The sequence below is a fragment of the Tamandua tetradactyla genome, chromosome 19 (genome assembly GCF_023851605.1).
Source record: "Tamandua tetradactyla isolate mTamTet1 chromosome 19, mTamTet1.pri, whole genome shotgun sequence".
Taxonomy (NCBI): Eukaryota; Metazoa; Chordata; class Mammalia; order Pilosa; family Myrmecophagidae; genus Tamandua; species Tamandua tetradactyla.
Genome location: NC_135345.1, coordinates 72,630,885 through 72,775,063, shown reverse-complemented (window position 1 = coordinate 72,775,063; position 144,179 = coordinate 72,630,885). Strand labels below are relative to the sequence as shown.

Here is a 144,179-nt window from a genome sequence, read left to right as displayed (position 1 = left end):
CAAATATTTTCTCCCATTGTGTAGGATGTAGTTTACTTTTGTTGTAAAGTCCTTTGAGGCTCAAAAGTTTTTAATTATAATTAGGCCCCATTTACCTATTTTTTCTCTCATTACGTGTGCATTGGGTCTAAAGTCTAAGAAACCATTGCTAACAAGATCCTGAAAAGGCTTACCTACATTGTCTTCTAAAAGTTTAATATATCTGACTCTTACGTTAAGGGTTTTGATCCATTTTAGGTTGATTTTTTATGTGGTGTGAGGTAGTGGTCCTCTCTCCTGCTCTCTCTTGTTTTTTTGCAAACGGAGATCCAGTTTTCCCCGCATGGATTTGTTGAAGACTCTATTTTTTCCCATTTGAGTGGTCTTGGGTCCTGAACTATCAATTCTATTCCACTGGTCTATATATCTGTCCTTCTGCCAGTACTATGCTGCTTTGATTATTGTGGCTCTGTAATAAGTTGTTAGACTGGGGAGTGTGAATCTTTCAATGTCTTCTCTCTTTTTTAAAGGTATCTTTAGCTATTCAGGGCTCTTGCCCTTCTGTATATATTTGATGATTAGCTATTTCATTTCTTTAAAGAAGGCTGTTGGAGTTTTGATTGCAATTGTATTTAATCTGTAAATTGCTTTGGATAGTGTGCCAGTTTGAAGCTGTGATGTACCCCAGAAAAGCCATGTTTTAATCCTTACTCAATCTTGTGGGGCAAGCCTTTCTTTTAATCCTGATTTAATACTGTATCTTGGGAAGATAGCCAACTAGAGCAGCTCAAGATTAACCCTGCTCCATGGAAAAGTTAGAGAAGAGACAAGAGTGCAACTGAGGTGGCAGTTCAGGAGTGCAACTGACTTGGGTAAGCATTCTGCACCACATGTGGCAGCCTGGTTGCAGAGGTCGAGGAACTGAGAGGCAGAAGGCTGGAGCCTCGCATGAAGGCACAGGGCCACAGGGCCCATGGGAGTGCAGGGACAGGAATGCAAGACAAGGAAATAAGCCAAGCTGTGTTCCTTGGGTGCAGTACCCTCACCAGTGCAGCTGCATGAAGAGTGACTCACCCCATACCCCATGCACCTGAACCCCATCACCCACCTCCATTCCCTGCACTCCAGGTGCCCCCTCCCCACGAGCCCCTTGTGCACATACTAGCCTCACACCCCCACCCCAAATTCAGCCCTACCTACCTCTCCTGCACACCTCCTGAGTACTACCACCCCCTCCCTGTTCCCTGAAGGCTATTGCCAGTGCATAAAAGATGCATGCATTAACCTCCATAACTTAGGCTACCTCCATCCCCTGTCCCCCTGCCCATAGTGTCCCACAGACTCACCCACACTCCCTGAGTTCAGCACATCTGTTTATGGCCCCAATCCTGTCATTCAGCTCTGGGAACCACACGTTACAGCAGTCCTAGAACTGCGCATGCACACAGCCCTCAGCCTCACTTCCCAGCACTGAGAAAGTGGTGGCCTGCACAGCTGGGTCATAGCTGCTGCCAATCCACAAAGACATAATGCTGCCAAAGCTCAACACATGCACACAAAGGGCCCTGTGCCTTACACCAGTGCATACCAGAGTTATGCCCCCCAGACTGGTGCACCTGCACAGCTACATATACCTTGGCCACTGGGTGACCACTTCCACAAGAATCAGTGTAATATCCCCAAACTGCATCCATACCTGCCCTGAAACATACCACTGTACTGAGTGCTCCACCCTGTGCCCTACTCTGTGCTCTACCACCATCCCAAGGCTTTAGGCTACTGAAAGAAATCAACTCCCAAAGGATATCAACCAAGATATTTGCATGTGAGGAAGACAGCAGAAGATCACTAAGCATATCACAATGCTAAGAAACATACAGTTCTGCCTCATGACCAAATTAAAACACCAGAGGAGACACAGACATTGGAACAGCTAATCAAAGTGTTCATACAACTCTACTTAACAAGATAAGTGGGATAACAAATGGCATAAAGGAGATCAAGAAAACAGTAGAAGAGCACAAAAAGGAATTTGAAAGAAATAGAAAAATAGCAGAAATCACAGAAATTGAAAATTCTGTTGACCAAATAAAAAACAAACTAGTGGCACACAAAACCAGATATGAAAAGACAGAAGAAAGAATAAGTGATATAGGGGACAGGATAATCGACTTTGAAGACTCAAAACAGCAAATGGCAAAAAAAGATGGAAAAAATTTGATGGGAGCTCAGGGAAATGATAGACAAAACAAAGCATGCAAGTATAACCATCATTAGTGTCCAGAAGGACAAGAGAGGAGTATAGGGCTGGGAAGAGTAGTTGAGGAGATAATGTGGGAAAACTCCCCAAGCCTCATAAAAGACATAAATATACAAGTCAAAGAAGCCCAAAGAATGCCAAAGAGAATAAATCCAAATAGGCCTTCCCCAAGGCACATACTAATCAGTCTGTCAAATGTTGAAGAGAAGCAGACAATCCTGAAAGTGGCAAGGGAAAAACAATCTATTACATACAAGGGAAACTAATAAGACTGAGTTCAGACTACTCAACTAGCACCCTGGAGGCAAGAAGACAGTGGTATGATATATTCAAGATCCTGAAAGAGAAAGACTACCAGACAAGAATCCATACCCAGCCAAATTGCCCTTCAAAATTAAGGGAAAGATTAAAGTTTTCACAGACAAATAAGTCCTGAAAGAATTTGTCAATAAGAGACTGGCCCTACAAGAAATACTAAAGGGGGTTCTGCCAGCTGAAAAAAAAGACAGGAGAGAGAGATCTGGAAGAGGGCACCGAATTGAAGAGTACCACTAAGGGTAATTTAAAGAATACAAAGAGAAAGAGGTAAAAGAATATATACATACACACACACACACACACACACACACACACACACACACACACATATCTGACAAATAAAATAAAAAAGATAAGATGGAGAAATCAAGAAATGCCTTTTCAGCAATAACATTGAATGTTAACAGACTAAACTTACCAATTACAAGATACAGATTGGCAGAATGGATTAAGAAACATAATGCAGCTATATTCTGCTTACAAGAGGCTCATCTTAGACACAAGGATACAAATAGATTGAAAGTGAAAGGTTGGAAAAAGATTTTCCACACAAGTTGTAACCAAAAGGAAGCAGGAGTGGCTATACTAATATTGGACAAAATAGACATTAAATGCAAAGACATCACAAGAGACCATATACTAGGTCTCTTATAAAGAAGGACACCATATACTAATTAAAGGGTTAATTCACCAAAAAGATATAACAATCATAAACGCTTATGCTCCCAATCAAGGAACTTCAAAGCACATGAGACAGACATTGACAGAACTGAAGGGAGTAATTCATGTTTCAAAATAATAGTAGGGGACTTCAATACATCACTCTCCTCTATAGATAGAACAACCAGACAGAAGATCAGCAAGGAAATAGAGAAGTTAAATAACTTGATAAATTAATTAGACCTAACAGTCATATATAGCTCATTGCACCCCAAAGCACAAAGTTATACATTCTTCTCTAGTGTTCATGGAACATTCTCCAGGATAGATCATATGTTGGGGCACACAACAGGTCTTTATAAGTACGAAAATATTGAAATTATTCAAAGACTTTCTCTGATTACAATGAGATGAAACTGAATCTCAATAACCACTAAAGAATGAGAACATTCTCAAATATATGGAGATTAAATAACACACTCTTAAACAACCACTGGGTCAAAGAAGAAATCGCTAGAGAAATTAGTAGCTTTCTGGAGATGAATGAAAATAAGAATACACCTTATCAGAACTTATGTGATGTGGCAAAGGCTGTTCTGAGAGGGAAATTTATTGCCCTAAATGCCTATATTAAAAAACAAGAAAGAACAAAAATCAAGGACTTAACAGCAAACCTGGAAGAACTTAAGAAGAACAGCAAATTAACCCCAAAGTAAATAGGAGAAGAGAAATAACAAAGATTAAAGCAGAGACAAATGAATGGGGGAACAAAAGAACAATAAAAAAGATCAACAAAACCAAAAGTTGGTTCTTTGAGAAAATCAATAAAGTTAATTGCCACTAACAAGATGACAAAGAAAAAAAGAGAGAGGATGCAAATAAACAAAATCAGAAATGAGAAGTGATTGTTATCACAGAGCCTGAAGAAATAAATCATAAGAGAATACTCTGAACAACTATACACCAACAAACTTGACAATTTAGATGAAATGGAAAAATTCCTGGAAACACACAAACAAGCTACACTGACTCAGTATGAAATAGAAGTTCTTAACAAACAAATCACAAGTAAAGAAATTCAATCAGTCATCAAAAATCTTCCTACAAAGAAAAGCCCAGGGCCAGATAATGTCACAGATGAATTTTATCAAACATTCCAGAAACAACTAACACCAGCCCTGCTCAAACTTTTCAAAAAAAATTGAGGAAAAAGGAATTCTACCTAACTCATTTTGTGAAGCTAATATCATTTTAATACCAAAACTGGGTAAACATACTATAAGAAAGGAAAGCTACAGGCCAACCTTCCTAATGAACATAGATGCATAAATTCTCAATAAAACATCAGCAAATCGAATCCAACAGCATATTAAAAGAATTATACACCATAAATTCTCAATAAAACATCAGCAAATCGAATCCAACAGCATATTAAAAGAATTATACACCCTGACCAGTGAGGTTTACACCAGGAAAGCAAGGTTGGTTCAACACAAGATAATCAATTAATGTAACACAGCATATTAACAAATCAAAGGGGAAAAATCACATGATGATCTCGATTGATGCTGAAAAATCATTTGACAAAATTCAACATCCTTTTTTGATAAAAACACTCCAAAACACAGGAATCAAAGGTAACTATCTCAATACGATAAAGGGAATATATGAAAAAACAATAGCCACCATCATACTCAATGGAGAGAGACTGAAAGCCTTCCCCCTAAGATCAAGTATAAGACAAGGATGCCCACTGTCACCACTAGTATTCAACATTGTGCTAGGAGTTCTAGCTAGAGCAATCAGGCAGGACAATGAAATATAAGGCATCCAAATTGGAAAAGAAGAAGTAAAACTCTCATTTTTTGCAGATGATATACTATACTTGGAATATCCTGAGAAATTTACAGCAAAGTTACTTGAGCTAATAAACAAATGCAACAAAGTAGTGGGATATAAAATTAATGACCAAAATTCATTAACATTTCTATGCACAAGCAATGACCTAGCTGAGGGGTCAGTTAAGGAAAAATTTCCATTCAAAATAGCAACTAAAAGAATCAAACACTTAAGAATGAACTTAACTAGGGATGTGAAGGACTTGTACACAGAAAATTATGTAACATTGCTAAAAGAAATCAAAGGAGATCTAAATAGGTGGAAAGACATACCCTGCTCATGGATAGGAAGGCTAAAAATGGTTAAGATATCAATTCACCCCAAATTGATCTATAGATTCAACACAGTACCAATCAAAATTTCAACAACTTACTTTGAAGATTTGGAAAAGCTAACCACCAAATTCATCTGGAAGGGAAAGAGACCCTGAATAGCTAAAAGCATACTACAAAAGAAGAATGAAGTGGGAGGATTAACACTCCCTAATTTAAAACTATTATAAAGCCATAGTGGTCAAAAAAGTATGGTACTGGCACAAAGACAGAGGCATTAACCAATGGAATCAAACTGAGAGTGCAGAAATAGACCACCAAATCTATGGTCAGCTGATTTTTGACAAAACCCCCAAATCCTCTGAACTGGGGCAAAATAGTCTTTTCAATAATTGGACATGGAAGAACTGGATATCAATAGCCAAGACAATGAAAGAGGAACCCTATCTTACACTATACGCAAAAATTAACTCAAAGTGGATCAAACACCTAAGTATAAGAACTAGCGGGCGGCCCACCATGGCTCAGGAGGTAGAGTGCTCACCTGCCATGCCATAATTTAGGTTCAATTTCCAGTTCCTTCCCCTTGTAAAATAAATAAATAAATAAATAAATAAAAATAAAGCTTCTAGAAGAAAATGTAGGGAAATAGCTTCAAGAACTAGTAATAGGAGATAGCTTCCTAAACTTTATACCCAAAGCACAAGCAACAAAAGAAAAAATAGATAAATGGAAATTCCTCAAAATCAAATGCTTCTGCACCTCAAAAGACTTTGTCAAAAAGGTGAAGAGGCAGCCAACTCAATGGGAGAAAATATTTGGAAATCACATATCAGACAAAGGTTTGATTTCCTGTATATGCAAAGAAATCATACAACTCAACAACAAAAGAACAAACAATCCAATTATAAAAGGGCAAGAGACATGAATAAGCATTTTTCTGAAGAGCAAATACAGATGGCTCAAAAGTAGATGAAGAGATGCTCATTTTCATTGGCTATACAGGAACTACAGATCCAGACTACAGTGTGGTACCACCTCACACTTATAAGAATGGCTGCCATTAAACAAACAGGACACTATAAATGTTGGAGAGGATGTGGAGAAACTGGGACACTTATGCACTGCTGGTGGGAATGTATAATGGTGTAGCCACTCTGGAAGACTAAATAGTGAGTTGCTCTATGACCCAGCAATAGTATTACTTGGTATATACCCAGAAGAGCTGAAAGCAATGACACAAACAGACATTTGCACACCGATGTTCATAGCAGCATTATTCACAATCGCCAAAGGATGGAAACAAACCAAATGCCCATCGATAGATGAGTGAATTGACAAAATGTGGTATATACATATGATGTAATATTATATAGCAGTAAGACAAAATGACTTCCTGAAGCACATGACAAGGTGGATAAGCCTTGAGCACATAATGCTGAGCAAAATTAGCCAGACACAAAAGGATAGATACTGTATAATTCCACTTTTATGACCAGTATAAAGGTATAATTAGAGGCTTATAATACAGAATATAGAAGGGCTCAGAGATACATAGAAGCTGGAGATGGGTGAGCCATTAGCTAATGAAGTTGAATTCCAATATAAGGGAATAGATAGGAGTGATGGTGATTCTCTAGTGGGTCTAGAAGTAGTATTACTATATTGAAGATGAACAAAATTGAAAGAGGTTGTATAAAACCTCTCATAACCTATCATAACCTGCCAACTCCCAACTAGGACCATTCCAGTCAACCCTAGTGAATACCTAGGGCAATATATAAGAACAAGGGTTCCAGTCACTAGAGTAACTTTCCAGAAACCTACAAACTCCAGATGGGTCCCTGGTCCAGATAAGTCCCCAAACCTAGCCCAGCTCCTCCAGAACATTAGATAGTTTTATCTCCCTATCCCATATTAATGACAGACCCTTCCAATATCAAAAATTTAGAATTGCCATAGCCCAAACAACCCCAAAGTGAGGTATGGAAAGATCACCTTTGATCTATGCCATAGAAGACAGGACTTAACAAATGAAAATGAATGCTGAATCATTAAATTGATATCTCTTTTAGTCTCCAGTATTTTAGGGCAGCTAGAAGTAAAAACCTAAAATTGTGAAATTATAACCCATGTCAAAGTCTGAAATATGTTCTACCACTAATTGTGCTGTGCTGTGAAATTTATAGCTTTCTTGAATATATGTTATTTTTCACAAAAAAGAAGGAAAAAAGTCTATTGTGATGATAAAAAATATTTAAGCCCTCTAGCCTCATATATTCTGGAGCAGCTAGGAGGAAAAATATAAGAGGATCATATGGTAGCCCGTGACAAACTCTGGGATCTGTCCTGTAATCATTTATTGAAGAGTATTTTGAAAACTATTGCTTTTTTTTATATCTTTGCTTTGTATATATGTTATACTGTACAATTTTAAAAAGTTAAAAAAAAAACCAATACTGTAGGTTGGAAACATTTGATTAGACTATCTCCCCAGAGATGTGACACACTGAATTGTCATCCATTCCAGATAGGTCTTGATTAGTTCACTAGAGTTTTTAAATAGGGAAACATTTTGGAAAACCTCAGAAATTAACAAAGCCTCAGGGCTGACAGAGAGAGGGTTGACACAACCTTCACAGTAAAGCTAACACAGATTCTGGCACTTGAGAACACAGACATGGATGTTTGGTGATGCTTTGAGGCCAGCAGACATTACCATGAGATGCTGAGCAAGCTAGAACCTGGAGAAAGCCAAAAGAAGCCAAAAGATGACAGCCAGCCCTGGAGAAGCAAAGTGAGGGTCCCCCACAGGAACAGATGCTGAAAGCAATGGAGCCCAGGAGCAAGATGCCAGCTACATGTCTTCCCAGCCGACTTGGTGTTTCTGACCCATTGATCTTCCTTGTTCCTTCTCTGGATGCCTTAGTTTGGACATTTTTATCAGCTTAGAACTGTAGACTTGTAACTTATTAAATTCCCTTTTTAAAGGCCATTCAATTTCTGGTATATTGCACTCTGGCAGCTTACAAACTAATACAGGTAGAACTGACATCTTAGCAACATTTAGTTTTCCAATCTATGAACCTGGAATTTCTTCCATTTATTTAGGTTTCTTTGATTTTTTTTAAGCAATGTTTTGTAGTTTTCTATGTACAAAACCTTTGCATCCTTGGATAAATATATTCCTAGATATTTGATTCTTTTTGTTGCTATTATGAATGGAATTTTTTTCTTTATTTCTTCTTTTGATTGTTTATTGCTTGTGAAAAGAAACACTACTGAATTTTGGGTGTTACTCTCATACCCCACCACTTTGCTGAATTTGTTGTTTCTTCTAAGAACTTCATTGTGGATTTTTTCAGGCTTTCTTGTGATATCCTATAAATAGGGAAAGTTTCCTTTCCAATCTGGATGCCTTTTAGTTCTTTTTTCTCACCTAAATGCTCTGACAAGAACTTCCAGTACAAAGTTGAACAGTGGTGACACTGGCATCTTTGTCTAAATCCAGATCTTAGAGGGAAAGTTTTCAGTCTTTCACCACTAGGTAGGATGTTAGCTAGGGCTTTCCTATATGCCCTTTTTCTTGTAGAGATAGTTTCTTTCTATTTCTAGTGTTCCAGAGTTTTTATCAAGAACGTTGCTGTATTTTATCAAATGCCTTTTCTACATCAATTGGGATGATCATGTTTTTTTTCTTCAATCTGTTAATATAGTGTATTACATTAATTGATTTACTTATACTGAACCAACCTTGCATAACATATATAAATCCCACTTTATCATAGTGCATACTTCTATTAATAGGCTGCTGAGTTTGGTTTGTTACTGGTTTTTCTTTTAGGATTTTTCCATCTAGATTCATAATTGATCTGCAGTTTTCTTTTTTTTCTTGTGATATCCTCATCTGGCTTTGGAAAGTGGGTGATCTGGCCTCATAGAATGAGTTTGAGAGTGGTCCCTGCTCTTCATGTTTTTTGGAGGAGTTTGAGCAGCGATAAAGTCTTCCTGGAATATTTGTTAGAATTCCCCTAAAAAGCCATCTAGTTTTAGCTTTTCACTGTTGGGAGGTTTTGATTACTAAGTTAATCTCTTTATTAGCAGTTGGTTTGTTGAGGTATTTTATTTCTTCCTGGTTCAATGTAGGTAGTTTGTGTATTTCTAAGAATTTGTTCATTTCATCTATGTTATTTAATTTATCAGCATATAATTTGTTTATGTTATCCTTTTATAATCCTTCTTTATTTCCATGGGATCAGTAGTAACACCCTCCTTTTCACTTCTGATTTTCAGTATTTGTAACCTCTCTTTTTTTTCTTTGTCAAAATCTCTCTATTTTTCTTTGTCAGTCTAAATCAATCTAGTTGATTTTATTGATCTTTTCAAAACACAAGCTTTTGGATTTGTTGCGTCCCTCTACTGTTTTTTCTTGTGTTCCATTTTATCTATTCTCATTCTTGTCTTTGTTCTTTCCTTCCTTCAGCTTACTCTGTTGTTCAGTTTGCTCTTCTTTTTCTGGATCTTCCAGTTTTGATGTTTGGTCTCTGATTTAAAGTCTTTCTTCTTTTTTAATGTAAGTGTTTAGAGCTGTAAATTTCCCTCTCAATACTACCTTTGCTGCGTCCCACAAATTTGGGTATGTAGTATTTTCATTTTTATATACCTCAATTTTGCTTGTGGCTGTCTTTCTAACACTTTGGTTGCTTAAGTGTATGTTTTTAATTTCCACATATTCATGAATTTTCCATTTCTCACACTGTTGTTGATTTCTTGCTTCTTTCTTCGTTGGAGTACATGTACTATATTATTTCAATATTTCTTAATTTGTTGAATCTTGTTTTGCTTACCTACATATGATCTACACTGCAGAATAGTTCATGCACACTTCAGAAGAATGTGTATTCTGTTTTCATTGGATGCAATGATCTATACATATCTGTTAGATCTCATTGGTTTAATGTATCATTCATGTACTGTACTTCCTTATTCATCTTCTGACCAGATATTCTATCTGTTATTGAGAGTGGTGTGTTTTAACACCTCCTACTACTAATATAGAATTGCTAAGTTCTTCCTTTAAATCTGTCAGTATTTGTTTATATTTTGGAGCTCTGCTGTTAAGTGTATTTATAATTGTTACATCTTCCATATCATTAGATAATGGCCATCTTTGTCCCTCATGACTGTTTTTTACTTAAAGTCTATTTTACCTATTTTACTAAAGCTACCCCAGCTCTCTTTTGGTTCTTACTTGCATGGTAGTTTTTTCTAACCTTTCACCCTCAACATACTTGTATCTTTGACATTAAGGTGAGTCCCTTAAAGACAGTGTATAATTGTTTCATGCTATTTTATCTAGTCAGCCAATCTCTGCCATTTGACTAGAGAATTTAACCCATTTAAATTTAAAGTTACTACTGATAATACAGGATTTTCTTCTGTCATTTTGCTATTTAGCTTTTGAAAGTCTTTTATCTTTTTTGTCCCCCATTTCTGTTAAAACCTACTTTTATACTTATTTTCCTTTTGTCTTGTACCGTATTGAGTGCCTTCTCATTTCTATCTTGATGTATTTTTCATCTGTTTTCTTTTGTGGTTCCCATGGGGTTAAAGTTTTACATCCTAAATATATAACAATGGTATTTGTTTTGATACCAACTTCACTTCAATACCATGCACAAACCACATGGGCCTCCCTTCTATGTGACTACACAAATTCCATTTGCCTTCTAAAATCCTTCTCAGGATTCTCTTGGTTGTGGATATGCGAGACTTTCCTTACACTTTTTCCCAACCCTACCAAGTCTAACTACTCTCTCTGCAAGTGCATTTGCTTCTGCTGTGCCTTACCTTAAAACTTGACGCCATCTTCCTTTCTCCAAAGCACAACTTTATTCTTCAACAGCCATAACCAAAAGCATTCAGCTATAATATAAACCACCCTCAAGCAGAGATCTTTGTCTCTTTCTCAATTATGTATTCTAAACATTGGCACATAATAGACGTTGAATGCAAAACCATTGAATAAATGGAAGGTTTAAGAAAACAGAGTAATCACAATGCAATAAAGTAAGAAATCCTAATCCCACAATCTGTCATTTTTCAGTGTTCCACTAAATTCTTAGTACCCATTCACTCTTTCTACTGGGGAAAACCCATTTTTTCCCTGGAAGGAAGTGAACTAGGTAACCTCATAATAATATTTCAGAAATGCTACCTTCGGCACAGAAAACATATCCTTGTACACCACTTTCTGGAACAATTGGCCTTCATTTATTCCAAATTCAGCATTCCAGAATAGGATTTTACTTTACCTTTGCATAATCAAAGGTTCATGCAAATGCTTACCTCTAAAACTGTAAGCCCATCTAACCCAATGGTGATAGGGAATTCACCTTAACAACACAAAGCACCAATGGAATCTTCGATGATCCAAGGTTTTTTCCCTTAAAGACTTCAAAGGACCCATATCAATTCCTACACATATACACAAACACTACACACCCACACAGAATAATCTTTAAAAGTGTAAATTGTTTCCTAATCACAGTTGAATCTGCATTAAGAGAAGGTATGTGAAAAGGAGAGAATTTATCTCTGTTTATCGAATGACAGGAGTCCTACCCATCTCCACTACCACCCTATGTATATGCAATGAAAACTTTGAATCTGCTGTAATTCTTTTTACCTTTAAATTATATGCAAATGCTACAATTAATAACGTTACTTGTGACCTTTCTCACAAATGATGGCACATACCAACACGCTGTGATATTCAGCTGAGAACCACAGTGCAATACATTTCCATTGTTTAAGTCCACCCATTGCAGGGTATTTGTTTTATCAGGGGAAACTAAGATGGAGACCATGTAACTCCATCCAGACTGGGACCATTTTGAGAGTAAAATTGGGTGCTCTTAATTATTACATGAAGACAAAATGGTGTAATCCAAAATTGTCCCAGACAAACTGGAATATATAGTTACTTTAATCATTTAAAAATTCCTTCAATTTCTAATGACCAAGCTAAAATATACCAATCCACATGCTTTCCTCCTTATCTACCATTCAGAATGAAACAGATATTTCCCCTTTCCTCAATGACAAATGCCTCTACATGTTTTCTGAACCCCATCTCCTCTAACCTTTTGAGCCTTTCTATAATATTTTCTCTGTCTCTTCTTTCCAACTTCTCTCTCTAATTTCTTTCCGTCTGCATTCAAATATGCTGTTATCTCTCCCAATTAAAAAAAAAATCCTTCCCAACCCCATGTTACTAACTTCTCTTATACAAAAAAAATATGTATTGGACATTCTCTAATTTATTTCTCCATTCTGACTATACCTTCTATCCATTTTATTCTGGTTTCCATGCACAATGTTTCACTCAGTGCCTTTGACAAGATCTCACCACAGGTTTCTGTCCTATTTCCAATTTATTTTAGTTCTATCTCCTTAAAGTCTCAACAGCACTTGATAATATTGGCAGTACTATCTTCCTCAATATTTTCTCCCCTGACTTTCCTGATACCACATTCTAAGTTTTTGACTGTTATTCTTCAATATTCTCAGTGTACTCCTTCTCTACCTGTCCCTTATTTGTTAGTATTCTTCAAGTTCTATATTGAGCCCTTTTCTGTTCACACTCCACAAACTTACTTAGGTAATATCTACTCCCATGGTTTCAATTACTATCTTCATGCTGATGGCTTCCAACTGTGTATCTTCAGCCTAGATTTCTTTTCAGATTTTTAGATTTGACTAACCACACCTCTTTTATAAAAACTTCAAAGTTTACATATCCAAAATTGAACTTACCTTCTTCAAAATATTTGGCCCAAGCCTAGTGCCCCTGTTTTTAGTAAATGGCATTCCCATTCACTGGTTGCCCAGGTGAAAAAAATTGGAAGTCATCCTTGACTCTTCTTCTTCCTCTTTCTTCTATAACCGATTATTTCTACTTGCAAATAGCTCTGAATTAGTCATATGATTTCCATCGATTGTTCCCTAACTTAGACCATCATCATCTTTCCTCTGTATTAAAACTCTCTAAAATGAGGCTACAGTCATTAGCTAAAAATATGTGAGGATATAAATGTAGAGCTATTGTTTACCTTCCTTGCTATCCCTTGAGGATAGCCTGGCTAAAAATACAACCAGTACAAAGGAAAGCACAACAGACAACTGATGAGGAAGCAGATGCCTCATGTAGTGCATGAACCTCTTTGGTAATTCATGCCTAAAGCCACATTTTCCCTTAGACTTTCCAGCTATCTGAGTCAATGCAATTCATTTTCCACTTGATTAGGCAAATTTATTGGATTCCCATCCCTTGTGATTTAAAAGTCCCAACCTATAAAATTACTGGTCCAAGACATAAGTAATCATTTATCCTCAGTTTCTTGTCCAATGTCTGGTCTGGTGACTCATTTGTTCAGTGAGGTATGTAAAGCATTTTACATTCAACTTTGCCTCAATACCAACACAGCAATGTGCTTTCATTCATGTCACAAGTATTTATTGAATATCTACTATAGGCCAGGCACTCTTCTAGATATTGGAGATACAAGAATGAACAATATATATAAAGCCTTATGCTAATGGAATTTATGTTTAGTATATCAAAAAATAAGAAGTAGAGAATTAAGATGTGCTGGTTGGGGAAAATATTTACTGTATTTGTCTGTCAATCTTAGAGTAGCTCCTTGGATTTCAAGAAGCAAGATATGCCTGAATTAAAGAAATTCTTTTGTGTGTGGCTTTCAACATAAGATATTTATATAAAAATGGATCAAGGACATGATATCCACCAAAATTTAGGTACAAAGAAACTTCAGGATTTATTTTCCATCAGAAACAAATTTTGCTTATAGAGCACTGAAGATCCAGATCACAGCAACTCATTCAGGCTCACTGACCCTTTAACTCAATTCAAGGTACAATGGGGGAAAAAATACAATTCTCAGATTAAGCAGTCCTGGATTTGAATCCTGGATTTAAATTGGTGTGTTCTCTTGGAAATGTTTCCTAAACTTCCTAAGCCTCTACTTCCTCATCTTTAAAAGGAGGATTATCACACCTAATTCACAAAGGCCTGTTCTGCCAGATAGATAATCAGAATAAATAGATAGTAATTTTTTGTCTTGTCTTAAGGAGCTGTTAAATTTCGGTAAATACTTAGAAAATTAGCCAGTGGTCATTAAATATTAGTTGAATGATTGAGTGCTAACACAAATATTACATGAAGTGATACATACAAAAGCATTTATAAGCTATAAAATGTTATATAAATGTCAGTACCTTTCTGTAACTTTACTATTTTTATTCCTGTGTGAACCAAGGGGAGGAGGAGGTATTGGAAAGAGAAAGAAGTCTAAGAGTGGACTTGAACAAAAGTTAAAGTCTAAACCTCAAAGAGGAGAGTGTGCAAGGTCTACTCTAAACATCTCCAAGTAGGGGAACTTTGGTTTCACAGCTTCCAGTCTTTGGGTTCCCTTTCTTGGCACCCTCAGGTTCTCTCTATAAACAACCTTACTTCTACACTCCATCTATTTACCAAAATTAATACCTCACCTAGCCACACTCCCAGTTTTTAAAAGTTGGTTGTTGAAAACAATAAGTGATAATTATCTACTATTATCAAAATGTTGCTGTTTTTGTGCCCTAATGCTTTGGATTTTATCTTTATTTCTCTAAAGACAATCACTAGCACCAACACCCTCCTTCTTTAGATACTTCTTAAGGTTAAAATTCCCCCACAATAGTAGTAGTCTCTGAGTGACTTTTTCCCTTTCATTTTTAGGTTTTCCAAGTTTTCTACAAGTTAGAATTCTAATAAAAAAATTCATAATATTGCTTTTAAATATAATTTCAAAAAGTAAAGATACCCCAACAAGCATGTTATTTATTTTCCCATTTCTTTATTAACTGTTACCCTAGTTTCCTAATGACCTGAATCAGTTTCCCTGCAATGAATATCCTCTTTTTTTCCATGGAAAATTGAACCAAACACAGTTGAAAATATTATGTTCTATCCTTGGTAACTTGTTTATCCACCCCAGCTTTTAGAAAATTAGAACTGGTAGATAATGTTTTCTTGTCTTGTCTTAAGCAGTTTGTAAGGTAAATACTTGAGTATGGGCAGTTACTTCCTAAATAACAGCTTAGGATTTAGAGGAGAAAATTGATCAGAAGGAGACAAATCTAAGGAAATAGATTTTTGTTCTTTCATCTCTGAAGAATCTTTGGATTACCCTATGCATCTAGTTGTCTAGAAATAGTCATTATTTTCATTTAAATGAATTGCTTACTATTATAATGTTATATCTTAGCACAGTAAAGACTGTGCATATAATTAAATGTATTGGCTTAAATTTTTTGTTTAGTTTCAATTGAAAAAAAAGCATTTTTGTATATTCTTTAAGCTTTTGAAATTCTTGTCATAGTAAAATTACTTACACCTAACTTTTAATAGAAGGAATAAATTTAGTCATGGATATCAGGTTACCAGGATAACTGAGACAAGGCTAAGGGCATTAGATGGGGCATAGTCGTGGGAGGAGGTCAGACTCAGAAAGAAGCTCAGAACCTATAAGTTAAGGTGGATCTGGAACCCTGTGAGCCATTGGCACTGGAAGAATGCATTAATTCTATTAGTCAATGATATACAAAGGACCAAAACTCAGTTTAGAACATTTAAAGAGTCCCAAAACAAGAGTCTTTGAAGTAGAGGTTAATAACATGGGCAGGGTTTGAGAAGGGGTCCTGGGTACTAGCGGCAATCAAAAACTTCCCATTTTGCCAAATTCCTGAATCACCTCCATGGGTTTTTATGTGGCTCCTATTGAAATAGAAACAAAGTAGCATGATGTGTCCAGGCCTGAGTAAAGGCTTAGTAATAGAAGTATATGGATGGAGAAGAGAGGGTAGACAATTTAATTTTGTGTTGGGTAGGAGAAAAAGAGCAGGAAAGATGCAGAACAAAGTTTTCTTTTTTTAAAAAAATAGCCAAGATAATTGTGATGGTCAGTTTCATGGGTCAACTTGGCCAGGTGATGGTGCCCAGTTGTCTGTTTAAGCAACCACCAGCTTATCTCTTGCTGTGAGGACAATTCATGGACATAAATCATGAGCCTGGTGGTTGCATCCATGGTTGATTACATCTACAGTCAGCTAAAAGGAGTGTCTTCTGCAATGAGTGACACTTAAATCTAATCCCTAGAAGGCTTTTAAGGAGAATTCAGAAGAGACAATTTCTCTTTCTGCTTTAGCTAACCAGTCTCTCCTGGGAGTTCATTGCAGACCTTCATTGGAACTGTCAGCTAACAGCCTGCTCTGCAGATTTTAGACCCTTGAGTCCCCAGGCTGAGTGAGACACTTTTATAAATCTTATAATTACAGATGTATCCTGTTGGTTCTGTTTCTCTAGAGAACCCTGACTAATACAATAATAAAAATAAAGCTTCAAATGTTTCAATTTGAGACTGAAATAATCAAGGCATTCTCACCCCTCACCCCTACCCTCCATTCTACATTATTCTTAGACTTGGCAAAACTCAATAAGTACATTTAAGAAATTTAAGAGAAGGATAACAAAATCACCATTCCTATATTTAAAGAAAAAAAAATGCTATCCTATCACTTATTTTCCTGAGGGCCTTTCAAGGATTTAGAATATAGTCACAAACACAACTTGAAAGTATGTATAAGAGAATATGTAGTATTAAACAATTTTCAGCTCAGAAAAATTGTTTCCAGGGTTCCTCCAGTATGTAAGTGAGACAGATACAGTTTTTGGAATGGAAATATTTCTATACTGAAAAGGAGATGCAGTTTGGACCTGGATTGATGAAGAGGAAACAGAATCCCAAAATCTTATTACCTGACAAAGCTGCCAAGAGCCTGAAGGGCTGCTCCATTACTCAGGCACTAGCTCTCAGACATGGATTTTTTAAAATTTGGTCAAGAACTCGCTCAAAACCAAAATGATTCTAAGAATAAAACAGAGATACATTTGGTCTTTATGAAATTATTACTTTTAATACTTAGTAAAGAAAGACAGTGAAATATGTTTTTTATTTCCACATTTACAAAATCTCATATCTAATGCTTGCCTATTCATTTTGCTTGATCCATTTTTTCCCCAACTAAATGGTGGGGAAGATATTTATGAAAGTAGGAATAAAAAATTTCTATTAACAGAAATATTAACTCTATATCATCTTATGTGCTACTTTGTGTATCTGAGCAAAGAGTGAGATAATCTCAGAATGAAGGACAACATGTGAAGAAGACACCTAAGATAAGCAGAAACATTTTTCCTCAGAAAGCTAAATTTTTAATTTTCTAGATCTGTAAGAGAAGAAGGGTTGGTGTAAAGTTTGGGGTTGAGTATAGCGCATTGCTATGGAGAAAACTATTCTAGAGCAAATAAGAGAAACTTGCTGTTATCTTTCTTTTCTGACAGGTAATTAAGTAAAACGGCTTTTTAGACTAAAGCTTAAAATTAATAGCTTCCTAGAAATTCTTGTATGATGATTTGAACTGTATGTACCCCAGAAAAACATGTTTTTAAGTCTAATACATTCCTATGGGTGTGAACCCATTGTAAGTAGGAAATTTTGATGAGGCTACTTCAGTTAAGGTCTGACCCACCTCAGTCAGGATGGGTCTTAATCTTATTACTGGAGTCCTTTCTAGGAAAATGAAATGCTGAGAGACAGCCACAGAAACAGGAAGGCAAAATCAATGAAACCTGGGAGAGAAGAATGAGGCTAGCCTATGCGGCCATGCATCTTGTCATGTGACAAAGGATCCAAGGAAGTATCTATGGTCTTCAGGAAGAAAACATAGACTTGATGATTCCTTGATTTGGACATTTTCCGAGCCTCAAAACCATGAGCAAGTAAATTCCCATTATTTGAACCAAACTTTTCCAGCCCAGGAAACTAAATCACCCTGGAAACCAAGTGGTAAAGGCTTGACTTCCATTTACAGCACTTTTTAATATCAGCTATGAGGAGGTTAAGGGGCAATACATATGAACATACAGTAAAATTTGTCCCTGACTGGGAATCTGGGGTTCTGAGACCCCCAGCCGTGGGACTTTGGCTAATCGGTCATCCTCTCTGAGTCTTAATTTCGTGGACAAAGAAAAAAAAGTATGATATAAATAAGTATTGCCCCCTGCACTGGTATCCTTTTTAGTAACATGACCTCCAAGTTTTAGCTAAGTCCCAGGATGACTGTCTAGAAACTGTATTTCCACACTTCTTTGTAACTAGGAGTGGTCCTGAAATAGCAAGGGTGATTTTGCAAACTTCAAGTCATCTTCTAAGACAAAATCATTTGCAATGGATTCATACCCTTCCCACTGGTCAGGAAATGGCAAAAGCTAGAGCAACTGTCTTATACCTAGCAATGGGAGCCACAAATGGAGAATGGAAGCGTCCCCCTACCAGCCTGGATTCCTGAAGGACATCCCTGAGTTGAGAAATCCCAATATCCCTGCACACTTATCTCTGGACTCTTGTGTGAGTGAAGAAAAAATTCACTTTTATGTTATTTAAGTTACTTTATTTTGGGATCATTTCATTACATTAGCTTAGCCTGAGCCTTAACTAATGCAGAAAGTGCTGAAAAAATAATCTCTAAAGTGTGTTTCAGTTCTAAATGTCAATAAATATATCGAGGAAATGCAAAAATTTTCCTTTAGGGCTAAAGCAAAAGGGAGAATAAGAATTGTTATCCTGCTAATGCTGATTGCAGAAGCACATGTTGCGGCTTAAGATCAACTTTTAAATGATGATCTATACTTCTCTTTCTGTGCTCCTTCGACTTAGAGGTCCTCTCATTATACCTTTTAATTGCTCTGTTAATCATTTTTAATACCCTTCTATTTTAAAACCATGCAGTATGACAATAGATTACCTCCCCTACAAAGGCTATCTTTAAATTCCCACGGACATTTAGTAAAATTTTATGATCCCCAGGCATAATCCTATGAGAAGATTAAGCCACTGAAAGCAGTTTTCTGCCAATCAGCATTAGGCAACCGGAGTGGGCTTGCAGATGATGTAGGGCTTGAAATCTGAAATCCTGCAGTTTACATAGGGAGCCAGAGGCACTCTAAGAAAGTCAAGTAAGCCACTCATTTTTGCTTATGCAAGTCCCTGACAAAAAATGATCTTAAAGAACCTTCCAAAAGTTTTGTAAAAGCCTAGAATTAGACTCTTGATTTCACACAGATTTTGTACACACACCACGAACAGATTATATTTTATTAATTGCTAAACCTTTTTATTAGAAATATTTTCATTGCAACCTTATTATAAAGCCTCAATTATCTGAAGGATCAAAAAATTCTTTGACTTAGCTGAATTCCTTGTGTAAATTTAGACTGTTATCTGTTGATGTCTAAAGGAGGAAGACATCTTCTGGATAAGTTTTAATGCAGACAGATGAATTCAAAGCTGGTAAGTTTTCCAAGATAATGTATCCTATAATGAAGAGATCTAGGCATACCATACCAAAGGCCAACTAAATGGCATTCATGGCATTGCAGTGGGAGAGGTGATATCTAAAAGAAAGTATAAAAGAATTTAAAAAAGAAGAACAAGAAGGAAAGAAAAGTAAGGTGCATGGGTATTTCAGTGGTAGAGTGCTCACCTTCCATGTGGGAGACCAGGGTTCAATTCCAGGATCATGCACCCCCACCCCCACCAAAAAAAAAAAAAAAAAAAGAAAAGAAAAGAAAATTTGAGTCATGCAGAATTATACTAATCTATTTCCCACACTGGGTGCAGAATAACTATTTAAAAATACAACTCCAATCATTGTCATTCCCCTGCTTAAAATACATAAATGTCTTCCCCTTTCCCTTAGTAAAATCTTGGAAATCCCTACTTGACCTAAAAATGTGTTGAACATCCAGCCATAACTTTCTGATATCACAGCAGACCATTGTCCCCAGTGCTCTCTCCAGTCCAGCCGTACTGGATTCCTCTCAACTCTCTGCATCCTCTTATCCAAATCAGGGCCTTTGCTTAGACTGTTCCCTTCTCTTTTCCTAGCCAAGTCGTCCTCTAAATCTTACTTAAAACATCATTTCCTAGAGAGAAAAAAAACTGTCACCTCCCGGACTAGTTAAGATCACTCTCCACCCCTACCTTCACTTGCTTTACTAATTAGCTTTTCCTACATTACCCTGTACTTCTTCAAAGTACTGTGTCCTCCTGAATTATTTAATTATTTGGTTAATGTCTGTCTTTGGTGCTTAGTTGTAAGCCTAGGCTGGGACTGTGTCTGTTTCATTCATGGCTTGTCCTCTATACCTAAACCAGTGGCAAGTACATTATTAATACTCAAGAAATATTTGTTGACTGGTTCCCTTCATTTTAACTGGGACCCCTCTGTTCCCAAATATTGTCTCAATGATCCCACATCCTTAGTGGTAATTTCCAACAAACTACTTCTATCCTCATGTATATATTCATGTGCCTGAAGGCAGCCTCATATTTCTATAACTCATAGTTGTCATACCTAACATTTTATTCCATTCCAGCACACATCTGTACAAGCAATAACATTTGTAAATGGACTAATCTCCAGGAATGTTTTTGATTTGGGTCCTATATTACTGAAAAGAATCTCAATTATTTGGCAAGCTAACATACTCGTGAGATTTTATCTATCCAGCAAGACAGATGAGAGAAATGTGTGATAGAGAACATGAAAGGAATGAAACACATTTTAAAGCAAACAGTTGCTTAACCTGCATTTCTTGACATGAAAACTTTTGGTAATGTACTGACATGAGAATGTAGTGAGAATTATCTAGAATCTATGGAATAGCTAAAGTGAATCTAAAATCATATATTTTTATATCTCTATTTATTTCTGCGTGGGTCTCTATGTTTAAAATTGGGAAAAAAAGCAGAGCAAATATTCAAAGTAGGTTATTTCTACCTCACAGGTCAATTCTAAGTTAGTTTGACTTTTGATTCACAAAGAACTGCACTGATTTTTTATTTAAAAAAAATCTTTCAAACAGATTCAGAAGTATCTCTGTAATGAAACTCTTGATGAATGTGTTGACTATATGGAAATATTTTGACTATTTTAAAAGTTTCTGACTATATGTGACTTCGACAGATAATCTTGAAATGGGATAATAGCCAGAGATAACTATATTATTACACATAATATGTTCAGTTTCTCTGGTCACAAAATAACTGATGGGCAGCAGGTCCATTTTGAATTCCATCATATAATGAAATATACTTCAGTAAGGTCTCTACTCTAAGGGACACAAGGACCGATGTGACTCAGTGTGTACTATACTTAATTTATGTAATTCATTTAGTAAATATTTTTTGAGCACTTGCTCTGTGCCAACTATGTGGCAGATGCTGTTAGCAAACAGAAACAACAAGAGCCCACAGATATTACCTGCTGTGTGTGTGCCAGGCCCTTTGCTGAACACATTACCTGCATTATCACCTTTAATCCTCGCCATAGTCCTATGAGGTAGACCTAGCATTGTCCTCATGTCATGAGGAACTTGAATCTCATAGGTTTAATAGTGCGTCCAAGGGCAAAAAGGCCAGAATGTAAATACAGTTAAGTCTGACTCCAAGTGCCTAAATTCTTACACAGTGTATTATACTACTTCACAATACACAATATAGCATGACTCAGTTCTATATTACAATACTATTTAATATAGTATTATAATACTATATTATAATACAGTAGTAGGATAATATTATAATACCATATCGAGCATTTTTTTTTACCAATATCCATAAAGTACAGGTTGAATTTTTCACCTGAGAAAGATCATACAAAATGGGTTGGAGAAAGGAGGTTTAATTCCATGGTAACACTGAAATGGCAATAAATAAATAAATAATCATCTCTTAGAATGGGTTTCCAGATCATTTCACATGCAATACCCAAGTTCAGAAGTCAGGATTATAGTGATTTGAGCTTGGCTTGAGTGACCCTAAGGAAAAAAGAAATCAAAGAAAGTATGTCAGAATCTGGAGTCCAAGGGTGTGTATATGTGCATGTGTGTGTGTGTGTGTGTGTGTGTGTATGTGTGCAAAATGAAAATAGTTCAGTGGCATATTGAGTCAAGAAAAAAGAATCTGCCTTCTAATCACTAAAGGACAGGCTGAGTTGAATCTGCTTATGTGTGATTTTGATAGGGGAGAACGCATAGTATTCATGTTTTTCTCTAAAAGATCGTGATCTAAAATTTTGAACCAAAACAGAAAAAAAACAACAACAACATTTTCACAGGCCCAAAGAGAAGGTGGTATACAAATATAACTATTAGTTACACTCAAAATTCTGAAAACAATTATAGGACCATCCAAGCAAGAGAATAATTGGCCCCTGTTCTTCTGCTGAGCCTCTATTCTCTGGCATTTGTCATTTTGGTATTTGGTCTTTTACGTCAGAGAGGGGGTATGTCTTTCCTGCTGCTGAGCATTCTTCCCACGAATTTAACACACCTGGCCTCTCTCTGACTCCTCTCTCATTCTGTCCAAGAAGAGTGGGAGTGACTGAACTTGACTGGTGCACTGACTTAACCTGATTGGTATGTTTGAAAGTGACACTGAACGTTTTCAGAAAGAATGTGTTTTACTCTGCACTTCAGATAGAATCTACCCTTGGAGGGTGTGGATTCACCTGTCCTAGTCTAGTGTGGCCAAGCTGAATAAATGAGCTTAATTTTAATTTCAACATTAGCAAAAAAAGCCACCTTGTCCAGAGATACAAAGCAAATTTACTTATATTAGTTAGTCTTATCAGTAATTACAGTCATATTTTGATGTTCACTTACTGATTTTTTTTTCTACCTTGTAGTTGGTTTTAAAACTGAGTAGAGAATCTTGGTGTTATTTAATATGCTTCTTCAAAGGCTACCAAATTTGAGATAAAAAGACAGCAGAAGCTTGCAAAAAAAGGACACACAAGAAGAAAAACTTCTCTAGTATATTCTAGAAATGAAGACCTTAATTGGAGAAAGGTGATTACAATAAAACTCTGTCAGCCCAATTTTCCATCCCCAAGCATTATTAATATAGCCCTGCTTAGCCAACTCAAGTGTGATCCATTTTTAAATGAGTATATTAGCAGTTTACCTGCAGAAGCCCAGAGACTTGGCAAGTAGATGGCTTATAACCCCAGTTCTACCCCAGTAGGAAATTCTGCTATTGGGAATTAGAATGAGACTTAGGGGAAATAAGTGGGGATAACTTCTGAATGATGGAGGAGAGTCTTACGGGTCACGTTCATGTCAGATGCTTTCATTTTTCTTTTTTAGACATCATAACTGAAATAAGAATAGTACAAAGTGTGACAGGTATAAAAATGTGTTTTGCACATCTTTTATCACAGAGAATGTAATCGACCAAAAGCTCCAGATTCTACTTTGATACCTACAACACTGTTTGCTTTGAAGTCACCTCTGCCATGGGCTGCTCCAGCCAATGACTGAGTATGGTGGTGATACTAAAGCAGATCCATTCCAGAGAGGCATGAGACTCTGTGTTGACCAACTTGGTCTTGAGGACTACTTGATGGCTCGCCATCCTCCCAAGCTTCTTTCCCTCTCTGTTTCACTTTGGGTTAAACTTACATACAGACAGAAGGTTCTACCAGCCTTCTCTGGCTCCCTGCCTATTTCCTTTCATACAGGCATTTCCCATTCATAGAATCATTATATATTTAATCCCATCTTGATATCTGCTTGTTGGAGGACACCAAAGCAAATTTTTGCAGATGGCACAAATAGAATCTGTTCACACTGGAAAAGAGCCAAAGACCAATATTTGCACAACTCTATGAATTAATAAAAGAACAGAAATAGCTAAAGTTTTAGAATGTAATCAATGGAACTCTAAAAGCCAATAAGACATGTCTCTATAATTAAAAGGATGAATTTTGAACAGTATTAGAATGAGAGACCAGCACTTGGATTTATAATACTGAAACCCACTCTGTCTGGTTAGTACAAGTTTTGGAGAAGTATTAGCATGACATGTAGTTGAGAATGAACTGATTGTCAGAGCAGATACCAAACAGTGTTGGAAAGCTCCCTACACATACTGACTACCACATCATCAGCACCATTTAAGGAAGTAAGTAATGTTTAATATTAGAAATGGATTATCATCTCTGGTTTCATAAAGTATGTAGATGAGTAATAATAACATCTCTCATGTATTGGTGCCTAAATAAGATAGAGCTTTATCTATGAGGGCTCCAAAATAATTCAATTCTGAACCTTGATAAGTGAAATTTCAAAATTCTCCACCTGGACTGTGGTGTGTTGGTAGGCATATTCTAGGACTCTGCTGTCCAGTATAGTAGCCACTAGACCCATGTGGCTATTTAAATCAAATAATTTAAGATTGAATAGAATTCAAAGTTCAATTCTTTCCTCCTCTACCCACATTTCAAGTGGTCAAAAGCCATACATTGTCTATATCTATGGACAATATAGATATAGACTCTTTCATCATCACAGAAACTTCTATAAAACAGAGCTGTTCTAGAAGAATTCCCTCAGAGAAGCATAATTATTTTATTCTTTTAAGAGTAATCCTGCCCCCTTTGGTGTAGGAAAAGTGAGCCATTAAGTTCAGCATAGCACCCTACTCATATCCAATAAAAATATTTTTAAAATGTTCTGACCATGGAGACTTTTAGTAGCCACTGAGGTGAACTCAGTTTCTCCTGGGATGAAGAGCAGTAAACAGCATATTTCAATGAAACCTTTAGTTAATTTTATGTTTGCACCCACTGCCTGATGAGATTAAGTTTGAGGATAATGGGGTCACTGTACCAACCTAGGGAAGGGATGACCCATCCTATTATTGAACAGGTAATTAAAAATAGGTCTGGGAAAGGGATGACCCACATTGTTGTTGAAAGACAGGATGAACTTGGGAGTTCCCGTGATGTTTTAGTCTAAGAAGAGTCAGGGTTTTGGGGTCTCCTATAACTAAGAAAAGAAAACAAGCATCAAATGGGGAAAGGAAAGGTAAAATTAACCCTCCAGAGATGCCATGAACCTGCTCCTTGAGAAAGTTCATGTGTGCTGAGAGGCTGCTGAAGTTTAAAGAGAGGGTGACATCCCAGGAGAATGGAATCCTTCTGCTAGAGCAGTGGAATCTGGTGGAAGATAAGCTCTCACTGGCAAACTCAAATGAGAAACTCTAAGGCCTCCCTGGTGCAATCTAGGTGACCAGGAATAGCTGTGGGTGACCTGGCTGACTGGGAGCGCACATCACCTAAGAATAGAAGCTGGGCAAGAGAAGCAGAGAATCACAGAACTGACACTGTATAGCACATTCCTCATTCTGGAAAAAAAAGAAAATAATAACATGAGAAAATCACTAAGTCCTTGAAAAACTGTGGAAAATTGAAAGAGAATGAACTTTGAAGTCAGACAGATTATACTACAAATTCCTGCTTTGCTACCTTCCAGATGTGACCTTGGATAACTACTCTATCTTCTCAGAGTCTCAGTTGAATATATTTGTGAAATAGTGAAAATTAATCCTACCTATTTAAATGGTAAGTTTATAGAATGCACCCAGAATAGAGTTTGGTATATAATTGATCCTCAATAAATATTTAGTTCTGTGTCTTCCTTTCCTTTTTCTGATGCAAATTGGACAATCAAACTTGGGTTTTGTGAAACTAACAGCCTCATGAGTAAATGCATAAAATTTCATCCCTAAGATTTGGAGCAAAGATTCCAGCCAAGAGTAACAGAAATCCTCCCCCTTTGCAGCGGTAGTATAGGACATAGAGATGACATTTGTGAAGCCCTTGGGGGTGTTTGAATCCATGCAAAAGAACAAGTCATGATTTCTGCTTGAACCTATTTTTAAAGGTGAACACCTACAGATTTATATGGCTTCCTGAATATAGAAACCCCAAGACTTTGTTTCATTTCAGTTACAGCTCAGCTATTTATAGTGAAATAGTAAAAATCAAAGAAGTGTAGTTTTAAAATATAGAATACAGAGGAAAACCCTCTCCAAATGACTCACGTGAGTGAGGCCATATGTCATTGCAACTAAAATCCTAGGATTTGAAGTCAGAAGCGTTGAGATTCTGGTACTACCACCTGCTGCATTATGCAGATTACTTAAGCTCTCGAACCTCAGTTCTACCTTGCATAAAAGGCGAATAATAATACTCACCAAACAAGGTCATTGCAACAATTGATGACATAATATAATAGAACATTTAACATTATGCTAGTCATGCACGAAACAATCACAAAACAGAATTATTACTGTTAAAAGTGTTGGTGGAGAAAACAAAAAATACCATGAAGACTATGTGAGGAACAGCTCCTTAAAACAAAATTAGATCTGTTCCTGATTACCAAGGAGAGAAAATAGTTTAAATGCATTTTAGAAAAATTTCCCCAATAAGCTAGATGATGAATCTTACATAAATCAAATAAAATCAAATCCAAATTGGACCTGAAGTAAGTAGTTTTACTAACTTAGAGTTAGTGGGTGTGCTCCAGAAACCTCCCAGTTTTCCACATGAAGGTAGTGTTCTTTGTTTTGTTTTGCCAGGGGGTTAAGGGCCTTACATTGACTGAAAGACCTTCATAGCAATCAAAATATCTGCTTTCCTCCTTTCACCTTGGCTCAAAAATAAACACTTCCCATCCTTCTCTTTGGAAGACTCTAACAAGAGCACAAGGAGCCCTGGATGTTACTTGAATGGGAATCCTTACAGTTGGAGGTAAACCAGTAGGAGTAGCAACTTTGAAATCCTAAGTTCCATGAACCCAGAGGCTATTGAGTTTTAAACAAAGGAGAATGGAATCCTTCTACTAAAAATCAGGCTTTTCTGGAAGGAAGGCACTGTTCACCATCCAACTGAGAAACTCCAGCACTTCCCTGGTGATATCTAGGTGACAGAGAGAAGGATGGGGGATTTGCATAACTGAGAGAGCACTTCACATAGGAACATATGTTGGACCAGAGTAGCAGAGAATCACAAACAAAGCCTAGAGTAAAGGCATGTTTCTCTGGTTCTGATGTGGATACCCTTCATTCACCCAGGACTTTGGCTATTCCAATGACTTCAAATCAGTTTGATTCTATGGCTTCTGTTGCTCTTCTTGCCCTTTCCTGAGACAGCCAATTCCTGATTTGGCCTGGGTTTAATTCCTGCTGTATGATCTCCTTTAAAGCAGGGCAACTCTGCCAATGAAGTCCTCAACCCAGGATCTTTATTTTCCACCTTGTAGTCCTCTCCAAATTTTTAGCTTTACCCTATTTCCTTCCCTAAAGTCAGACTTGGTCACCTTGGCATCAATGGGCTCTGTTCCTACACTCAGAATTATGAATGAAACAGGATATATTTTCTAAGAATGTTTTTTTATTTATTTTTTTGTTAATGGAAAGAAAGAAAAAAAAGAAATTAACACAACATTTAGAAATCATACCGTTCTACATATGCACTCAGCAATTCTTAACATCATCACATAGATGCATGATCATCGTTTCTTAGTACATTTGCATCGGTTTAGAGGAACTAGCAACACAACAGAAAAAGATATAAAATATTAATATAGAGAAAAGAAATAAAAGTAGTAATGATAGTAAAAAAAAAAAAACCCTATAGCTCAGATGCAGCTTCATTCAGTGTTTTAACATGATTACTTTACAATTAGGTATTATTGTGCTGTCCATTTTTGAGTTTTTGTATCTAGTTCTGTTGCACAGTCTGTATCCCTTCCGCTCCAATTATCCATTATCTTACCCTGTTTCTAACTCCTGCTGGACTCTGTTACCAATGACATATTTCAAGTTTATTTTCAAATGTCCGTTCACATCAGTGGGACCATACAGTATTTGTCCTTTAGTTTTTGGCTGGATTCACTCAGCATAATATTCTCTAGGTCCATCCATGTTATTACATGCTTCATAAGTTTATCTTGTCTTAAAGCTGCATAATATTCCATCGTATGTGTATACCACAGTTTATTTAGCCATTCTTCTGTTGATGGACATTTTGGCTGTTTCCATCTCTTTGCAATTGCAAATAACGTTGCTATAAACATTGGTGTGCAAATGTCCGTTTGTGTCTTTGCCCTTAAGTCTTTTGAGTAGATACCTAGCAATGGTATTGCTGGGTCGCATGGCAATTCTATATTCAGCTTTGAGAAACCGCCAAACTGCCTTCCACAGTGGTTGCACCATTTGACATTCCCACCAACAGCGGATAAGTGTGCCTCTTTCTCCGCATCCTCTCCAGCACTTGTCATGTTCTGTTTTGTTGATAATGGCCATTCTGGTGGGTGTGAGATGATATCTCATTGTGGTTTTGATTTGCATTTCTCTAATGGCCAGGGACATTGAGCATCTCTTCATGTGCCTCTTGGCCATCTGTATTTCCTCTTCTGGTAGGTGTCTGTTCAAGTCTTTTTCCCATTTTGTAATTGGGTTGACTGTCTTTTTGTTGTTGAGTTGAACAATCTCTTTATATATTCTGGATACTAGACCTTTATCTGATACGTCATTTCCAAATATTATCTCCCATTGTGTAGGCTGTCTTTCTACTTTCTTGATGAAGTTCTTTGATGCACAAAAGTGTTTAATTTTGAGGAGTTCCCATTTATTTATTTCCTTCTTCAGTGCTCTTGCTTTAGGTTTAAGGTCCATAAAACCACCTCCAGTTGTAAGCTTCATAGGATATTTCCCCACATTTTCCTCTAACTGTTTTATGGTCTTAGACCTAATGTTTAGATCTTTGATCCATTTTGAGTTAACTTTTGTATAAGGTGTGCGATGCGGGTCTTCTTTCATTCTTTTACATATGGATATCCAGTTCTCTAGGCACCATTTATTGAAGAGACCGTTCTGTCCCAGGTGAATTGGCTTGACTGCCTTATCAAAGATCAAATGTCCATAGATGAGAGGGTCTATATCTGAGCACTCTATTCGATTCCATTGGTCGATATATCTATCTTTATGCCAATACCATGCTGTTTTGACCACTGTGGCTTCTAAGAATGGTTTTATACTCAGTTCACCTTCCAGAGGATGAAGAATTCTGCAGCTTCCACCACTTCATTGATTTCAAGTGGATGAAATAGTGGTACTTGAGTGATGGGAGAGCTGAAGCAAGGAAAAAGGGACCATCCTTCAGGATTTGTATCCATGGAGGTTGGCAGCCATTGTCAGACTGTGGGAATGAAAGGGAAGCAAATAAATACACCTTCCCCTCGCTCCTTTCCTCCTACAATATTCTACTGGAACTCACAATTTTCAGGACTCAACAAGCCAGACAAAGGAGCCAGCAAGTAGACTCAGACAATGCATTTTGTAAAGGTCAGCTACCAAGGCAAGGAAGAGAAAGACAGAGAGTGACTATCAGGTTGGGGTGATAATGATGGTAGTAGGGTAGAATAAGTTTTTAAGAACCAATTGAATACATAGGATGATAATAAGTCCTATGGCTACCAGCCCATGTACCCACAAAAAAACAGGGGTATATAGCAATTTATAAATATTGTGCCTCACCAACTTATCAAGGGAGCCACATTCTAGAATGTCGATGGATCTCAGTATCTTTTGAGATAAGTAGAGCAAGAACGTGTTATGTCGAAGTCATAGAAAAAAAGAAAATAACAAAAATCAGGTCATTGGAGAAAAATCTACTTTATCTTCTGGGTCCATTCTCCAGGGATTTCGTGCTAGCCTCCCTAGTTCTTAAATAAATACCCTCCCAAGTAGAAATATGATAAATGGTTGTGGGCAAACATGAAAACTATGCTTCCGTGAGAAGTAAATGTTAACTTTAAGAAAAATGTTCTCATAAACACAGTGCCTAAGACCCAGTTTTTCTCCTACTTTTGTGACATCTTAGTGTTTTCTCCATTCTTTACTACCTCTGAGGTCCCCTTCTGGGACTTCATATTTGTGAATTCCATATTTGTGAATTCATCTGTTACTAAAATTTATTTGTAAACCCAAAATTAATACTCACAGTGCTTGTGCATTCATTCACAGACATACGCACAGCAGTGAAAATTTTGAATCTCACGACATGCATGTTCCCGACTGAGGTTGAACAAGATGACATTTTGCCTTGTTTCAGCTCTCATACTGTAAACAAGTGTCCTTTCATGGAATATTTGCTTCCACATTTTTAGCATTTTTGTCCATATGGACAAAATATGTGTGTTAGATAAGCTTCGTTGAGGCATGAGTATAATGCTGTTGACTGTAAGTTCAATGTTAATGAATCAACAATATATATTAATAAGATGTCTTCAAACAGAAACACATGTAAATAAGATTCATATTAATCAATTGATGAAACTATTGTGATCAGAGATGCAATATTCCCCAGGAACAATGGTTTAGTAGTCACTAATTCAATATTTGTGCTGACTTTATAGGACATAACTGCAGTGGGTAATAACAATCAATTGTATCTTCAGGCATTGGACAATAGATAGCACAATCACAGGATGCTTGAGAAATTGGGGGGGGGGGGTCTTGGAAACTAGGTGAACTTTACAGTCACCCAAGTGATGCAGGATGGAAGAATCCAACAAGAATCCAGTAGTCTCACTGTGTTGAGGAGACACAGATCAAAGTTCAGCGAAGCCAGGGTTGCACATAATTTTCAAGGCTGTGTACCACAGAAAACTAACCCATATAGAGAAAAAGCTTAGGAAAGATGCTTGGTATCTTTTGGCTAAATACTAATATGCCCATTTATAGGGTGAAGTATCACAAGGACAAATAAGAACAATGCCTAAGGAAAAAGAAATTATTAAGGAGCTGATGGATAAACATTCCTAAAGCTAAAAACAGAACAAAAAACAGTTTGAGTTCTCTCCAATTAGAATAGAGACATCACTGAATACCCAGGGCATTCAAGTAGACTCTGGAGGGGCTCTGCCTTAAAATTAGGGCAAAATTTAGCTCCAAAATAAAATAAACTTTATACTTCATCAAGTTAAAAGATATTAAAAACAACCATGAAAAAATCAAACTAATATGCAAGTGACTTATTATTCTTCAGAAAAAAAAATCAAAACTAATTAAATTAAATCAAAATCCAGCATTCAATAACATAAATTTCAGAGGCTCAACATCCAATAACTTTTTTCAGATATATGAAGAAGTAGGGAAATGTGACAAATAACTAGAAGAAAGTTGATCAACAGAAATATACCTGTGGTAGTTTGAAGCTGTTAAGTGCCTTCCAAAAGGCCATGTTCTTTTAAACCATTACTGTAAGTACAGACCTTTAATGAGTAGGACCTTTTAATTAGTTTATTTAAATGGAATCTGACCCCCCCATTCAAGGAGGCTCTTACTCACCTTACTAGTGTCCTTTATAAGAGAATAAAGGATGCAGAAAAAGTCCACAGAAACTGCAAGACAAGGTCATACGCCCAGAGGCTGGGAGGGGAAGCTGCTGAAGCCAGAAGTGAAAACAACAAAACCTGGGAGAGAAGGACCAACAAACACTCACCACATGTCTTCCCATGTTACAGAGGTGCCCAGATGCTGGCAACCTTTCTTCAGAGAAGGTATCCTCCTGTTGATGCCTTAATTTGGACATTTTCATGGCCTTAGAATTGTAAACTTGTAAGCTAATAAATTCCCATGTAAAAGTTAACCCATTTCTGGTATATTGCATTCCTGCAGCTTTAGCAAACAGAAATAGATTTTGGTACCAGGAGGGTAAGGTGGTAAATGAAAAAGGTGAAGATTCTGGAAGAATTGTACTATGCTTGATAGAACAGGCCTGGATTTCCTTAAGAGACTATTGTTAGAAATAGGCACCGTAAAGGTACTTTTGATGAGGCCTTAAACAGAAATGATGAGTGTGCCATTGTAAACTGGAAGAAAGGCAACCCTTGTTTTAAACTGGTAGAGAATTTGGCAAAACTGAGTCCTGATGTCAGGATGAAAGGCAGAATTTGAAAGTGATGTGCTTGGACATTTAGCTGAAGAGATATCCAAACTAAATGTGGAAAATTCAGCCTGGTTTTCCTTTCAACTTACAGTAAAATGCAAGAGGAAAGGGGAAACATTTTGGAGAAACTTCAGATGTAGAAGTTTGGAGAACAGTTGTTTCAGAGCCCATAGAGTTGCAGACATTTGGAGATGCTTGGAATGTTGACAGAGAAAGTAGACACCTAGACACAGATGTTTGGAGGTGCAGAGCCAAGCAGATGTTGCCATGTACCTTCCCCTGAGATGCTAAGCAAGCCAGAACCTGGAATGGGGTCCAGGAGGAGTTAAGTGAATGTCCACAGATGCTTAGAGAGGAAACCAGTGGCATCAGGAATCTGGAAGCAACAGAACCGGAAACAAGGATCAGCAGATGCCATCCACATGCCTTTCAGCTGACAGAGGTGTTCAATCAGCCTTTTTTGAGTGATGGTAACCTCTTGTTGGTGACTTAGTTTTCACGGCCTTAGAACTGTAAACTTGTAACATAATAAATTCCCTTTATAAAGCCATTCCATTTCTGGTATACTGCAATCCAGCAACATAACAAACTAATATACCAAGCAAACATTAATCATAAGAAAGCTGTAGTGAGAAATGCATTCTAAAGCTAAAGACACAGATAGGTTAAAAAATAAAAGGATATACTATGTACCATTAATTATAAGGAAGCTGGAGTGTCTATATTACTATTGCAAAGTATACCTTAGAATAAGGAATATTATCAAGGTTAAAAACTGGTATTTTATAATGATAAAAGTGTCAATTAACCAAAAAGTTATAACAAGCCTAAATATTAATACACTCAATAAGAAAGCCTCAAAATATGTAAAACAACCCCTAACAGACTTAAAAGAGAAAATCCACAGTTGTGGTTGGAGAAATCAACACTAATCTCAATAGCTATTCAAACAAGTAAACAGAAAGTTTAAACTACTGAAGAATTGAACAGCACTTTCAACCAATCAGAGGAAATTGATATCACAGACTCTTCCACCCAAGAACAGCAAAATACCCATTTTTGTAAGTGCACATGAAACACTCGATATTGACAATATGCTGGCCATAAAAGCTAGTCTTGACATATTTTAAAGATTAAAGTCATACCACATATATTGGCTTACTACAAATTAAATTAGTAATTAATAACAGAAAAAATCCCATAAAATCCCCAAATATTGAAAAATAAATGTCTAAATAACATATTGGTCAAAGAAGAAATCACAAGAAAAATTAGAAAATATTTTGAACTAAATGAAAATGAAAGCACAGTGAATTGAAACATATGGGTGCAGCAAAAGCAGTGCATATAAGGCAATCGATAGCTTTAAAATGTTTGCATTAGAATAGAAAGAAGATTTAAAAACAATGACCTAAGCATCATCTTTAAGAAGCTACAAAAAGAAGAACAAATAAAACCTGAAATAGTAGGAAGGAAACAGCAAAGAAAAAAAGTCAAGCAATTAAAAAAGTGAAAAACAAGTAAGAAAATGAAAGAAACCACAAGGAACTTGCTTGAAAAAAATCAATGGAAAGTTGGTAAATTTCTGACAAGGCTGATCAGGAAAAAAAAAGAAAAAAATGCCATATCAAGAATGAAATAGAGGGCATTATTATAAATTCTGCATACATAAAAAGGATGATAAGAGAATATTATAAAAAATTGGAGAACAGATTTGACAATTAGGCTGCAATAGACAAATATTTAAAAATACACAAACCACTCAAACTGACAAAAAAAACCCAGAAAATCTCAATAGCTTTAAATCTATTTAAAAATTGAAATCATAATTCATAATATTCCCATAAAGAAAACTCCAAGCACAGGGGCTTCACTAGTGAATTCCTTCAAACATTTACAGAAGAAAGAATACCAATCTTGCACATATGCATTCAGAAAACAGAAGAGTGAGGATTAACTACCAGATCAGATTTAGAGGACAGCAAAACTCTAATGCAAATACCAGACAAAGATATTACCAAAAAAAGAAATGCATTACAATTTCTTCATAAACATAGATGCAAACATATTTAACAAATCATTAGCAAATCAAATCTAGGAACACAAAACAAGAATACATTAGGACAAATTATTTTTATCCTAGGAATGCAAGGTTGGTTTAACACTTGAAAATTATTCAATGCAATTCATCATATTAATAGAATAAAATAGAAAATAATATAATCATTTTGATAGAAGCAGAAAAATAATAGACAAATTTTAATATTAATTCATGCTACAAAACTACTCTCATCAAACCAGAATTATAAGTGAATGTTTCAACCTGATAATGTCCATGAAATACAAAATCCCAAGCAATATTTAATAGTGAAAGACTAAGATCAGGAGGAAAGTAAGGATGTCTACTATCACTTTTATTCAAAATCATTTTAATTATTCAAAATGATTTATTCAAAAATGTTAGCCACTGTATAAAGGCAAGAAAACAAATAGGCATACAAATTTGAAAGGAAAATGAAATTATTGAGATTTTTAAACAACATAACCATGTACAAAGAGCATCTTATAGAATCTACAAAAATAAAATGCTACTAGGACTAACAATCCAGTTCAGCAAAGTCAAAAGGTATATATGCAAAAAATAATTGCATTTCTGTATATTAGCAACAACCACTGGGAATTGAAATTTAGCATTGATACTGTCTATAGTAGCCTCTAAAACATGAAGTATCTAGGAATAAATTAAACAAAATAAATGCAAACCCTGTTAAATTACAACATCAAAACATTGCTAAGAGAAATAAAATGTACTGGAAGAAATGGAGACATATAAAATACTTCTAGATTGAAAGACTCAGTACTATTTAAATGACAATTTTCCCCAAACTGATATATAATTATACAAATTAAAGGAGAAAACAGAAGAAATTTTGCCAACTTGGGGGGATGCAAAGATTTCATAGATAGGACCACAGAAAGTGCAAGCTATAAAAGTAAATCATACTTCATCAAAATTAAAATGAGAAATGTTTACTTTTCAAAAGGAATTCTATTGGAGGTGAACAACTTTCAGATTGGAATAAAAACTTTTTGGTATATTTGACATATAACTTGAATCCAAGATGATCTAAAAAATCTTACAATTCAATAAAAAGATAACACCATGATAAAAATATGAGCAAAATATTTAAACAGATACTTCACAAGAGAAGATTTATAAATGGCCAATAAACATTTAAAACATGCTCAACATCATATTAGTCATAAGTTGTGTAAATTAAAAGCACAGGGAGGTAACATTGCATACTCTTTATAATGACAGAATAACTGACAAAACCTAGTATTGACAAGCATGAACTCTCATACATCATTGGTGGGAATGTAAAATAGCACAATGACATTGGAAAATGGTTAAGTGATACTTTTATCAAGTTAAACTACACTTACTACACAATCCAGCAATTCCATTATAAATATTTCCCAAAGAGAAATGAAAACATTCTCACACAAGACCTTAACCCAAATGTTCATAGTAACTTCATCTATTATAGCCAAAAACTGGAAACAACCCAAAAATCCATCAACAGTTAGAGAAAATAGTCATACAATGCAATATTATACAATGCAATAATACAGTGCAATAGTCATGGAATATTAATCATAAAAAATAATTATTGATACCAACACCAACAAGGTTGGCTCTCAAAACATTATGCTAAGTGAAAGAAGTTAGACACCAAGGAGTACATACTGTATTCTACTTATACGAAAATTCTAGAAAAGATAGGTTTAACCTATAGCTACAGAAAGCTTATCAGCCATTGCTTGTGCTGCGGAGTAATGACATATTGCTTTGGAAGGGGCACAAGGGAAATATTCAACATCTCAACTTGGTGGTGGTTATACAGGGTCTAAATTTGTCAAAACTAATTGAAATATAGCCTTAAAATAACTACATTTTATTTTATGTAAAATATATGTCAATAAGTTGATCTTTCTCAAATAATGAAAGTGTCTTAGGCAAAGAGAAGAGAAAGATCAGAGAAAGAATTCCATCCTGCTCATAAAGTTTGATAGCTGATTGAGGAGAAAGCTATAGAACTAATCAGCATCATACTCTGGACTGCTTGGCAATTCAATAGTAGGTCTCCTCTAATTGGCTCTAACATTCCTGCCCCTCCAAACATTACAGACCACAATAATGAGTTACAAATATCATTTTCTCAGGATCTTATATGAAGTTAAGTATCAAGTTTGAAGGGGGCTCAAGTCATCTCATCGAGGCTGTCCTTATGATCCAACAAGCAAATTGAGACCCTGAGAGATTAAGAGCATCATAGTTTCATTGGTAAGTCATTGAGCATTTTATAAAAGGCAAAATTTATTATGGCCAGGATTTATGTGGGGATACTAAAAAACAAGAACTAAAAAGGTAATGTTGCTCTTCCCCCTTCTCCGCCGGTGCTCCCACCACCGTCTGGCCCTCCTCTTCCTCTTTCTCCACCAGAGGCACTACCACCGCCATCTAGCCCTCCTCTTCCCCCTTCTCCGCCGGCGCTCCCGCCGCCGTCTGGCTCTCCTCTTCCTCTTTCTCCGCTGGCGCTCCCACCGCCATCTTGTCCTTCTCTTTCCCCTTCTGCTCCGGCAGCTCTCCATCCGCCATCTTATCCTTCCCTTTCTCCTCCTACTCCAGTGGCTCTCCAACCACCACCGTGCCCTCTTCCGCCTTTACCGGCTCATCCGCCAACGTCCTCGACAGCCTTGCCATCATCAACTTTCCTCCTTCAGAACAGCTACTAGGGGAGTAGAAATGATACAGAACAGCTCCCGGAGCCATGACAGATATTAAAAAAACAGTGTACCCCATCCTGGAATGGCTGACTGGCTGGGAGAAACCGCTCCGGTGAGATCGCCGAGGGGTGCGGGCTTCCCCGGGCGGGGCGGCAAGCGGCCGGAGTCCCTCCCCTCTTCCTTCCCGGGCCAGCTGGCAGAATTGGGCAGGGGGTCCCCTCAAACCGTGGCGGCTGGCGCCCCCACCACGAGTGGCGCCACGGACCAACTGAGAGAATTGGATTGGAAATACCCAGGCCGCGGAGAACAGTGACCGGGGGGGTCCCTTCCAAACACGTGACTCCGGTCTGGCTGGGAACGGTGCACTCTCCCGAGTCGCGGCGGCTGGCGCCCGCCCACCACATTTGGTGCCCCGGGCCGACAAGGAAATTCAGACGGGCGCTCTCCTGGGCTACGGTGGCCGGCGACCCTCCCTGCGTTCGGACCCCTGGGCCGGCTGGCACTCTTCCAAGCCGCTTCGGCTGGTGAACCTCCCCCACGGTGAGAGTTTTCCAAAGTTAAAGGACCCACAGCACCTTTTACTGGTGGGACCCGCAGAAAAATGTGTGCCACGAACGCCACCTACTGGGCAGGATAAGAAAAACAGAACCCAGAGATTTCACAGAAAAATCTTTCAACTTGTTGGGTCGAACACCCAGGGAAATCTGACTAAATGCCCAGATGCCAGCAGAAAATAATGGATCACGCTCAGAAAATTGAAAATATGGCCCAGTCAAAGGAACAAACCAATAGTTCAAATGAGATACAGGAGCTGAGACAACTAATGCTGAATATACAAACAGAAATGGAAAACCTCTTCAAAAATGAAATCGATAAATTGAGGGAGGACATGAAGAAGACATGGGCTGAACAAAAAGAAGAAATAGAAAAACTGAAAAAACAAATCACAGAGCTTATGGAAGTGAAGGATAAAGTAGAAAAGATGGAAAAAACAATGGATACCTACAATGATAGATTTAAAGAGACAGAAGATAGAATTAGTGATTTGGAGGATGGAACATCCGAATTCCAAAAAGAAACAGAAACTATCGGGAAAAGAATGGAAAAATTTGAACAGGGGATCTGGGAACTCAAGGACAATATGAATTGCAGAAATATACGTGTTGTGGATGTCCCAGAAGGAGAAGAGAAGGGAAAAGGAGGAGAAAAACTAATGGAAGAAATTATCACTGAAAACTTCCCAAATCTTATGAAAGACCTAAAATTACAGATCCAAGAAGTGCAGCACACCCCAAAGAGATTAGACCCAAATAGGCGTTCTCCAAGACACTTACTAGATAGAATATCAGAGGTCAAAGAGAAAGAGAGGATCTTGAAAGCAGCGAGAGAGAATCAATCCATCACATACAAGGGAAACCCAATAAGACTATGTGTAGATTTTTCAGCAGAAACCATGGAGGCTAGAAGACAGTGGGATGATATATTTAAGTTACTAAAAGAGAAAAACTGCCAACCAAGACTCCTATATCCATCAAAATTGTCCTTCTAAAATGAGGGAGAAATTAAAACATTCTCAGACAAAAATTCACTGAGAGAATTTGTGACCAAGAGACAAGCTCTGCAAGAAATACTAAAGGGAGAACTAGAGTCAGATATGAAAAGACAGAAGAGAGAGGTATGGATAAGAGTGTAGAAAGAAGGAAAGTCAGATATGATATATATAATACAAAAGGCAAAATGGTAGAGGAAAATATTATCCAAACAGTAATAACTCTAAATGTTAATGGACTGAATTCCCCAATCAAAAGACATAGACTGGCAGAATGGATTAAAAAACAGGATCCTTCTATATGCTGTCTACAGGAAACACATCTTAGACCCAAAGATAAACATAGGTTGAAAGTGAAAGGTTGGGAAAAGTTATTTCATGCAAATAACAACCAGAAAAGAGTAGGAGTGGCTATACTAATATCCAACAAATTAGACTTCAAATGTAAAACAGTTAAAAGAGACAAAGAAGGACACTATCTACAAATAAAAGGAACAATTAAACAAGAAGACATAACAATCATAAATATTTGCGCACTGAACCAGAATGCCCCAAAATACGTGAGGAATACGCTGCAAACACTGAAAAGAGAAATAGACACATATACCATCATAGTTGGAGACTTCAATTCACCTCTCTCATCAATGGACAGAACATCTAGACAGAAGATCAATAAAGAAATAGAGAATCTGAATATTAATATAAATGAGCTAGACTTAACAGACATTTATAGGACATTACATCCCACAACAGCAGGATACAACTTTTTCTCAAGTGCTCATGGATCATTCTCAAAGATAGACCATATGCTGGGTCACAAAGCAAGTCTTAACAAATTTAAATAGACTGAAATCATACACAACACTTTCTCGGATCATAAAGGAATGAAGGTGGAAATCAATAATAGGCGGAGTGCCAGAAAATTCACAAATACGTGGAGGGTCAACTACACACTCTTAAACAACAAGTGGGTCAAAGAAGAAATTGCAAGAGAAATTAATAAATACCTCGAGGCGAATTAAAATGAAAACACAACATATCAAAACTTATGGGATGCAGCAAAGGCAGTGCTAAGAGGAAAATTTATTGCCCTATGTGCGTATATCAGAAAAGAAGAAAAGGCAAAAATGCAGGAATTAACTGTCCACTTGGAAGAACTGGAGAAAGAACAGCAAATGAATCCCAAAGCAAGCAAAAGGAAAGAAATAACAAAGATTAGAGCAGAAATAAATGAAATTGAAAACATGGAAACAATAGAGAAAATCAATAAGAACAGAATTTGGTTCTATGAGAAAATCAATAAGATTGATGGGCCCTTGGCAAGACTGACAAAAAGAAGAAGAGAGGATGCAAATAAATAAGATCAGAAATGGAAGAGGAGACATAACTACTGACCTCACAGAAATAAAGGAGGTAATAACAGGATACTATGAACAATTTTATGCTAATAAATACAACAATTTAGATGAAATGGACGGGTTCCTGGAAAGACATGAACAACCAACTTTGACTCAAGAAGAAGTAGATGATCTCAACAAAACAATCACAAGTAAAGAAATTGAATTAGTCATTCAAAAGCCTCCTAAAAAGAAAAGTCCAGGACCAGATGACTTCACACATAAATTCTATCAAACATTCCAGAAAGAATTAGTACCAACTCTTCCTCAAACTCTTCAAAAAAAATCGAAGTGGAAGGAAAACTACCTAATTCATTCTATGAAGCCAACATCACCCTCATACCAAAACCAGGCAAAGATATTACAAAAAAAGAAAACTACAGGCCAATCTCTCTAATGAATATAGATGCAAATATCCTCAATAAAATTCTAGCAAATCGTATCCAACAACACATTAAAAGAATTATACATCATGACCAAGTAGGATTCATCCCAGGTATGCAAGGATGGTTCACACTTAAGAAAATCAATTAACGTAATACACCATATCAACAAATCAAAGCAGAAAAATCACACGATCATCTCAATTGATGCAGAGAAGGCATTTGACAAGATTCAACATCCTTTCCTGTTGAAAACACTTCAAAAGATAGGAATACAAGGGAACTTCCTTAAAATGATAGAGGGAATATATGAAAAACCCACAGCTAATATCATCCTCAATGGGGAAAAATTGAAAACTTTCCCCCTAAGATCAGGAACAAGACAAGGATGTCCAGTATCACCACTATTATTCAACATTGTGTTGGAGGTTCTAGCCAAAGCAATTAGACAAGAAAAAGAAATATAAGGCATCAAAATTGGAAAGGAAGAAGTAAAACAATCACTGTTTGCAGATGATATGATACTATACGTTGAAAACCCGGAAAAATCCACAACAAAACTACTAGAGCTAATAAATGAGTACAGCAAAGTAGCAGGTTACAAGATCAACATTCAAAAATCTGTAGCATTTCTATACACTAGTAATGAACAAGCTGAGGGGGAAATCAAGAAACGAATTCCATTTACAATTGCAACTAAAAGAATAAAATACCTAGGAATAAATTTAACTAAAGAGACAAAAACCTATATAAAGAAAACTACAAAAAACTGTTAAAAGAAATCACAGAAGACCTAAATAGATGGAATGGCATACCATGTTCATGGATTGGAAGACTAAATATAGTTAAGATGTCAATCCTACCTAAATTGATCTACAGATTCAATGCAATACCAATCAAAATCCCAACAACTTATTTTTCGGAAATAGTAAAACCAATAAGCAAATTTATCTGGAAGGGCAGGGTGCCCTGAATTGCTAAAAAACATCTTGAGGAAAAAAAACGAAGCTGGAGGTCTTGTGCTGCCGGACTTTAAGGCATATTATGAAGCCACAGTGGTCAAAACAGCATGGTATTGGCATAAAGATAGATATATCGACCAATGGAATCGAATAGAGTGCTCAGATATAGACCCTCTCATCTATGGACATTTGATCTTTGATAAGGCCGTCAAGCCAACTCACCTGGGACAGAACAGTCTCTTCAATAAATGGTGCCTGGAGAACTGGATATCCATATGCAAAAGAATGAAAGAAGACCCATATCTCACATTCTGTACAAAAGTCAACTCAAAATGGATCAAAAATCTAAACATTAGGTCTAAGACCATAAAACAGTTAGAGGAAAATGTAGGGAGATATCTTATGAAACTTACAATTGGAGGCGGTTTTATGGACCTTAAACCTAAAGCAAGAGCACTGAAGAAGGAAATAAATAAATGGGAGCTCCTCAAAATTAAACACTTTTGTGCATCAAAGAACTTCATCAAGAAAGTAGAAAGACAGCCTACACAATGGGAGACAATATTTGGAAACGACATATCAGATAAAGGTCTAGTATCAAGAATTTATAAAGAGATTGTTCAACTCAACCACAAAAAGACAGCCAACCCAATTACAAAATGGGAAAAAGACTTGAACAGACACCTCTCAGAAGAGGAAATACAAATGGCCAAAAGGCACATGAAGAGATGCTCAATGTCCCTGGCCATTAGAGAAATGCAAATCAAAACCACAATGAGATATCATCTCACACCCACCAGAATGGCCATTATCAACAAAACACAACATGACAAGTGCTGGAGAGGATGCAGAGAAAGAGGCACACTTATCCGCTGTTGGTGGGAATGTCAAATGGTGCAACCACTGTGGAAGGCAGTTTGGCAGTTCCTCAAAAAGCTGAATATAGAATTGCCATACGACCCAGCAATACCATTGCTAGGTATCTACTCAAAGGACTTAAGGGCAAAGACACAAACGGACATTTGCACACCAATGTTTATAGCAGCGTTATTTACAATTGCAAAGAGATGGAAACAGCCAAAATGTCCATCAACAGAAGAGTGGCTAAACAAACTGTGGTATATACATACGATGGAATATTATGCAGCTTTAAGACAGGATAAACTTATGAAGCATGTAATAACATGGATGGACCTAGAGAACATTATGCTGAGTGAGTCTAGCCAAAAACTAAAGGACAAATACTGTATGGTCCCACTGATGTGAACCGATACTCAAGAATAAACTTGGAATATGTCATTGGTAACAGAGTCTAGCAGGAGTTAGAAACAGGGTAAGATAATGGGTAATTGGAGCTGAAGGGATACAGACTGTGCAACAGGACTAGATACAAAAACTCAAAAATGGACAGCACAATAATACCTAATTGTAAAGTAATCATGTTAAAACACTGAATGAAGCTGCATCTGAGCTATAGGTTTTTTTTTTTTTTACTATTATTATTACTTTTATTTTTTTCCCTATATTAGCATTCTATATCTTTTTCTGTTGTGTTGCTAGTTCCTCTAAACCGATGCAAATGTACTAAGAAACGATGATCATGCATCTATGTGATGATGTTAAGAATTACTGATTGCATATGTAGAATGGTATGATTTCTAAATGTTGGGTTAATTTCTTTTTTCCATTAATTAATTAAAAAACCCAAAAAAACAAAAACAAAACAAAACAAAACAAAAGGTAATGTTAACATCAAATGTCGACTGGTATCACATTTGCGGATCTCTTTTTTAAACAAATTAGGAATGCTAAAGGAAAACTGACCGAAGTCAACCCTTATAAAAGAATACTAGTATTGGATCACTGGTTGGAAGCAAGAGGAGTATAATATGTGGAAGATAAATTGGTCTCTACTCCACTCTTGACCCTCCTTTCTAAAAGGTAGGTCTTAGAGGTCGTCAACTTAAAAGGGATGTGATGAGAAGGTGAAGTCTAAGAGAAGACATTTTACCCCTGTAGTGAATAGATCAAGAGGACAAATATCCTAAATGTTATCTTAAAGAAATGCCAATGTCTATATATTGATTTGAAACGTACGTTTAAAAAAAAAAAAGCTATGTTCTTCTAATCCAATCCTGTGGGACAGACTTATTATGGGTGAGATCTTTTGATTAGGTTGTTTCAATGGAGATGTGACTCAGCCCAGTCAAGGTAGGTCTTAATTAGCTTACTGGAGTCCTTTAAGAGGGAAATATTTCTGAAGAGAGCTCAGAGCCAATTCAGAGAGCAGTGCCTAGACACAGACATTTGAAGATACAGACGGAGGACACCCCAGGGGAAGCCAGAAGGATCCACAGCAGCTGAGAGAGCTGTTTGGAACCAACATCAGGGAGAGTAGGAATGCACGTGTCACCCTTTGCCTGCCCATGTGACAGAAAAACCTGAATGTCATCAGTCCTTCTTCAGAGTCAAGCTTTAGCAAATCAAAACAGTCATCTTCTGAAAAGTGAGTCCAAACTCCTTGTTAACTGAAGGTGCTAAACAACTTGTTAATTCAGGGTCTAAGCCAACAAGGAAAGCTAAAAAAAAAAAAAAAAAAAAAGCCAATGATCCTATAGTAGGTAAAGCCAAGTAGAGGGAATGCAAAACAGGTATTGAGCTGGTCACTGTGGAGGGCCAGGAACAATTAAATCAGGCCCAAGCAGGGAGAGTCCCCACACTAGTGGGGTGGAATGTCCCCAAGAGTTAAACAGTAACCAATGCTAAGAAACTGTGGGAATGGGATAGGTTTTGGCAACGGCTAATGGCATTCTTCCGCTTCTATGAACCGCTTGCTTGCTAGCAACTGCAAAAAAAACCACAGCATGATTTTAGCCTTTATAAGCACACCTTGAAAATCTCTAGGGGCTGCTCTCTGAATCCTCTTTCTTGGAGGTTTCTGAGGCAGTTGCCAGCTGGCTAATAGAGACTCCAAATTGGCTTGCAGTTTTGAATTGTGTGGTCTCTCTTTTGGTGCGCCCCACAACAGTCACCATTCCTATTGGCTCTATCTGCTTGAACCCCACTAGGTCTACCTTAGTTCAGTCACTCTTGCCTAGCATAGTGTAATTGTCTTGCCCCTCTTCAAATACAATTCCTCTACTTAAAATATCTTCTATGGCTCCCAAGGGCTTATAGTTAAAGAATAGCGCGCAAGGTCCTCCAAGATCTGTATCAGCCTACCACTCTTTACAACCAAATTTCCCACTACTTCTGTTGGGGACTGAACCACACCCTCCACAAAAGACAAGTTTAAATCTTCATCTACATTCCCTCATGTGCAAACCCATTTGTAAATAGGACCTTTTGAAGATGTTATTATTAGTTGAGGTGTGGCCAAATTGAATCAGGGTGAGTCTAAATTGCATGACAGGAGGTCTTAAAAACAGAGGATATCCAGAGTCAATCACTCAGAGAAAGTTACAGGAGAAAAAAAAGAAAAAAAAAAAAAAAACAGAAACCAGAGAGGTTAGATGGTCACATGAAGGAGGATTGCTGAAATGCTACAAATTTTGGAGAAAGTAATCCTGCCAATACTTTGATGTTGGATTTCTAGTCACCAAAACAGTGAGATAATAAACTTCTGTTGTTAAGCCAACCAATGAGTGGAATTTGTCATAGCAGCCTTGGAATGTGAAGACAACTTCCAAGCAGAAATCCTATGCTTCAAGTGTATCAGACAGTCAAGAGTAATAAACTATGACACAATGTTTTGTTCCTCCATAGCTTCAAATGTGCCATTCCATCTCATTGAAATGCACCCTCTTATCCTCCCATCCTTATCCCCCTGGTGAACTCCTTTTCATCCTCCAAGATCCAACTTGGATTCTACTCCATGATGACTTTTCTAATCTAACCAAGAAGATTTAATCACTGCCTCTTTTGAGCCTACAGTTACCTCGCGTTAGCCCATTTCACCCAATATGGCCATAATTTATTTGATAAACTCTATCTCTCCAAAATAGACTGGGATTTTTTGTGGTCTCTATCTTGAGGGCAGGGATTATATCTTATTTATTTTTCTTTATTTAACCCTAGCATGTTAACTGGCACATATTAGGTACTAAAATATTTTTAAACAAATCATTGTCTGATTGAATGAAAGAGAATAGGAGTTCTTTCAAGGATGAAGGAACCAAAACAAGATGAATTTCAGAGATGAATAGAATACCTTCTCTGAGATTGGCTAAAATAAATATGAAAAAGGACATTTCATAACAGGAAGAATCATTAAACATATTTATTTTGACTCCTTTTTCATTTCAGCATTGCTTTGAATCTAAAGTAGCATGGAAGAAATTATGCTTGACCACAAGCTCCACAAACTATTTCTGTTTTCCCATAATAAGATCAAGAAAAAACATTTAATGTCATCTATAGCCTCACCCTTCCACAGTCTTCAAATTTCATCCCTCTCTTTTACAGTCTTTTCCATACTAGTCAAATTTCCCCAGGAATGAATGAAAATATTTTTAAGACCAAATAAAGGACACTATCCCAGAAAGTCCTTCTGGGTCAGGAAAGTTTGTCTGCTTCCTTTCCACCATATACACAGGGTATTGATGGCAGACCCACCTTCACACACTCAAAAATTAGCTACTGCTCTTTTTAGAGTCTGATTTTCCTGCATTTTCTTTGGCTTGTAACTTTGTGTATATGTATGTTCCTTTACAAATGTTTTCACAGATCCTTGCAAACACTTTGGCATAATATTCTTTAGAGAAAAATTGGAGAATTGTGCCAGGTTGAAACTGTTGTATACCCCAGGAAAGCCATGTTCTTTAATCCTGATTAAACAGTGTTGAGTGGGATCTTTTTGATTAAGTAGTTTCCATGGAGATGTGTCTCTACCCATTCAAGGTGGGTCCCTTACTGGAGTCCTTTAAGAGGGAATCATTTTTGAAAAAGATTCAAAGCTGACACAGAGATGTTTGGAGATGCAGAAATGAAATGCCCCCAGGAAAGCTGTTCGAAATCAGAAGCCAAAGGACCAGCAAATGCCAGCCACGTGCCTTTCCACATCAGCCTTTCTTGAGTCAAGGTATCTTTCTCCGGATGCCTTAGTCTGGACATTTTTATGGCCTTAGAACTATAAATTTGTAATATAATAAATTTGCCTTTTAAAAAGCCATTCCATTTCTAGTATATTGCATTCTGGAAGCATTTAGCAATCTAAAATACTCACCTGGATTTTGCAAAAACCTCTGAAATGGTCTTCCTGCTTCCTCCATGACTCCCTACAGCCTCTTCTCAAAACATCAGTCAGTGATTGGACGTATGTCTTTCTCCTGCTCAAGTCCCATCTCACTGTGGGAAAAAAGACAAGTCTCAAATTAGACTTCAAATCCTTACCTCCCTCATTTCTGTAACTTCACCTTTAACTTCTCTCTTTCTTGCTACCTCCACTTCAGTGACCTGAACTTCCTTCTTGTTCCTCAAATGTGCTAAATCCACTTTTACCTCAGGGTCTTTGCACTTGCTGTTTCTTCTAATTGGACTATTCTTCTTGCACATATCCAATGTCTCTCTCCCTCACTTACTTCAGATCGCTACTCAATATTAGCTTCTCTTTGAGGACTTCCTGAACACCCTATTTTAAAAAGCAAAATCCTAATACCCCCACCACCTGGCACTCCTCATCCCTTCTCCCTGCTTTGTTTTTCTTCATTACATTTATCAATATTTGATATCCTTTATATTTTACTTTTTTGATATATTTCTCCTCTCTCTAGAATGTAAGCTCAATGAAGACACACAATTTTTATTTTGATTTGTTTGTTCATTGCTATATCCTTTGCATTTGGAACAACAAGCATGTGTTGAGTGAATTAATACATCAATGAATGAATGTTGATATTATGTCATATTTTCTTTCATCCTATAAACTCATAGAATTTTTCTCTTGCCCTTCGATAACTCCATATTCCAGAATTGACTGAAAAAAGGTTCTAGGTGAAATTGATGTTGGACTCATAAGATTAGACTAACTGCCAGATATTTCTATTGATTTTTGTCTAAACTGTGGATAAGAGGTATTACATTTCCATAGCAGAAGGGGACCATGAAGGGAAATTGAAAATTAAGGCAGAAGTTGTTTCTTGGTTGAAACAATCCTTCTAGTTATCTCTGCTTTTAATCCTGTTTCATGTGATACTTTGTCTCCCCTTGAAACTTTTCTTGGATCAGGCTTCTTATCCCCTGTGAATACAATCACCTCACATATCAGTGAAAACAAGAATAAGGGAAATATGCATATTTTACTTCGAAAATTCCCAGAATGATTTTATGACCAAGCAGTGATTAGATTTTTCTAGTATTGATACTATTTCTCAAGATAGAAAATGCAGAACTGAGTTATTAAGCCATTTGCTTTGTACAGCATTCAGCAAAGTGAGATATCCATTTACAAGTTACATGGATATTTTTCCTGTAGGGATCACTAAAATATTTATTATGTTTCATATCTGAAAGTATATTGGGAACCATGGTAAATAAAAACTATAGTCCTTTGGTGTTAAGAGATTACAAATTTACATGAAAGGGAAACTGATAATTAAATATATATATATGGTTAAATGTCAAATGAGCTTTCCAGATGTGCTCATTTCACCAAATAAACTTATTTTCCTTCATTCTCCTATTTCTTTGACATTCAAATTCTCTTTTTTTAATCAAGAGATCTAACATTGCAAGTAACCTAGTTTTTTGTTTTTGTTGGCCTATGTCTAAAAGTCCAATATCTCCATTCTTAGTCTCAGTTCTGCTCAGGGTAAGTTGAAATTTAGAACAAATTTTAGTTCAAAAGGCAAAATTCAGCTAAATTGGTCTATAAAAGGAAGAATTCATTTTACCTGTGCTATAGCATGTACCATCATTTAGCTAATGGTGATGAAGTGCATTTAAATGCTAAGATTGAATGTGATGGCTGAAAGTGAAATTCAATGGCTTAATAGCCCAGGTATTAGTTAGACGTCAATTTTCATAGGCTCTTGTTATTCATTTGAACTGTTCTTTGACTTTAATTTGTGTGTCCATGTACAAATTCTACTGATAAAGCTGTTTATTTGAGCAGAATTATATGGTATCACATTTGCATTAATTAAACCCATCTAATTTGGTCACAACATGGCTCAAATCTCATTTAAACCCATTAACACTGTGCTTTTAAAGTTACAGGCCTGTCTTTTCAATACTTAAGATAAATTGTTTCAAACTTAGAGGTCTTAGAAGAATTTGTGAAGATAGCTTCACATTACTCATTTACAGCTTCTTTATGACTGTGTTTATCAAAAAGCGTATTTACTGCCAACTCAGGTTTTCCTCTACCTTTGCAACATGTTTCTTTGTCAAAAATTCCTGTCACTCCATACTTAGAACACAAATTTAATGTTAATATTATCAAAAGGAAAGAAAATTAGGAAGATAGGACTACTAAAACCAAAAATGTGTGTATCTCAAATTCAAATATAAATGTGCTTAGATTGTTTACACTATTTCTCTCTTCCATAGATCTTTTCATCAGGTATCAATAAGAATATGGGATGTAATGTTGCCTTTAATCAGCTTCCATCAAGGAATCTATTACTCCAGGCACAATCAGGCAAGGTGATATAATGAAAAGAGTATAAACTCTGGAATCATTCTCTCTCCCTAACTCCTAGAGAGGACTTTAGAAGTCATTTAATATTTCTGAACCTTAATTTTCTCATCTCTAAAATGAACTTACTAATAACATACCCACAGTATTTTCATAATGATTCAATCCACTAATAAGGATACAAATCTTCAAGAGTTTTAGGGTTCTGGATTTTTCTAAAATTTGATATAAATATGTTTTATCAATTTCATTGTAATATCTTAATCCTAGACACAGTGAGAGTACAGTGGGGCAAGTGCAGTACCTATAACTCAAATTTAAAAAGGCACTCACTCTTAGGGTCATGCCAACACTAACTCTGCATTTGCACAACTATGGGAGTGCGTAGCTCCTTAAATTTTGATTTCCAAGTGCCATCCTAGGCCTAGCCCTAATCCTAGAATATTTGTGTTTCATTCTTGGAAATTCTCATTCTTTGTTTTCCTCTAACAAATGCTTAATTTTCAATGTTTTATCCAGGGTTCTTTAGAAAAACAAAACAATCAATACAAATGTGTGTATGTATGTATATGTGTATATATGTACAAATATATAAATGCTGAGAGATTTATAAGAGGAATTGGCTCTTGTGACTATGGGGATTGACAAGTCCAAATTCCACAGGGCAGGCCACAAGTTAGGAAATCAATGGTAACATTGAATTCCCTAGAAGAAGTTGCAAGTTGGAAGTTCCAATGAAGATGATGAATTCCCGAGAGGAAGTTGGCTGGCTGAAGTAGTGATGGAAATTCTTTCTGACTCTGAAATCCTCAGTTCTCCCTTTAAGAACTGATTGAGGGCGGGCCATGGTGGCTCAGCAGGCAGAGTTCTTGCCTGCCATGCTAGAGACTGGATGAGGAGAATTCTCTCATTGCTGAAGGCAATCTCCTTTGTTGATTCTAGATAAAATCAGCCAAGGATGCAATCAATTGACTAATGATTTTAAACTGTCTACTAAATGCGCTCACGATAACAATCAATCTGGCCACAGCTTGTATGAACAAACAACTAAGCACCATAACCTAGCCAAATTCACACCTGAAATTAATCATCACACTCATTTGTAGTGTGTGGCATTTGTACTTTAATAAAACAAAAGAAATAAGAATTATTTGGAAAGTGTATTAGGTAATCCTTCTAAACCTCAATTTTCTCATCTGTGGAATGAGAATTACACTTATATAGCACCTGTCTCATAGGGTTGTTTAAGGATTAAAATCTGTATTGTGAAGTGTTAGAAACATAATAAATATTTAAAGAAAATTTTAACTGTCATTTATAGAGGAATGATTAAGATTACCCTTATAAATTAATACTCTCAGTTTATACTCTTTAAAATACCCATGTATAATGATATAATTTTTAATAACTATTATCTAAACTTTAGACATATGTGTTCATTAGGCCTTTTTAAATTAAAATGATACGTTAATAACTTCTTTAAACCTTTGGAATATGGTATGAGTATGTCTCATGATTTCATTTCCATTCTGATCAAAAGCACAATTCAGAGCAGCTTTGTTTCCACCTTAAGATGTTGGATCTTTCAGGAAAGTGAATACTGAAAACCCAAGTAGATAGTACAGATATAAAAAGAAAACAGCATTTTTCCTAGTATTGGTTTGTTGTCATATACATATTCGCTTAGTTCACTCAATCTGACCTTCCAAGCAGTAGAATGCCTACTGACTGCAAACCTATTTCTTTTCAAAATGGTCAATCAAAACATTTCCAATGTTTTGATTGGAAATGTACTCAACTTCCCCAAATTTCTCATTAGACATTTTTTTTCTTCTGTCAGTATTTTTTCTTTCCTTTGAGCTTGAAATTAGTAACAGGACCAATCTATTGATTCTTGTGAAATGACAAGTTTTAATAGTTCCATTTAGGTTTTTGCTATACTTTTCTGTTTTCTATGTTTCCAACATTGGCAACAATCAAGTCATACAAACACATGCAAGCTACACACAACAGAAATAATATTTCTCTGGTTCAGTCTGACTTTCAAAATTGTTGAAAATCTGGTTTCATCTCATTTGCTCTCTTAGATTCAATTAGATTCCACAAGCTGTCATCTTCTTCTCTTTCTTGAGTGAATCTTAGCTTCCAGGCCCTGCAATGATGGCCCAATTGTTCATAATATCACCAGGTCTGGCCTTGCTCCACAAAATTTGGTCTACAGATCAGTGACAGGAACATCACCTGGACGTTAGAAATGCAGAAACTTGATTCCACTTCAGATCCTCCAACTCAGAATCTGCACTGTAAGAACACTGTCAGGTGATTCCTAAGACATTAAGGTTTAAGGAGCCGTGAGTGGAGCACTGCAGCACCATGGCTTCCAGAGTCTTTTGGATTACAATAGCAGATTACTCATATTTTGTGGTTTTGACTTTTGAACTATAATCCAGGTATGGCTCAATTGGCTCCATGCTGTCTTCTGGAGAGGTTACTTGATGCTCAGGCATCCTATCCTGATTTCTCCTGCATCCAACCCAATTATGTTTTTCTGCCTGATTATTTTTCTCCTTTACTCAGCCAGATTATATTTTGCTAAATATAGTATATTTGCTGTATTTATATTTCCATTATTGCTGCACCTTCCATAAGTTTTTGGTCTGCTGAAATTTCCTGCTGTCATTCACACCTAGAAATTTCATTAGATGAAACACTCTCCTGCTGATCTTAGATGGCCAACAGCTAGCTTTTACCCCAGGACAGCAGTATCATCATGTTGCTATTATGGTTTGGTTTGGTTTTTCTTTTTTCTTATATGCCTACAGTTCTACCCAGCTAATCTTACCAAGCACCCTACCCCGGGTGTGGGCTGGTCCTTTCTCATCCATCACACTGGCCAGACATCATCCCAATCCTGGGATCAACCTGTTCATCCATTAAAGGTTCAAAAATTCTGTGAATAAAAATAATTTCCTCCTTTGAAATGACAGACAAGAAGATTTCTTTATCCCTTAATGAAAAAATATCTTAACTCCTAAGACAGACCAGTTCGTCTAGAGTTTGTTTGTAAAGAATCCTGAGCTTCTGTATTTTTGTATCTCTTGGGCAAAAATATGCAGTATAGTGTGCATGACCAGCTTGTGGGCACACAGACTGTGTGGTTACACACACCTCTGTCTTCAGAAAAGTCCTGCAGTTGGCTTAATGCTCTGCTCTCGCCGTCTTGAAATGCTTAATTTTGGGGCCCCACATTTACATTTTGCACTGGGCCCTGAAAAGTATATACTTGTCTCTAGTTATGTCATATATAGTTATACTACCTAGAGCATTATATACTATAGGTATAATATATAGACTCAGCTACTACTCCTACAATTCCTATACAATTACTGCTGCTATTTTTACCATTTATGCTGTTCAGACCACAGTGGAGAATAGTGGATAGGGTCCTAGTCAAAGTGAGGGATATTCCAGTCAGTTGTCAGGTACAAATGAAAGGGGTCATTTCTCAAATAAAATAAACAAATAAATAAATAAGAATCTGAAAGGCAGACTTTAGAGCATTGATTTCAATAGTGGAGAAACATTGAGGTTGTAATAGGAGTTAAAATAATTATTACATAGATGCAGCCTAAAAATTTGAATGGTCATGGCCAAAGAACCTCACTTAACTGGTCAAGTTACTTAAGACAGAGTTGCTGTTAGCATCTTACTGTCTATATTTATTACCCATTGCTTTCCCCAAGCTTTAAGGAAGGCCCTTTGTTTTAGCTCCATCTCAGCTATTCTCCTGGAAATTAAAGTGAAAGTTCTCATTTCTACTCTGGGTCTGGCAGGTTATGGGGTTTAAAGGGGAAACAACTTTCTGAACACACTATAGGAAAGGGCAATGATGAATGAGTGTTTTAAGAAAGGAAAGATTTTCCCTCCACTGTGAAATTTGTAAGGTTAAGTTTTACTTTTTAAAGAAAGGTTCCTTTCATTTTATAACTCCAGCACCAGAACTAAAGCAGTAAGGGATTGAGGGAAGGGTACAAAGCTGTTACTTGTCTTTAAAGCCCCTGGGAATGAAGCTGGAAAATTCATGACCCTCACTCAGGGAAAATGGCATTTGGGAATATCGATTCAAGGTTTCAGAAGCACTCCACTTTATCCTGGCTGCTAACTATCCCTCAGCTAATATGCTAGATAAATAAATCCCTGAAGATATGAGTAGCTGAAACTTCAACCTTTGTAAAACAAGAGAAAAATGGAAAAATGTGAAAAGATTAATCCTATACAAGTAAAATCTAGTTTCAGAGTAAAATGCTCACTCATACAGGGAAATAGCTCCTTCAAGGCTAAATGGTTTCCCAAATTGAACTTCCTTTTTTAAATCTCACATGTCCCTCCTGTCCTTGAAACTCCTTTGCCACAAGGGAGTATTTGATTCCTTAGGAGTGCTTTGCATTATGTTTCTTGATTAGATCTGACACACTGAAGTTAAGCTAAATATTTCAACTAAGCATAAATATTTTAAATTAGGCCTTCAAATTTTGTGTACACAAAAGTATTCAAGTTGTTAGAGTAATTAATCTTGGGTAGATTACATCATTTTAATTTTCTTTTTGAATACTTGTGTATACTTCTAGGTTTTCCAAATTCCCTATAAGCAGCACATGTTATTTTCATAGATACAAGTATATATATGCTGTATATGCAAGTAATTTTTCTGGTCGAGGCATTCAGCCATCATCTTAAACAGATTATGTTGCCTTCTGAGATCTGGATACTTCAGCAATATTAATTGGCTTTTAGTATGTTCCAGACACAATACCAGGAATTGGGGATAAAATTAGAAGGAAAAAAGAAAAAAAAAACATGGTCCCTGTTTACGCAAAGAACTTACAGTCGAGGGGAGATGGATATGTTCTAAAACTTTACAGCTCAGTAAGTGCTCTGAGTTACTTGTCACAGTGTGCTACAAAAGCACAGAGGTGGTGCTTAAGTCAGCCGGGGACATTCAGAGATGTCTTGGAAGTCAGGGTTTGCCAAACGAGAAAAGCCAGTAGAGGACATTCCAGGCACAGGGACAAGCATGAAAGACACCTGAAGTGCTTAATTTTTTTCAGCCAGTCTAATTTCAAAGCACATTATCCTCATGAACTGGTTAGTCCATGTCAAATCTCTAAGGGTTATTTCTGTGAATACTAAATTTGGTTGATTAGATGTAGATGTTAATGAGAACCTTGTGTTGACATGATGGCTTGGCAAAAGAATATACACAGAGAAACTAGGACAAAGTCCTAAAGTATTTTAATTCTAGCCCAGAAGGGCATTCCAAGACAGAGTCCCAGGAATCCATTCTGCATCTAGTCCCAGAAATTTATTCTCCACAATTCCTGGGAGTTGTGTTTTGTGGGCTTCTTGAGACAGTAGATCTACTCTATATCTTCCCGATCCAGAAAAACACACAACACCCAGGTAGATACACACCCCACCACAAAAAATACACATACAGTTAACTTCCTAAGAGCTAATAGAAAGAAAATAAACCAGTAAACATAAGCCATCTCTCACTTCTGAAAGAGAAAAAAAAGCACCTCAAAATTATGTCCTATTAATATCTATAGAGCACCTTTAATTATCCTTGCTTTTACTCATTTATTTGGCAAATATTACCAGATACTGGGGATTCAAATCTGACTGAGACATGGTGTTTACCCTCAATAAATTGTAATTCAAAGACTAATAAGTGCTGTGATAGATGGAGAAGGACAGAATGTTTTAGTAGTATGGGCAAAGTGCATTTGAGTCACCCTGAGAGGGGGGTGTCATGGAGAGTTGTTTGGTTCTCCAGAAAACTGTAGAGAACTCCAAATAGCTAAATATAGTCATTGCAAAGGGTAAATGTGAAGGAGTGGCAGAAAACAAGGCTGAAAGTATATAGAAAATGGGGTCATGAGGATCTCGTGCTAAATTGAAGAATTTGAACTTTATCCTTGAAATCCATCAGGAGCCATTGAAGGATTTTAAAAAAGGAAATGGCATTATTAGAAAGATCAATATCACAGCAACGTTTGGGATATATTGAAAAGAGGCCACACCAGGGGCAAGAAAATCATTTAAGGGGCTTCTGCAGGAATCTAGTGATGTTTGATGAGTTAAAATTAGGATAGTTGCCAGTGACATAGGAGGGGAAGAATTTTAGAGATAGTGAGAAACAAGATCTTCACAACAACTTGAACTATCCACGATATCTACCTCCAAGGATACCTACCTCCAAGGATACCAACTCCAGGTTCTGAAGTATTTTAAGTATAGGGAGAAAAATCAAAGGAGAAAGCACTAATCTCAGAGCAGCTTCCATTTAGAATAAGAAGTCAAAAAAATAAATGCTCATAGAACAGACTAAAGATGTAATGGAGTTTGTTGGTGATAAACCATAAATTCTAGAGGGCACAATTTTGGAAAATTTTGGAAAGTCAGGGTGGGCGGTTTGATGGAGTATATTAAGAGAGAGACACAGCAGTTTAAACATAATCTTTCATATAAAGACAGGTTATCTGGAAGGTTTGAACAGGACGCGGCTCCATATGATCAGCTTTGGATGATTGAGGGAAGTGGTACAGCCATGTTAGCCAAAGTTATTTGGCCTTGAGACATTTTTTAAATCATAATTTATTGCTGGAACATCAGAACATGTTCATAAAATATGATGGGGTCTTTGAAAGCATGTAGTAAAAAAATGGTTTTAAGGACAAGTTAATTGTTAGAAGAAATTATTAACAATATTTTATTTGTATTGCTTTAGTTTACAATAGAGAACAAATAGAGGAATTAAACTGTTTTGTTTAGTAATAAAATAAAATGAAATCACAAATTAAATGATAAAGAGAGGGGCTGCACAGAAACCCTCCTACAATATGCCCGGAGGTATTCCCTCATCTCATCTATCTAACCTGGGTAATTTCTGCTCACCCAGTGTTCCTGCCTCCATGGCTGGCATCATTCTTATAGTTTCCTCAAAGGAATCTGAAGCTGATAAACATTTAAATTGAGAATAAGTAGACTCCTTGGAGTATTATATCTGAAGCTGATGGGGAGATTGAACTCCAGTCCCCAGTCCCATTTCCTAGCCTGAGCTCCACCTTCACCATGTTCTCTTCCTATCCTTAGTTTCATCCCAAACTATTAGGGGCAGCAGCATGATCTTGTCCTCAAAGTTAGGTAAATCAGGGTATGGATTTGGATTCCAGTCTATTTGGATGTAGAATTATACCGGCCCAAGTATTCAAACCATGGTTTAGAGGGGTGGGGGGAGAAGAGCTTTAGACTGGCACATCCTCTTGGCCCTACAGACTCTTCAGTCTGAGGAAAGAGGCATGAGTAGAGAAGACCTAAAGTGAAGGTCTTCTAAAGTGGAAGACTCTGGTCAGGGAGCCTCTTGCCCAGGTTTACGTATGATACTGCATCCAATAAGCCAGAAAGCAAATACATACTTCATGCCATCTATAGAATTTACATCAACTCAGAAGGAAAAGTATCATGGTCATTATTTCCAACAAGAGAGCTTAAAGCTTTAATATAGATTGTTTGTTTCAATATAGATTTTTCTCTCAGCAGAAATAGAATTCCTCATCCCAGCAGGAAATAAAAGGAATACTCAGATGGAAGTTTTAAGATAATTTAATGAAGGAAGGTGTGAGCATGTTAAGGGGAACTAAGAGATATGGAAGTACCCAGCCTGAAGGATAGGGGAAGGAACTGGTGCTATTAGGGTCTGATGAAAGCAGCCTGATAGGAACTATAGTTGTACCACATAGAGGCAGGAAGGGAACAGGTGGAAAATTGTCCCAAATCATTTCTCCTCGAGTCCTCTGGCCTCTTTGCCCATTTGGAAACCAGAGGGCAAAGAAATCCATGAATTGCAATTTATAGCATCACCCCTACCTATGTACCCACAAAGAACAGAGCAGAGAAGGGAGAGAAATGAATCAGGGGGTGGGAGGGAGTGAGGCAAAGAGAAAATAACTCAGCTTTCTTTTATAATCAGCATACACTCTGACCCCCAACTAGGAGTATGGAGACAATTCATTCAATGATCAAAAGATACACCAAAACTACTGCAATGTGCACATTTAAGAAGTGAATTTGTGCTCATTGGTCCTTTAATTGGTTGCTTTTTAAATTAAATTTAATTGTATGTGTGTGTTTGGAAACAAGGGTTACAGAATTCTGATCTACCCAGTGGAAAAAGTCCTTCAGCAAATTAGTCTTAAATTTTTTACAGAACTTTGGCTGAGAAGTGAGAAGAAAATCTATGTTATATCAAGTGTGTTCCCAGGTATTATCTAGAATATGAGGTGACTGTTGGCTGTCATTTCAGGGAGGAAGTTTACTAATAAATGGAACTAACTTCTATCCCACATTTCACTCAGACTTCTCTTGTAAGCACAATAAAATTAAATGTCTTGAAATTCATATTCAGAGAAATATATAAAATACTGTTTTATTACTAAATATTTTTGTCATGAAGACTAGGTTGATGATTTTGGGGGTTGAATTGTATCTCCCCAGGGATTAGGACTCAAATCCTAATCCCTGGTCCTGTGGGTTTCTTGAACTCATTTATAACTAAAATACTCAAAGATCCTATTAAGATGAAAAGGCCAAATTGAATCAGGGTGGACTGTATAATACTATACGTCTAGAGTCCTTATAAACAAAAGAAATTTAAAGATGGAAGTGGGAGCCACAAGAGGAGATGAAAATAGACAGATCAACATATCTCAGAGGCAAATATTGCTTTCCAACCAGACACCACCAGAATGTTACAGACTTCGGAAAAAGTCTGATCAACAAATACTTTAATTTTGGACTTCTAGCCTCCAAACGATGAATCAGTAAATTCCAGTTGTTTAAAGCAACCAATTTGTGGTATTTTGTTATAGCATCTCTGGCAAACTAAGGCAATGAAATATTGCTTATTCTTTCCAAGAACACTGATAGCTGTAGCCAACCTCTGTCCAAACATTGTTTTAATTTCTTGAAGTTTTGTGGTAAACCTGATGAGGTCTGAATATGATCTCAGTGATTTTCCACCCTAATTTATATTTATAGTAATCTTCTAACTACTTCTTCCATTGCCTCAATTGACTTAAATTTTAGTAGGAGAGATAGAATCTTAGAGAGAAAACATAATTTTCTGAAACTATGACTCTGTAGTCAGCAAATTTTCCCCCATACTCACTTTTGTTTGTTTGTTTGTTTTTGAGCTCTTCTTCTACTTCATTGCTTTAGTCAACATGATTTTCTGCCTAGGACTCTGTTTCCAGTAGCCTACATGTCAGCAGGTGGGGTTAATGTCCCTTTACTTCCCATTTCACTTTCAAAAAATTTTTCCTCACCTTCTGTTTAAAAATAACAATAAACCTACTCTCAAGTAATTATTAACATAAAGTTCAGGAAAGTGATTGTCTTGCAGTGAAGATGCATGGGAAGCAAACTGGAAGTGAATGGAGAAATTCAAGTCTTTGTGATGGAATCACAAGTGCTTGTTTTATTGTTGTGCTTTGAATCAAACTTATGCATTTTATGTTTTCTTTTAAGTAAGTGATATATTTCATAATTCAAAATTGTGTTTTGATTCCAATTTCTTAATCTTTTCCCTTCCCCGCTCCTACTCATTCTCCTCTACTCTGCTCCTGACCATTCCCCATCATTTATCAAACACCTTGGCACTTTACTTACATCTTCTCCACCCTCCTTCTGGCAATCCTCTTGGATGATTCATTATCTTTGATTTCCTTATCTCTGGTCATATTTTCATCCACTCAACTTCAGCAGCCTGCTTCTATAGTTTCATCTCAGATTTGCCATCACCATAAACTACTTCACCTTAAATGTCATTACATCTAGCATTCTGGTCTCTGATCTCAAACTCTACATTGTCCAGCTTCCATGTTCACCCCCACACAAAATAGACCTTTTTAACTTCGTGGGGACTTCCAATCATCTAACTACTTTTTCTGTTCTAATATATCAGCTCTTTCCATTTTTTATTTTCATTTTCAGTTAACATAGACTCCATGGCACATCATTTCAATAAGTCTTGTCAATGAGTTAAAATCTCTTGACTTATTCTTTTTTCACTCCATCAGTATTAAAACCCAAATAGTGGATACCCCAATATTGATATTATCTATGCCATGCCAGTGCAGCTAGCTCTATTCAAGGCATTTCCTTAGTAGGACAGACAGATACCTGTATAAATTCATGAAATCCAAATTCAAATGAACACAACTCTGCTGTAAAGTTCTTTTACTTTTCTTTCTCCAGCTGGCTTTCAACAATGACTTTAAAAATATATTTTATGTTCCTCAAACATCAAACCACTTCTTACCACCACCAACTCTCAAAAGGTGAATTTGCATTCTACATCAAAGAGAATACTGAAAATACCAAATATGAACTCTCTCATATACCCACTTTCAAATCTCAAGCCTACCTATATCTACATCTACATTTTTTCTCCCTTTCTGTCATAACTTTCTCTTACCTAGGACCAATCTTTCCACTTGGGCTATGATGCCATTTCTCCTGCTTTCCCAGTTACTTTGCACTACCTATTACCTCTTTTGGACATTTAAGAACATCTCAACTGGGTAAGTCCCATTAACATTTAAACATGTTCAAGCGCATCCTATCTTAAGAAATAAAAACTCTCTCCTGATACCACATGTCTCCAAGAGAGGAGAGGTGTTATGCACCTCTCTTTCAGAATCAAATTGCTTATTGAGAGTTATTAAACCTTGTTGTAATATCTTTACTTCCTACCTTCCTTCAACTCACTCTAATTAGTTTCTTCTATCAATCTACCAATGACATCCATGTTTCTAACTCCAATGAACATTTTCTGGTCTTTCAGGACTTTTAGTAGTAATTGTCATTTGTGGTTATTCTTGATTTGTGAATCATTCTCTTATACTGGTTCCCCAAAATTCTCCTAGCTTTCCTCTTACCTCCATAGCTGCTTCTAATCAGTCTCTATGCTGGGTTGAATAGTGTCCCTCCAAATTTCACATCCACCTGGAATCTCTGAATGTGATTTTATTTGGAAATAGGTCTTTGCAGATATAATTATTTAAGTTAAGATGAGGTCATACTTACTAGACTAAGGGGGGCTTAAATTCAATGACTACTGCCCTTACGAGAAAACAGAAACAGAAACACATAGACACAGAGATATACATGTGAAATGCCCCATGAAGACCGAGACAGAGATTGGAGAGAGACATCAGACAGATCCTTTCTCAAAGTCTCCAGGAGAAATCAACCTTCCTGACACCCTGATTTCAGGCTTGTAGCCTCCGGAACTGTGGGAAAATAATTTCTGGTTGTTTTTAAGCTCCCCAGTTTGTGGTATTTTAGTTATGGAAGGCTTAGAAACCTAATACAGTCTCCGTTGCAAGTTTATCTTCTTTGATCTAGTAACTAAACCTAGGACTTTTTCAAGATTCAGTCCTGGACCCTCTTTTCTTACCTTGTTTCTCCAGACAGTGTCAATTACGACATATTCCCAGATGAGTTAAATTTCTATCACCAATGCAGACCTCTCCTCTGAGTTCTTGATTACTTACTCTGAGGTCCAGACTTTCTATTCAACATCTCAACCTAATGCCAAGTGTAGTGACTCTTTGGGGCTTTATGAAGATCATTATTCTCACCCACAAACTCAGTATTACTTCCAGAGTTTCTTTTCTCAGGAAATGGAACAAACCTTTGTTCAGGTGAGCAAATAAGAAGCCATCCTTGACATCATTTTATCCCTCAGACCCCACATACAAATCATCATGATTTCCTGCTACATTTACTTCCTGTAGATACCTTGAAGCCATCTGCTTTTCTCTATCTCCACTGCCTTGACTCTACTTCAGCTGCATGTATCTCTAGCCTGGTCAAGATTTATGCTTGCCTGCCTGTTGTCTCCACATTCCACTTCAGCACCCCTGCCCACTCTACTTGTATCCAGAGACCTGAGTATTCTTTTTAAAACACTAATCTGATCATATCACTGCTTTAAAAAATTGAATGGTTTCTGAAAATTCATAGTATAAAAAACAAAATCTTAAGCCAGGACTTGCATGGTCCTTCCTCTACACTACCCTTCCTCCATGAACTCCAGTCACAGTGGCCTTTTCTAAGGCCTTAGAACTTGCTGTATGCCTTTTCACCACATGGTTTCTTCACAGACTATTCCATTTATCTGGAATAAAAGAATATTCTTCCTCATCTAATCCACCTTCCCTGCCCACCTCCCAAGGCCCAGTCCATTACCCCTCAACTTCACTAACACTTTCATCTCATAAACCCCTACTTATCTTTCAAGTCTCAGTTCCAATCACTACTTTAGGAAATCTTCTCTGCAGTTCCTGAATAGATCAAGTTCATTTATTTTATATATTTCTATAACTGGTTTGATTAATTATGGTCTCTTCAAATAGACTGTAAGTTCCATGAGGACAGGGGACTATGCATGGTTGTGTTAATCATTGTATTCCCAGCAACTACCAAAGCACTTAAAATATAGTAGGCTCTCAATAAAACTGTGTTGAATGCTATAAGATAGTATGTTAATTAACTTTTTCTGTACAACAATCAATCTCAAAATCCTTAATGGCAGGCAACAAGAAGAATTTGTTATTACACTCATGGGTCTGTAATTTGCCTCCAGTACAGGTAATCTAGTCTTTTGCTCAGCCAGGTTGCTCTGCCTTGGCAGGCCCATTAGCGTTCTATTGGCCACAAGTGGTACGGCTAAGTCCAATATTGGTGGAACAGAAAAATACACTTCCTCAGAGTAGAGGAGAAAGGGACTGATTATTTGCTGAACAATAATCTAAACTATCATTGAGAGATATGGAAATTACTGTAATACAATTTAGAAAATGTTAGATGGCATAAATACAGGCAACTGTTATTTAGGGGGGATGAAGAAAGCTGGGGCACAAGAAAATATTTTGTGAAAAGATTACCAGTTGAGAAAGTCCTTTCTTGAGTAATGGGAAGATTTGAACTTGAATAATAATAAGTTCCTAGATACCTCAACTGGATGAAAGAGCAAAAGCAAAGATCTAGAAATACGAGTGTGTGTGACGTATTTAAACTGTTTTATGGATGGACTATAGAGTACTTGCCACAGAGGAAGGAGAGAGAAATGGTGGAGATTTTGTTTGATGGTGGTTAGTTAGTAATGGTTTTTAAGCAGCAGAGTAACATGATCAGAATTGGGCTTTGAGATTCTCAATTTTGCAGAATTTTGGAAGGAAAATTACTGAAGGTAGAGATAACCACTAGTATTACTTCTAGAACATTTGTGAAGACGTGACAAACACTTGATCCAGAAAAGTATCGATAAGAACTTAGCAATTAGTTGGCTATGGAAGGTGTAAAAAAGAAAGAAACATCAAAGATGACTTAAAAGATTGGAAGAGAATGGTACAATAATAGATATCACACACATGTAGATGAAGAAATGTAGGGAAGTTGGACATCCAGGTGATGGTGTCTGATGGGTGTGAAGCTTAAAAGGGAGAGCAAGGCTTGATACAGAGATTCATTCATCCACTTAAAACCCATGTGTTACTCTAATCTTTTCAGAAGTCATACCTACCTTGCTACATATCATGTGCCAAGCATCTTACAGGGTTCTTTGTTTAGAACAGGCTCTCAGTATATACTTAAATGAAAGCTGAGCAATGGCCCTACTGTGGTAAAAGGAGAAACACCGCATGCTTTCAATGAGTGCACAGTCTAGATTAGAAAGTTACCATAGTAGAAGGTATGACAGGCGCCAATAAGAAGAAATGCAATGCTTAAAATACTTTACCCAACACTAACTCCCCCCAATGGCAAAATCTTAGTAAACATGGGCATGAAGGGAAGGAGAATAAGGTGGAAATTAGAGCCACAGAAAGAGTAATTACAGAAAGGAGGGAAAGTAACTCCAGGGAAGCCATGGTAAGAGAGAATTTTCATGAGGTCATAGAAGTGAAAAGAGTATTAGAATTTCAAATAGGATGAGAAATAAGAACATTTTATTTGATTTGACAACTAGCAGCTATGATCTCTTTTAGGAGTTAAGACAGTTGAAGCAGAAACCAGACAGCAAGATATTAAAGAAATAGGAAGTAATATATGAGAGAAGGTGATAAGTGCAGTCTAAACTTTTTTAAAAGTTTGACAGTAATTGAAAGATAAGGAATAAATAGTAATTAAAGAGGTTTTAATTATTGAATTAAAATAATTCATAGCCATGTGATGAATGACTGACACTTTTCTTTGGTTTTTCCTTGTTCAGTTATTCCACAATCTGTACCAGATATAATCCCTACCTCTTTCTTTTTTCAGAAACTTACAAATTAAATCCTACCTTAGTTTTTTGCTCCAACTCAGACCCCACACCTATATTTCAAGCATTATTCTATAGGTCCTTCCTTGTAATATTCATTCTGTGCTTCAAGCAAACTGATTAGTTTTTTATCCCCCTTTCCTTTACCAAAAAAAAAAAAAAAAAAAATCTCACCTCTGTAAATTTGCTCATATACATCTCTCTACTTATATTGCCCTTGTTTTTGCAATTTTGTCTTTCCCACAAGGTCCCTGATCCGTGAAGTCTTTCTTAGTCCCCCCAAACCACCATCATTTTCCTATCTTCTGAATAGAAAGGGAAAATAAAACAAAGAATGAAAAGCAAATAAGTATAGATACCACAGATATTTTTTAAATAAGATATTTTAACAAAATTCTATTCTAAAAAATTGATAGTCTAGATGAAATGGATGTATTTTATGGAAAAAAACATAAAATGCCAAAATTGGTGCAAGGAAATTAGATAACTCAAATGGACAAATAACCATTAAAACAATTGAAATTCTCAGATCCAATTTGTGACTGTGTGATTGTGAAAACCTTGTGTCTGATGCTCCTTTTATCTACTTTGTCAACAGGTGAGTAGCACATGTGGAATAAAAATAAATAATAGGGAGAACAAATGTTAAAATAAATTTAGTTTGAAATGCTAGTGATCAATGAAAGGGAGGGGTAAGTGTATGGTATGTATAATTTCTTTTCCTGTTTTCGCTATATTTCTTTTTCTGTTGTCTTTTTATTTCTTTTTCTGAATTGATGCAAATGTTCTAAGAAATAATCAAGATGATGAATATGCAACTATGTGATGATATTGTGAATTACTGATTATATTTGTAGAACGGAATGATCAAAATAGGAATGTTTGCGTTTATTTGGTGTTTTTTTGTATTTAAATAAATAAATAAATAAAAACACAGGAAACCTGTCTTATATTAACTATTCCTTATATTAACTGTTTCTTTAAAAATATCTATGACAAGGCTGCCTAATAGATTTTTAGTATGCTATTGTAGACGGTGTAGCTTTGAGTCTAAACTTTGTTATATACTGTACAAAAGAAAGTTGTGGAAACTTTTCACTTACAAACACAGATGCCAAAATCTTAAATAATATTTGTTTACCTATCCAAAATGTATGATTGAATAAAGTTTATCCCAAGATTGCAAAAACTATTGAACAGCAGCAAAGATGACCAATATATTTTACCACATCACTGGGTACAAAGCAGATAACCACATGATTTCTCAAATGATGCAGAAAAAATATTTGACAGAATTTGATGCCTACTTATTAATTAAAAACTAAATCAAAATAAAATCTCAAAAGTAAGAATAGAAAACTTGGAACTGCCATAATTTCATAAAGCCTGTATGCCAAAAACCTATGCCAAAAACAAAAAACCCAACTGCCTACTAATACCATTAAAACAAATCAGCAAGTTTTATAAAATGTATTTGCAAAAATTAAAACCATTCCTCAACACTAGCAATAACCAACAACAAAACAAGGGTCTATTCACAATAGCACTATGGCCCGAATTTAACTTTATAAAGAATGCTTAGAAATTGTATGGAGTAATATGTGAAACTTCATTAAAGTTCATGAAAAAATAAGAATAAAAAATTAGGGGGTGCAAGGGTAGTTCAGTGTCAGAATTTTTGCCTGTCATGAGGGTTCCATTCCCCACCCAGGCACTTCCCAAACAAACAAACAAAAAATTCAACAAATGATGCTGCAGTAACAGGATACTCACCTGGAAAAATAATGAATGTGACTTTGCCATACAGTATACAACAACAAAAAATTAATATTCCATGTTCATGGTTGGATGACTTAATATCTACATACTTCAAAATCATTTCAATAAAAATTCAGTCATATTTTTTACTACTTTTCTGAGAACTTTCAAATCTTTTCTCTTGCATCACAATTATTGTGTACTTATCTTATTGTCCTTCCTAAACTAAATCATTTGAGGATAAGAATCATGTCTTTTCCTTTTAAAAGTTCCTTCATAGCATCTAACATTGTGCCATATATGATAATTGCTTAAAGGGATATATACTGATGAAAGGGGAGGAAAGAAGCAATGAAGGTACATTTTCCATTTTTCATGATTTTTCTTATGAGGATTTCTTAAAATAGATGCGTAAAAAGTGCCTCACCAAGACTGAAGAACTTCTCAAATTTTTTGTTCTGCTATTGCTTTTAATGTTATGATTAAATATATCCTAAACTGAATAAAAAGCCATGTGATTTAGCATATTTAGAATTACATCTCATTTAATTTCTAAAGAAATATTTCACTGACTGTTTCATATTGATTTTTAATCCAGTTCAGGTGCCTATGTATATGGCTATTTTCTCACAATAAAAGCTTTGGGGAAATTGCTATGCATTATGTCATTTAAAAAAATTATATACATTTCTGTTCCTTCTCTTTTACACACAAAGAAACGTGCACCTCTATTTTGTTTCTAAATTACTTACAAAATCAGTGTCTCTTTAAGTAGAGTATGAATCAGGCAATGCATCTGGCAAATTACTAGCTTCTGTAATGTTCAGCTATGTCCTCAATAGAAAATAGAATCAGTATATTCAACAAAATTATCCAATAGTATAAGGATTATGTCGTCTATGAAAATCTAAAATTCTCTGTACATTAATTTAAAAAACCAAAAATTAATGAAATATTAGTACTCCAAATTATTCTCAGTAATTAGTTGAGGACAGAAAGAGACTAAATATCTTTCTTAGAGTCAAAAAGTTGGTGAATGAAAGCACAGCAGTCTCAGTCAATCAATCAATCAATTATGTGTTGTCTGCCCATAACTTTTTTGTTCTTAGCATTATCCCACTAGTCATGTGTGCTGGTTTGAAAGGAAGTATGCCCCCTAAGAAAAGCCATGTTTTAATATAAATCCCATTTCATAAAGGTAGAATAATCTCTACTCAATACTGTATGTTTGAAACTGTAATGAGATCATCTCCCTGGATGATGTGATTTAGTCAAGAATGGTTGTTAAACTGGATTAGGGGATGACATATCTCCACCCACTTGAGTGGGTCTTGATTAGTTTCTGAAGTCCTATAAAAAAGGAAATATTTTGGAGAATGAGAGACTCAGAGAGAGCAGAGAGAGCAACACTAAAAAACAGAGAATCCACCAGCCAGTGACCTTTGGAGATGAAGAAGGAAAACGCCTCCCAAGAAGCTTCATGAAACTGGAAGCCAGGAGAGAAAGCTAGCAGATGACGCCATATTCGCCATGTGCCCTTCCAGCTGAGAGAGAAGCCCTAACTGTGTTCTCCATGTGCCTTCTCACTTGAGAGAAAAACCCTGAACTTCATCGGCCTTCCCTGGATGCCTTAGATTGGACATTTCTATAGACTTGTTTTAATTGGGACATGTTCTTGGTCTTAGAACTGTAAACTAGCAACTCATTAAATTCCCCTTTTTAAAAGCCATTCTGTTTCTGGTATATTGCATTCCAGCAGCTAGCAAACTAGAACATCATGCAAGGATAAATATGAACAAAGTCATATAAAATAACCAGCCCTGCAAAGACAGAGGACTATAATATTGTATTCTCTTTTACAAATTTCTCATCAGTGGAATAGCAGTTTCTCAGTTTCTAGAGCTATTATCTGGAACCTGTTACTTCTGTGAACCTGCTATTTTGCATGTATATTAGAGATAATGCCTCTTTATAAGGCTGTTGAAAAATTAAATGATAAATGAAAGTCTCTTCTAAGTGACCTAACTATAGTAACTGATTGAAGCACTTTTTCTTCTTCTTTTTAAAACAATTATGACTTCATAGTCTCTACCATCCCAATTCTATCAAAACAGGAAAAAAATCATGTACATAATTATTCTTGGACCAAAACTAGTTTACACAATTTTTCAAAAAATCTTTCTAAGTTATTCTACAATCAAGGTTATATATAACTATATAAAAGAAATATTGGGCTTGATTTCCAAGGAAGATGGCAGAGAAGGTAGCTCTAGGACCTAGTTCTTCCACCAAAGCATTTATTAAATAGGCAGAGATTTCTTGAAACAACTGTTTTGAGTCTCTGGGGGCCAAGAGAACACTTGGCACACTTGGCAGCATCCAGAAAGGAAAAAGATGAAGATCCTAATGAACTATGGTAAAAAAACAAAAAAACAAGGAGTTGCTCTCTCTGTGCAGGAGCTGCCAACACCCATTACCCACTCTCATAATAGGCCACACTGGGATCCAGTCCCCGCCTGGTTACCGCTATTAGAAAGGGTCAGAAAAATCCTCTTCCCCAAGAACAAGAATCGGCATGGTCAAGCACTCATGATTTTTGATTTGTGAATTTATATAGCTAGGTCCTGGTTTTGAACTACTATTTCAACCTCCCTCTGAAAAAGGTGGGAGCAGCCACCATTATTTCAACACAGTCCTTGACAGGGGCAGAGGCAGTGGAGATTTAAGGACACAGTGCCTCCACAGGGCTCTGGGAATAGTTTGCTGAAATGTGGCATTTGCTAGGCAGGCCAGGAAAGTACAGCTTTATGGGGCTGTCAAAGAGACTTTTAGTGTCTTTACTAATCTCCTCCATAGAGGACTTTGAAGCTGGTCTATGCTTCCTTCACAGGTCCCTGGCCTTGGCCCTATTCTGGCTGGAAGATGCTGACTTGGGAGAGTCTTCTTTGGGGTAACCTGTCTCCCAGAATTTGCTCTCCAAGCAAAAGCAGTTAGAGACAATGAAAGGAGCAGAAAACTATCGAGGCAAAACAAAACAAGCAGAACAGATCAAGATTCCCAGAGAAGGAACAGAGGAAAGAAAGCTTCTACTAAAGGTAAAATAACTGCACAAATAATAAAATCTTAAAAATTGTACCAATAAACTAGGACAAGAAGCATATGAATAAGAGTTGAAAAAATCTGCTGTTAAACATGGGCTATTCTAAGAGTCTAGAATAAGCTGAAATAAGCTGTTTTAAGGCATCAAAGAAAAGCCTTAAAACAAAGCCAATCAACAATAAAATCCTAGGAAAGAGAGAAACTGACCTTCAGAGTAAATTCATCAAGATAATCAGATACCTAGACATCAGCAAAAAATTAAAACACATACTAAGAAGCAGGAAGATATGGCCCAGTCAAGGGAAAAAATTAAAAATAAAATTTAACAAATGAGTATGACTGCTGAATCATTACACTGATATTTTATTTTAGTCTCCAGTGTCTTCGATCAGTTAAAAGGAAAAACCTGAAATTTTTCAACTGTAATCCATACCAAACTTTGAAATTTGTTCTGTAACTATTTTTTCAAATGTACTTTGAAATGTATTCTTATTTGTACATGTTTTATTTCACAATAAAAAATGTTTTAAAAAGAAATACAAGCTTGTTATAGAAAAAATAGAAAAAAAATAAAGCAAAAAGGAATAACAGAAGAAAAGTCTTCCAAAATATTGAAGAGGAGGAAACACTACCCAACTCATTCTGAGGCCAATATCATTCTAATATCAAAGACAGATAAAGATACAAGAAAAGAAAATTACAGACCAATTTCTCTTTTGAATATGATGCAAAAATCCTCAATAAAATACCTGCAAATCAAATCCAATAACACATTAAAAGAATTACACACCATGATCAAGTAGGTTTTATCTCAAGTATTTAAGAGTGGTTCCACACAAGAAAATCAGTGTGATACATCACATTAATAATATGAAGGAATAAACCATAATTATTTCAATTGATACAGAAAAGGCATTTGAGAAATCCAGCATCCTTTCTGGATAAAACATTTTTAAAAACAGGAATAGAAGGAAAGTTCCTCAGCATGATAAAGGATATACATGAAAAACCCACAGCCAACATCCTAACCAAAGATGAAAAACTAAAAGCTTTTCCTTTAAGATCTGGAACAAGACAAGGATGCCCACTGTCACCACTGCTGTTCAACATTGTGCTGAAAGATTTAGCCAGAGCAGTTAAGCAAGTAGAAGGAATAAAAGGCATCCAAAATGGAAAGGAAAAAGCAAAACTTTCACTATTTTCAGATGACATGATCCTAAATATAGAAAGCCCCAAACAATCTACCACAAACCTACAAGGGCTACCAATTAGCAAAGTAGTGGGATACAAGGTTATATTTGAGACACACAAAAATTACTAGAGTCTCTATTCACTCATAATGAGAAATTCGAGGAGGAAATAAAGAAAAAGTTTCCATTTGCAATAGCAACAAAAGAATAAATATCTTGGAATAAATTTAGCCAAGGATGTAAAACTTATACACAGAACAATTCAAAACATTGCTTCAGGAAATCAAGAAAGATGTAAAAAAAATGGAAAGACTTTCAATGCTTATAGATTGGAAAACTAAATATCGTTAAGATATCAATTCTACCCCAATTGATTTACAGATTCAGTGCAATCCCAATCAAAATTCCAAGAGCCTATTTTATGGAAATGAAAAAAAAGCCAATTGTGAAATTTATTTGGAAGGGAAAAGGCTCTGAATAGCCAAAAACATATTGAGAAAGAAAAATGAAGTTGTAGTCCCATGTTTCCTGGCTTTAAAGCATATTACAAAGCTACAGTGGTCAACACAGCCTGGTGCTAGCAAGGATAGATATATTGACAAATGGAATTGAATTCCGAGTTCAGAAATAGACCGTTACATTTATGGTCAATTGATTTTTGACGAGGCTGCCAAGTCCACTCAATAAGGAAAGAATGGTCTCTTCAACAAATGGTGCTCAGAGAACTGGGCTTACACATGTAAAAGAATGAAAAGACCCTATCTCACACCTTATCTACAAACTCACTCAAAATAGATCTAATGTCCAAATATAAGAACTAGGACTATAAAATTCCTAGAAAAAAAATGTAAGGAAGCACTCCAAGATCTTGTGGTAGGCAATGGTTTCTTACACTTTGCACACAAACCACAAGTAATGAAAGAAAAGAAAGAAAGAAAGAAAGGAAGGAAGGAAGAAGGAAGGAAGGAAGGAAGGAAGGAAGGAAGGAAGGAAGGAAGGAAGGAAGGAAGGAAGGAAGGAAGGAAGGAAGGAAGGAAGGAAGGAAGGAAGGAAGGAAGGAAGGAAGGAAGGAAGGAAGGAAGGAAGGAAGGAAGGAAGGAAGGAAGGAAGGAAGGAAGGAAGGAAGGAAGGAAGGAAGGAAGGAAGGAAGGAAGGAAGGAAGGAAGGAAGGAAGGAAGGAAGGAAGGAAGGAAGGAAGGAAGGAAGGAAAGAAAGAAAGAAAGAAAGAAAGAAAGAAAGAAAGAAAGAAAGAAAGAAAGAAAGAAAGAAAGAAAGAAAGAAAGAAAGAAAGAAAGAAAGAAGCTAAAATTAAATACTTTTGTGCACCAGAGGATTTTGTTAAGAAAGTGATGTGGGAGCCTATTCTACGGGAAAAAATATTTGGAAGCTACAAATGTGATTAGAATTTAAAATCCGGAAATATAAAGAAATCTTACAACCCAATTAAAAAATGGGCAAAAGATTTGAACAGACCTTTCTCCAAAAGAGGAAATGCAAATGTATAAATAGTGCCTGAAGAGATGCTCAACATCACTACACATTAGGGAAATGCAAATCAAAACCACAATAAGATATCATTTCACATTTACTAGAATGGACACTATCTAAAAAAAAAACACAAAAAACTATGAGTATTAGAGAGAATAAGGAGAAATTGGAACACCCACTCATTGCAGCTGGCAATGTAAAATGGTAAAGCCACTGTGGAAGACAGTTTATCAGTTCCTCAGGAAGTTAAGTAGAGAATTACCATAGGATCTGGCAATCCTGCTACTAAGTATATACCCAGAAGAACTGAAAGCAGAGATGCAAACAGAAATTTTCACACTGATATTCATAGCAGCAGTATTCACAATTGTCAGAAGATGAAAGCAATCTAAGAGCCTATCAACAAATGGATAAGCAAAATATGTTATATACATGGAATGGAATATTACTCAGCTGTAAAAAGAAATGAAATCCAGATGCATGTGACACATGGATGAATCTTGAAGACATTATGTGGAGTGTAATAAGCTATACACAAAAATTGTATGATTATACCATTATGAACTAATTATAATAAGCAAATTAATAGCATTGGAATCTAAAATATAGGTTACCAAGAGATAGACTGTGGTCAGAGAATGGGGAATTGATGCTTAATTTGTACATAATTTCTATTTGTGTGGATGGTAAAGGTTTGGAAATGGATAGTGATGATGGTAGCACTTTATTGTGAGTATAATCAACAGTGCTGAATTGTGTAGTAGAATGTGCTTAAAAGAGAAAACCTTAGGATGTATATATTACTAGAATAAAAATTAAAAGATAAAGCATAAGACAATACAACACAATAACCCTATTGTAGACAATAGACTATAGTTAATAGTACATCTATAAGAACAGTCTTTCATGAATTCTAACAAATTTATGCTACTAATACAAAGTGGCAATATTAGAGGGTTATATGGAGAAAAAGCATCTAGTATAAATAATGGATGATAGTTTTAATAATTTTTCATCAATTATAACAAAGGCAACTACTGTTTAAAAATAGTCCAATTTATTTTAAAATGTTATCATTAATAGTAACAAATGCTCCACACCAATGCAAGGAGTTGCTGGGTGATGTTTGGGAATCCGGTATTTCACCTAAGATTGTTTTGTAAACTCATTAACTGCTCTAATAAGAAAAAAAGTGAAAAACTGAAGGGAAGAGGAGGTTAAAGAAGGGAGAGAAAGGGCAGGTGGCCGTGGTAAAGTGGAAAAAGCTCCCTAGGTTAAGTGTCCTTGTCACCTTTACCATTAACTACCTTTGTTACCTGAGGAAAATTACCCAGGTTTCTGAACCTCAATTTCTTCATTTATTGCATAAAGAGGTTTGAATAAAATCCTTTCCTCCCCTTACATTTAATGAATCTAAATTGTTTACATTTTCTTTCAAAAACCAAGCCGAACATTTTGTTTAAATTGACCCCAACTTTACCAAGAGAACTTGGAGTGTCTTAATATCTTGTCTTTTTTTTATCTAGGAAGAGAGCAAAGTATATTCAAATTTTTCCTTTAACCAAACCTGAGCTGCTACTCTATTGTAAAAATGATTTATGTCTATTTCATATGACATACACCCTAAAAAACTGTTGTTTATCAGAAATTCAAATTTAACTAGGCACCCTATATTTTATATGGTAACCCTTTATCTACCCTTACTTTGACAGCTATGCAATTCCTTAATTATTTCTGTGTAGGATAATTAACTGAGCAGTATACTTTTTGGTCTGTATACTCCATCTCAATGAAAACCTTTTTTTAAAAAAGAAATATTAGATGGGTTGTTTAAAGAAACATCTACTATGTGACTATATATCATAGTGAAAATAATTATTTATGCATATCCTAAATTTGACATGTTAACTGTGTTGTAAATTTATTACAAAAGGTAAGGTGTGGTAAAACAGTGCCAGATTAGAAGTCAAGAGAACTTGCCTGTAACCCAGTCTCTGCCAGTATTTAATCATGTTGCTTGGGGTGAACAACTGAATCTCCCAGACTCTCAACTGTAAACTGAAGGGCTGAGTTCAGGATTTCTGAGGTCCATCAGTTTCTCTATGCTATTACAGATGCTCAGTCTTAGCAAATCATATCTTGCAACTTACCCACAATTACTCATGACCTTATCACTCCCCAGAAGTTTGCTCATAGGAATTGGAAACATTGCCTAAAAACAAAGGCATAGACTCTGAAAACATGAGTTATGTACATTCAAAAGCTCACAGATATATACAGAAATATTACTCCTTAACTCCTCTGAATTGTTATATCAAATCAGTTTATCTCCACTATGTGTCTGATAAAGATAAAAGAAATTTAAAGGGTAAGAGTACTTACTTTTTGCATCTAGTAAACAGAAATAATTAAGCCAATTTTCAGAGTTGACAGTAGATGTGTTACTGCATCTCCAACTTTCAAAATATGAACATTATAAATGATGAAGATACTTGAGGTATCCTAAATTTTATTTTTAGTTCCCTGAGGACGGTATCCTTTGAAGCCATATTTACTTGCTGCTAATCAACACAGTTATCTGAAGAGAACACAATTCATTCATATCATTCACACACTGCATCTTGTATTCAAAAACAGCCCCCAAGTTAAATCCCTCCACTTGTGCAAAGGATTCCAGCTCTTTTCATCAACTCAGAAATTGCTGCAGTAATGCTTCTCTAACCCACATACATTTCCCCTTTATTGAATATTTCCCATCTATGTATAAAAATAATGCAATTTCTTGCATAAAACACTAAACTTCTCTTTACCACATATCTCCTCAAGCTACTGCTTCTCTTCCCTTTACAGAAAAATTCCCCAAAACACTTGCCTATATTTGCTAGCTCCAATTGTTCTGCATTCATTCTCTTTTTAGTTCTATCAGTCACCCTTTTGCTGCTGCTTATTTATTAAAATAGTTATTGTCAAGGTCAACCATTATTTCTATGATGCTATTCTAATGGTTGAGTTCAGTTCTCATTTGAATTGACATATCAACAAAATGTGACATAGATGGTCAATTCCTCTTCCTGGAATCAGTTTCTTCATTTGGCCTCCAGGGAAATTATAATAATAACAATAGCAAGTTAACAAATGCATGCAATGTTCCATTTTGTAGTTCATCTGCACCTACATGATGCATCTGGTTGTTCATAAAGGCTATACATATAAATTCATCTTTGATATGGTAAAGATTACTGCCCTTACATCTTTTTGGTCTTGGGTGGAGTTTCTGCAATTCCTTCTCAGATGGGGTAACATACACTTTTTTCAATTTACTGTCTTAACCAAAACACGGAATGGAAAAGAACAGTGGAGAGAGGCAATTTTAGAGGCTTCCACTGACCTTTCGTAATAGAATCGCTTTACTCCACAAGTCAGGAACTAAAAGTGGCGGTTTTGTCAGTTACTGAGTGTAGCCACCATGATAAAACACACAAGAACTGAAGAAATTACCATAGGTAAGTCATGGGTCAGAACAACTTTGATTTGGATTTGTTCCAAGGCTGTGTTTATTTCTAGTCCTTCATATGCAGATCTAATAAGGGAGTCATAGCATTAGAGACCATGCTATTGTGACTCCTGGTATTCGTATTGATTCAACCCCCCAAATCCAATAATCCTTGTAGGATTTGAGTGTTCCCTTAACCCTGATATACAATATTCCAGTAAATGGCCATGGGGCTCTTAAGTGAAGGATTGGTAAACAGCTTCTGGAAATATTGTAGTGGTATTTCATAGTCTTTCCTCAAGGTACTCCAGCTTTCTCTCCAACCAATAGGCTCAGGTTTGGAAATTTGATAGGGGAGATATTTTTATTGAAATAGTTAACTTCAATTCTCTATTCACAAACACTTATTTAGTTTTATAATTCAAGAAACACTCCTATTAGCTGCCCATCACCCTTGCTTCTAAAAAACCATGGGCCATTAGCCATTGTCACTGATTCCTATGGGTCCAGATCCTATGGTTGCTAACCAATGGTGCTGCCCAATGGCAATCGAGGCGACTTTGCCCCTGGAAGTTAAGTGCAGTCAATGTGCCTTTTCTATACTATAATCCTAGCTTCGTCATTATACTAGAGAGTTCAGATCTGTAGTTAGCAACTTCTACCATCAGCTTTTTTTTCTAATATTAGCGATCCACAAAGGTGTAAAATGGGTTCTGATTGTGGATTTAACTTGCATTTCCTTAATGGCTAGCAATGTTGACCATCTTTTTGTGTGTTTATTGACAATTCATATATCTTCTTTAAAGAATTATCTATCAAGCTCTTTGCCCATTTTTTAATTGGGTTGTCTTTTTGTTGCTGCATTGTAAAAGTTCTTTATATATTCTGGATATTAAACCCTTATCCAATGTATTGTTTGAAGCTATTTTCTCTATTCTGTGGTTGTCTTTGCAGTTTCTTGATAATTTCTTTCAATGCATAACAGTTTTTAATTTTGCTGAAGTCAAATTTATCTACTGTTTCTTTTGTTGCTGTTGCTTTTGATATCATCCCTAAGAATCCATTGCAAATCCCAAGTTATAAAGATTTGCCTCTATGCCAACTGCTAAGAGTTTTATAGTTTTAGTCCTTATATTTAGGCCCCAATCCATTTTGAGTTGGTCTATTTTAACTTGATTTTGCATATGGTCTGATGTGGGGGTCTCATTTCATTGTTCTGTATGTGTATATTCTGTTTTTTCCAACACCATTTGCTGGAGAGACTATTCCTCCTGCATTGCATGTCAGAAATCAATCAGCCTTAGATGTGTGGGTTTATTCCCAGACTTTGTATTCTGTTCCACTGATCTATTTGTCTTTCTGTGTGCCAGTACCAAACTATTTTGAAGCTATTGTCACTATGTAACATAATTTGAAACTAAGTGAGTCCTCCAACCTTGTTCTTCTTTTTCAAGATTGTTTTAGTTGTTCAGAATTCCTTGCAATTCCAGATAGATTTGAGAATTGGTTTTTCCATTTCTGCAAAACAGGCTTCTGGAGTTTTAAAGGGAATGCACTGATTTGTATATTGTTTTGGGTAATATTGGCATACTAACAAGGTTAATTCTTGCAATCCATGAACATGGAATTTCTTAACATTTATTTAGGGCATCTTTAATTTCTTTCAGCAATGTTTTTTCATTTTTAGTAAACAAATCTTTTACATCCTTAAATTTGTTCCTAAATGTTTTATTATATTAGATGTTATTATAAATGGAATTGTTTTCTTAATTTCCTCTTTGGATTGTTCACCAGTATACAAGAAAACAATCGTTTTTGGTGTGTGTTGAATTTGTACACTGCCACTTTTATGAGTTCATTGATTAGCCCTGACAAATTTCTTATTGATTCCTTTGGATTTACTATATATAAGACCATGTCATCTGCAAATAAAGGTACTTTTCCTTTTTTTCTTTCCAATTTGGATATCCTTTATTTCTTTTTCTTGCTTTGTTGCTCTGGCAAACACTTCTAGTACAATATTGAATAGCAGTGAGGGAAATGTGAATCCTTGCCTCATTTCTGATCTTAGAGGGCAAGATTTAATTCTTTCACCAATGAGTACAATGTTAGCTGTGGGTTTTTCATAAACAGCCTCTATCATTTCCCTTCTATTGCTACTTTTCTGAGTGGTTTTATGAAGAAAGGAGCTGGATTTCATTGAATGCCCTTTTTGCTCGTATTGAGATAATCATGTGGGTTTTTTTTCTCCTTTCATTCTATTTACATAGTGTATTACATTGATTTTTGTATGTTGAGCCACCATTGTATTCCTGGGATGAATTCCATTTTTCCTTGCTGTATTATCTTTCTAATATGCCATTGGATTCAGTCTGGTAGTATTTTGTTGAGGAATTTTTTGTATCTATATTCATAAAGAATATTTGTCTTTAATTTACTTCTCTTGTGATGTCTTCATCAAGCTTTGATATCATATTAATGCTGCTGGATTTACAGAATAAATTAAGAAGCATTCCTTCCTTTTGAATTCTTTGAAAGAATTTGAGAAAGATTGGAATTAACTCTTCTTTAAATGTTTGGTAAAATCCACCAGTGAAGACCTCTAGTACTGGACTGTTCTTTGTTGGAAAATTTTGTTATTATTGATTCAGTCATTTTACTTATTATAACTTTTGGTGTTCTTTCTATTTCTTCTAGAGTCAATTGAGTAATTGATATTATTCTAGGAATTTTTCCATTTTTTCCTAAAATATTCTCCTATAATCTTTTTCATTTCTATAAGGTCATTAGTGATGACAGTATTTCCTTTCTGATTTTAGTTATTTCCATCTTTTCTCTTTTTTAATATGTCAGTCTATGTAAAGGTTTGTTGATTTTATTTAGTTTTTTCAAATAACTTACTTTTTAACTTTGTATTGTGTAATGTAACATATATACAAAGCAAAGAAATAAAAAGCACTCTTCAACAAGTAGTTACAGGACAGGTCCCAGAGTTTGTCATGGACTACCATATGATTCTCTCAGATTTTTCCTTCTAGCTGCTCCAGAATATAGGAGGCTAGAAGGCTTAAATATTTTTTATCACCAAAATTGACTTTTTCTTTCTTTCTTTTTTTTGTGAAAAATGTGCCAGTTTGAAAGGATATATGTACTCTAGAAAAGCCATGTTTTAATCCTAATCCCATTTTGTAAAGGCAGCCTACAGTACTAATCCCTATTCAGTACTGTATATTTGAAACTGCAATTTGATCATCTTCCTGGAGATGTGACTCATTCAAGAGTGGCTGTTAAACTGGATTAGGTGGAGACGTGTCTCCACCCATTTAGGTGGGTCTTGATAAATTTCTGGAGTCCTATAAAATAGGAAACATTTTGGAGAAAGTGAGAGATTCTGAAAGAGCAGAAAATGATATAGCTAAGAGAAGCACAAAGTCTACCAGTCAGTGACCTTTGGATATGAAGAAGGAAAACACCTCCCGGGGAGCTTCATGAAACAGGAAGCCAGGAGAGAAAGCTAGCAGATGATGCCAGGTTTGCCACATGCCTTTACAGATGAAAGAGAAACCCTGCCTGTGTTTGCCATGTGTCTTCTCACTTGAGAGAGAAACCTTGAACTTCACTGGCCTTCTTGAACCAAGATATCTTTCCATGGATGCCTTAGATTGGACATTTCTATAAAGTTATTTTAATTGGGACATTTTCTCAGCCTTAGGACTATAAACTTACAACTTACTAAATTCCCCCTTTAAAATTCATTCAGTTTCTAATATATTGCATTCTGGCAGCTAGCAAACTAGAGCAAAAATAACATACATACAAAAAAGCAATAAATTTCAAAGCACAGCACCACAATTAATTGCAGGACATAGTTCAGAATTAGACATGAGTTACAATTCCACAATTTTAGGTTTTTAATACTAGCTGCTCTAAGATATTGGAGACTAAAAGAGATATCAATTTAATGATTCAGCAATCATATTCATTTGTTAAATCCTATCTTCACTGTATAACTCCACCATTACCTTTGATCTTTCTATCCCTCTCTTTAGGGGTGTTTGGGCCAAGGCCATTCCAACTTTGTCATGTTGGAAGGGCCTGTCACCAATATGAGGTAGGGAGATGGAACTATCCAATGTTCTGGGGAGGCTGGGCCCCCTAGGTTTCAGGACCCATCCAGTCCAGGGACCCATCTGGAATTTGTAGGCCTCTGGAAAGTTACACAAGCGCATGGAACCCTTGAAGAATCGTACATATTGCCCTAGGTATTCTTTAGGATTGACTAGAATGGTCTTGTATGGGGTTTGGCAGGTTATGATAGGTAGCAATGTCTAACTGAAGCTTGTGTAAGAGCAATCTCCAGAGTAGCCTCTCGACTCTATTTGAACCCTCTCTGCCACAGATACTTTATTAGTTACACATCTTTTCCCCCTTTTGGTCAGGATGGAATTGTTGGTCCCATGGTTTCAGGGCCAAATTCATCCCTGGGAGTCATCTCCCACATTGCCAGGGAGATTTTCACCCCTGGATGTCATGTCCCACGTAGTGGGGAGGGCAATGATTTCACTTGCAGATGTGGGCTTAAAGAGAGTGAAGCCACATCTGAGCAACAAAAGAGGTCCTCCAGAAGTAACTCTTGGGCATATCTATAGGTAGGCTAACCTTCTCTGCTACCTACATAAGCTTCACAAGAGTAGGCTTCAAGATCAAGGGCATGGCCTTTGGGTGTTCCTAAAGTCTGACACAATGTCAGGGGATTTCCTGATGGTAATGTTTAATAGTTCCATATTTTTTCTCACATCCTTCAAGGGACTTTGCCTATACTTTTTGATTATCTGCTTAATATACTCTAAGATGGATCTAGGCATTACATTAGGCTATACAGGATTAAGGGGCCTCTTTCTTATTCTGGGCTACCTGTGTTTTAGTTGTTCAAATGAGCTATACAGATAGGTTGAGGTAGATTATGTGCTGCAGAAAATTTCAGTTCCAGACTAAATAAACTTTTCTTCCTTTGGTCTAAAAGAGCATGTGTGGTTCTAAAATATAGACATTGTCTTACTTACCCCTGTGTTCTGAATTACTTTAACCCCAACCTGATCACCTTGATTCTTATCTCTAAATATCAAGTTTTATATATATATAGTCTCTCAAAATCCAGAAATAATAATTATGACTCTGAACCAAATGTGTCTGCTATAAAAGCTTACACTCTGGGCCCCTGTTGTTGATCTTTTGTTTCTGGCTTATTTTGCCTCACCAAATGTCCTGCATGTTCATTTACATCATTGCTTACCTCATGACTTCCTCCCTTTTATGTAGCAGCACATTTGTTCATAAGTATATGCCATCGTTCGCCAATCTACTTCTCAGTCAGTGCATCCTTCAGTCGCCTGCATTCATCAAGGATCATGCATAGTGCCCAAAGTCCACAATCCACTAACAGTCCATTACCGCTGTCAATTTTAGATAATTTCATTGTTTCCAAAAGAAAGAAAACCAGTAACCACACCCTCCCCAAATAAGAAATCTAAACTTCTTCTTAACTCATGTCCCTCCCCTTGTTATTTACCTCTGCTGTTGCCGTAGTAGTGCTGATGTTTTCCTTTTAAACATAGCCCACAGCATGCAATAGCAGATTTCTCCCTGTACCCTGGACTTAAACACTCTTTATATACAAATCATACCTTTGAAGTAGTTCTTGCAAGAACTTTATTTATATTGCAGTTAGTTTTTTCAAATAACTTGCATTTTATTTTGTTTATTTCCTCAATTGTTTTTCAATTCTCTATTTCATTTATCTCCACTCTTAATCTTATTTCCTCTCTTCTGCTAGCTTTGAGTTTACTTTGCTCTCCTTTTTCTAATTTCTCAATGTGTAAAGTTAGGTTATTAATTCGAGATCTTTCCTCTTTCTCAATTTGGCTTTCACAGCAATAATTTTCCCTCTGAGCACTGCCTTCACTGCAGCCCATAAGTTTTGAAATGTCTTTATTTTCATTTGTCTCCAAGTATTTTCTTAATTTCCCTTGTGATTTCTTCTTTATTCCATTTGTTGTTTAAGAGGGTGCTAGTGAATTTCCACGTATTTTCAAATTTCCCAGTTGTCCTTTTGTTATTGATTTCTAGCTTTACTCCATTGTCCAGATGTTACTTTTTATGATTTTAATATTTTTAAATTTCTTGAGATGGTGCTTGTTCCCTAACATATGGTCCATCCTAGAGAGTGATCCATGTGCACTTGAAAAGAATGTATTCTGTTGCTGTTGGATGAAATGTTCTATATATATCATTGACCTAGTAAGTTTATAATACTGCTCAGGTCCTCCATTTCCTTACTGATCTTTTGTTTAGATGTTTTATTCAGTATTGAAAGTGATGTATTGAAATCTCCAACCACTATTGTAGAACTGTGTATTTCTCCATTCAATTTTGTCAACGTTTGCTTCATATAATTTGGTGCTCTGCTGTTAGGTGCATGTATTTATGATTGTTAAATCTACTTGTTGAATTGATGCTTTTATTGATACATAATGCCCTTTTTTGTCCCTTGTAATAGCTTTTTACTCAAATCCATTTTGTTTGAATTTAATATAGCCACCCAAACTCTCTTTTGATTACTATTTTCATGAAATACTTTTCTATCCTTTCATTTTAAATTTATTTGTATCCATGGATCTAAGATAGGTCTCATAATACACATAGTTGGGTCATATCTCTTTATCCATCCTACCAATCTTTGCCTTTTGACTGGAGAGTCTAAACCATTTACATTTAATGAATTACTAGTAAGGCATAATTTACTTATGCCATTTTGCTACTTTGTTTTTTATAAGTCTTTAACCATTTGTGTCCCTCTTTTCCTCCCTTACTAACTTCCTTTTTTGTTTAGCTTACCTTTTTTAGTGAGCCATTTTAAACCACTTATCCTTTCCTTTCACATAGTTTTTTTCATTTGTTTGTTTAGTTTTGAAATAGTTACCACGGAGATTATATTTAGCATCCTAAATCTATTACAGTTTAGTTTGTGTAATTCCAACTTAACCTCCACAGCCTACACACACATTGCACCACTTATATTCCTCCAGACATCGCTTTTATGTTGTTCTTGTCACAAATCACATTGTTTTCCATTGTATGCCCAGCAACACAGATTAATGCTTGGTTTTACGCATTTGAATTATAAGCTTTATAAGAAGTAAAAGACAATATTACAACCGGAAATTGAAATAAAACTGGCATTTATATTTACCCACATTGTTAATTACACTGGAGATCTTTATTTCTTCATCCAGTATCAATATCTTGTATCCTTTCCTTTCAACATGGAGGATTTCCTTTAGTATTTCCTGTAAAGCAAGTCTAGTGATAATGAATTCCCTTAGTTTTTATTTGTCTTAAATGTCTTAATTTCTCTTGCATTTTTGAAGGACAGCTTTGCCAGATATATTATTCTCAGTTGATGTTTTTGTTGTTTTTTTTTTTTTTTGGCACTTAACTATGTCCTCCCACAGTCTTCTGACCTACATAGTCTCTTGAGATTCAGATGTCAATCTTTTTAAGGATCTCACTGTGATGTTCCATATCTCTCTTGATTTTTTTAAGATTCTTTGTCCTTAACATTTGACATTTTGATCATAACATGTCTCAGTGTAGATATGCTTGAGTTCATCTTGCTTAGCATTCATAGAACATTTTGGATGGTATATTTATATCTTTCATCAGCTTTGGGAAGTTTTCAATCATTATTTCATGAAATATGTTTTCTGGACCTTCATCTCTCTCTTCTCATTCTGGGACTCCTGTGATGGATATATTCGTATGCTCACTGTTGTCCACAGGTTCCTCAGGCTCTGTTCATTTTTTTTTCATTCTTTTTCTCCCTGCTCCTCAGTCTGGGCAATTTTAATTGTCTTGTCTTCAAGTTTGCAGATCTTCTGCTTCTTCCACTTTGTTGTTGAACTCCTCTAATGAATTTTTCATGTCAGTTATTGCACTTTGAGTTCCATAATTTCCATTAGGTTCTTCTTTATGATTTCTATTTCATTATTGAAACTTTCATTATACTAATATTTTATTTTCCTGATTTTGTTTAGTTTTGTGTCCATGTTTTCCTTTAGTCATTGATCCTATTTATAATAGTTGCTCTAACATTTTTAATTAGCAATTCCAGGGACTATGATTTCTTTGCAATATTTTCTGTCAAGTTCATTTTTTTTCCTATGGCTGGGCCATACTTTTCTTTCTCCTTGTATGTTTTGTGAACTTTCACCAAAAATTAAACATTCTAATTATTACGTTGTGGGCACTCTGGAAATCTAATTCTCCCACTCTTCAATCTGCCAGACAACAAGAAGAAAAAAAAGAAAGAGAGAAAAGGGGAAGAAAAGGTTGGAAAGTAAAAGGGGAGAGGAAAAAAAGTACAAATAAACAGACAAAACACCTGCACACACACACAATGATGTCCATGTCTCTTATTATATCCCTGTGGGAAGCCAGAAGCTGCTGCTTTCAAGACTGAAACCTAGAAGAGCTTCCCTGCTCATCCCTCAGGGATCTACAAGAAACAAAAACACAAACAGAAAAAGAAACAACAACAACAAAAAACAACCAAAATGAAAAAGAGTGCACTAACTCTTTATATCCTGGATGCTGTTGTAAGGCCAGATACTATTTCTGCAAGAAACAAAAGGTAGCATCTGTGCTGTACCTTCAGAGATTTGCCAGACTAAACAACACAAGAGAAAGAAGAAGCAAAAGAAACAAAAAAGTGCACTAGTTCTTTAAATCCTGGCATTTTCTGGCCTGATGCCAGAAGTCACTGCTGCAGAGATGGCTGAGACCAAGGACAAAGTCTATGCAGGGCCATCAGGAGTCAGACCAGGAAATGTGCATATACAGAAGGAAAAAGAACAAATAGCCAGCTCTTTACTTTCAAGTGGATGCTATGGAAGAAGTGCTGCTGCCCAGAGAACCAAAAACTGAAGCTGGCTTCTACAGTGTTCCCTCAGGGATGCCCCTTGACTAACCTTTACCCTCAACCCTAATTTTTATAGGAGGAGATCTCCTCTGCCAGCTCTGGGCCCAGCCAGCCACTCCTGGAATCCAGGCTGCATTCCTGCAGTCACAACCATTTCTGGATCCACTGCTGTGGGACTGAGCAATGAGAGGTAGTCACTGGTTCATACTTCCAGTTATAAAAGCTGAACTCTTGTCATCCTCTGGTTTCCTCTGGCACTCCTATAGTTGTTTTAAATGTCCATTCTGGTTCCAGGGTTACTCACCTGTTAATTCCAATCCCTTTTTCCAGCTCTTTCATGTTTCTAGTGGAGGGAGTGATTATTTTAATAAATTTCCTACTCTGCCATTTTGTGCCTACATTCTTCTATAACTATGTTTAATGTTTATCCATGTCCTATCTATAAATCTTGTTAGGTTCCGCTAATACTATGCATTATGCCTATTGGAAAACACTGTAAGATATATTGAAGAACTATTGACAAATTGTTACTTATGGATACAACCTTATGTATTTTAGAATAATAACTCTGCAACAAAGATTAATTGAAGTGAATTAAGACTATAAGTAAGGAAACCAGTAGGGGACTATCCCATTAATCAAGGTAGGAAGAGTAGGTTAGATGTAGAAGGGGACAGGTTTGAAAGCTCTTAATGAGAAGGCATATATAGGACTCATTGTGTGACAGAAAATGAGGCTTAGAGGAGTGAAGGAATAAAAAATATTGTGAATATCTTTTCCCTTCTTTTAGATATGCCAGTGAAGTACTTTATAGCAATTCATTTGAAGAGAAATTAAAGATATATTCAGAAAAAGCTTCATACAGCATTTTAAAGTAACACCATAGGTGATGTAAATACGCTCCAAAGTTTGAGAACCACTACCTTATATAATACTAATAGAATTCCTTATTAAAAGATTTCAGTGTCATTGACTGGCTTATGGGTAACAGCTCATACAAAGAAATTCGTAATTCAGCATGAGCCAAGCGGCTTAATTGTACATCTATCAGACTTTCAGGAACCGATCTGACAAAAAAGTCAAATGACTTGCTAACCGTTCTTAGGAGGAAGAACTTTTCAGCAAGAGCAAGTGATTTGAGAGAAGAATTGCACAATTCTAATTCAAATATCAAAATATAAGCACTTCTTACTCAGTTTCTAGTAAGCACTGAAATAATATTAATTGAGGTGGCTCAGAAGTGAAGCAGGATAGATTTATGATTTGGATTTTTAAACTTATTAATTGCCCCATGCCAGACTCACAACCTGATAACCATGTCACTAATGCAAACCAGCTATGAAACATTCTTTCCACTTGAAAGACTGATTCAGTATAACACTCAACAGAAGACTGATTTCTTCCAGCTTTCTATGAGGATTTCTTGTAGCAAAAAACTGGCAACCAGAAGATATCACTTTCTCTCCAGCTTCGTAAATTATTGAGAAGTTTTAAAATAAATCTTTATGTTTAAGCAGGGAAAAAAGTGTAGTTGGTATGAAAGAAGTTCTTGACATTTTAAGAACATTATTCTGAGTTTGTGATAAAGTACATGCCCTGGAAGATCTTCAAGAAAAGTAAAAACAAATGTTTATTTCTGAGTGATTTAGTTCACCCTTAATTATGCCACAAATACTTATAGAATATCTATTGTGCATGTGACAGGCACTTTCTCTGAATTCTGGACATATAGTAGTGAATAAGAGAGATAAAGTGTGTGCTATGACTATCACAGTGGTAAATATTTAACAAACCAGTTTTCCAGGGGAGAGAACCCTGTTTTGTAGCATTTGCTGATTTCCCTTGTGTCAATACTCCCACCATGGCTAGTTTCCAGCTACCTACATGATGTCTCTGGAGCTCTGTAAGTGAAAGATAAAATCGACTTTTACAAGCCAGTAAGAGCAGGCCCCAGGAGACCTCTGGAACACTGACACAATGAGGTGCTTTCAAAAATGAGAATGGTTAAGTTCTATAGAAATATAATTTTTGAGAAACACTAAATCCTTTTTTATATAGTGTACCCTCCTCTTACAGATTTTTCAAACACATTAGCCCCAAAAGGAGTCCTCCAGTAAAGACCTATTTAGTGTTATTTACGCAGTGTTTCTTGAGGCTATTTGAACAAAGAACCATCTTGCTAAGTTCATATTCTTTAAAGTGATAATCAACCCCTAAAGAGTGGGAAAATTGGTGCATCCTACTGTGAAGGATCTTAATGTAAAAAATTGCAAAATTCTCAAGACTGACAGAGGCAGCATATGTCTATAGCTTAACACCAGCAGAATGGTAAAATTTTCCAATGAGATTATTGTACTTTAAAACACATGGAAAAGTTGGATTTGTTTTAGTCACCATTTATATATCTATTTATCAGTCATTCAGAGAATGGTCAGATTATATCTTGTTTTGTGAATTACATAAATTATTTCATTATTTCCTTCCCTTGAATTCTTCCTGGTTGGTCTATTTAAAACTGACAGAATGAACAAACTAAGATTCAAACTAAACCATTTGTTGACTTGGTAGAAACATGACAAAAAGATAACTTAGACTTTGACATTATCGATTAAAATACTATGTTTGGATCATTAATCTACCCTTTTTCAGGGTGGTATAGATAACTGAGAAATTATGATAATCACTAATACCTTTATAACAAAGAAAATTACGGGCATACTTGATCATGGATTTTCTTACTTCATCTATGGAAATTGAGACCCAGAGCAGTAAAATAAACAACCAAATATATAGTAGTGATTTTGATTTGCAAGTTAAGACTATATATGATTCTGAAAATCCGTGTTCTAGCAAATAAAGGTTTCTCTGTGAGATTTTAGGAAAATTACAAAGTGACAATAGATTCTTGAATTAGATAGATGGTAGGTAGGTAGATAGATGACAGATAGACAGATAGATAGATAGATAGATAGATAGATAGATAGATAGATAGATAGATAGATAGATAGATACAGCCATAGCTACATGTCTCCGAATGATATACTTTGGGATCAAAGTTCTAAGATATATATATTCACAATACGCCCCAAAACACTCACAAAAATATTTCTAGGCACTCTAAAAAAAGAAAGCATTTTTGCATATACTACCTATTTAGAAAATTGTCATAAATATTATTTATGGAAATTGCAATGATTAAGCTTGGAGTCCAGAAAATTAGATTTCAAGAATCAACCTGAAATCTAAAAACTATGCTAAGTCAGATGACATTTGAATTTCATTCAGTAACTACTGTATTTCATTTCTAACATACACTAAAAGAGGCCCTAAATATGATATGCAATAAACCATCCCTACTACCAAGAGTTCAAGTCTGTCAGAGGTTATGTTTTAAAACATATTGATAACTTTTGCTAAAGGAACATAAACCTTGAAGTAAATATTTACCACATAAAACAAATCAAATTAATAATCCAAAAATAATTTTGTGCAAACACAGCTAGTGAAAATTTGCATTTAAATGAATAGCTTAAAATAAGGTCCTCCAAGTCCAGAGATGCTCCTATGATATTCTCTGCACATGTGTGCAGTTGTAGCTGCAAAATGGATATCTGATCTAAAATCTGCATCTGTAAATGGGTCGGTTACTCCCTGAAAGGTTGCTGATGTACTTCCTCATCACTCTCTTGGGAAAAACAGTCATCCCAAATTGAGTGGCTGATCTCTATGCCAGGTCATCTACTAATATTGCAGGCTGCACAAGGCTGTGAATTGAAAGTTAATTCAAGCAGGCTTGGATTTGGCCTGAGTTATTGTATGGAAGAAAAGACGTACTTGCACAACACTTGTTCTTTGTCAAGACATGAAACGGATGGACAATGTTGCTTTGTAACCATGGATCCAAGGAGTTTCAGGGCATTTTGTAGCAATTTGTCAGCATTGTTTATTCATAACAGTGAATAGGATGATTTGTACCTGATCACGGTGAGATCCCAATGGCCTCTGCCTTTAGGGCTGGTTACACTGAAAGAATATACATATATGACCATCAGAGTATGAGAAACCACATCCAAGATTCCTTTTAGGCTCCGTGGTCCCGAGGTGTTTGGTGCACACATCAGTGGTTCCTGATCTGAGAGGAAAATTGTATCTATTGAACTTTATCAGTGGGAGGACAAATGGAACTCACATATGGTTACTCTGGATGCCTTGACGTGAGATAACCTTTAGCTGTGATGCATATTCTTTAATGCTCTTGCTGTATTGTATACTTTCCTGCTAAGCCTTAGAAATGTGGAAAAAAAAAATTCTTAGGATCATTGGGGTCCTGAGAGTGGTCTTTAGCAACTGCACCCTATTTGATGGTCACCTTTTGTGCAAAGGCTATAAAATTTCTCCTTTGAATAATTACCCCTATAAAAAAAAATCACATTTCAAGATTATGAATTATGGGCTCAACAAAAACTTGGAGACCACAAAAAATTCCTAGGGAAGAAAATTAACGTCACCTGTAATCTTACTACTGAAAAATAATTATTCTTATCAGCTTGAGTTTTTTCTCCAGACTTTCCCTATGTTTTATTGAGATTATATGATCATAATAATTCTGTATTCATCTTTTGTTCAGCTAATCTGATAGTGTTAGTCCTAATCTTAGTAAATACCATTTTATGACTACAAAATGTTCCATTGTATGGATATCCCCTCATCATAAAAGATTCGTATTGTTGAAAATTTAGTTTATTTTCATTTTTCTCCTTTATAAATAAAGTTATGACTCTTGTTCATGGGTAAAACAGTTTAGCATATTTCATCCATATCCCTTAGATATATCCCTACAATTAGAGTGCCTATATCAAAGAATATAATGATTTTTAAGTCCATAATTATAATTGTAATCAAATTTTAAAGAAGTAATATCCATGGTTGTTCTCACAAGAAATGTGAGAATAAAAATACTTGGCCAGTGCAATCATATATTGAAAATATTTATCTCTTCTCTGGCATATTTTTGGAATAATTATCTTGATCTTTTAACTTATATATTGATCTTATAGACATTTCATCTTTCTACATAATCAGATCTATTTATCTTCTTCTTTCTGATTTCTTGCATTACTTTTAAGTCTGGAAAAATGTTTCCTCATACATAAATTTGACCATATATTATATCTATCTTCTTCTAGACCTCTCACATTCTGATATTTCACATTTAACTCTTTAGACAGTTTAGATAAATTTTCCCAAATCAAAACCTCATTTTTTCTCATATCATTTTTTGAAAAACTTTAATTTAGGTTAATATATGTTAAAAATATATTAACATACATTGTGGGAAAATAAATCCTCCTTGGATCTCTCAGAACACCACTTCCTGAGCCATGATAATTGATGTGCCATGAAAATAAAAGAAAAATTTACCTTCCACAGTCCTCCAGTATTAGATATTCAGACATTTGTCTCTCTAAATGTGGAGCTAATTGCTCCCATCAAAACGATTTTTTAAAAAAATTCCCTTATCTTTGAGAGTCTATTGGTTACATTCTAGGGTAAGAATCTGTGATAAAAGAAAGGGTGACTGAGCTAGACACCTAGCTGTGTATTATCTTCCTGGATGTTTACATTTCCAAAGAGAACATTCTGGGTTGTAAACTTCCAGACCCTAGTCTTATCTTCCTCCTTGAGGGATTAATTTACATTCTAAAGGGTAAGATCAAGGATCCTTCCACTTCTACCAAGAGGAAGATGGATATTCTCCACTTATATAGAAGTGGAGAAATTCATAGTTCTGGGTTCATCACCTACAATGCAATTCCAACCCACGAGAAGGATTTATTTATCTATCCACTTCTCATTGTGACATCTGCGGGTCTAAGTATGGAGGGACAACTTTCAGGGCTGTTTTACCTGTGAATAAAATAAAATTCTGATCTCTTACTATGTATCTGTAGGTGTTTCTGCAAATATGTGTATGCGAATATAAAATTGTTCAAGTAGGGTAACATTCAGAGCCTTCACAGTTTCTGATTTTACATATATGAAATTTTATGTATCCTGGAAGATCTTTCAGCGGACATTTCCTCTATCAATGCCATTTTACTGATTAGCTTTATAAAATATTTCAATATTTGATAAAATATATTTCAGAGTATTTTTCTAATTTGTTTATAACAATTATCACCCATTTATTTTCCCACATGAAGAATCCTTTCATCAAAATCTAAAAGGAAGTTGAAAATTTTATTAAATCTGTAAACAAATTGGTAAATAATTAGCATCTCTACAGTCATTTTTCCCACCCAGAAACATGGTATATTTCTTCATTTATTAAAGTCTTCTTTTACAGCTCAGTTTTTCAGTATTCTACATATAAATCAAATAACATCTATTTGAAATTATTATCGAGAATTCAATGTTTCTGTTGCTGATAAGTATGTGATGTTATTTTTTATTATGCTGTCTAACTCATTACTGATATAACTATGTATAAAATGGTATTAAATCTCTTTTCTGAACCTTTGTTAATTTTAGCAGATTTTTAGTGAATACATTTATGTTTCTTAGCTCACCAGTCATAGCCACTGCTTATATAAATCATTAGTTTCTATTTTATGTCATTTAGCATTTAAGATCATTTCCAAAACAAATTTAATAGTAAAAGGCATTTGTCCAGCCCTGGACCTAAAGATTTTTCTTTTCTATCAGACATGAATCCAACATATGCATTATGAATATCTCTAGCTATCAAGCAATAGAAATAAAATTTTCTAAGATGACATAATCATAACCTTCAAAGAGGTCACAGCCCATGGATAGAGCAGCTTCTAAGAAAAACTCTAAAATTGTTCTTTATCCTTCTATATCACCTGCAGTCATCAGTCAGCAAAGAAACAGCATATGATCAATAAACTGGCAGATAGAAAATTTCTGGACTCCAAGCTTTAACGATAATCAACATAGCTTTACACATTTGTTAAGCTCAAGATAATTATTTTTTAATTAAATTGTAATAAATTTTCAAATTAATTCTCATATACACCTTTAAAAGAGAAATAAACTTATTAACCTTTTTACTTTTTAAATTTTTTATTCTGAAAAATACCATATATACCAAAAAAGCAATAAATTTCAAAACACACTGCAACAATTAGTTATAGAACAGATTTCAGAGTTTATTATGGGTTACAGTTGCACAGTTTCAAGATTTTCCTTCTGGCTCTTCCAAGATACTGGAGACTAAAAGAAATATCAACACAATGATTCAGCAGTCATACTCAATTGTTAAATCCCATCTTCTCTATTATAACTCTACCTTTTCCTTTGATTTGTCTCCTGATTTTTAGGGGTATTAGGGGTAAGACCCTTCTAACTTTTTCATGCTGAAATGATCTGTCAATAAAATAGGATGGGGGATTAATTAGTTGATATTCTGGAGAGGCTGACACTCTGGGTTTCAGGATTTATCTGGCCTAGGAACCCATTTGGAGGTTGTAGTTTTCTGGAACGTAATCATGTTGCAAGGAACCTTTGTAGCATCTCAGCTAGAGCCCTAGGTGTACTTTAGGGTTAACATGAATGATTTTCGTTTGGGTTTGACAAACCATGGTAAAAAGCAATATCTAGCTGAAGATTGCATAAAAGTCGCATCCAGAATACTTCTCGACTCTATTTGAGCTCTCTCAGGCACTGATACCTTATTCTGTTATAATTCTTCTCCCCCTTTTGGTCAGGAAGGCATTGCCAATCCCAGGGTGCCAAAGCAGGCTCATTGCTGGAAATCATTTTTACTTGTTTTTAACGCATGTCAAAACATTTTTTACTAAATTAAAGTACCTAACAAAATTCAGCTGCGGCAAAGAAGAAATTTGCCTGAATACAAGTACCACAACACAAGCCACCCTTTCTGAAATTCTGAGGACCTTTGGAATTTAGCCTCTTCAACAAAAAGATTATTGTCAAAGTCAATTATTTCTCTTTTCTTTTTTTTTTTTTTAGCTTATTCCTGCCATGTGAAAAATCACAGTGATGAGTAGAGAAAACATGCAAAAAACACCAGCAAATCTCTGGCCCTCAGAAAATGCTTGATGCATTTTCATTAATGTTTGTGTGTGCATGTGTGTCATTTGAATTAAACTTTTAGTTTTATTGAACTTGGACTTGATAAAAGTAAAAAATCTGTAATTGTTCTTAATGAATTATGAATTTTTCACCATCAGCTATTAAGAATTCTAATTCCACTAGTTATCAAATAGAATATACTTTGTTAACTACAGCAACCATTTTTTACTTATCATAGGATCTAAAATTAAACCACCATACCCTTATATGACTAATATAAGAATATAGTTTTTGTAAATGCTAAGGTTTTCTTTTAAATTCTGTGTATAGATTGTTTCTATTATACCTAAAATTCTAGGTATAATTATGTAAACAAAGCCTTTCTGATATTCTTATATTTGTCCCATATGCACCTCTAATCAGGCTGAATTGGTACAAGGCAAATACATGGAAAGACAGGTAATAGATTAGATAGAGATAGATTAGATAGACACATGCATACATATGTAGACACATAGATACATAGATACATGGGTAGATAGAGATAGAAGAAATAAGAGCAGGCAATAAAAGAGGACACAGAGAGAACTTTCTATGATAAGCTTATAAATAAAAATTCTAGCAATCCAATTAAATCATTTCAAAGTTAAGGTTAAAAAAATCACTCAAGGCCTAGAATATATATCAAACAATCCATTTAATGCCCACTTCACCAACACTTTCCACCTCATCAAGAATAGATTTAATACACAATTTAAGAGTAAAATGTGTTTCCCAATCTATTACAAACATTTCTATTTTCTGAAACTTGGATGCTCTACTAAGAAAGTTTGAGAATAGGAGTAAAGTAAAGTGAGTTCTGCTATAATGCTTGTTTTGAAAATTTAAATTTGTTCCAACACAATTGCTGCATTGGGAACAATTTGAGCACAATGTGAATTTCACATTGCTTGTGCATGATTTTACCTGCAGAAAACACTAGGTAAACATACAAAACTGGACCCAGGTGAAATGAGTCAAATAGAAATGCATGAAGTGCACACACCCACGCGAACAGCTGTAGCTACCTCAGTTTATTGCATGTGTTATCTTTCAAGGTTGTGTTTTGCTATCCTTTTGCACTTGTAAACTTTTGTATTAAAAATAAATAAAACCTCATTCATCATCTCAAATATATCTAAATACCTTGCTTCAAAACATTAAGCTGTGCATGGAAAAAGAAAGCTTTAACATTAAGAAGTTGGGAATAAAAAAAGATATTGAAAGAACAGTGATATCTCCTGAGCAGCAGGCATAAAAGAATTCAGATTTTCAACCGTAAGAGACAACAACTGGGTAAAATATATAAGCAAAATCTGTGGCTGGAGCAACTTAAAGTGCTGTAAAGTTATTAAAAACAAAAGCCTCAAAAAAGTGTTGAGCATATGGATTGGAGACTAAATAGAGAAAAATATTGGTAACAACCTTTCCTGCAATCAAAGAGGAGACACAATATCCAAAGATCTAAGTGGAAATAATGAAATTCTGCAGAAGTGGCTCATTTCAGTGAGAGCATTGGCTAGTTTGGTGGTTTCAAACATCATTAAAATTTCCAGAGACTTAAGCTGTCTGATGAAGTCCCATGTACAGATAGGAACGCCACAAAAGAATTTCTAGCAGTGATTAAGAAGGCAACTGAAGATTGCTAAACTTTGGATCAAATTTTCAATTTTGAAAAGCTGTTAACTGTTCTATAATCACACACCTGCAAGTACCTACATCTCAAAGGAAAATCACGCCCCTGGATTTAAGGCCGTGAATTGTTTAACTGTGATGTGTTGATGAAGGACTCCCGGCCACAGTCGTCCACAACTGGTGTTACAGCTTCTGTCTGATTTCAGATAAGCCTCCTTCCACCACTTCAACATTCACAAGTTGCAACTCTTCCGAAGTCCATTTCAACTAGGTCTTCAGGTCTTTTCAAGATGAAATACCACATTTGTTGAAGTATTTATGCATTGCTTAACCACTTAACATGAGTAAAACTGTGCTACCATTTTTTATTGTTTCTATCCTTTTTATCAGTGTATAGCTGGTGAAACTTTTTAGTGTTGTGTCCCCTTTTTCCAATAAGCCCTATGGCGTTTATTGCACAAATTTGCATGGCACTGTGATTTTTAAGGAACACTTTTTGTGTTATCACAGAACTGAACTATATTAGTCTTCAGAGAAAGCCACTGGTTTTCTACAAATACCATTCATTTATAATATATTTAGGATAGCAAATTATCCAGGAAAAGTATACTAAATAAGATAAAGGGTTTTGTCAATAATGAGAGGAGGAGAAAGAAAGGACACAGGAATTTAATCTTTATGATGACAATTCCCAAATTTCTTTATTGTGCTCAGAACTTTCTTTTGGCCTCCAGACTCATAAACAACAGAAATACTTGATATTTCCACTTGATTGTCTCACAGTCATTTCATATGCATTTAATATGGCCAAAACTGAACTCTATCTTTTCTCAAAATACTGCTCCTCCTTCAGGTTCTGCCGTCTTAGCAAATTGCTCCTCTACTCTTACTTTTCCTCCTGCTCAAAGCCAGAAACTTGGTCATGCTAAACACCCCATTCATACCAACGGCATTCAATCCATCATTCAGACCTGTCAATTCTACCTCCAAAATGCATTTCTAATCCCTCCACTGTCTTTCTGTCTCTACTGGTTATCACCCAAATCCATTTCTTCCCAGGACCACCATGTCACCTTACCTGTGCCCCTGCTTTATGTTTTCCATGTATAGCCAGAATATTTAGGGGAGGAGAGGGAACTGGGATCAGGTCATACCTCTGAGTAAAACGTTCAAAGGGTTTCCACTGTCTTTTTTATTACCCACAAAACTCCTTAAAGTGAGCATGATAGTCCTCAGATTACCTCTTCATCTCACCTCATACCACCCCTCACCCCTCCTTCTCATTCAACTCATAGCAAAACCTGACTTAAAGGAGCCATGGTTCTTTCTTGCCTCAGACTTTCGTACATACTGTCCTCTCTTTCATGCACTACTTGCTTGTTTAATTTCTACTCAACCTTTGGGTCTCAGATAAAAATCACTTCAGAAATGCTTTTCTATCTCCTAATTTGAATTAACATCTCCTTCATTCTCTTACGGACCTGGCAGTTATTTTCCTTCTTAAGGCTTATCACAATTTGCATCAATTTATTTCTGTAATTATTCGCTAAATTTCTTTATTTCCTACTAGACTATGAATCCCATGACTCAGACTATAACTCTTCTGGTCATAATATCATGCCTGGCACACAGTAAGCACTTGAAAATATTTCTTGAATGAATGAATTCCTATAAAAACATATTGCATTTTATGTTTTGGATGTTGGATTCAGTTCTGCAACTAAATATATACAAATACACAATATATTATATATTATATAATATATATATTATTATATATATATTATATCTGACATAATCAGATAATCATAACAATAATAATTAGCATTTTGACTATTTGTGATGGCTTATGCATTATCTGATTTCATAGTGTAACAACATATGCAACAACATAGTGTAACAACACTATGAAATTGGTACAATTGCATTATTTTCCCCATGTAACCCATGAGGACACTGAGACTCAGAAAGGTTTTAAGTGATTTGCCCAAGGTTTCATGGCCAGTCAGTGGCAGCAGTTCAATAACATATGCTCTAAATGCTCTGAAAAGAGAAAGGAAGGACATATTCACCCTAGCAGAGTTGGAGAAGATTTCACAGAGAAGGGGACATTTGGTCTGAGTCTTACAGAATAAGTCAGAGCCCTACAGACAGAAAATGGGGTGAGAGCATGCCAGGAAGAAGTGCATATGTGCCAATGTGTAAAAGAGCATGGCATATTTGTGGTTGGGCAAAGAGCTCACAGTACCTGAAGTGTTAAAATTACATTTCAGAGTGTATTTGGAAAGGAAGCAAGAGAAATAGATTGACCCAAATTGGGAAAATCCTGGTATTCTTCAGTTTAATCTGGGCAAGAGAAAAAGAATGATGGTTTTTGTCTTAAAAGAAAAATAAGAAGAAAAGGAAAACATCCCCATTAACTTCCCACGTCTTAAAATTCTAGGTCCATCCATTTGATCTTTGATAAGGCAGTCAAGCCAACTCACCTGGGACAGAACAGTCTCTTCAATAAATGGTGCCTAGAGAACTGGATATCCATATGCAAAAGAATGAAAGAAGACCCATATCTCACACCCTATACAAAAGTTAACTCAAAATGGATCAAAGATCTAAACATTAGGTCTAAGACCATAAAACAGTTAGAGGAAAATGTAGGGAGATATCTTATGAAGCTTACAATTGGAGGCGGTTTTATGGACCTTAAACCTAAAGCAAGAGCACTGAAGAAAGAAATAAATAAATGGGAGCTCCTCAAAATTAAACACTTTTGTGCATCGAAGAACTTCATCAAGAAAGTAGAAAGACAGCCTACACAATGGGAGACAATATTTGGAAACGACATATCAGATAAAGGTCTAGTATCCAGAATTTATAAAGAGATTGTTCAACTCAACAACAAAAAGACAGCCAACCCAATTACAAAATGGGAAAAAGACTTGAACAGACACCTCTCAGAAGAGGAAATACAAATGGCCAAAAGGCACATGAAGAGATGCTCAAGGTCCCCGGCCATTAGAGAAATGCAAATCAAAACCACAATGAGATATCATCTCACACCCACCAGAATGGCCATTATCAACAAAACAAAAAATTACAAGTGCTGGAGAGGATGTGGAGAAAGAGACACACTTATCCACTGTTGGTGGGAAATGTCAAATGGTGCAACCACTGTGGAAGGCAGTTTGGCGGTTCCTCAAAAAGCTGAATATAGAATTGTCATATGACCCAGCAATACCATTGCTGGGTATCTACTCAAAGGACTTAAGGGCAAAGACACAAACGGACATTTGCACACCAATGTTTATAGCAGTGTTATTTACAATTGCAAAGAGATGGAAACAGCCAAAATGTCCATCAACAGATGAGTGGCTAAACAAACTGTGGTATATACATACGATGGAATATTATGCAGCTTTAAGACAGAATAAACTTATGAAGCATGTAATAACATGGATGGACCTAGAGAACATTATGCTGAGTGAGTCTAGCCAAAAACTAAAGGACAAATACTGTATCGTCCCACTGATGTGAACCGACATTCGAGAATCAACTTGGAATATGTCATTGGTAACAGAGACCATCAGGAGTTAGAAATAGGGTAAGATAATGGGTAATTGGAGCTGAAGGGATACAGACTGTGCAACAGGACTGGATACAAAAACTCAAAAATGGACAGCACAATACTACCTAATTTTAATGTAATTATGTTAAAACACTGAATGAAGCTGCATCTGAGCTACAGTTTTTTTTAGTTTTTTTATGTATTTTTTTATTTTTTATTTTTATTTTTTTCTCTATATTATCATTTTATTTCTTTTTCTGTTGTCTTGCTATTTCTTTTTCTAAATCGATGCAAATGTACTAAGAAATGATGATCATACATCTATGTGATGATATTAAGAATTACTGATTGCATATGTAGAATGGAATGATTTCTAAATGTTGTGTTAGTTAATTTTTTTTTTAATTAATAAAAAAAAAGATTCTAGGTCCATCAATGCTACCAAAGAGAAACAAAGACATCAGTCTTATTAGAACACATGGATAGCTAAAGATACAAAATTAGAAATTCCTAATTAAAAATAAACTTGGAGGGGCGGTGCAATGGTGGCTCAGTGGCAGAGTTCTTGCCTGCCATGCCAGAGACCAGGGTTAGATTCCCAGTACCTGCCCATGCAGAAAAATAAATAAATAAATAAACCTGCAGTTCTCTTCCTTTTCCTGGACAATTCAGTCCCAGAGAATCAGGGGGAGCTGAGCACAGTAGGCATCCACCCTAGCATAGGGGATCCACAATGGTCCAGTGCAGGATATTCAAGCAAGGCCAGGTAAGGAAAGTTCCCACCTGGGGGAGGACCTGCTCTAGGATGTGCACTCAAGCAGAGGGAGGGGGATGTGGGTGTGATAGCAGCACTGCATGAGGAGTTGAAACTCAAATGGACTGAAGAGGATATCCCTGTAACGGAGGGGGCAGGAGCAGTGATAGGAGATGAGTTACATACAAGGGGATTAATCATTAAATAAATATATTTAGCATAATGGGCACAGGGCTTTTCCTGCCAGAAAACAGAGCTACAAATATGTATCAGTCTCAATTCTCCAGAACTCACCCTGAGCTCAAATATAATTTATGAGGATTTCTGTCCACCAGCAATTTATTGCTTCCCTTAGCAACTTACTAAAAATCACATATGTTCTTACTTAATGCAAAATTATTGACAAACCATACTTGGTTATCAATGTTTCTAATCATTTACTGATTACATCTCCACTGCTGAAGCCCACTGGCCAAAGACTACCAGGAATACACTCGCATTTTTTTTTTAATTGAGCCTATTTAGCTTGGGGCCACAAGGGAGGCTACACTCCATAGGAATCATCTCAGTAAGGGGAAGCTGGGAAGTACTTCTTCTGTGATTTGAGCTTCTGTTGGATGACTCTGAGGACAGGGCTAAGGAAGGAAGAACCAGTTCTGGACTGGAAGTTTGGAAACAGCAGGAGCAGTTCCATGATTGAGAATTGTAACATAAAGAAATGGGAGTGTAAAAGCAAGCCTTGTAGTTATTGGTAAACAATCACTCACGTTAGTCAAAAGGAGGAATGTTTAGACATTTCTGTGGTCCTGAAATGGCCTTGTCTATGGCTTGTTTTGAGCATAGTTTATGTTCTGTTGAGAATATTATGTTCTGGTTGTCATAAGGGCCATTTTTTGCTTTCTCACCAAAAAGTAAAAGGAGCACTAAAGGAGGCAGACACAGCATAAACAGAGAAAGTGATCACTGACAACTCAGCATTAAGGGAGGGGTCAAAAAAAGTAAAAAGTAAAAAGACATGGATCCAAAATCATTACAATAATAATATGCTAACTGGCTGCCAATTCTAAATACTATTCTAAGGTTGCATAAGACAAGCATTTTTAATTCATAAAACAATACAATAAAATAGATAATATTATCTCCATTTTATAGATAAGAAAACTGAGAGTCAGAAAGATTAATTTGATCTATATCACACAGCTAGTAAATAGCAAAGCCGAGGTCAATATATAATACAATGATGGATTTATACTTCCAATGGCCATCATTTACTTAAGTTACTATATATAAACTGTTATCTGGGCATTACAGAGTAATTACAATAAGACGTAGCACCCTCTGATAGTTCCCTTGATATCTCTTCCAAACATTTCCCCTCTAATCAATTCCCCTTCCTTGCCCTTATACTTTCTGAGCCATGATTTAGCTTCATATTTCATAGTTTAAATAAAAAATCAACAGCATCTCTCCCTTTGACTTACCCTCAAGTGAGTCCTTATCTCCTTTCACTCTTTTCAATATGATTTCACTGTTTTCTTTCTTGTTTTTGGAATTCTATTGACTAATGCATACCCTATGTGTTGTTTGTAATTGCCTATTTATATATCTGTGTCTTTGTTGACATTTTTAATTTATGTTTTTAGTTGCCCAACATCCTTATTTTCTTTTGAGGAATTACTCCTACCCAGTAGTGGGCTGATAATTGTTTAACAATGGGCTCTCTGGAGGAAAATGCACACATACACTCACACATAACTTCATTATAAATTACGCTTGTACAAAGAATATGTAGCATAAAATTTACAAATATAACAAGACATACAATACTCTCTATTTTTTCATTGTAAATTTCTTATAATGAATTGATTCTCATAGAATGCTTTTGTTGATTTTTAATTTTCTTTTTTTTTTTACCATGGGCAGGCACCGGGAAGTGAACCCGGGTCCTCTGGCATCTCAGGCAAGCATTCCTGCCTGCTGAGCCACCGTGGCCTGCTTTTGTTGATTTTTGATAAACTCTTATAGCCAACCTAGAGTTGCAATTAATGAAAGAGTGTAGACTGAAATGCTGGTAGATATTTTCATTTATGCTCATGAATAAGGCATAAGTGAAACAACAAAGACGTATGTCATGCCCTAACTTTATTCTTTCATCAGTGACATGAACAACTTCTTTCCTGAATCAGATAATAGTTTGTGAATAACAATATTTTTTCATTTTTTGTGCTATTTACAATGTAATGGCTTCAGATGAAGCATAGTTTTCTGTGTGAATAACATTTCTTCATCATTTTCTTTAGTTTAGATTATCAATGAAACAATAAATCAAGTCCTAACTTGTAGCTGTTGTGAATTTGTCTGATGTAAAACACTCCCATTTTCACTGATTTCACTGAGCCACAGAGTTCAGAAAAGATTTGTAGTAGCACCCCATTACATAATATTTTCATCATATAGAGACAGTAGATGTCAATAATTTCAAGAACATAGATAGTAGTTGTGCCAGTTTGAGTCTGTCATGTATCCCAGAAAAACCATGTACTTTAATCCTAATTCAGTATTGTTGGGTGGGATCTTTATTATTGTTTCCATGGAGATGTGACCCACTCAATTGTGGGTGGTAACTTTTGATTAGATGGTTTCCATTTCCGTGGAGATGTATCTCCATCCATTCAAGATGAAATTGCTTTCTGCAGTCTTTTAAGAGGGAACCATTTTGGAAAAAGCTTCAGAGCCAACAAAGCCTACACAGCCCCCAGGGGAAGGCTTATTAAATGAGGAGAGAAAGCTAGCAGACGTCGCCATGTGCAGTCCCAGCTGAGAGAAACCGTGAACTTCATCAGTCCTTCCTTTGGAGTTAAGGTGTCTTTCCATAGATGCCTTAGTTTGGACATTTTCATGGCCTTCAGACTGTAAATTTGCAATTTAATAAATTCCCTTTTTAAAAGCCATCCCATTTCTGGTATATTGCATTCTAGCAGCTTATAAACTAAAACAGTAGTAAAATAATTAGGAAATGATGTTTTAATACTTATTTAAAATGGTTTAAATATGATTTATTTAATTGTAAGTTTATATAATTCTAGTTTTAATAATAGCCTTATTTAACAATGAGTTTATACAATCCTGAAAATTTAACCACTGAGTTGGTAGAAGCCAATTCCAGAATGCCGCTGTTTCTTCCCCATTAGGTGTAGTCCATGTAGAAGGAACACTCATCTTCTGTAAAAGAATAAGAAGGAAAAAAGCCTTCTCTCCACCCTGATCGGCCAAGGGGCAGGCCTGTGACCTAAGCTTGGCCAATTAGGTGTTCTCTCCTGGAGCTCTGACTCTTGACTGAGTCATCAAAGGAAGGAAGAGACAGCTGGAGATAATAAATAAGGGTCATACTTGCTTATTTTGTTGGACATAGAGTTGCAGTCAAAGTGGATACTGTTGATAGGGATTTTACTGTTAATGATAATGATAATTGTAGTGGGGTGGGGGCAACATTTGTTGTGGAATTAGATATTTCTTGTGCTTACCTCATATCTTTTCTGCTTAGTTTTTTCTCCAGTCATTGTCAGGGGTGGAGGGAGGGGTAGCATGAGTTTCATACCGTGTAACCTGATAACTCCTTACCTCGGCTCTACCACGTTATCTCTCCTCTTCTGCCTTGGTTGTTGGTAGCACACATGTGTGCACAATCTGGAAATGAGAGAGAGTTTAACACCCATGAGAAAATCTTCATCAGTGGAGAATGGAAGCCAGTGGGCAATTAATCTCCTCTTTTTTTTTCCCTCAGAGAGACAATTCTAAGGAGCAGACTATGGTTGCTCAGAGTACCTTAGTAAGATTGAACCCCACTTACCCACAGGGATGACAGGCTCAATAACAAACTTTTCTACTGCACCATCCCATTTCCCAAATAAACTACCTTGTCTCAGGCTCTGATTTTTTAGGGGAACCCAGACTAAGAAAATAACTTAAACATTTTTTAAAAGAGTGATTCTGCCTTTCTTTTCAACTTTTTTTTTTAACTCCACCACCGATTCCAAGCTTGTCTTAACACAGTTACTTAAAAGCTGCATATGTAGTTGTCAGAATTCACTAATAGGAATGCTACCAGAAAAGCATTTCTTACCCTTTACTAATATAGGAACTACTTATAGACCCATGGAGAGAGAATTGCTTTAGAAAGGTGTGGAGACTCAATGCTAATAACGATGGTGCAGAAGCATCAATTAAATATTATTTCAACAATTCTTTCTATATGACAAGAATATTTTTCTAAAGCTTTGATGCTTAATGACATAAACCTCTTCTATCTGGGCCTATACTTTATCAGAAATAAAGCTTTTCCACATATTACTTTAAAAATAATGTGTTTTCCACCTTGACCAAGTTTTCTGTATTCTAATTTGTATGAAGCATGCATTTCTCCATTTTCCCGTATAGAACAGCATGACCAGACATTGGATTAAACATTCAGAGAATCAGAAAAATATTTACAGAATATTTCAAATTGTGGAATAAGGTACGAGAATTGCATTCCAGTTCTTTTCTATATTGATTTGATTCTTCTTTATATCTGGCTCTTGAAGAGTTCTCTAAAATACTCTTTTAGAGATTCTCCTTTCCTACTTGCCTTTCCTTTTAGCTATTACCAATCAATTGTGCAAGTGAACAAGCTATTGTTATTCCAGCAGGAAGGAGTTGAATAGCAACATAAACAGTTGCAGAAGACTGAAGAGATATTTGAGGAAGATGGGAATGCAGGAAGGCCCCACTCCTCTATTGCCAGGGCTGTGAGCTAAGCCAAAATGAATGAAGACAAGAAGATTGTTAAAGGGGTGTCATGGTCAGGTTCATGTGCCAACTTGGCCAAGTGGTGGTACCTGTTTGTCTGGTTGGGCAAGTGCTGGCCTGTCTGTTGCGATGAGGACATTTCATAGAATTAAATCATGATAATGCAGCTATATCCCCAGCTGACTCTATTTGTAATCAGCCAAAGGGGAGTGTCTTCTGCAATGAGTGATTCTTAATCTGATCACTGGAAGCCTTTTAAGGAGGATTCAGAAGAGACAGGCTCTTCCTGTTTCGGCTGGTGAGCCTCTCCTGTGGAGTTCATCCAGACCCTCCATCGGAATCATCGGCTTCACAGCCTGCCCTGCAGATTTTGGACTCTGCGTTCCCGCGGTCACGTGAGACACTTTTTATAAATTTTATATTTGCGAGTGTTCCCTGTTGATTCTGTTTCTCTAGAGAACCCTAACTAATACAAGGGGCAACACTCTTTTGATTGTTTCTCTCACAATCCACAGTTGAAATTCAGCATACAGAGATCACTGGAAAATATTGAAGAATTATCAGCAGTATCATATGTAGAAATTTCAAAACACTTGGGAGGTTGGGATACACACATACAAGCAAACAAACAACCATAACCCTCTGTGTAACAGCTGCTCACTGCCGCACTCACTGGTCACATTTTCCTAAACACTGGCCCTGAATTCCCCAAGTAATCAAATATATACTTTCTAGGAAAAAAGAAGCATTTCAAAGGAACTCTTCAGGCAGGCTTAAGGAGTATTGCCTGAGATTGCTTTAATTGAAGGAAGTGTCTCCCATAGAAAGACAGTTCTTTGGAATTCTGTGATAATTGGCAGAGACTGAAAGTGATTTCAGAAGAAATGATATGATATGATCTAAATCAGCAGACCTGACCTGAAACCAGTGCTGAATTTCCACAAGACCAGCATCTTAATGATCCTAAAAAGGACAGTCACAAAAATCATACTGCTTCTGCCAATGGAATACTGAACTTTGACCCTGTTCCAGAATGAAACTGAAAGGCCTTTGATATCTACTATTTTATTTGTTTAATGATTTTATAAGAATTTGGAGGTTGTTCTTGAGAGGGTAAATGAGAATGCTAATTACTCAGTGCAACACTGGTTTGAGCCATGTGTATTGTGAAATAATTACACATTATTCCAGAACAGTAAAGAGATTACTGGTTAGTAATTCAGGTGCTGGAACACTTCCTTGGTGATCAATTTGCAAACCCAGTTCAGAAATTTATGCAAATGGCATATTAAATTAACAGAGATAAAGGAGAAAGAAGCCTACTAGGGATTTATTTGTGCATGTGGTCTGGTGGAAATAGACATCTGATTCAGACACATATCCTAGCTGCTGACTACTGTGATTTTGGCAAGTTACTTAACCTCTCTGAGAATTAGTTTTCTCAGCTATAAAAATGTGGATAATAAAACACCTTCCAGGGCTAGTTCCAGGGGGGATTTCACATTTGTTACCTTTTCCAAATTATAAATTTTAAAAATGCACGTAAAGTGTGTAACTGAATAGATATTTGATGCTTTCATTTCCAAGACTGGTTAAACCAAATACCATGAAATGGGTTCAGTTAAACAATAAGAATTCATTCACTCACAGATTTGAGGCCAGGAAGATGTCCAAATCAAGGCATCATCAAGGCAATGCTTTCTTTTTAAAAAATGACTGGTGGAGATCCTTCGCTGCTTTGTCACATGGTAATGCACATGGTGGCATCTGTTGGTCTTTCTCTTCTCTTCCAGGTTTTGTTGATTTCAGCTTCTTGTTTCTGTGGGTTTTTTTCTCTCTTTGTTTGACTTTTATTCCATTATAAAAGACTTTAGTAATAGTATTAAGACCCACACTAAGTAAGATGTGTCACACCTTAACTGAAGTAGCCTGACCAAAAGGTCCTACTTATAATGGGCTCACACCCACAGAAATAGATTAATTTTCAGAATGTGTTTTTCTGTGGTACACACGGCTTCAAATGACCACACTCTGCCCTCTAGACCCCAAAAAAGATGTGTTCTCTCTATGTGCAAAATGCATTAATTCCATCATAATATTTTTGGGGTCTAGAGGGTAGAGTGTGGTGATTTGAAGCTATATGTACCACAGAAAAACATGTTCTGAAAATTAATCCATTTCTGTGGTGTGAGCCCATTATAAGTAAGACTTTTTGATAAGGCTACTTCAGTTAAAGTATGACACATTTTACTTAAGGTGGGTCTTAATGCTATTATTAAAGTCTTTTATAATAGAATAAAAGTCAAACAAAGAGATAAAAAACACAGAAACAAGAAGCTGAAATCAACAAAACCTGGAAGAGAAGAGAGAGACCAACAGATGCCACCATGTGCATTACCATGTGACAAAGGTGAATTTACCTTTTCAACCCATGTGGTTAGACACATTCTCTTGACCCAAGAAGATGTCTTCAGTTCAAACCTCAGTGTATATGGTTCTGCCCTTGAAGACATTTTTCCTTCATTCTGTCCCTTTGAGTCCAGGCTGGCCAAGGTTCCATGTACACAGTCTCATAAAAACTCATCAGTTTTACATGTCATACACAAGGGTCCAACCCATCAGCCAGTAGGCTTTTCCACCAATCCTTTCTCAATAACTACACCTCTAACCCTGACTTGCAATTAAATGGCTGACTGGATATATTCAGTTAAACCCTCACATGGAGCACTATTCTCTGGGAACGCACTTTCTGGATACTCAGAATTTTCCCAAAACATCAATTTCTGGTTTCTTTGTGCAAAGAAATTCAGTTCTTAGTTTATCCCCTTCCTCTTGCATTTTATTATTACTCACAAGGAGAAATCAGGCTGCACATTCCATGTTTAACTTAGAAATCTCCCCAACTAAATTTTCAAATTCATCATACTCAAATTCTGCTTTGTATCCAATATCAGAACTCAATTTTGCCAAGTTCTCTGCAACCTTAAAACAAAGATCAGCTTTCCTCCTTTTCTAATAACACATTCATCATTTTCTCCTAAGACCTCATTAGAAGTAACCACGTGATCAGTTACAGAAACAAGAATTGTAATGCTGTTTTGTCCATGTTATACTATTTAAGTTCATATTTATCACTACCTTCTTCCATTACCTGTTCTATGTTCCCTTTACCCTCAGCAAGCACTTCAGCTGGCCGTGGTTCTTTGCCTGGTGGGATGACCCAAACTTTCATTCCTGAAGTTTCAGAGCCATTGGTAGTCCTGCCAGGATTGGGTTGTTGCAGTTTTCCATTGATTTTAATCACAGGGCATGGTAGTACCAAAAGACGCCCTAGAGGATCTCCTATATACCATGAAAACCCTTCTTTACCCCCATTATGTAGTTGCAGTCCTACTTCCCCCTGATAGTCAGGGTCAGCCACCCCAGACAATAATGTAATCTCCTTCTTGGCTTGTTGAGCCAGTGGCATAAGTAGCCAGAGTGACCAGGTGGCAGTCTTAACTTCCAGTTCAATGTAATCATTGTTGTTTCTCCTGGTGTGTTGCATTCCAGCAGCTAGCAAACTACAACATCCAGTTTCAGAGACTTAAATCCCACTCTTTACTTTCTCTTATTCTTTCATGTCAAAATCCTGGGGTGTTTGAAGAGACTGTTGCTGTAAACAGAACCACTGCCAACCTGGACAAAGGTGGACACAAAAGGGAGGGATTGGAGTTTGAGGAGTGAGAACCATGGAAACTCGGGTCTGAAGCCAAGAAACCTTGGCCAGGAGAATGGACCCACCCATATACATAAAGAGGGTGAGTTTACTCTGAAGGGCGAGGACGAGTTTCCCACGTTACTGCAGTGGAAGAATAGTGCAGCCTCAGGTCTTGGAGAAGGTACAGCACACCTGTACCTTGGGGGACTAGGGAGAGCCTGGTTGCCACCACATGGAGGGGTTGAGCATGTGCCCCAGAAATAGCAGAGAGCCCAAGGGTGGCCCTGATGCCCGGAGAGAGTGGAGCCAAGAAAAAGGTGGTCTCCTCAATGTTCCCTGAGGTTGATTTGGAAAGAGGCAGGCCACTGCATAGGCCCTTGGAAAGGGTGGGACTGCCACTTTCTAAAGCTGAAGGATTAATGACTTTCAGATTTTGAAATCCAACGGTGTTTGCCCTGCAGGTTTTCCTTCCAATTTCTCCCCATGGATCTTGTGATTGTCCCTCCTTTGCGTATTGGCACCAAACAACTTGTTTTGAGATTCACAGGTCCATAGCCAGGAGAGAATTTTTTGCACCTTTATATTGTTTAAGGTGATGCATGTAGTTGCCAAGTTGACAAGGGGTGGACATGTGGTAGTTAGATTCACTTGTCAACTTGGCCAGGTGAAGGCACCTAGTTTCCTTGCTGTGGACATGAACCAATGGTACGTGAACCTCATCTGTTGCTGATTACATCTGCAGTCAGCTAGGGGGCATGCCTGCTGCAATGAATGATGTTGAATTTAATTGGCTGGTGCTTAAATGAGAGCACTCAACATAGCGCAACCCAAGCAGCTCAGCATACCTCATCTCAGCACTCGCAGCTCAGCCCAGGCTTTTGGAGATGCAGAAAGGAATCACCCCGGGGAAAGTTGTTAGAATCCAGAGGCCTGGAGAGAAGGCCAGCATAGATTGCCCTGAGCCTTCCCACATGAGAAAGAACCTCAGATGAAAGTTAGCTGCCTTTCCTCTGAAGAACTAACAAAATAAATTCCCTTTTATTAAAAGCCAATCCGTCTTTGGTGTGTTGCATCTGGCAGCTAGCAAACTAGAACACTGGAGTAAGAAGGTAGTCAAGGGAACTGTCTAATTGACATCTGTTTTCTCCTCACAACATGGGGCAAATAACCCCCAAAGCTCAGCAACCTGTAGGCTCCATACCCCAAATGTTAGAACTGGAACACTTTTCAAGGCAAAATTACTTAAAAATTAATATTAAAAGTTCTGGTCATCAATCATGTTTCTAGACTTGAGTATAAGACGAACTTTCATAGCCCAGTGTAGGAAAATATATAAGAATAACATATAGACAATGCCTAACTTTCCCACTCTGATGTAATGCTTTGGGTTGTGACCTAAAATCCCATTCAGTACAAGAACAGATTTTCCCTTATCCTTAAGTGCTATTTCTTGAGAATACTAAAGATTGTTGCATAGCAAGTCATTCTTGTTATGTGCTTCAACACAGAAGAGGACTGGAGGGGGAACGATATAAATGATAGGTTTAAAGCATCATTAGACAGCAGGTGCTGCCTGCAAGCACATGCTGGGACTCTCTAGCTCTAGCTCAGCAGCAAACTTGGGTAGCCAAGTTTCCGCAATATTTATAGGAAAATAAGCACTGTATAAGCACAGGCTTATGCTCTTTTAGTAATTATTTTATCAAAACCCTCAATGTCTCCTGGAGGTTTAGGAGCGTTATGATTCTATGACAAATGAACTTTGCAGAGGCTAGTCTGACCTTTCCTTCAGGGCTCAAGAGCTCAGGAGCTATGGGCTCAGATCATGAGTTTGGTGAACACTCACCATTTTACATAGTTTATTTCCACAAGTTAAAACCAGCACTATACTATTTCATGGGAGTTTATAAAGATCAGTTGGGTATCATTTGTTCTAATTTACTAATCATCCCTGCTTTTTGCCTTTTAGTCCCACTCTCATTACCTAACCCCCATTTTGCTGTCTTTCCCTCCATCATATGTTGAAATTGAAACAACCCTGCAAGAGTCAACAAACTGAAAGTTCTTCAAGGTTGATGACCCTATTCGGATCCATCTAGCCTCTTTCCCCAGCAACTGTGATATGAATGATTAATGGAGAGCAAAGTTGGAAACGACCCAAGTGTCCATCAACAGATGAATGGGTAAACAAACTGTGGTTTACACAAACAATAGAATATTATGAAGTTATAAGAAAAAAAAATGAAGGTTTGATACATGCTACAACATGGATGAAGCTTGAAATCATTCTAAGTGAAATAATCTGGACACAAATGGACAAGTAATGTATGATTCCACTTATATGAAGTTTAAAAGAATAAGCAAATTCATAGAGACAAAAAGTGGATTAGAGTTTACCAGAGTCCGGGAGAGGGAAGAATGGGGAGCTTTGCTTAATAAGTACAGTTTCTGTTTGGGGTCATGAAAAAGCCTGGGTAAAGGATGATGATAGCACAGCATTGTGGAGGCAGTTGATACCCCTGAGGTATATACTTAAAAATGGTTAAAATGTAGTAACATACATGTTACTACAACTTAAAACAATGCAATATTGTTTCATTTACATGTTAGATCAAGGTTTGAAAACTAGACCATCTCTAAAGAAAATACTAAAGCATAGATTCATTCAAATTAAAAGGTAAGTCAATCCTTTTGAAAGATGACTGTCAATGGTGGAAATTTGAAATTACTTAAACTTTTGACCCAGCACCATAAACAGAAATAATTCAAGGAACACCTTAAGTTTAAAACACCGATGAACTAGCTTATTCTTGGGCAGAGTTTTATTTATGCAGCTTATCTAAAATCAAGGTAAATAGTTTTAATTAATGGACAGCCACCATACCTGCTGCTTCTCTTTTGCAAGTTAACATTTCCCGAAAGAGAGTAAGTTGGTTGGAGCAGGATGTTACAATGAAGGGGTTGGCAAACTTTTTCTGTGAAGGCCAGGTAGTCAATATTTTAGGCTTTGCAGGGCATATAGCCTATGGTCTTTGTTGCAACTGCTCAACTCTGCCACTATAGCATGAACACAGCCATAGAAAATATGCAAGTAAATGGGCATGGTTGAGTTCCAATAAAGTTTTATTTTTATGGACACAAATTTAAATTTCATAAAATTTTTGTGTCACAAAATATTATTCTCCTTCTGTTTTCTTCCCAACCACTTAAAAATATTTTGTATGATTCATTAGCCATACAAAACAGGATTTGGCCCATGGGGTGTATTTACTGACTCCTGGTTTAATGCAAGGAATATGAATTAGATAGGCAGAAAATACTGGTCTGAATTGGATATATCAGAACAACTCTATAAGTTTTTTTTTTAATCAAGCTCTTATGAGGAGAAAATAAATGAAGTTATACATATAAATTTAATTTCAAACTATTTATTATTTTACAAATACTAGTTGGTGGTAAGATTTATTTATTTATACCTCACTGCATATATAAGCTGACCAGATAAAAATGCAGAAACACACAAATCAGCATAGAAGGTCAAAATTATAAGGGAAATAAGTGTGTGCATGTACACGTACATATGTAAGACATGAGATCTACATAGTTTCAAAGCTGAGGTATGAATTTGCCTGTAAGATCATTGGCAGTCATAGTGAAAGGGAAACATTTGATTCAACGCAATTCAAGAAATACTTGTTTTAGTATTTACCATGAGCCAACCGTTATTCTAGGTGATAGGAATAGAGCATTAAAAATGAAAAAGTCTTGCCTGTTAAGAAGCAACATAATCAGGATTCCCTTTGATAATGAGAAAAAATATGTCAATCCTTTAAGTGAAATCTTCCCTGGCATATAGTATTGAAAAATATTTCACTTGAAGCTTCACGTAGGCAACAGTGAATGATGTGATGAAAACTCTTGCCTTAATGACATATTTACAGAAAATCCGCTATGAAATTCCTTCTTTCATCCTTCAATGAGAGCTGAGGACAAGATATGAAAGCTCATCTCTATGACAGTATCCCTGCAGGATGCTGAGACAACCCAGTGCAAATGTGTGTCTTTTAGGTCATCTAACTTAATCCAAGGATAATACATGAATTATTAGATAGTGCCTATTTCTCAAAATCTACATTGGAATAACCTTGGAAGCTTCTTAATATCGTAGTTTTTTTAGACTGCACACCAGCGTTGTGAATTGGACTCTCTGAAGGTGGGCCTACTAATCTGCATTTGTAAAAGAAAGCTTGTTGGGATCTTCCTTTGCACACCAAAATTTTGAGGACCATTAAACTTGAATAGGAATTTTTATACTGTTTTTATGCTTATGGGGTTATGAAATGAATTTAGTGGTTTGCAGACATCATACAAATATTGAAGACAGACAGAAGAGCAAATATTAAAGTGTATTACAGATAATCACAATTATATTTTTGTGAAAAATGTTTGCTATGAATATGAACTATTTAATAAGTCACATTATATCTTACTGTAGGTATCAGTCAACAACTCTGAAGACATTGATCAAAAAACATGCACTGACTTCTGGTCCTTCAAAAATTCTCAAGAAATATCAATTTTTTACAGTCTGTTTGAGAGTTGAAAGCAGGCAGCTGCATGTGGTATTCTCATGCAAAGATCTAAAGGTAATGCATTCTGTGCTTTCCAAATCAAGGTAGGAAACAATGGAGTTAAAATCCTGTTGTTAGAATCAATGTGTGTAAGTAAGAACATTGAGCAGAATATGATGATGAAAATCATAGTGGTGTTTTATAATGATGTAATAGAAATGGAAAAAGTTGGATCTAATGGCCTCATAATAGAATATCTCAATGTTTCTTAAATTTTAGTGTGCATTATCAAAGGCAGATGTTTATTAATAGTATCCATGCCAGAAGTGTCTCATGAATATATGTGGTTGAGTATATTTTTGCTCTAAATGGACACTAATGAAGGAAAGCAACAGCATTCCTTCTGTGTCATAGTTTTCATTCATATTTTTAGAAATACATATTGTTAGGCTGAGATTAAACGTGTTTGATCTCCATTGATTAAACATGATGGTAAGCCATGTTACAAGAACTCATTACCACTGGCAGAAGGCTTCTGGCCATATCCCACTGAGATATCTGAAACAAAAATTACAATAAATTTCCTCAGGCCATTTTTGTGTTCTTGGCTTATTATTATTATTATTATTATTAATTAAAGAAAAAATAAATTAACACAACATTTAGAAATCATTCCATTCTACATATGCAATCAGTAATTCTTAACATCATCACATAGATGCATGATCATCATTTCTTAGTACATTTGCATTGATTTAGGAAAAGAACTAGCAAAACAACAGAAAAAGATATAGAATGTTAATATAGAGAAAAAATAAAAATAATAATAATAGTAAAAAAAAAGACACAAACAAGCAAACATACAGACAAAAAAAAAACCTATAGCTCAGATGCAGCTTCATTCAGTGTTTTAACATGATTACTTTACAATTAGGTATTATTGTGCTGTCCATTTTTGAGTTTTTGTATCTAGTCCTGTTGCACAGTCTGTATCCCTTCAGCTCCAATTTTGGCTTATTATTTTATATAAAACAAGAAATCATCCCAATTTTATTTATAATTTTATATTATGTTTAAGGTATCTCAGTTTATTTACTACTTCTAATCACTGGGCCTAAATTTAATTTACATGCAGTCCTAAATAGCCAACTTCTTTTACATTTATTGTCCCCCCAAATTATGATGTAAGTCGCATTATGGTAGGACTAATTTCAGATGTAGCAGATGCTTCCCTCATTTTCAATATTTGTAATATGAATGCACATGCATTTCACAGAATACACATCTTTCAAAGACTGAGAAAGCAGAAAGTTACTTTAGCATCCTATATTTCAGTAAGCACACATTAAGTCAGTTCAGATATAAAACACTGTTTTAGTTTGCAAGCTGCCAGAATGCAATATACCAGAAATGAAATGGCTTTTAAAAAGGGAATTTATTAAGTTGCAAGTTTACAGTTCTAAGGCCATGAAAATTTCCAAATTAAGGCATCAAGAGAAAGATACCTTAACTCCAAAGAAAGAACCGATGGGAAAAAAGGAACTCCAAAGAAAGTTTGGGTTTTTTTTCTCTCAGCTGGGAGAGCACATGGTGATGTCTGCTAGCTTTCTCTCCTCATTTCATAAGGCTTTCCCAGAATGTTCTCCTTCTGTATCCTCAAAAGCCTCTGGCTGTGTGGGCTCTGTTGGTTGTTTCCAAAATGGTTCCCTGTTAAAGGGCTCCAGTAAGCAACCCCACTTTGAATGGGTGGAGACACATCTTCATGGAAACCATCTAATCGAAAGTTACCACCCACAATTGGGTGGGTCACATCTCCATGGAAACAAAACAGATCCCACCAAGCAATATTGAATTAGGATTAGATTCAATATTTAATCTCTATCTTGTGCCTCCAGCACACAAACCCCAAGTAAAGCTGCTTTTTCTCCACTACGTTAAGATAAATTCAGGAGATGAAAGTTTTATACAGATTTTTTTTTCATTAAAGAAATCCCAAGCCTGCAATAATTCTGGGATACACAACAGATTCAAACCAACACAAACACCAAAGGTCATACTTCCCATTTGAAAATCTTCATGGAAAGCAACTTAGTTAAATATTGAACAATCTTTATTGTTGGGAAATTGTTCTTTAGCGCAAGTGTTCTTTACATGGAATTCATGAAAAATTTTGTGTTTATAGATATGTTGGTTTCGCAGGAGAGGGCTGATGGCTTTCAGCACCTTCTTGAAGGCATCCATGGCCAACAAATCATCACACATCAAACACTCCCACTACTTTAATGCCAATCCCTGTTCCTACATTCCATAATTTAAGCTCTGAATCTTCTCTTTCTGTCTTCAGATAAGATGGAAAACAGCTTTTCCTTGTATTTGTACAATTTATTATTTGTGAACACTTTGATTAGGTAACACCCTGACAGTCTCTTCTTTAAAAGAGAGACACAAATCTCCATTGGAAAAAATAATCATTGAAAATTATGGTGCAAAAGGAAGTGAAAACGGCCATAGTCGAGGTCTCTTAAAAGGAGTTTTTTGTCTACTGGAGCAGCAGAGAAAAGTACAGAATTTGCTGATTAATAATGTGTAACTTCATACTACTAAACAGAATCACAATGAAAAGACAAGTCAGGTAAGTCATTAGGAAAGCACCTTTGTTAAATCAACATTTTCCTCAAATACCAGAGGTTAATATTAACAAGCTTTCCTAGGAAAACGATTATCTCCTTACCATAAATCATACCACAAGGGGCATTGTGGAAATGTCTTTTAAAATCTGCCAACAAGGAAATATAAAAACATAATAGTGTAGTAAAAGATACATGGCAAATTTTGTAAAATGGTAATATTCTTTATCTTCTGCCTCAAACACACAAAAGCCAAGTAAAGCTGCTCTTTCTCCACTAGGTTAAGATAAATTCAGGACATGATGATCTTATACAGATTTTTTTTCATTAAAGAAATCCCACACCTGCAAGATTAGGTCTATTTTCAGAATTAATACAAAACCAAAGAAGCTTTTGTTTAATAGAAGTTTTATTAGACATTATCAAGGAAATATTGTCCGAGGTTTTTTGTAGAATTAAATTTAATGTTTTATTTCAATATTTTGGCAGCAGTTATGTCTGATTTAGGAAACATTTGTTTATTGTTAAAATTACTGAAATTATTCAATTATCACTACATCGTATCTCAAATTCACTTCTTGAACAAATTATTAAATGCCTACTATGTGTCAGGCACTGCTCTGCATATCTAATGCTGCTTTAGGCATGCAATGGTCAAAATAAAGAACAGACCTTAACCTCAATCTGGACATGAAAAGGCATTTTATCTTGGAAAAGCATAAATAGTGATTAGGAAATCTTGATAACCAAAAGACAGATATACAAAAGCAAATTTTTTTTAGCAATGATGACAACATTCTGTGTATTTATTAAGTGCCAGACATTATACTTGGAAATTGACCAAAGTTATTGTGCTTAAATTTCACAGTAACCCTATGAAGTGGGGGTTTGTAATAAGGGTCACAGGTAACAGAAACCCCACTCACAGGTCCCAGTAATAAGAACATAAGAGAACTGAGAAACCACCATACCAGGTTGTAGGGAAAAAACGCAGTCAAGACCCTCTCGCTGTCTGCCATCTCTGCTTGTCTTTACAAGTTTCCTTCACTCTGCTTTCTTGATCTAAAAGTGAATTTCCTTTGCTTCTTGTGTCTACAGGGTAAGAAACAAGACCACCAATAACTCTCAAGATTTACATCTTAAATATTTCACATACAAAGAAAAGGCTACCCTTTCAGATTTCCAATTCTAATATTTGCGCAAAAAATCCTGGGTTTATTCAGATGCTCAATCCCAGAGTAATTGGAGCCTGTTATATCAAAATAATAAGTTTAGACCTTAAAATGTCTTTTGGGTTTTGCCTCCTTTATTAGTTTGTTAAAGCTGCCAGAATGCAATATACCAGAAATAGAACAGTTTTTACAAAGGACATTTATTCTGTTTCAAGTTTACAGTGGTAAGGCCATGAAAATGTCAAAAGTAAGGTATCTACAAAGGTTACCTTCACTCAAGAAAGGCTGATGCCATCCAGAACACCTCTGTCAGCTGGAAAGGCACATGGCTGGCATCTGGTCCTTGTTCCTGGTTCTGCTGCTTCTAATTTCTGATGCCAGAGGTTTCCTCTCTAAGCATCTGTGGTCTTTCACTTAATTCCTCCAGGACACAACTTTGGATTCTGGCTTGCTTAGCATGTGATCTCATGGGAAATCACATGGCAATGTCTGCTCGGCTCTGCCTGTGTCTAGGCATCTGCTCTATCAGCACTCCAAGCTTTTGTCAGCTCTGAAGCAACTATTTTCCAAGAATCTGCATCTGAGGTTTCTCCAAAATGTTTCCCCTTTTAAAGGACTCTGGTAAACTAATCAAGACCCACCTTGAATGGGTAGAGTCACATCTCTACCCAAATCTAATCCAAAGCCATACTCACAATTGGGTGTGCCACATCTCTACGGACATATTCTAATCTAACGTTTAGCCCTACAATATTGAATCAAGAGCAAAAGAAAATGGCTGCCCCCACAAGATGGGATCAAGATTAAAACATGGCTTTTTGGGGGTACATAATAGTTTCAAACTGGCACACTTCTTTTACATACTTCCCATCCTTTCCCACAGTTAGTCATATGAATCCAGAAGAATTAGCATTGTGCTACTAGGAAAACAAGGAAAACTTGTTTCCATTCAGTTGTTGGTTTGTTTGACTAGTTGGATTTGTTGTTGTTATTGTTTTGTTCATTAGTTGTTATATATTTTTTTAAGCTTCCAAACTAGTTTCTTGAGACTCAAAATGAAGTCTCTAAAGGAAGTGGGATCTAGATTTTCTATAACAATTATTTAAAATATATGAAAGGACAGAGATGGTTCCAACCTCCACACCAGGAAGAAGAGGCTTGCCTGAAAAGGAGGAAAGGGAGTAGGGAGAGGATAGTTCAAGAATTAAGAAAAGTATAGAAGTCCCAGGCCAAAGAGACAAAGGTATGAGAAAAGAATTAGCCTGGAAATATGACCAATCATCATTGAGTGGCTAGTTCTAGTGATCAGAGTGGAAGCGCCAATAATCCTGCAAATTTTTCCTAGCTATTTCCTGAAGGCACCCAGTTGCCATTGCAGAAGAGCCATGCCAGTGGTTTTCATCAGTGTTGGGCAGAGAACGGCTGCTATCATCAGCCGCCTCTACCTCAGCAATGTGTTATCCAGCATATGCACATCTACCTAAACCCCAAGATGTTGCAGAGCTCCTAAGGACACTTTCTCAATCATCAGCCCAGGACACTCAGAAGTCCCACAAAACAGAGCATAGGAAATTTGAACTACAGAAGATCAGGAGTGACAACAAAGGAAAAAGACTCAATACACACATTTGAGTGGGTGGGAGAGTAGGAAATCTCTCCCCTATTTCACCACCTTGGCAATTTCCAGGATAACCATGGGTAAGGAAGGGAAAAGTCTAGACATATTGGCAACGGAGGTAGGGGAGATAAAAAAATTAGACTCCCCTAGAATACAAATACTCTCATTCGATAGATAATGTACCTGAGACTTTCCTAAGATCACACAGCTAGGAGATGCCAAGTCACAAAACAGACCCAGCCAACGCTCTGGACCACAAAGCTTCAGAGCCTCAATACTGAGATCCTTGTGGCTGCTTTTTTAATCAATATAAATGTGGAGGAGACATTTGTAAAATTTTTTGGAATCAGAATTCCAACATTTGGCACCATGCAAAGCAGATAGCTATCTGAGCAGTCTGGGAAACAGATGGTTCCAAGATACTATGTATAGTGTTGTGTATGGGGGTTGTTTTCGGTTTTGGATTTTGAGGAAAAATATAGTTGTTAACTCTATCTACTCCTTCTCCTAGATTGGTACTAACAAACTTACACTGGAATCTGAGATTCTTTTTTGTGAGAGTTTTGTGTGTGTATATATATATTCATACAAAATCAATATATTTCCATTTTGATGAAAGTTTAATATATGTATAGTATGAATTATTTGGCACATTGAAATGTCATTTTCAAAGGGCACTGGAAATCCAAAAGCATATAAGACTTGTGACTTTAGTAAATCCATGTGCATTTAAAAAACTTTAAAAATCTTGAAGAAAATCCATGAAAATTTCAGAAAAATCTTTAAATGCAAATCATTACGCTTCCAAATCATCGTTTAAATAGCTTCATTGTATTCTGTTGTTTCAATATACAAGATATATATTAGGTGACAAGTTAGAGAAACTAAATTCAAGGTTTCTGACTCATGTAGTAGTAAAATAATGAAAATGTGGCTGTGCCAATCTCTCTCTCTCTCTCCATCCATCCATCTCTCATGTCTCCCATTCTCTGTGGAGCTTCATTCTCTTCTACTACATATACTTGGAGAACAAGACTCTAGAAACTGAGTTTATGTCCTCACAGTTCATTTATCAAGAGGAAAGTAAAAAACCTTCCTCCAGCTTTCAAATGCCAAATTTCTTACAAAAATCCTGATTAGTCCAACTTGAATCACATGTCCCCCTTTAGATCAACAACTGACACAGAGGGATTTGGCACAAGGAGTCGCCATGTCTGGCAACCTTTTCGTTGGAGGTGTCGCCATTGTCAGCCCCACCAGAGTCACACACGTGGTGAGGGTTAGAAGCTCTGGGGGGTTGGAGCCCACTCTAGCTTGTTGGGGCTAACTGTGTGCATCTCTTCCCAACTCCAGAGGGGTAGCCTGAAATCAGTCATAGTGGGAATATTTACACAACTGAAATCAGCACAAACCACAAATTAGGACTTTTAATTTCCCTGATTGTTTAACAAGAGCTGATTGTTAAACATTTACTAGAAATTACTGGATAGGTGCATTTCCCTATAGGGCTGGAGTTGCAGAGACAAAAGACCTATTTGTCAAGATCTATTTTTTCTCTATGAGTGTAACTAATAATATTCTTAAAACCAGAAGATTAATCAGCTTTTATGATGATTCTTCCACGAACAGAATGCCGGAATAAAAGAGACCTTCTAAAAACTCCACCTATTCGCAGCAGAATTCTAGAATTGTTTTTATATAGCATCTACTCACCTTACTAGTGTTCAAAGACAGGAGAATAATATTAATAAGATCCTGGAAAAGAAGAAAATACCATCTACAGATAATTCTGTAAAAACATTACACATATATCATGATATCTCATTTATAATGTGGAGCCAATGCCACATTAGCCTTTCCACAGGTCATTTATGGAAAGATAACCTTGTTGTTGAGTCTTTCTCCAAGGAAAGCATCATGCCCTGATAAACGCCATGCCTGGTGAATAAATAATTAGCCTGCTAAATCCTTTCAAAACTTTTTCAAATAACCTCATGCTATATAAACATGCATTCATTCAGCAAATAAACCATCTACGTACTAGTCTCTGGTTTCTTAATGCAAGGGTGAAAGTGGGCAAACTTCCTTGACTCTCAATGCTGATTTTTCAAAGATTTGTTGGCATTCCCTTGTAAAATGGCTTATAGTCATGGGTTAGGCTGCCTGAATGAGCCCATCATTCTTAGTCAAGTAATGCACAGTGCCTTCTGTTTTTGTTTCAGAAGAATTTTGTTTCAGAGAAAAATTCCTTTATGTAAAATTTAGTTGTATTTACATTTAATGAGAACTGCTAAAACCAATACAATAGTTTAGCATAGCTATGCACATAACATATATTGAACATGTAACAACTTGCTCAGCATTCTGGCAAGCACTTTACATTCATTATCTTTGCAATCCTTGCAGCAACCCTACGAGGCAGAAAATCTTATCTCCATTTAACATATGAGAACACTGAGACATAAAGAAGAAAAATAGCTTTCTCAAGGTCACAAAGTGAGTGAGTGGCATAGTCAGGAATCAAACTGCTCTGTGACAACAACATCCAAACATCCTACTTACCGTCAATGTCATGTGCCATGCCTTGTGCTAAAGTTCTCTTATATATATTTTCCCATTCAATTCTAACACACAAAATCTGTGTAAAGCAGGCATTATTATTTTCTTTTACAGATGATGATGCCAAGGGTCAAAGAGTTAAAGAAACATCCAAACTTCCACAAGAACAGGTAATACTTGCCAGAATGGGATTCAAATCCAAGCCTGACTAACTCTGTGTACAGTGCTTTTTCTACTATTATATAACTCTCAGCAGAGTTAAATTATTTGGAAGTGATGTAAGTTTAGTTATCTTAAAAATTCAGGAGACCACCCCTAAATGATTAATGTACTGGTGTCTGGCTACATTAAAAACACATTTGTGGAGAGTCTCAGTGCTTTTACATTTGGGGAGTAATCACAGAGAGTAAGTGCCAGAGTAAATCATAGACCCCCATGAGTTTGTGGAAAGGAGATGTCAGAGGGGACTCTATGTTTCAGGAGAAATAAAAATGCATCACTGTCAGTCAGTACAAATCGAGAAAATTATATTATAAATTCAGAAGGCACAGTGCCAGTCAGCCTGAGGAGAGATACAATAAGGAGAAAAAACAGGCAGAATGGAGAACCATTTATATTCTTTAATCACAAGAGTTAGGGTAACCAAGAACAAAGCAAGCTGAGTTAAGGGCCCATCAAAGTGCACTGCGCATGTTCGTTCTACTCTGTCATCTCAGCCCTAGGACTGGCTACTTGTTATTGCAACATAATGAGAAAATTTACATGCAATGAAGTAAAAGGTAATTAGTGGCAAATCATAGCATTTTTTGCATCCATTTGGGAGTAAGATCTGGGAAGGATTTAGGAGGTTGACTGAAACGATGCTGAACAAAAATGATACCATGAAGGAAAAGAATATGTGTAGTGTAAGAATTACCTAGAGCCTGTGCACTCAGAAAGAGACTATGCACTAAGAAAGTCGTGCCAACTTGTTGCTTCTCAAGCTGACTCCAGTGGGGATAAATCTGAGTAATTGTCTTGCCACACATAATCATTGCTGTTTGGAAGGAAACCCTAGAAATCAGAGACCATGGACTGAGATGAATAATTACGAAGGTATACCATGTCCCTCTTAGCAGAATTAATATCACATAGATGCCAATTCTCCTCAAGTTTCTGGGACAAGCAAATACTCTCTTTTGAGGCAAGGAGTACACAGAAAGTCCAAAACTTGACCACATTTATCCACCTTAAAGTTTTGAAATTACAGAGGGAAACTTTGAGAGGTCACTAGTTAGAAAACAGCTAACTGATATGAAGTTAAGTTGGGAAGGAGTTTAAGTATCACAGAGAGTGAGAGAATATGGTAGTTGTGATCTTCAATGTGCATGTGTTGAGGGGAGGGGTGGATTACAGAAGGATGTGTTTGGGGGCGTGGGTGGGCAAAGAAGGTCCCTCTAATAATGGCAACAGACTTAACAACAGTACAAAATTTTCAAGATCCACATTTAAATCCCTATCCACACCAGCAGACTAGTAGAATAAGAAATCTAGGAGAGTAAGAATTTGTATTTGTTTTGGGGAATAATAAACTAAGCTAGAGTAACCAGGCTGAATAAGGTTTCATTCTTAGAGTAATAGCGCCATTACCACACTGAATTGCCAGATCTAGCTTCCCCTACTGGACTGTGAGGCCCTTACCGACAGGTTGGTCTCCTAACACATCAGGTGCTAAAGAGATATTTATTGGGCAGAACCATTAAATGTATTAAAGCCTACTTGTATTGCCCTAACTAATCTCAAAATTATCCACCTCAGGGAAGAAAGGACAAGTCTGTAGTTCCTATTTAGGTATTCCCTTCTCCTTTACACTGAAACTAGTTTAAAATACGATAATTCTAGTGTGGAGCATTGACTCACGTCCACCATGAAGATATCCAAGTCCTAAACCCTGGTCCTGGGTGTGAACTTACTTGTAAATAGGACCATCAAAGATCTTATTTAGATAAGGCCAAATAGAATCAAGATGGGTTTTAATCCAATGTAGCAAACATTAGGATGCAGTCTGTCAGTGGGAGCCAGAGAAGGAGACACAGATCACCACTAACAGAATCAGAGATGCATTTATAAGCCAAGGAATGTGAAGATTGCTGACAAGTCAGCACCAGAATGCTACAGACTATGGGAGAAAGCACAGCCTGGTGATACCTTGATGTTGGAGTTTAGCTTTCAAAACTGTGAAACAATAAATTCCTGTTGTTTAAGCTAACCAGTGTGAGGTAGTTGCCACAGCAGCCCTAGCAAACTAAGACAGTTCTTAACTGATTTCTTTATGGGGAAAACTGTTGCCTGTGTGAGCTAACAAGTTTGTGGCTATCTTCCTCTCGTTCTTAACTCTAGATCAGCAGCCAGAGTCCCATGGCATGAGTGTCACTCCACGTGAAATGAGTGGGAGGGGCGTTACTCAAGACGCCCTTCAGCATCCTGCCGTGTGATCTTGGCTCCCTTCCAGCTCACTTTCAGTGGCCTTGACCAGGAAAGTATTTTGTTCATTTTCTTGGAACCATGCCACTCGCATGAGTCATTGGGGTCATAGTTTAAATTCATTCCTCTGTTTCCTAATACCCCTGCTGAGAGTGCTGTTAGGCTGTCTATGGGTCAACCAGGCATCCCCTATGATGGAGAGAGAGCAATGAACTCAAGTAAACAAGAACAAAAAAAACATAAAAGGAGGTGAAAGCATGTGTATCAGGCACTCCCCCAGGTTCAAGGGTTATACCCTTGCTGGAATAGGATTTTGGGGGAGATATGGGAGCAATCAAGTTGAAAGATAAGATAAAATGAACTGGATGATAGTTTAATGACTTCATGATGCGTTCTGTTGAGAAGGCAGTGGTGATCACACCTCATTCAGGTCTCTGCTCTTTGGCCCCTCCTCAGAGAAGCATCCTCTGACTCCATTATCTAAAACAACACATCTCCTCATGTCAATCTCAGCCTCTTCCCCCCAGTTTCTGCTGAGAGGCCACATGGTTTAGTGGCTAACTTCAGACTGGGTTGAATCCAAGCTCACTACCACCACCTCCTCCTCCTTCTTATTAATTGTGTGGCATTAGCTAGTTATTTAGTCTCTTAATGTTTCACAGTTCTCACCTATAAAATGGGGTAACAATCCTATTTAATGGCATGGTGAGAATTAAATGAGTTAATATGTGAAAATCAATTAGAATAGTGCCTGGCACACAAGAAACACAATATAAGTCTGTGCTATTATTATTCCTCACCACATTTAATGCTGCCTGATACTTTCACATACACACACACACACACACACACACACACACAATTCTACACTCCAGAAAGGAAGGAATTTTATAGACAGTGCCTAGTACATAGTATGGATTAAATGAATAAATGGAATTTATAACAGTCCACCTTAGTATCCAATCATTAATGTATGTAAGCAAACATACATTATTGTATGAGGGAGAAGAACAATAGCAATCTATAATGCTAAACTTTCCGTTTAGTGTAATTAATAGACTTGGGCACCCCTATGATTTTACTCTAATTTGTTCTACACCTGAGTTATAAAGACTTTTAAATTTGGATCACAAACAGATATAGGACAGGAGATAATCAGGTTTTTACTCTACCAGTTTTTCAAGAGATTTTTCCATCTCATATGAATTAAACTCATTGGCATTAAGTTTGCCTCAATATTCTTTTCTGTAGAACCCGTGGTGATAACACCTCTTTAATTCCTGATGACGGTGAATACTGTTATCTATTTATTAGTGATTGATCTAGCTAGATGTCTATCAATTTGATACTTTCAAAGAACCATGTTTAGGCTTTGTTAATTTTTATTGTTTGTCTATTTTCTATTATATTGATTCTGGTTTTCATATTTTCTTCTATTTATTTTGGGTTTACTCTGATCTTTTTTTTTTTTTTTGTCTATCTTTTACAGGTGAAAACTTGTGATTGATTTTAGACCTTTCTTATTTTCAAAGATATACAGTAAATGCTGTAAATTTCCCTCTGAGCCTTAGCTGCATCACATAAATATGGATATGTTGTATTTTCATTATCATACAGCACAAAATATTTTCCAATTTCTCTTTTTAAAAAATTTCCTCTAGCAAAGATATTGTGAGTTTACAGAGCAATCATGCATAAAATACAAGTTTTCCATATACCACCCTATTATTAACACCTTGCATTAGTGTAGAGTATTTGTTACAATTGATGATAGCATATTTAAATAATCATACTATTATAGTTCATGAATTAATTTAGGGTTCACTATTTTTGTAGTGTAAATCCATGGATTTTTAAAAAATCATTCTGATACTATATATACAATGTAATATTTCTCCCTTTTAATCACATTCATACATATTTCATTGCTGTTTTTTACATTCACAATGTTGTGCTACCATCACCACCATCTATTACCGAAGCATTTCTATCATTCCAAATAGGAACCCTGTACATGTTGAGCTTTAACTTCCCAGTCCCTACCCTAACCTGGTAACCAGTTTCCTGGTAACCTGTGATCTAGATTCTGACTCTATGAGTTGCTTATTCTAATTATTTCAAATCAGTGTGATCTTACAATATTTTTCCTTTTGTGCTCTGGATTATTTCACTCAACATCATCTTTCAGGTTCAGCTGTGTTGTTGCATGTATCAGGGCTTAATTTCTTTTTGTGGCTGAATAATATCCCATTGTATGTATGTGCCACTTTTTATTTATCCATTCATCTGTTGATGGACACTTGGGTTGCTTTCATCTTCTGGCAATTGTGAATACTGCTGCTATGAACATCAGTGTGTCATATCTATTCAAGTCCCTTCTTTCATTTCTCCCAGGCATATACCTAGTAGTAGGGTTACCAGGCCATATTTTAGCTTTCTAAAGAATTGCTAAGCTATCTTTCATGCAGCATCACCATTTTACATTGCCACCATCAAAGAATGAGTGTTTCTATTTCTTGACATACTCTCCAACCCTTGTAATTTAATAGCAGAAGCATTCTAATGCATGTGAAATAATTTCTCATTATGGTATTGATTTATATTTACCTGGTGGCTAATGATATTGAGCACCTTACACCTTTGAGGCCATTTGTATATCTTCTTTAGAGAGGTGTCTATTCAAGTCTTTTGCCCATTTTTTAGTTGGCCTTTTTGCTATTAAGATGAAGGATTTTGTCATATATTCTGGATTATCGATATGCGGCTTACAAATATTTTGGGTAGGTTGTCATTTTGCTTTCATGATGAAGTCTTTTGAGACACAAAGGTTTTTAATTTTGATGATGTCCCATTTATCTATTTTTTCTTTTATTCCTTGTGGTTTTGTTTAAAATCTAAGAAACTATTGCCTAACACAAGTTCCTGAACATGCATCCCTATCTTTTCTTCTAGGCGTTTGATTATTCTGGCTCTTATAGTTAAGTCTTTGATTCATTCTATAAGGTGTGAGCAAGTGGTCCTCCCTTTTTTTGCAAATGGAGATCCAGTTTTCCAAGCACCATTTGTTGAAGGGACTATTCTTTCCCAATTGAGTGGTCTTTGCTCCTTATCAAAATTCAGTTGGCCTTAAACTTTGGAGTGATTACTGAGCACTCAATTCAATTCCTTTGATCCATATGTTTGTCCTTGCACCAAGACCATGTTGTTTTGATTACTGTAGCTTTGAATTAAGTTTTAAGATTGAGAAATTCGAGTCCTCTGCTTTGGCCCAAAGGAGGCTTTCTAGCCAAAAGACCAAGGAAAATACAAGGATTGAGATGTGAACTTTATTTAAGGGAACTAACTTACAGAGAGATGAGTCTAGTCATTCTGAAAATGATTGATTCAGAGCTCCATAAGAAAGCAATCTATATTGATCAGAGGGGAAGCAGGGTTTTATATTAGGCGTAGACAAAGAAGGCACAGAATCAAGAGAGTGCATGCACATGTTGCTAACAAAATTTACTGTTTCTTAATGTTTGGTAAGTAATAGTAGCAGTTCAAGGTTCCTGGGAACATGCAAGGACTATTATTCTCAGCAAAGGGAGGTCTGGTCTCTTTTATACACTGACCAGCTGCCCATTCCTCCATTCTCAGGGAAGTTAGCTAAACATTAACTGATCTTGATCACGCAGGCTGTTGTGTTTCTTTTAAATTTCACAGAGACTCAAGGAATAGCTCAGACCTTAGGTTACCACATCCTCCAACTTCATTCTTCTTTTTCAAGATGGCTTTAGCTATTTGAGGCCCTTTACCCTTCCATATGAATTTGTTGGTTAGCTTTCCCATTTCTACAAAGGAGTTGTTGGAATTATTATTGCGTTTAAATACACAAGCAATGAACAATCTGCAGAAGAAATCAAGAAAAAATTCCATTCACAATACCAACTAAAAAAATCAAATATCAGGGGTGGAAGGGTAGTCAGTGGTAGAATACCTGCCTGCCATGCAGGAGACCCGAATTTGATTCCTGGCCCCCCATGCACTTCCCAAAAACAAACAACAGGCAAAATAAAAAGAAAGAAAAAAACAAACAAAACAAAATTTCAACAAATGGTGCTGCAGTAATGGAATACTCACACAGAAAAATGATGAAATGTGACCCCCACCATACAGCATACAAAAAAAAATCAAATATCTAGGAATAAATCTTACCAAGGACGTAAAGGACTTGTACCTTAAAAACTACAAAACATTGCTAAAAAAAATCAAAGAAGATCTAATTAAATGAAGGACATTCCATGTTCATGGATTAGACATTAAGATGTCACTCCTACCCAAAGCCAGTTATAGATTCAACAAAATCCCAGTCTAATTTCTTTCATATTTCTTCTTTAACCCATAGATTATTCAGAAGCATGTTATTTAATTTCCAAATATATGGTTTGTCTTAGATATATTTTTATTTATTAATAATTTAATTATACTTTGATCAGAGAGCACATTTAATATGATTTAATTTTAAAAACTTTATTTAGACTTCTTTTACTGCCCAGTCTATGGTTTATCTTATTGTATGGTATTTTAAGAAGTTTATGAATAGTGACCATTGAGCTATAAGTTAGGTCAGTGTTGTTAATAATATTCTTCAGGTCGCCTATGTATTTGTAGTTTTGTTTTTCTAATTGTTCTACCCATTCCTGAGAGAGGTTTATGAGTTTGTTAAATACTGCTGGAATGTAATATACCAGAAATTGAATGCTTTTCAAAAAGGAGTTTATTATGCAGGGACCCTGGTTCAATTCCTGGAGCCTGCCCATGCCAAAAAAAAAAAAAAAGCAGAATTTATTAAGTTACAAGTTTACAATTCTAAGGCATAACAATGTCCAAACTAAGGCGTCAAGCAAAAGATACTTTGACTCCAGAAAATCTGATGTCTGCCACATGGGAAGGCACGTGGCTGAAATCTGCTGGTTCTTGTTCCTGGTTCCATTGCTTCCAGCTTCTGATGTCATTGGTTTCCTCTCTAAGCATCTGTGGGCCTTCACTTAGCAACTCTGGGACACAAATCTGGGTACTTGCTTGCTTAGCATCTCATGGGAAGGCATATGGTGACATTTGCTGGGCTCAGCATCTCCAAAGGCCCGTGTCTAGATGTCTGCTCTCTCTGTTGGCACACCACACTTCTCCAAATGTCTGTGTCTCTGTCAGCTCTGAGGCAACTGTGTTTTCTCCAAAATGTCTCCTTTTTTAAAGGACTTCAGTAAACTAATCAAGACCCACCTTGAATGGGTGGAGTCAAATCTCCATCTAATCAAAAGGCCACCCGATAATTGAGTGGGTTGATGTCCATGGCAACAATATAATGAAAGGTTTCCATCCTACAATATTGAATTAAAGGACTAAAGGTCATGGCTTTTTTGGGGTACAAAACACTTTCAAACTAGCACAGGAAGAATGTTAAAATCTCCAACTATGATTGTGAAATTATCCATTTCTCCTTTTCATTTGTCAATTTTGACTCCATGTATTTTTTAGGTTCTATTATTAAATGCATACACATTTATGATTGCTAGATTTTCCTAGTTATTGACTCTTTAGTCATTATGAAATTCCACTTTATTTTTGGCAATACTCCTTGTCATGAAGTCTATTTCATCTGACATAATTATAACTACTGCAGTCTTCTTCTGCTTACTCTTTGCAAGCCATATCTTTTCCATACTTTTATTTTGACCTATTTGTCTTTTTATTTAAGATTCATCTCTTCTATATAGTTGAACCTTGCTTTTTTTTACCCAGTCTATCATCTCTGCCTTTTAACTAAAAATGTTTAGTCCAATAACATTAATGTCATTATTGATAATGGTTGACATACTTAAGTTTACATTTTACTATTTATTTTGTTTTTTCCCTTTTATTCCTCCATCTTCTCTTTTATGCTTTCTTTTAGACTATTAAAAACATATCCATTTGATTATTATTTATACTTCTTTACATCTTGTTAATAGTTACTCTATGGATTACAATATATATCCTTAACTTTTCACAATCTATTTAGAGTTACTATTGTACCACTTTATGTAAAATGTAGTGCAATAGTTTATGTCTTTTGGCCTATGATACCATCACCATCCCACTATGATATAGTGATATTAAAGTTGTGATGTGTATTATGTCCACATATATTACAAGTCCCATAAGAGAGCATTACAATTTTTGCTTTAAAGGGTCATTAGTATTTTAAATATTTTAAAAGGAGAAAATAATTTCTGATGACAAATTCTGTTAATTTTCTTTTATCTGAAATTGCCATTATTTTGCCTTCAGTTTTGAATATTTCTATTGGATATAGAATTCTAGGTTGATTTTTATTCTTACATATTTTCTGACCTTTTTTATTACACGTAAGAAGTCCAAAGCTATTTGAATTATTGTCCCTCAGTATGCAAGGTGTCATGTTCTCTGACTGTTTTCAAAATTCTCTATTTTTGATGTTCAGCAGTTTGCCTATGACGTGTCTAGGCAGGGTCTTTTTCATATCCTTTATTAAGTTGGATAAGGTTCTTGGATCTGTAAATTACAAAATTTGAAGACTTTTTGGCCATTATTTGTCTCAATTCTTTCTCTCTTCTCCTCCTGGGACTCTGATTATACATGTATAATCGTATGTTAGGATTGTTTGTATTGTCCCACAGGTTCTTGATATTTTATTTATTTGATTCCAAACTTTTTTTCCATTTCTTCCTTATGTTGAAGGATTTCTATTAACTTTTCTTCAACTTTATCAGTTCTTTCTTTTGATATCCACCGACTACTATTGAGCCATTTTAATAAATTTAAGATTTATTTTTAGTTATAAAATATTTTATTCTTTATATACTTTCTATTTTTTCTTGTGAGAGTTCTATCTTCTGTTTATTTTGAGCTATTTTTATTGAGTTTAGATACAATGGATGATTTAAAGAATAATAATTTCAACACCTGGGATCTCAGCTTTTGTATTTGTTGGTTATCTTTTTTTATCTTTGAGAATAGATCACATTTTTCTGGATCACTTAGGTATATACAATTTTGGATTGCTTCCCAAGCATTGAGAATGCTCTGATATCAGTAAAATTTGTATTTTTTTTTTGCTCTAGCAGTTATCTTTACAATTATACTTTTATAAAATACTGTAATCTTCTATCTTTAAAGAAAGTATCTATCATTTCACCATTATAGACAATAATAAATTATAGGTGGCACTTCTTCATTTGTCTCCCCTCTTCTAAATCCATTCAATCTTATCAATAAAGTTCACTTTAAGAATTTTTATTTAGTTACCATTACATGTTTGTGTAATTCTCTAACTTTCAGCCTTGCATTATACCGTTTTACTCCCAATTATTACAGATGAAGCAATTACTGAATGTATCTCTCTTGCTCTTTCCCATTCCTCTTTCACTTTTCTTAGGGCGGCATTTCTATTTTTTTTTAAATATATAATTTTAAACTACTAGTCTGATATCCTAACCATCAGCTTTGGATTAGACTTAGCTGTGCTTTTAAATATAAGCATTGTTCAATACTAATCCTTTTGTTATGGCTTCCCCAGTCATCTCTTCTTTGGCTGAAGCTCATTCCCTGGCAGTTTCCCCAAGAAAGGCTCAAGAAAACAATATTCCCAAAGTTTTTTGTATGTTCAACACTCTTTGGCTAAATATAAAACCCTTAGAGTACATTTATTGTCCCTGAGACTCTATGGGTATTGCTACATTGCCTTCTGGTGTTGAATATTGCTACAACAAAATCTGAGATCAAATTTATTTTCATTCTCTGATAAGTGATTTTGTATGTTTTTTTCTGCCTGGTTATTTTAAAGTATTCTTAAGAAAACAATAATTCCTTTAGGTGTTTCAGATAACATTTGCAAAAGTATTGGCAGGGCTGGAAGAGGATGTAAGGTGGCACCATCCAGAGATCAAGAACTGCAGGGAGCTACAGTGACCTGTAGGAATCCCCAAAATGTTCATGCCATGTATGCTGCTGGAGCTGTCACTCTAAACTAACCTAGAGCCCAGGAGCTGGTATACACTAACATTGCTGCTGGAGTCCAGTGCCCTTCAGAATTTCTGCTGCTTCTACCTTCCTCGTGCTCCCTACGTGCAGGAGTGCCTTTATCTGTAAAATGTAACTGTCACCCTTCTGTCAAAGGATATTGTGAAATACGGTATTCCGGCTTCCAACCCTCTTCTGGGTACCAACAGGCTGTTTATGGCACATTCTCCAAAGGAGACCTTCATTTCTTTGAAGTTTAGTAACTTTTCCAAGGTATGGTACAGCACTGAGTTTTCTGAGTCAATTTCTACATTACAGGATATACTTTTTCATATGTAGATTCATATTTGATTTTATTTCAGCAAAGTTTTCCTGTTTACATGAATATTAGCTATCTTCAATCATTTTGATTCTATTCTTTGGGGATGCCAATCATATATATACTTTGTATTTCCATTTCTCTCCTTTGTACGTATGATTTTTCACTCCTATCATTTGTGATTTGTTCATTTTCATTTCATTTTGCATTTTTCTATTTTCATCAACATGTTTTCTACAATGTCTATTCTACCTTGTGCTGTTTTCACTTACACTGTAATTTCTATAAATATTTGCTTTTTCTTCTATTTTTTCTAGCTCATATTTTATTTTCCCGTGTTTTCTCACTGTCTCTTCTCTGAGTGTATCCATTTTTTAAAATGATTTTCCATTGCAGTAAAATATGCATTTTACTTTCTTAGCCTGTTTAAGCAAATACTAAGTGATAAGTCAGATGAAACAATGGGAATTTATTCACTCATGGTTTTAAGGCTGGGAAAATGTCCAAATCAGGGCAATGCTTTCTCCTGCAGACTGTGGCATTCTAATGCTGACAGCTGGTGAACCTTAGTTCCTCTATCACATGGCAAGGCACATGGTGGTGTCTCCTGGCCTCTTCCTTCTCTTCGGGTTTTGTTTCAGTTTCTTGCTTTTATTTGTTTATTTATTTATTTTTTGTGGCCTACTCTCCCTCTGTTTGAATTTCATGCTCTTATAAAGGACTTCAGTACTAGGATTGAGACCCATTCTGAACACACACTTTGACCACCAGAAAACATCTGTCCATACTCGACTTATACTTAAAAATGAGTCTCTGATAGTTACATGCAAAATTAGACCAGAAAGATTGGCACAAATTATGTTTTCAAATTCTGCTTCTTTGCTGAAGTGTCCCTAGAATATCCATGGTTCTTTTTGTTTCTACCATTTGACTAGCACCTGCATTTATTGTCTTTTATTGTTGACATTTTACCCATGTGTTTCATAGTTCACTTCTTAAATTGGAAATACCTTGAGAGCAGGAATTAAGGTTTCCATTTTTGACTTATATGTATTCAGCATCCTGTAAGCACCCTGCATCCATTCCGCTGTCATCTTCCCGGTCATGCTCCACAGTGACTAGAAAGAACTAAAACACAAATTGTCCAGGAGCCATAAATGAAAATATTGATTCATTTAACTATATATTTTAAAAATTCCCATGAAAAAATTGCCTTAAAAAAGGCATTGCAATAAAAAACACAGTGAAAATAAAGGAGAGAAAAGAAGATTATTTACTATAAACCAAAACATTATTTAATATAAATAAAAAAATATTTTTCTATTAAAGAATAGTAAAATGGAAAAAAGCTCAGAGAAAGACAAATAACATAGGAAGCTACACAATCTCAATTGTATTTGGAGAAAGGAAATCAAAATGACATATCATTTTTCCACTTTTTTAATAATTTTAAAAAGTTGGCAATTTATTTAATATCTTTGTAAGCCCACTATTGGCAAAGTTGGGAGACAACCATTGCTCTCTGCTAAGAATAAAAACAAACATAATACATAAAATTAGTGAAATTTTTGTACTGTACTGTATTTATTTTTCACCTGATATAAAACAAGTAAATTAGTACAATATTTTGGAGGTCGAGTTTACAATATCTATCTAAATTTTTTTTTTTTTTTTTTTTAAGAAAGACAGAGAAGGAAGGAAGGATAGAAGGAAGGAAAGGAGGAAGAAAGGGAAACATCTTTAAACATTTTCTTATTTTTTATTATATTTTGTTTGTTTGTTTGTTTGTTTTTACATGGGCTGGGGCCGGGAATCGAACCGGGGTCCTCCGGCATTGCAGGCAAGCACTTTTGCCCGCTGAGCCACCGCGGCCCGCCCCTACAATATCTATCTAAATTTTAAATGCATATATCCTTTAATCTAGTAGTTACAGTATTAGCAATTCTCTCATAGCTCTCTTCTTACAAGGATGTGAAATATAAAAAAGAATCACTGAAAATTTGTGTTCACTAGCAACACTAAAAATCGCCTCTAAAATCCATCCATTGGTAACTAATTACATTGTGGTCAATCCAGGTCAGGGATTGTTGAGAATTTTATCATGTAACTCACAAAAGACATGTCAAATTTGATTCTGCTTTCTTGTGTGTATGAACCGATTTGTAATTAGAAACTTTTGAATATGTCATCAATACTAAAATGTAGCCAAAAGAATCAAGGTGGGCCTTAATCTAAATGATTGGAGGCCCTAAAAAGAGAGGAAATTCAAATGTAGTCGAAAGAAGCCAGAAGCCTGGAGAAGCAAGAGAGGAGAGAGATCATGACGTGACAGAGAACTGCCACCACCAGAGTAACACCAACCCCAGGAGAAAGCTTGGCCTTGCTGACATCGCGATTTTGGGTCAGTCAGATTCAACTCCTTGAATGCACGTGGCACCCAGGAACCAGACTAGCACAGTTTCCTCAAAACAGAGGCCCATGAGAACCGAGATGACAGCCTAAGGACACCTTGTCTGTCACTGTCAAATTCTGACCTCTTTCTGGGTGGGCCGCGGTGGCTCAGCGGGCAAGAGTGCTTGCCTGCCATGCCGGAGGACCCCGGTTCGATTCCCGGCCCCAGCCCATGTGGAAACAAACAAACAAACAAAATATAATAAAACAAGAAAATGTTTAAAGATGTTTCCCTTCCTTCCATCCTTCCTTCCTTCTCTCTGTCTTTCCTTCCCTTCCTCCCTCTCTCTTAAAAAAAAAAAAAAAAAAAAAAAAAAAAAAAAAAATTCTGACCTCTTTCTGATACATTAAAAGCCATCTTGAGGAGCTACAGAGAAAAACCCTTAAAGATGAGGAATCCTTCGAAAAGAGAAAGTTTTTAAAAGGAGAAACTCTCTTAAATGGGAAAGGGCTACAATGCAGTGAGTTGGAAAATGGTTACACGCCAACCCCATCCCACCAATCTACTAAGCTCAACGTAGATAAGGATTATTGGAAAATCTAGTCAAGTTATGGGAATTTTTAAATCTACAATCCTGCATTTGAGTGTATTACAAAAATCTGTGATGCTGCCACAGATCTATGAAGTATTTAAAGGGCTGAGGGAGCACTGCACATGCTAACACAAAAATATACCCATGGACAGGCTACCATGGCTCAGTTGGCAGAGTTCTCCCCTGCCATGCTGGAGACCGGGGTTCAATTCTCGGTGCCTGCCCACGCAAAACAAAACAAAAAAAACACCAAAAGAGTGCACGAGTGGTTCAGTGCTAGAATGTGTGCCTTTCATGCAGGAAACCTGGGTTCAATCCCCAGACCATGCAACCAAAACAAAACACCCAAAATATGTTTTTCAATTTAAAAAGCCAGTTTCAAGACATTATACATGATATATATGAAATATACATTAAAATATATCTATACACATTTTTAAATTATGCATAGGTTTTTGGGGGAAAAGGTATACAGAAATATGCTTTTAAAATACTTAGATTGTAGGGCAGGCCACGGTGGCTCAGCAGGTAAGAATGTTTGCCTGCCAAGCCCGAGGACCCGGGTTTGATTCCCGGTGCCTGCCCATGTTAAAAAAAAAAAAAAATAAGATAGAAAAAATACTTAGATTATAAACTCTCTGAGGGCAGGGACTGTATTCGAATTCTCTACCTTGTTTGCTCTGCCCAATGTGCTGCCGCTTTTTATTTAGGGTATATTTAAATTATTTGTGGAATGAATAAATGAATAAGTGAGTAAAAATGAGAAGGAAAGAGAGAGAGAAAAAACAGAATCTCTGACTTAAGCAAAGGAAGCCTTATTAAACAGTAGATAAACAAGGGGATGAAAGCAAATCAGACTCTAACAGATCCTTTCTGATTTCTTCCCCTTCAGTCTGAAAGCCCCGCAAGAGAAGGAACAAAAGCTCTTTTAAAATTCACCAATTTTATGAAGTACATACTACAGTGTGATAGTTAGATTCAGTTGTCAACTTGGCCAGGTGAAGGTGCCTTGTTATGTTGCTGTGGACATGAGCCAACAATATGTGAACCTCATCTGTTGCTCTTTACAACTGTGGTCAGCTAGGAGGCGTGCCTGCTGCAATGAATCATGTTTGATTTAATTGGCCGGTGCTTAAATGAGAGAGCACAACGTAGCACAGCCAAAGGAGCTCAGCATACCTCATCTCAGCATTTGCAGCTCAGCCCAGACCTTCAGAGATGCAGAAAGAAAACACCCCGGGAAAGTTTTTGGAACCCAGAGGCCTGGAGAGATGGCCAGTAGAGATCACCCTGAGCCTTCCCACGTTAAGAAAGAACCTCAGATGAAAGTCATCTGCCTTTCCTCTGAAGAACTAATGAAATAAATTCCCTTTTATTAAAAGCAATCCGTCTCTGGTGTGTTGCATTCCGGCCGCTAGCAAACCAGAACATATAGCATCTGGCAATAGTAGGTACTCAATAAATAGATTCTGAATACATTTTGAATAAATAAATTTCCAACCTGTAGCCTCTTTAGAGTTGCTATTCTTTATCATTCCGTTTTATCACTTACAACTTTTCTTGTGATATATTAAAATGCAAACTAATTAAAAAGACTTGGGACTTTGAACTTAAAAATAATCACAACATTCTGCCATCTCTTCAAGTGATTGGAGTAATTCAGAATCACAAAGCCAGGGCTGAGAAACCACTGTCACATATAGTTGTGCCAAAGAGATTTAAACACTTTAACACTTATTTTTAACCTTCAAAATAAAGGTTTTGTTAACTTTGTGAAAACTCTGTATGCGAACAGATGTACTCTGGAAAAAACAAATTAAATCAATATTGGCCAGAGAACAAAGGGATTCAGACCTAAATGATTTCCACATTTGGCTACTGCATATCAATCACCGGTGACAGCAGCGACTGCTCTGCTGTGACAGAGAAGAGCTATACTGATTTCCATTAGACATGCTTCTGCTAAAATAGATTAATTCTTAGTCATCAGAATCTGATTTGGGCTCAAGCTTAGCAGGTTAATTTTCAGCCTATGGGAATAAAGTCACAGTAATTTTTTGATGATTTAATGGAAAAGAAACCAGCAAAGATAAAAGAAAAATGCCACGCCAAGAAGCTACCAATGTCAAATATTTCCTGCATCTCCAGCCCATTGAACATCATCTGGTAGAGCTTAGTTTTATAAGGCATAATTCCCTTAATAATTAGGAGTAGGATTGTTCTTAGGGTACATAGCTTACTATTAGGAAAAATCACTGGAACAAGGCTAATTAAACCTTTGCTTTTCGTCACAGTCTAGCTCTGGTTGCTATAGTTCCCCAGGGATTTGAAACAAAGGTCTTGGGCTATATTTTACTTCCAAAGAACCGTAAGGTGTTTTGGAGAAAACAGTAAACAGAAAGGAATAAAAAAGATGGAAGCAAATTTTTAAGGAAGCAGAAATTGGTGGCTTTTCTTCACCTTATTTCTTACACTGAAATGGCTGTGCTCTAATCTATAATCAACTTGGCTCATACATGCACATATTTATTAAATGCTCATATGCCTTCTGGAGGCGTTTTGCCAGATACCAGACATAAACTGATTAACAGATCCTGATCCTTGCCCTTGAGATTGCACAGTCCACCGGGAGACAACACTGTGATAAGTGCTATAAAATGAAGAAAGGACAAAGTACTATGAAAACCTGTGTCTGGGGAAGTTAGAGGAGGCTACCTAGAGGAACTAGCCATCCAACTGAGTCTTGAAGCATAAGTAGGACTTGACCACAATGATCAACTTGCAATCAGAACCACTAGAACATAGTTGCTTGTGGAACTATACTGAAGAGATTTTTTAAATAAACTTTTTATTTTGTAATAGAGTTACAAAAATGTTGCAAAAGATAAGTTACAAAGACAACGCAGAGAGTTCCCAGTTTCCCTGAATGTTAACGTCTCATACAACCATGGTTCATTTGTCAAAACTAAAAAAATTAACATTGATACAAAGCTAGCAAATAAACAATAGATATTATTTGTATTTCACCAGGATCCCATCCATGATATCACATTACAGTTAGTTGTCATGTCCCCTTGGTCTCTGACAATCTGTGACAATTTCTGTTTTCCTTGCTTTTTCTAATTCCTTTTTTTGTGTATGTGATCTTGAAGGTTTTGAAATACATATATATGAAATACGTTCTTAAAATTATTCTTAATTTTGTCTGTTTTTTAATTTATATGCACATAATTATACTGGATGTATTATTTGTAACTCGTTTCTCCTCTTTGGCATAATTTTTGAATGATTCGTTCATGTTAATGTGTGTAGTTACAATTTGTTCATTTCCATCTCTGTATAGGATATCTTTATATATTTTAATATTGCTAAATATTTGTATTGTTTTCCATTTGGGGTGATTACAAACAATAGTGTTATGAACATTATTATATATGTGTCCTGGTATAACTGAGCATAAAATTCTCTTGGATATAAATAATTAGCAGTAGAATTGCTGTCTAATCTATAGACTCACCACAAGCCAATTCAAAATCTCAGTAAGTTATTTATGGAAACTGATCATTCTAAAATATACATGGAATACAAACTGACCCTAGTCAAAACAGCTTCAAAAAAGGACAAACTTGGAGGACATGTATTACCTGATTTTAAGACTTATTATAAAGCTACAGTAATCAAAATAGTGTTCTATTTGTTTCAAGATAAGCAAATAGGCCAGTGGAAGGGAATAAGGATCCCAGAAATACAGCCATATATATATATATATATATATTTTAAAGTAATTTCCCACAAAGGAAAAAGACAGTTCTGTGGAGGAAGGATAGTCTTTTTGACAAAAGGTGCTGAAACAGTAGGATAGCCATATACAAAATAATTAACCTGGACTCTTACCTCACACCATATACATGACTTTTTCTTGAAGCAGATCATAAAACTAAATATAAGAGCTAAATTTACAGAGCTTCTAGAAGAAAACACAGAAGAAAGCCTTAGCGTCCTTGGGTTTGGTAAAGATTTCTTATGTAAACTACAAAAAGGACAAACTCTAAAAGAAAAAAAATCAATAAATTGGCATCAAACTTTAAAATTTTGGCTCCTTAAAAGACAGCGTTAATAAAATGGAGAGGTAAGACACAGACTTGAGGAAATTTCCTCACAATTCCCCTCATAGGTATATACCAAAAGACTGGGGTGCACATGGTCACCAAAATCATGTACAAAAATATTCAATGGCAACTTTATTCATGATGGCCCCACCTGGAAGCAACCCAAATGTCCATCAACAGAATAATAGATAAATAAAATATATATATATATATTCATATAATGGAAAAAACACACGCCAAGAAAAAAAATTAGTGATCCACACAACATGAATGACTCTCATAGACATTTTGTAGCATTTATCAAGTCAGACAGGAAAGACTGCATATTATATAATTCCACTTACATGAGGTTTAAGAATAAAGAAAAATAACCTAAGGACATAGCAGTCATAACAGTAGTTACTTATGGGGGATGGAATAAGTATTGAATGAAAAACACGCAAGGGCACCTTTTGGGGTATTGGAAATATTCCACATCATTATCTACCTGGTATTTTTATAGGTGTATGTTCTAGTTTGCTAGCTGCTGGAATGCAATAAACCAGAAATGGAATGGCTTTTAAAAAATGAATTTAATAAGTCACAAGTTCACAGTTTTTAGGCTGTGGAAATGTCCTAATTAAAGCAAGTCCATAGTAATGTCCAATCTAAGGCACCCAGGGAAAGATACCATGATTCAAGAAGGTCGATGAAGTTCAGGGTTTCTCTACTAAGTGGAAAGACACATGGTAAACATGGTTAGGGTTTCTTTCTCAGCTGGAAGGGCACATGGCAAACATGGTGTCATCTGCAAGCTTCCTCTCCAGCTCCCTGGGAGGCATTTTCCTTCTTCATCTCCAAAAGTCACTGGCTGGTGGACTCTGCTTCAGGGTTCTGCAGCATTTTCTAGTGTGACCTTCTCGTGGCTCTGTTGTTCTTCTTTGTTCTCTTTGAGTCTCCTGGCTTTCTCTCTTGTCGTTCTCTAGCTTTTTCCAAAGTGTTTCTTCTTTTAAAGGATTCCAGTAAAACCAATCAAGACCCACCTGGAATGGGTGGAGATCCATCTATCAAGTATAATACCAACACTGATCGACCCACATCTCCATGGAGATAAGCTAATTAAAATTTCCAACATACAGTACTGAATAGGGATTAGAAGAAATCGTTGCTCCCACAAAGCTGATTAGGATTAAAACATGGGCTTTTCTAGGGTATGTAAACCTTCTCAAGCCAGCACAGTGTATATGAGTGAAATGTCATTATGCTGGATACCTAAGCTTAGGGTACTTTATGCTTCAAAGAATCTAAAAAGATGTTATTAAAATTAATAAATTTTATATATAGGCTATCTTACATAAAAAAATAGAAACTATGCTCAATAAAAATATTCCATTAAAAATAAGCAAAATTTCACTAGCAAGCTATACCTTTGCTAGCAATTTCCATTAAGAACCGCCACATCAATTCACACAAAATCTTGGACTGTATAAATCATATTAATGCTATTAATCAGCCAAGGCAAGGGAATCTATCAACAGGAGCTCAAAGAATGGAGAAAATGCGCTGCTTCTTTGCTTTTTTATAGGATTTATGAGGTTAGAGTTGTAATAGAACTTATTAGTGTCCCTTCACTATTTGGATTCTCCAGGCTTGGCCATATCGCTTGAGTGTTGGCCAATGAAAAGTGATTAGAAGGCAAGTGGTCCACTGTGAGGAGAAGCTCTAAGAGCTATTATAGTTGCCATGCTCTCTGTCTTTGCCATTAGACTGGTAATGTCTAGATAGAGGCTAGCAGCCTGGGTTCCGGGAATGAAGATGACCTGGCACAGGGTCACATTTTTGTGTAGCTTGAGAAATTTAGCTTTGCTGTCATAATCCACTGATATTTTAGGTCATTTGTTAGCATATCATTAATTTAGCCCGAGCTGACATATAGAAATTGATACCTAGAAGGACAATGCTACTATAACAAAAAACCTAAACTATGTTGGCTCAGGGTCCAGTCAGTGGCTGGTGAAGAAACTGTTAAGGAGTCTGGAGAGATTCCCATCTATATTATGCATTTGCAAAACATTTGGGAAAACTGTGTCTACAATAACTTGGAAGATAGTTAATATACTGTGTGAGCTTTAGATATAGGCATAGAGGTTGGTAAAAATAAAGTCAGTGTCCTACCTTGCTTACTGTTTCTGATGAGGTATTATGACACAAAGATGAATTTGTTTAAAAACAAGTCAATTTACAATCAGAATTGAAAGATACAACTATTTCTTCTTTCCAAACATAAAAGAAAATACTGAGAGGGCATTTTAACCACAAAAGGCAAAATAAAACTTACCTCATTCCAAGGACCAAATCAATTATATGGACATATTGTTTCTTAAAACTTTTGAATCATTCAAGATGGAGCCCCCTAAATCCTTTCAGTTGGATGAAATAGATCATGGATAAACGAACAAGGGCATGAATCTCTTCTCAACCTCAAGAAACCTGTCTAAAGTCAACTGAAATTAATTGTAGTGAAAGAGACATACATGAGAAGAATTGAGGATAAGGGTATAGATACGTGGAATTTGTGGAATCAAGTAAAAAATAAAAAGGCTAATACTATTCCAGGAGTATTGTGCCAGCTGGGAATAAAAATGATTGTGACTCCTTTGGACTAAAAATGACCCTTGGAGTCCCCAATATTCCATATGCAGAAAGAAGCCGAGAAAGTGGCTTAAACCCTAGTTCAGAAATGAACTCTTCATCATGAAGAGTTATAGGAAGATAGGAAGGCTATAGAAAAAAGAGACTTTCCAGAGGGTGGATCCAAGAGCCATGGATTAACCATGGGAAGTTAATCTCAGAGAGCAGAAAAAAGGCCTAATCAAGGAGTATACCCTCACTTTCATGATAGCTAGTTCTTGAAACATCTACCCAATGTGATTTCAGAACAGCTTTGTGCCTATCCTTTTTTCTGGAAGGGAGTATTTGTGCAATTGTTCTCTCTCCATTCTATTATTGAATTTTCGACATGTGGGGTGCATATAACTCCTCTTTTTTTGTCCATAAATCTCTTGGTGAAGAGAAAAAACAATAAGAATCAATATAGTAGAGACTGTCATAAGACCACTTACTTTCATCACAATGCCATTCCTAGACTTTTGGATTTCTCTCATCCAGAGAGAAGAAAGGGAAACTAATATCTGTGAATAAGATTTGGGACTGTGATATATTGTATTTTCTATTCTTCTTCAGTGCTGTTTTTCTTGGAAGGAGAATTACAAATTCCCTCCTTATTGACTTCAGACCTGATCATGCGACTTGTTTCAGACAATGAAATATTAACAAAAACTTTATACCTATCAGTGGTGCTCTCATGCTCTATTTTCCCTGTGATATGAATTTACCTCCACCCAGATGGAAGTTCTCCATTAACCTGGATCTGGGAACAAAGCTGACATAGAGCAGAGCTTCGGCCAAGCTGTAACGGATTTGTTCCATAAGTTAAAGATCACCCTTTGTTGTTATAAGCCTATGAATTTTTGAAGCCCTTTGTTGCCAGAACATAATTTTGAGCAAGCTGATTGCTACAGATTTTCTTCCCCTTTCAGAGCTTTGTTGAATATACTGCTCTTTTGAATGATGCCCTCGACACTGTGCCATTTATATGATGTCTGTGTTTATCTAACATATTAACACCCCCACAAAACAGCAGCTTCAGCTTTTGGTGAGAATATTAGTCACTGTATTGTGCTATGAGAATAAGCACAAAAAATACAGTGTTGCTGGAATGTGGCTTGTTTTCTCATATACTCATGCCATCGCTGAAATTAATATCACTATGTAGAGAATAGACCCATAGAAACTTAGCTCAGCAGGTTTCCATCTTGGATTTGTGTGATGGTTTGGAGGCTTTATGAACCCCAGAAGATAATGTTCTTAAAGCTATTCCATTCCTGTAGGTGTAAACCTGTTATGGATGGGACCATTTGAATGGGCTATTTCAGTTGAGGTGGTCTTAATCCTCTTACTGGAGTCCTTTATAAGAGGATGAAGTTTATACAGAACTCAGAGAGAATGACACAGAGAACCAAGAGAGATACACAGAGGCTAAGAAAGAAAGCCACAGATGGTACAGTCAGCAGTTGAAAGCAACAAAACCTGCGAGAGAAGAGAGAGAACAGCAAGACGCTACCATGTGCCTTGCCATGTGACAGTGGAGTTCAGGATTACAGTAGCTGGTCTTCAGGGAGAAAGCATTGCCTATTGTTACCTTGATTTGGACATTTTCATGGCCTCAGAACTGTAAGCTTGTTAGTTAATAAATCCCCACTGTAAAAGCCAATCGAGTTCTGGCATATTGCATTTTGGCAGATTTTGCAAACTACAACATTTGGAATCAGGGTTTATTTCTAGGGAATTGCCCTATATCGTGAAAAACCTACTTTAAGAGATCAGTATAATACCTCTGTTTTTTAAATTGGAAAATTGAAGTTACTCTTATGGTGTCACAGGAACTTAAGGTGCTTGAGTACCTGTGGATTTGAAGAAGCTTCTACTGTAGAGTTAGTTCTTCCACTGAATGGTTTCTAATCTACAACAAGAAATATATACTTATCATATCAGTCAGCTATCGACCTGTTGGTTCATTGGCTTGTCATTGTAGTGTGACCAAAGATATGACAGAGCTAAAAGATCTCAGAACAGTTATCTAGAGAAGAAACAACAACAATAACAAAAACAATGAAACCTTGCTAATCTGGGCAAGTTAAGGAGTAAGGCTGAGTTCCTGAAAATATATATTTTACGGAATATATTTTAAGCAAAATAATTTCTTTCTTTCCAAAACATGCTACCACAATGCATTGTAATAATGTGCAGCATAGCATAGTGGTCAGAAGGACAGACCCTGGAGCCAGAGTGCTCATACTGGCTCATCTAGACCAACTATACCATTACTATCTCTATATACAGAGTGGAAATTGAGACTCAGAAGGTGCATGGCTGGTAAAGCTGACTCTAAAGCCTCTATGTTTAATCACTGTGCTCTACTCCCTTCCAGACAAGCCGTTAACATACTTAGCCATAACATACTTAGCCATTCCAAGTCTTTGAGATAAATGTTTAATTTCTTGAGCATTGCATTAAAAGAAAACATAGTGTACCAGGGTTATCATTCACAAAGATTTGTAAATAACACAAGCATAATATTCATCTTCTTCATGGGAGACCCAAACCTCCTAGCCCAGGTGTTAAATGATTAAGGTATTAAAATGTTAAAGCCAACTTATAATCATAATGTAGATGTTATCTTGCATGGTACTCTGGAAGCATCATATAAAAAGATAAATTTTGTATTGAATTTCATATTTAGTATGAGGATATGTTTCATGGCATCTAAAAATAAACACAACACTTTTCTAATCATACCATCTAATCACAGTCTCACCCATCAAAAAACTGATCTATTAAAAACAGCTGATGTATAGTCACTAATCCACTAATTCATGCTTACCTGTAGTTCCACCCAATGTCAGCAGCTGTGCCTGCCCGTTGAGAAATTTAATCAATTACTGAAGCTCCACAATTGCTAATGCTCAATGGATGCACCACTTGACAATTCTGTCACTAAATCTCAATGTTTGAGATATTCTGACTGAGCTAAATTTTTATCCGGTCAGGCTGAAATATAAGGACAGGTTAATAAGGTAAAAGAAGACATTTAAGATATTGGAGAGTTCTTGTTTTCATGCCTGTGCTACTTCATTATGCAACTCTTTCACCTTTTAACATCTATTCCCTCTACCCTTTCATACCAACTCCAATTTGTCCAGGACTGAAATACCTTAAGCTCAGGTAAGACAGATCCCCAACTCAGCCTAGCCCCAGAAAATCACAATCTCATTCCGAAATTAGCCAGTGATTGCTCGGAGTGTGATTCAAATGCGCCCAATGAAATATAAACTGATGTCTGCTGGGTGAAGCGTTCCTTCCCAAATATAAAGACAAAGCCTAACTAAGAGAAAGCCCTTTGCCTGTCTACCCTCTTCCTGTTTTTAGCAGAGATGTGTTGACTGAAAATACATCAGCCATTTTGTGAACTTGAATAAAACAACCAAGAGAATCACAGAGATACCAGTACTGACGACATCTATATACTAAACAAAAGCTAGAAAAAGTCGAAGTTATTACTTCTTCCAAATCCATCATTGACTGATTTGGTGTTCCCACACAGCAAATCACTTCTACTTCCCAACATTTTGTCAGTTTGTCTTTTACATTGCCAAAGATAATACCATTTGTGTTCAGTTCTCTAGGTCTTTAAAATGTTTTGTTTGTTGATTCTAAATGTTGAAAGCGAATATGTAGTGTTTCCATTATTATGATTTTATTCACACTATAGTTTAGAACCAAATAATGAGCTATAATTATGTATCTAATGTAATTATATCTGCTACTCAAAGAAGAATGTCATGTTCAATTAAATTTTCAGTTCTTTACATTCCATTAACAGCCCAAAATTTAAATCTATTACATATTTAGAGTATGTATTTCTCATACAGCATTTATTTTTATCTTTCCTGGAGTTTCAGATTGTTCTTGCTTACTTTTTGAGAAAATAAACATATGCCTTCTTCAATGTATTTCCAATTATTCCAGATTCTTACTCATTCTTAGAATCTAGTATATTTTTTTCCTTTAAGTCTATTAGCTTCTATTCTGATTTGGATTGTTTTCTTAATTTGGACCATGACTTCCTTGTTCAATTTTTTGTTTTTTACCAAATTATCTAATTGCCTTTTTCTTTCTCAGTTCCTTTATCATCTATTCAAGTTTTCTAACCCCCCAGTCATTTTAACCCTTTACTTTTACTTATACCCTTTCTTTTCGTTATGTTCCATATCAAGCCCTCTGTCTGCCTTCTTTAGTTTTGCTTGGTTGCTCTCTAGGCCTGATGCACAGCTACTATTCGGGGATTTAATATTCTACAAGGTTGAACCAGTCGTCTTCTGTGAACTTGACTCTTTGTGTCTCTGTTAAATCCCTCAGAGTAAAGTAGATTCTTGAATTATTTCCTAGGATAGATGAGTGGAAGATAAACTGTTTGGGATTTGAATATCTCTAAATATTTTAGTCCATCTTACATTTGAATGATAGGTTGGTGGATCTAGAATTCTAGGTTTAAAAATAATTACCCTCAGAATTTTTAAGTGTTGCACTATCCAATTTTTGTTTCTGAAAAGCCTGCTACCAACAGGGTTCTCATTTCTCTGTAGGCCTTCTTTTTTTTCTGGACAATTTTAGGATTTTTTTTTTTTAATTCTTGAGGTCTGAAATTTTGCTTTTAATAATCTGTAATTCCACAATCTGGGTACTTTTTATAATTTATTTTTCTGGGCTTTCAGATTTGTATCTGGATAGGTGTATCTCCCTTTATCTCTGAGAAATTTTCTTTGTTATTTTATAGAAAATATCCTCCCCTCCATTTTCCCTGACATCTCTTATGTAAACCCTATTGCATTGTAATGTGGTTCTCCTAGAGTAATACTATATAACTTTTGTTTTTTAATACTCTGTAACTTTTTAAACATATTTTTCTCTTTTCTTTTGATTCTGTATTTTGGGAGATTTCCTAAACTTTATCTTTAAATTGGTCTTTGATTTTAAAAAATACAATCATATTTTCAATTTTTAAACGTTCTCTTTCATTCCTTGATAATTGTTTTAAATCATCCTGTTCTCA

At 36.1% G+C, this 144,179-nt stretch overlaps 1 long non-coding RNA gene across 1 annotated transcript; it reads right to left on the bottom strand.

Annotated features, from left to right (window-relative positions):
* Positions 1-46,691: 46,691 nt before the first annotated feature.
* On the bottom strand, positions 46,692-118,766 carry LOC143663686 (uncharacterized). Its single transcript, XR_013166121.1, has 5 exons — positions 118,578-118,766; positions 117,729-117,770; positions 114,197-114,317; positions 101,161-101,226; positions 46,692-46,807 (listed from the first exon to the last, which is right to left on the bottom strand). It is a non-coding gene; the product is annotated as an uncharacterized LOC143663686 (long non-coding RNA).
* Between the last annotated feature and the right edge of the window lie 25,413 nt (positions 118,767-144,179).